The 137,760-nt window shown below is 37.2% G+C and overlaps 20 protein-coding genes, 1 long non-coding RNA gene and 4 pseudogenes across 30 annotated transcripts in view; 15 read left to right on the top strand and 10 right to left on the bottom strand.

The window, feature by feature from the left end:
- The first annotated feature begins 1,566 nt into the window (after nucleotides 1-1,566).
- Nucleotides 1,567-3,161, top strand: LOC114722330 (LOB domain-containing protein 38-like; annotated as a pseudogene).
- Nucleotides 3,162-14,449: 11,288 nt separating this feature from the next.
- Nucleotides 14,450-15,941, top strand: LOC114722328 (scarecrow-like protein 32). Its single transcript, XM_028908333.1, has one exon. The coding sequence runs from the start codon at nucleotides 14,450-14,452 to the stop codon at nucleotides 15,833-15,835; it is 1,386 nt and encodes a 461-aa protein (XP_028764166.1). The 3' UTR covers nucleotides 15,836-15,941.
- A 5,303-nt stretch (nucleotides 15,942-21,244) lies between these two features.
- On the top strand, nucleotides 21,245-23,231 carry LOC114722335 (uncharacterized). 4 transcript variants are annotated; one of them, XM_028908342.1, is made up of 2 exons: nucleotides 21,245-21,463; nucleotides 22,008-23,231. In XM_028908342.1, the coding sequence occupies exon 2, from the start codon at nucleotides 22,009-22,011 to the stop codon at nucleotides 23,050-23,052; it is 1,044 nt and encodes a 347-aa protein (XP_028764175.1). In that variant the 5' UTR covers nucleotides 21,245-21,463; nucleotide 22,008; the 3' UTR covers nucleotides 23,053-23,231. The 4 variants fall into 4 exon arrangements, with proteins under 4 accessions (XP_028764175.1, XP_028764176.1, XP_028764174.1 ...); XM_028908343.1 differs by having other exon boundaries at nucleotides 21,990-23,231; XM_028908341.1 differs by having other exon boundaries at nucleotides 21,547-23,231.
- A 1,797-nt stretch (nucleotides 23,232-25,028) lies between these two features.
- Nucleotides 25,029-26,815, bottom strand: LOC114722374 (peroxidase 73). The gene is made up of 4 exons (XM_028908388.1): nucleotides 26,547-26,815; nucleotides 26,202-26,402; nucleotides 25,945-26,110; nucleotides 25,029-25,673 (listed from the first exon to the last, which is right to left on the bottom strand). The coding sequence occupies exons 1-4, from the start codon at nucleotides 26,754-26,756 to the stop codon at nucleotides 25,270-25,272; spliced, it is 981 nt and encodes a 326-aa protein (XP_028764221.1). The 5' UTR covers nucleotides 26,757-26,815; the 3' UTR covers nucleotides 25,029-25,269.
- A 9,129-nt stretch (nucleotides 26,816-35,944) lies between these two features.
- On the top strand, nucleotides 35,945-38,571 carry LOC114722338 (uncharacterized). 2 transcript variants are annotated; one of them, XM_028908347.1, is made up of 4 exons: nucleotides 35,945-36,536; nucleotides 36,707-36,932; nucleotides 37,535-37,742; nucleotides 37,825-38,571. In XM_028908347.1, the coding sequence occupies exons 3-4, from the start codon at nucleotides 37,662-37,664 to the stop codon at nucleotides 38,395-38,397; spliced, it is 654 nt and encodes a 217-aa protein (XP_028764180.1). In that variant the 5' UTR covers nucleotides 35,945-36,536; nucleotides 36,707-36,932; nucleotides 37,535-37,661; the 3' UTR covers nucleotides 38,398-38,571. The 2 variants fall into 2 exon arrangements, with proteins under 2 accessions (XP_028764180.1, XP_028764181.1); XM_028908348.1 differs by lacking the exon at nucleotides 36,707-36,932.
- A 993-nt stretch (nucleotides 38,572-39,564) lies between these two features.
- On the bottom strand, nucleotides 39,565-42,910 carry LOC114722337 (BTB/POZ domain-containing protein SR1IP1). Of its 2 annotated transcripts, XM_028908345.1 has the most exons (5): nucleotides 42,500-42,910; nucleotides 42,282-42,351; nucleotides 41,462-42,068; nucleotides 40,827-41,359; nucleotides 39,565-40,399 (listed from the first exon to the last, which is right to left on the bottom strand). In XM_028908345.1, the coding sequence occupies exons 1-5, from the start codon at nucleotides 42,556-42,558 to the stop codon at nucleotides 39,896-39,898; spliced, it is 1,773 nt and encodes a 590-aa protein (XP_028764178.1). In that variant the 5' UTR covers nucleotides 42,559-42,910; the 3' UTR covers nucleotides 39,565-39,895. The 2 variants fall into 2 exon arrangements, with proteins under 2 accessions (XP_028764178.1, XP_028764179.1); XM_028908346.1 differs by lacking the exon at nucleotides 42,282-42,351.
- A 3,555-nt stretch (nucleotides 42,911-46,465) lies between these two features.
- On the top strand, nucleotides 46,466-49,501 carry LOC114722369 (ribonuclease III domain-containing protein RNC1, chloroplastic-like; annotated as a pseudogene).
- Nucleotides 49,502-52,869: 3,368 nt separating this feature from the next.
- On the top strand, nucleotides 52,870-57,949 carry LOC114722373 (casein kinase II subunit alpha-2). The gene is made up of 10 exons (XM_028908387.1): nucleotides 52,870-53,226; nucleotides 53,934-54,063; nucleotides 54,931-55,125; nucleotides 55,408-55,565; nucleotides 56,466-56,556; nucleotides 56,689-56,754; nucleotides 56,969-57,051; nucleotides 57,252-57,315; nucleotides 57,439-57,507; nucleotides 57,689-57,949. Exons 1-10 carry the CDS (start codon nucleotides 52,925-52,927, stop codon nucleotides 57,746-57,748), a joined length of 1,218 nt encoding a protein of 405 aa, XP_028764220.1. The 5' UTR covers nucleotides 52,870-52,924; the 3' UTR covers nucleotides 57,749-57,949.
- Nucleotides 57,950-59,011: 1,062 nt separating this feature from the next.
- Nucleotides 59,012-60,746, bottom strand: LOC114722357 (uncharacterized protein At2g23090-like). The gene is made up of 3 exons (XM_028908374.1): nucleotides 60,636-60,746; nucleotides 60,361-60,401; nucleotides 59,012-59,564 (listed from the first exon to the last, which is right to left on the bottom strand). Exons 1-3 carry the CDS (start codon nucleotides 60,706-60,708, stop codon nucleotides 59,445-59,447), a joined length of 234 nt encoding a protein of 77 aa, XP_028764207.1. The 5' UTR covers nucleotides 60,709-60,746; the 3' UTR covers nucleotides 59,012-59,444.
- Nucleotides 60,747-61,824: 1,078 nt separating this feature from the next.
- Nucleotides 61,825-63,432, top strand: LOC114722368 (acyl-CoA-binding domain-containing protein 3). The gene is made up of 5 exons (XM_028908384.1): nucleotides 61,825-61,841; nucleotides 61,934-62,512; nucleotides 62,667-62,772; nucleotides 62,915-63,009; nucleotides 63,144-63,432. Exons 1-4 carry the CDS (start codon nucleotides 61,825-61,827, stop codon nucleotides 62,957-62,959), a joined length of 747 nt encoding a protein of 248 aa, XP_028764217.1. The 3' UTR covers nucleotides 62,960-63,009; nucleotides 63,144-63,432.
- Nucleotides 63,433-64,875: 1,443 nt separating this feature from the next.
- Nucleotides 64,876-69,156, top strand: LOC114722367 (molybdate-anion transporter-like; annotated as a pseudogene).
- A 563-nt stretch (nucleotides 69,157-69,719) lies between these two features.
- LOC114722343 (probable prolyl 4-hydroxylase 9) lies at nucleotides 69,720-76,331 on the bottom strand. 3 transcript variants are annotated; one of them, XM_028908355.1, is made up of 8 exons: nucleotides 75,962-76,331; nucleotides 75,705-75,827; nucleotides 75,186-75,343; nucleotides 74,264-74,366; nucleotides 72,584-72,679; nucleotides 71,452-71,517; nucleotides 71,306-71,359; nucleotides 69,720-70,107 (listed from the first exon to the last, which is right to left on the bottom strand). In XM_028908355.1, the coding sequence occupies exons 1-8, from the start codon at nucleotides 76,091-76,093 to the stop codon at nucleotides 70,021-70,023; spliced, it is 819 nt and encodes a 272-aa protein (XP_028764188.1). In that variant the 5' UTR covers nucleotides 76,094-76,331; the 3' UTR covers nucleotides 69,720-70,020. The 3 variants fall into 3 exon arrangements, with proteins under 3 accessions (XP_028764188.1, XP_028764187.1, XP_028764186.1); XM_028908354.1 differs by having other exon boundaries at nucleotides 71,240-71,350; nucleotides 75,962-76,330; XM_028908353.1 differs by having other exon boundaries at nucleotides 71,240-71,359; nucleotides 75,962-76,329.
- A 3,053-nt stretch (nucleotides 76,332-79,384) lies between these two features.
- On the top strand, nucleotides 79,385-82,437 carry LOC114722342 (protein CONSERVED IN THE GREEN LINEAGE AND DIATOMS 27, chloroplastic). The gene is made up of 7 exons (XM_028908351.1): nucleotides 79,385-79,744; nucleotides 80,066-80,218; nucleotides 80,405-80,482; nucleotides 80,906-81,001; nucleotides 81,433-81,468; nucleotides 81,782-81,963; nucleotides 82,047-82,437. Exons 1-7 carry the CDS (start codon nucleotides 79,520-79,522, stop codon nucleotides 82,207-82,209), a joined length of 933 nt encoding a protein of 310 aa, XP_028764184.1. The 5' UTR covers nucleotides 79,385-79,519; the 3' UTR covers nucleotides 82,210-82,437.
- LOC114722346 (uncharacterized) lies at nucleotides 82,049-82,582 on the bottom strand. Its single transcript, XR_003738155.1, has 2 exons — nucleotides 82,469-82,582; nucleotides 82,049-82,181 (listed from the first exon to the last, which is right to left on the bottom strand). It is a non-coding gene; the product is annotated as an uncharacterized LOC114722346 (long non-coding RNA).
- A 79-nt stretch (nucleotides 82,583-82,661) lies between these two features.
- LOC114722366 (uncharacterized) lies at nucleotides 82,662-87,248 on the bottom strand. The gene is made up of 6 exons (XM_028908383.1): nucleotides 87,207-87,248; nucleotides 86,510-86,911; nucleotides 84,864-85,739; nucleotides 84,619-84,704; nucleotides 83,735-83,875; nucleotides 82,662-83,198 (listed from the first exon to the last, which is right to left on the bottom strand). The coding sequence occupies exons 1-6, from the start codon at nucleotides 87,246-87,248 to the stop codon at nucleotides 83,054-83,056; spliced, it is 1,692 nt and encodes a 563-aa protein (XP_028764216.1). The 3' UTR covers nucleotides 82,662-83,053.
- A 3,286-nt stretch (nucleotides 87,249-90,534) lies between these two features.
- LOC114722340 (subtilisin-like protease SBT1.7) lies at nucleotides 90,535-93,501 on the top strand. The gene has a single exon (XM_028908349.1). The coding sequence runs from the start codon at nucleotides 91,072-91,074 to the stop codon at nucleotides 93,367-93,369; it is 2,298 nt and encodes a 765-aa protein (XP_028764182.1). The 5' UTR covers nucleotides 90,535-91,071; the 3' UTR covers nucleotides 93,370-93,501.
- An 87-nt stretch (nucleotides 93,502-93,588) lies between these two features.
- Nucleotides 93,589-95,465, top strand: LOC114722345 (uncharacterized). Its single transcript, XM_028908357.1, has one exon. The coding sequence runs from the start codon at nucleotides 94,085-94,087 to the stop codon at nucleotides 94,352-94,354; it is 270 nt and encodes an 89-aa protein (XP_028764190.1). The 5' UTR covers nucleotides 93,589-94,084; the 3' UTR covers nucleotides 94,355-95,465.
- A 2,190-nt stretch (nucleotides 95,466-97,655) lies between these two features.
- LOC114722365 (uncharacterized) lies at nucleotides 97,656-98,693 on the top strand. The gene has a single exon (XM_028908382.1). The coding sequence runs from the start codon at nucleotides 97,656-97,658 to the stop codon at nucleotides 98,691-98,693; it is 1,038 nt and encodes a 345-aa protein (XP_028764215.1).
- Nucleotides 98,694-100,532: 1,839 nt separating this feature from the next.
- Nucleotides 100,533-105,273, top strand: LOC114722341 (probable protein phosphatase 2C 78). Of its 3 annotated transcripts, XR_003738154.1 has the most exons (6): nucleotides 100,533-101,062; nucleotides 101,256-101,617; nucleotides 102,980-103,216; nucleotides 103,492-103,810; nucleotides 104,856-104,904; nucleotides 104,991-105,273. XR_003738154.1 is itself a non-coding variant. In XM_028908350.1 (4 exons), exons 1-4 carry the CDS (start codon nucleotides 100,807-100,809, stop codon nucleotides 103,738-103,740), a joined length of 1,104 nt encoding a protein of 367 aa, XP_028764183.1. In that variant the 5' UTR covers nucleotides 100,533-100,806; the 3' UTR covers nucleotides 103,741-104,051. The 3 variants fall into 3 exon arrangements, 1 of the variants encoding a protein (XP_028764183.1); XR_003738153.1 differs by having other exon boundaries at nucleotides 104,856-105,273; XM_028908350.1 differs by lacking the exons at nucleotides 104,856-104,904; nucleotides 104,991-105,273 and having other exon boundaries at nucleotides 103,492-104,051.
- A 1,063-nt stretch (nucleotides 105,274-106,336) lies between these two features.
- LOC114722364 (uncharacterized) lies at nucleotides 106,337-108,130 on the bottom strand. Its single transcript, XM_028908379.1, has one exon. The coding sequence runs from the start codon at nucleotides 108,128-108,130 to the stop codon at nucleotides 106,337-106,339; it is 1,794 nt and encodes a 597-aa protein (XP_028764212.1).
- Nucleotides 108,131-111,069: 2,939 nt separating this feature from the next.
- Nucleotides 111,070-112,486, top strand: LOC114722344 (lysine-rich arabinogalactan protein 18). Its single transcript, XM_028908356.1, has 2 exons — nucleotides 111,070-111,702; nucleotides 112,199-112,486. The coding sequence occupies exons 1-2, from the start codon at nucleotides 111,076-111,078 to the stop codon at nucleotides 112,280-112,282; spliced, it is 711 nt and encodes a 236-aa protein (XP_028764189.1). The 5' UTR covers nucleotides 111,070-111,075; the 3' UTR covers nucleotides 112,283-112,486.
- Nucleotides 112,487-116,617: 4,131 nt separating this feature from the next.
- Nucleotides 116,618-121,715, bottom strand: LOC114722355 (aspartic proteinase CDR1-like; annotated as a pseudogene).
- A 1,675-nt stretch (nucleotides 121,716-123,390) lies between these two features.
- LOC114722356 (metal transporter Nramp3) lies at nucleotides 123,391-126,953 on the bottom strand. Its single transcript, XM_028908373.1, has 4 exons — nucleotides 126,267-126,953; nucleotides 125,688-125,824; nucleotides 124,929-125,581; nucleotides 123,391-124,013 (listed from the first exon to the last, which is right to left on the bottom strand). Exons 1-4 carry the CDS (start codon nucleotides 126,803-126,805, stop codon nucleotides 123,792-123,794), a joined length of 1,551 nt encoding a protein of 516 aa, XP_028764206.1. The 5' UTR covers nucleotides 126,806-126,953; the 3' UTR covers nucleotides 123,391-123,791.
- Nucleotides 126,954-130,614: 3,661 nt separating this feature from the next.
- Nucleotides 130,615-130,935, top strand: LOC114722363 (uncharacterized). Its single transcript, XM_028908378.1, has one exon. The coding sequence runs from the start codon at nucleotides 130,615-130,617 to the stop codon at nucleotides 130,933-130,935; it is 321 nt and encodes a 106-aa protein (XP_028764211.1).
- Nucleotides 130,936-136,717: 5,782 nt separating this feature from the next.
- LOC114722358 (probable indole-3-acetic acid-amido synthetase GH3.1) overlaps nucleotides 136,718-137,760 on the bottom strand; it is a 2,344-nt gene continuing 1,301 nt past the window's right edge. Inside the window, exon 3 of the mRNA XM_028908375.1 lies at nucleotides 136,718-137,760. This exon is cut by the window's right edge and continues 614 nt beyond it. Within this exon, the coding sequence (XP_028764208.1) occupies nucleotides 136,994-137,760 (767 nt within the window). The 3' untranslated portion in view covers nucleotides 136,718-136,993.

Genomic DNA, 137,760 nt, shown 5'->3' with positions numbered 1-137,760 from the left:
TATTACCACTAGCTCTTTTTTAAATTATAAAAAATACGAAATGACCTCAGCAGCCTAAGCGCAAAATATCCCCATTTCTCTGGCGCAACATGGCACCGAGATTAATATTACATTCGGTTTTAATATAAAAAGTAATTGACTAATTAAAAAATAATTAAATTGATTATTTATAATAAATAAGTATTATTTTTTCTAAAATATTATTACTGATCGAGTATCATTTAATTAGATATTTAATGTATATAACTACTATAATGATTACTTGGAAAAAAAGTAGATAAAATTATAGACAAATAAACTAAGGTTTTATATATAAAACCAAATTAAAAATCAAATTAACTCTTATATTAAGAATCAGAGGTATAATTACTATTGGACTTCATAACCGGGGCTTTAGATTTGTGCATATATAACAACAACATTAATAATTAGTACTCTCCGAAAGAGTTGATATTAATCATATATATAAGACTTATTAATATTATTCATCAAATTTTTTAAAAAAATTAAATCTATTGATATTTCTCCTGTTAGTACTTAAATAGGAGATGGAGGGAAAAAATTAAAAAATATATTTAAAGTATTTTTAAAAAAACATATCATATTAACTAATTTAACTTATATTTTTAATTTATTTAAATAGTTAATTAATTTTATATTAAGTAAGAAAGAGCATGGCTGACAAGACAAAACTAGAGCATAATCTAGTTTGTAGACTTACCTCAGTTTTCCTGAATAGTTTAATGCGTTGTGGTGAAAACGTAAGTATGAGATCTTAACGTGGGCGGGCGGTGAAGGCCACCGCCAAAGAGTCGAATAAAATATAGATAAGCCCAAATTATTTTGACCTTTCATGTAATTTAAGTGTTCCAACTCTCACACTAATCGTACTTTGTGTTCCCTAATCCTGAACCAATCCATCAATCATTAGTGCATCCGTTTGATCACTAATCTCTAGTCTTCCGCTCAGTGCGTCCATTAGTGTTAGTATTATTATACTCGCCATTTAGCTGGTAAATTAATAACTTCTCTTTGCAACCCACACATGAGCCACGCGCACCGTGGTCAAGGCAAATCACGCCAACTTTAAGCCTCGTTTGGTAATTCCAATGTATTTTACTGTCCACCAGCCAAACAAAGCGCAGCCGTATAAAAATAGCTGTGTATAATTCTTGTTTTTTTTTTTAGCACTAGCTGTGTAAATTCATAATTGTATATTCATTTATATTTAGTTATATGAAGAGAGGGGATAGTGACGTGTAAATGGAATAACAAGAGCTCAACATACATGAAAAAGAAAGGGAAAGAGAAAGACTATATCCACAATAAAGATAAAAAAGAAATAAATCCAACGGCGGAGGAACATCCATCCGCGGAAACACGGAGCCGCTGGCGCCCAAGACCTTGGAATCTCACCCTTCCACACAAACAGAGAAAAGGAGCAGTGACCACAGTCAAACTAACCTAACCATAGTTAAATACCAACCCCACACGCCTTCCGCCCTCGTCATCCTCCGCCACTTTATATATGGCCGCCTGCTGCAGAATTTGCATTCTTGGTCTCCAGTTTCTTGCTTGCCCAATTCCCCATTCATTGTGAGTTTCGAGATATTTACTGTGGCTCTTCTATATCCTCTTCGGTTATCGTTGTGTTCATGTGAGGAGGATTCCCTCTGTGTCGAGGATTTTGACTTTGAGAGAGAAAGAGAGAGAGAGTCCTTTTTTCAGGAGGTATGAGTTGCAACGGTTGCCGAGTCCTTCGAAAAGGTTGCAGCGAGTCTTGTATTCTGCGGCCTTGCTTGCAGTGGATCGACACGCCCGAAGCGCAAGGACATGCCACTGTCTTCGTAGCCAAGTTCTTTGGCCGCGCTGGTCTCATGTCCTTCATTTCCAACGTTCCTGAAAATCAGAGACCTGGTAATTTTCACCTCTTCTGCTTTTAATAACTGCGTGACGAGATTGCTATTCATTGTCAGTATCTCATTAATGTTATTGCCTGCTTTTTGCAGCTCTGTTTCAGTCCCTGTTGTTTGAAGCATGCGGGCGAACGGTAACGGTGTGAACGTGAACGGAGCGGTGGGGCTTCTGTGGACTGGAAACTGGCACGTGTGTCAGGCCGCCGTTGAGACGGTGCTGCGTGGCGGTACGTTGAGGCCCATTCCCGAGCTTCTCGGCCTGGATGCTTCTAGTCTAGCTGCTGACGAGGCGTCTGAGGCGGAAGTCGCGTGCACCGACATGTGGAGCATCAGAGATCCGAACCTGAGTTCCCGGTTCACAAATTCGCGATCCAACAAGTTCTCTTCCTGCAAACGCAAGCGATTGAACGAATCAAACCAGCCTCAAACGGCCGATCTTGATCTCCGGTTGATGCCGAGTTTCTGAGGCCCATTCCCGAGCTTCTCGGCCTGGATGCTTCTAGTCTAGCTGCTGACGAGGCGTCTGAGCGGAAGTCGCGTGCACCGACATGTGGAGCATCAGAGATCCGAACCTGAGTTCCCGGTTCACAAATTCGCGATCCAACAAGTTCTCTTCCTGCAAACGCAAGCGATTGAACGAATCAAACCAGCCTCAAACGGCCGATCTTGATCTCCGGTTGATGCCGAGTTTCCTCCAGAAAGTGTCAGGCTACAGCTGCAGACCGGAAATCGGCCGGCCGGGGACGCCGTCTATGAACTCAGAAGAATCCGTGACGACGACAGCGTGCTTGGAAAGTGGACCCGGAGTTCACTACGCTCACGCCGCAGAGCCCAAGCTTCTCAACTTTTTCGCGTGAGAGGTCTCTCTGTCAATCTCTTAAAGGATTCATGTTTTTGTGAATCGGAAGGTCATAAGCACGGGTAGTTTGGTGTAATATCCCTCTTTTCGCTCCTGATTTCTTCTTCCTTATTAAGTTTTATCGTTAACTATATTTTTATGGAGAAGAGGGTTTTTCCCGGAATTGTAAACCGGCGAGATTTTGTAAGCCACCGCCACCGGATTTCTGTGTGTTGTTCAGAGACACAGAGGAATGTGAGGGTTCGTCGGTGATTCTTTAACCTTTTTTTTTTTTACCTTTTTACCCCCTTGGATCAGCCGAACATGCTGTGCTCTATATATGAGCTATGACCGTGCGACGTGAAGATAATAATAATTCTAATGAAATATCCAAGTTTGTTCCCTTCGATATCTTCTTGGTATTCTGGATTGTCATCATTATTATTATTAGTTTCCACTCTTACTAGAACACTCGTGGCTTAGAAATTAATTAGGATCAAGAAATGAAATTCAAGATGTACACCAAGTTTTGTTTGCTGGACCAGCTACCGCCGAGAGGGAAAAAAAGCATCGCAATCTACCAACAGCGCCCCTTCAATATTCGTACATGCTGAAACTGAAAAATCATTAATAACTCTGGTTACATGTAATATTCGAGTCGGACCCGAGGGCTATGCAGGATTGGGACATCCTCAGTAGAACACAAGGTAGCTGGCTAGGAAGATGGAATGAAGGTGAGGCCGAACAGCTAGCTAGCAAGCACAGTTAATTAAGCAAGCCAAATTTACAGGGACGTTGGTAAGTCTGGAACAGGTAGTCCACGTGGATCCCACTATGCATGCAGCTAGTCACGCGGAGGTGAAGAGAGACAAGAAGCCTATAAAGCAGAAAGTAGGACTGCATAGTGGGTTTGGATGGTTTCCTCGTCCGTGTCTTGCACTCTTGCTAAAACCAACAAACAGGAACGTTATGAATGAGAAGGATGCCGCAAGACTAGAGAGAGCTCAGGCGAATTTTGGTGGGAGCAGAGGGGCATTCATTGAAGGAGAAGAAATAAAGGGGCTAAGTAAGTTTATGGTCCTACTCCTACATGAAAGAAAGCCCGATGTTTTGTTTAGGGCGTTTCTCTTCGTCCAGACAGTAGGATCCTTACCTCACCATCCACTAGTCCAGATTAGGGCGTTTCTCTCCTTCTTTTACTGTACGCAAGTCATATGCCACTCTCACCATATCCAGATTATTAAATATCGCATATAAATTTACAAAATTTGGGGAGAAAAAGGTCAAGAGAGGATTACGTAAGTATGGATTATGGTGTTTTGTTTAGGTGGCTCCATTGTCAGTGGGGCACTAGATGAGAAGGGCTGAGACTGAAAGCTGGGGGAGATGCGTGTCTGGTGGTGAGTGATTTGGTGTGGGGTTTTGATGGCGGAAGAAGAGAGAGAGGGGTAGGAACTAGGAAGTGGGAGCCACGTCACACCGCACGGCAAAAGCATTGCAAATATTTTTGGGAGTGGCGGATAATCCAATAAGAGGAGGAGAAAGTAAAGGAAAGCACATTGATTTGAGACATTGAATGGAGCACGCAAATTGCAAGTGCAGAATGGCTTTTGTTTCTGGTTCGCCATGCTGCGTCTCGCCGCATTCGCCTGGGTCCCCCGAACCTTCTTCCCACGTGCTCCCTGGGCCCCACTCCACCCCATCTCGCACCACTCTCCTCGCCGTCTTCCTTAGCCTCACCTCAGGTACTTCTCACTCTCCCTGCCCGTCCCCGTTCTCCGCGATTCTCTTCCCTCCTCTCCTCCCTTCAAACTGTGACACGCCTTTGGTCATCACTCCTCAGTCCTCACCTCATCACGTGAGCACACGCTAATTATAGAATTTATTTATTTTTTTATCCACTTCAAGTTTCTATTTTATACTCTTTCCTTTCTATCTTTTTTTTTTGTAAGAAACTGAATTCCATATAAATTACTAAATCAAGAAATTATTTAAAACTAATATCTTTCTAATTCTAAATATAAGACCCATTTTATAATATAAATTATATTAAAAATGAGTTTTATATTTAAAACAAAAAGAATATATCAACATGACTTCTAAACTATCAACTACTATAAGACTTATTTTGTTTGGCAAAAAACTATAAGACTCACTTTTTTAAAAAAAAAATATATGGTGGGGTCATATGCACTTGTACGAAAATAGTTGCAATGATAATATTATTGAGTTGTAAAAATAATTTTATAGATGATATAAAGATGAAAAAATCTAAAAAAAATGACCTTTGAATTTTAAAATTTTAAATCAATATTAGTTACTATACTTGTATTAAAAATGACTACACTAAAAAAAAATGATAACATATTTTTACAGTAATTCCTAATATAGAATTTTAAAATTTAACAGTTAATTTTTTAAGATTTTTCTATAAAGACCGTCAAGATCAAAAAATAAATAAAAAAGAAACTAAAGCGCAAGTAAAGAATAAAGTGTTACTTGGGAAAATACGAGAGTATTGGAGAATGTAGTGAAGACAGGAGAAGAAAGAATATGGTGGACATATAGGAGGGGAATAGGAGAGGAGAAAAACAAGAGAGTGACACGTGGACAGGGATGGAATGAGCTGTAAAAGGGGGTGGCCAGCAGAATTATTCGGAGGAGGACAAGGAGGGTGACGCCTGTTTCAACACCGCCCTCTTTCATTGATCTCTGGCGACCGCCCCCACATTCCGACCTTCCTCCTCCTCCGTCATGCTCCTACATATATTACCAATAAATCATTCATTATTCCTTTATTTTCATTCACAAATTCAACTAATTCCTATTTCTTAATTCTCATTAATTCATCAGTTGGCGAAAAAAAAAAGAAGCAGAAATCTCATTTATGATTTAATATTTTGACAATTATGAATATGAGTTTGTGCTATATATAACCTCTCATTTCATTTATTTTTTTCTTTTTTTAAAAAAACTCAGATGAACCCCTCTGAATAGCACCCAATTATAATACTAATATTTCGTTTTCCTTGTAGCCTACTTTTCAAAAGAAAAACAAGCGAGGAGAATGATGTGATGCGGTTGACTTTTTTTCTCTTTTTTTTTTTTTCCTTTGAAGTAGAGCATCGTAAGTGGTTGTTTTTTTCCTTTGTTCTCGTAACATCTCGGTGTAAAACGAAGGGATCGCAGAAATATCTCGTGGGCAGATGTCGGAAGCGATATCTTAGATTAGATCGCACCACATAAAATGTCTCTACGCCCCTACCTCTATTTTGATTCGAGTGTGCGACGTGATCGGTAAACATCGTACAACCGTAAAAAGAAGATAATCAAGATGGCAAGAAAAAGAGGAGAATAAAAGAAACAGAAAACAACTGCGTGAGGTAAGCAGGAAGGAGGAAGGGTAAAAGGGGAGGGGAGGGGTGAATTATTTGGAATAAGTTAATACGGGTTGGGAAACAAGTGGGCACGTTGAAAGTGAATGGAGATGACGCATCAACAGTCTAATTTGCCCCTCATGCTGGCTTTTTGAGATTCGTTTTGATGCTCTGTGCTTAATTAGCTCACCCGATCAATTAAGTTTACAAATTTATTAATTAATTATTGTGCTCTCTATCTTTATTTATTGTTTTTAAAAGACACTGTACATGACTATGCTTTTTCAATGGCTGGGCTGCCTCCATAATTTTCAAGCTATGAATTATGATCATCGGATGGGTCTTTCGCTGCCCACCGACACCTGTCCCTCCGCTTATTTTTAAAATTACATCGTCACAGAGTTTTTCAACTACTCATTCGTGTCATAGACTAGTCAGTTGATTTAGAAATGTTTAAGAAATTTGTTCAGTTGGTCTATTATTATTGTTGTTGTTACTACTACCATCATGTACTATCTTTTATAAAATACCGCCAAATAGATGAAGCATTAAATGTGGAAGACAAAAAAGAAACTGTGAAATTAATTAGAACAATACACATTTTTCTCCTGAATATTCTAATTAATTACACCTTTTTTTTTTTTAAATCCGGGTATGTCTAATTTTATACTCCTCCGGTCCTAATTATAAGACCCAATTGACTTATTTGAGGAGATTAAGGAAGTAAGTTAAGTTGGTTATTTATAATAAATAAGTGTTGTCATTCCTAAAATATCCTTGCTAATTAAGTATATTGGCTAAAACTATCATTATTAGAAGGATTATCTTGGAAAAAAATACATAAATATAAGAGACAAAATGGATTGGGTCTTATAATTAGGACCAAATAAAAAGTCAAATTGGGTCTTATAATAAGGATCGGAGGAGTATTACAGATCTGAGGTAGTATGTATGCTTCCAACAGCTGCTTTAAACACCTAAGAATTGTTATATCTAACATATTGTACATTAATGAGCAAAAAAAATCATATTGTACATTGTATTTGACAAGCACACCCATAACGTAAGTAGCTAGGCAGTGTAACTTCCAATCATAGGCCAACCTACCTTATTTGTGAGGTACAATTGATTTAGGTACAATGAATTTAAATATTTTATCCAATCAATTTTAAGGTTGTGACCCCAGGAAGGTGAAACGCTCAAAGGGATTTAAATTTGTTCTTTTTTTTTAATGCGTCTATCAAATTTTAACCAGAACTCCACAAACTCAAATCTAAAGCTCTAAACGCCAAGCCCAATCTTCACATGGTTGGATCTAAATTCGCTTGTATCGCTGACATTTCGATTGTTAATAAACCCAAAATTAATACTCCGAACCAAAAGGTCCTGCAACTGCTTCCAAATACCATCATACAAGGAAAAAAAAAAGTGTTTTTGCTAAGCACAACATTCGTCCATTAAATGAAATCATGTTTTATATATTATTAGACACTAAATGTGATTTGAATCTCAGTACGAAACACTAAGAGGACTAATTCCCTCTGCTAAACACCATACAAGAAAAAAGTTGATGACTTTGTGAAGTTGCATGTGCCAGTACTGTTTTGGTTACCAAATCCAATCTCCTTTTTCTCTCAACTTCACGACTTGCACAGATTTTTCTTTTATAGCCTAACATTATTAATACACGTGTCCATGGGGGAATTTAGTGGTGGGCCCATTTCATTCTACCCCCTCCATATTGGATGGTCAGCAAAACTCACCACTGTTATTTATTTATTTGAAATTCCTGAAAAGGCTACGTACTCTCCGTGAAGTTGAAGGTACTAAGTAATGTGTACTTCGTTTTGTTTGCTCTTATCATATTCTCACTTTTGCCACCGCAAGTTTTATCATCATCCACGTTAATTTCTCCAGCCTCGTGCGACAAAGTTCATGTTTATTGCTTAATAATCAAGAGGCTGCTCACAGGCACAATCGAAGAAACAATAAGGTCTGGGTATCTCTTTGTTGGGCACATGAATTTCTGGGTGCTTGAAAATTGGAAGCATTTTACTGATAAATAGTTGTAAAATTTTGGTGTTAGGTTGAGTCATTTTCGATGTTCTGTCAATTTTTAAGTTTGAACCTTGGGGGATCGAACGTCTGGATAAGAATTATGGGTACTTGACCAATCCAATACATAAACATGGTCCATCTCGTCTAATGATGCTCTTTTGTGATCCACCAAGTGTGTGGTAATACATGAACTGGTAGACATCGAAGAAAGCTTTTGTAACAATCTTTTGGTACGAGAACATATAACGTTGAATTAATCAATTGTTAGACAATTAATTTTCCAAACAAATATTTATAGGTAATCTTCTAAAAAAAAAGGTTAAGAAGAAAAAGTTGAGTGGAGGTAGTATTTTTACGGTAAATTGTTAGTGAAGTAATTCTGAATTTGACGACGCGAGGGAATTCATGTTTCAGACACACCTTGAAACAAGGGCTATGTGAGAGCCACACCCCTATGAGCCAGACATGAGATGGAGAATCACGTGCTATTCACATGACGTGATCCCAAAACGACGGTCGAGTGGACATAAATGGACAGATTTTGAGAGCGGAGAACATCTGCTAACAAACGGCGCCGTCGTCGTTGACCCGATTTCGTAATTGGGCTCGCTCCTGACGTCACCGGATGAAAGAATCCAAAGTTGAATTGGGTGGGCCTGCACTGACGAAATTCTTCTTACGAGTGGGCCAGAACTTGCGAAATAACTCGGCCCAGCAATTAATTGCCGAATGAGCTTTAATGACATACGTGGTTATCAATGGGGTGTTTGGATGGAAATCAAACCATGTTTCAGAAGTGATTTTACGGTCTACGAGATAAATATATAAAGAAATTTATCTCGATTTGCGAAAAAGTGCTTCTGAGAATCACTTTTCAGGATAATCCAAAAACCTCATAAGTTTAGTATAAGGAACTAGTTTTTTGTAACACGAATTAATATTCAAATTTTTATTGAGAAGGGTACCCATATTTAGTAGTAGATAGCATTGGATATGGTATATATTACATTTACAAGAAGTTGTACTGTATAATATTTGTCAACTATAAATAATGCGATTTTTCTTCGACTTCATATAGAGCACAAATCCCAACAGTACAGTGCTTCTCATAAATGTGAGTAATCTTTCAAAATCACTATAACAACCATGATCGACAAAAATTCAAGTAGAAGATAAAATCATGATTACAAGTTTCGGAAATCAAACCATGTTTCAGAAGTGATTTACGGTCTACGAGATAAATATATAAAGAAATTTATCTCGATTTGCGAAAAAGTGCTTCTGAGAATCACTTTTCAGGATAATCCAAAAACCTCATAAGTTTAGTATAAGGAACTAGTTTTTTGTAACACGATTAATATTCAAATTTTTATTGAGAAGGGTACCCATATTTAGTAGTAGATAGCATTGGATATGGTATATATACATTTACAAGAAGTTGTACTGTATAATATTTGTCAACTATAAATAATGCGATTTTTCTTCGACTTCATATAGAGCACAAATCCCAACAGTACAGTGCTTCTCATAAATGTGAGTAATCTTTCAAAATCACTATAACAACCATGATCGACAAAATTCAAGTAGAAGATAAAATCATGATTACAAGTTTCAGATTCATACAACGGAATATGCTCCATCTCAATAATAAAAGGCTTGATCATGTACTCCCATGTGAAGGGATTTGAATAGTGCCACTTGCAAGTATAAGTTTAAAATCTCAACGTTGTGGATCAAATTAAATCAACATGCGATCAACTACAAACAGGACCACAGCATACATTAATGTAAGCATATGAACATAATTTATAGAAAGGCCTCGGCTATATGATTGGTTGGACATTTCTGAATAACATTTTGAATATTTAACGTGAACCTGTAATTTGGTTCATCAGCATTCGTATTTTTTCTCCTAACCTTTGGCCTCCTTATGTTTTGAGTAAGCTAGGCTCCTAAAAACCAGCGTCCTGGCCCTGCGTGCTCATTTAATTTTATCAGTAATTTAAAATTAGCACAAAGAACAACGTGCATGGGTATCCAGAAGCACATGGATCCATTCCTTGCAAGTTTTGTTTTTGGTTTCGTTTTTAATCATATAAAAACATGTACAGCAACTGTTCAGAGAATTCTCTTACGTAAGAGAAATTCCAAATAAAAAATAAAAACCGCTTTAAACAAAATTGCTTTATTCTGGCTAAAAACCATCAACAACAATAATAATAATGAGGTCTTAAGAAGGAAAATAATTATTAAAAAGTTTCAATAATAACCTGAATAGCCTGTAATGATAAGTTTTAGAGTAGAAAATGACAATTTCTAGCACTTGTTTTATAATTATTTTCCTTTATTAGGACCTCATCGTAATTCTCCCTAATAATAAAACCTGTTTATATGTCTTTTTAGTTCTTGTATACATATACACGTTGAGTTTAGATCCGATTATTGTGTGTGGTTTCTCAGTTCTTGAGCTCCATTGGCTATGCTTTTGTTGGGAATGCTTTGGGGGGTTTGACTGTTTGATCTTTATTAACTGACTGCTACGTTATAAAAAGTTCAAAGTAATTAATTTCTGATACGTGTGAATCGAAACTGATGTGAAGGGGCAGGAAGATCCTTTTGTAGCAGGTTCATGAGAGGGGAGGCTGTGGACATATGCAACTTGACTTGTGGTCTTAAAACTATATGAGAACAACTATGCATCTTATAGCATATTTTCAGTTTGTCGGGTCGGCCTTATTAATTGAAATATAAACAAAACTTTGTACCAGTTTCACCCCCCCCCTCGATTTGATTCTTACCGTTCATATATATATGAGGGCTTCACTAGACCTTGGATTCCAAAGCACAATTCATTTTTCTCTCTTGCCAAATAAACCTGATTAATTGGAGGCGTGGCATCCATCAGCATTATTTCTGTCTTCATTTATACTATGTGCTGATCGTTCAATCCTCCCAAAAACCGAATGATATAATATCTACATTCTTGCTGGATTCCGGGAGTCCTACTAACTTAGCAAGAGCAAGAAGAAGGATAACAAATAAAATTTTTGATTTGGCCTCAGATTAACAAATTCATTCTGGAGAGGATTAATCTGAGCTTGGTGAAATACTGACTTAGAGAACTTGTCACCGAGATCAGACTTAGTCCATATATATCACATGCATTATCTATCCAAATGCTGTCAAGTTTCAGATGCAGGAGTTTGTGTGATTCACCTGTCGCTACAGTAACTATGTACCTTCAGCAACTGCAGAAAGCGAGCTACTACGTACAAAACCAAGAATTCAAGTCATAGTTTGAAAAGCATAAGGATGATTTATTCCGAAAATACAATGTGGGCAGTCTTTACATTGACAAAATCTTAAACGGGGACAACTTGATTGTTAAAAGTTACATATCACTTTAACGGGAACAGAACATACCCGACCTTTATAATAATAGTGGAAGATTTAAATATAGATGTGTGTATGTATTGTGGATCAAATTAAGTCACCATGCAAAGCCAAGTGAAAACAGGACCACAACATATAATATAAGCATATCCACAAGGAGAATCAATAAAAAGGTTACGCTACTTTATTGGTTGGACATTTCTGAATCCACAAGACCTTAATCGAATACATCACATGGTGATCGACGAGTGTAAGGCTCACAAGATGAAGAAGAGTGTCTGTCCCTTGTAATTTATAGCTCAACATTCGAAGTCTGTGTCTTTATACCCTTGGTTTTCATATCTTTTGGGTAAGTTGGACTCATAAAAACTAGCGTAATCCTGACCCAGCGTGCTCATTATATCGGTATAATTTAATTTAAAATTATAGATCAATGAATACAAAAGCACATGGATACATTCCTTACTTTCATGCCTTGCGATTTTTGTTTTTAGTGTTGTTTTTAATCATAGAAAAACAGATACAGCAAATGCTCACAGAAATTCTCTTACGAGAAATTCAAAAAAACTGCTTCAAACAATGTTGCTTTATCCCGCATGTCTTTTAGTTCTTGTACCTTAAGTAAAGGAATCCTCCTCAAAATTCTCATCCACGGATATTATAATGACACTTCTTTAACTTTTGCTGTTCTCCTTACTTGCTTCTTTCAGATTCTTCTCATTCCCTTGGCTAACTGAGTCATTGAACAAATAATCATGACATTATTTTATTTAGTCATGACAGATAATGTAGCATATAATTAAGTGCTAGAAAAGTTCTTCACCTTTACGATTGTGAGAGATTCCATCTACGCCTGAAACAGTGAAAATTAGTTAGCAAAAGCAAGCTAATAAAAACAAACAAACAAGGCGGAGCCTTTTTGAGGTTTCTCGGAGACCATGCGTGATTCGGCAACACTACATTTAGTTCTCAATTTCCATTTCTCGCAGACCAAGCAGCGCATATATATGATAGGTGGTGGGCCCTTTGACCCTTTCGAGAATTAAATCGTGTGGTCGATTCGAGAGTATATAAAGCAGCCTTTTGATTAGCCTCGTAGAAGCATCACTGTAATGTACGGAAAGTGATGTCCATATACATATACATACATACATATATATATGTGTGCCAAACCACGCAGGGAATATTAGGAAGCGGAATTTATGAGCTTGAGATAGAACAATAAATAAGAAAATCAGGAAAGGAAACAGATGCAGCACAAAAAGAGATTTGAGAATTAAATGAGATATCACGTGTGGTGGAGAGCAAGCCTAGCTAATTTGCCATAATGTTCTAAATACGTACGCGTGATACCTTTCTTCGTGTCAAAATTTCCGCGGCTTATTCTCAAACTGGCCCTCTCGGATAAGGCCATATAAAAGATACATAAGGGCGCTCTTATCTACCTGTTTGTGAGTGAGTTGGAGAGAGACAGAGAGAATGAGAGAAGAATGTTTAAAGTAATGCAGTAGTATTGGCGCTGCACACAGTAGGGGTAACGTGCTCGATAAAATACAAGCAATTCAAATTCTGGTTTAGATGTATTAAACAAGTTAAATACGAGAACTCACAGCAAACAAACAACAGTGATATTTTCCCAAAGGATTTCGTCTATTCCCTCATTTTATGCATAGGATGTCATTATAGCTAGAACCCCCCTTAAGTGCCAACTTATTCATTTGATTACGTCAAAGCAGCAGCCTGAGGAAACCACATGTTGGTTGGACTCATATAACATGGCAGAAGCACACACAAATCTTGCTATTCTTTATCTTTCAATCATCTTCTATCATTCTTGGTCTGATTCGTACCGGGGATAAAATATAATCATGCTTGTGTATAGTTACATCATTCGAGCGCGAACTGTAGCTAGTATATTATCCTATTCAGCTACACTCCAGGATTTGTTGGAAACGGACGATTATTAAAGACGAGAAAGACAAAATAATGAAAATGTCCAAGTTCATTTTGGACCCTCTATAATTCTAATTCCCGTCATCTCTCACGAACAACTGCTACGTTTTATTTTTAGATTAATCCTCTCATACATATTTGATGTCTATCGAGTCATAAGGGAATATGCTACAATTGTGATATATTATTTACAAGTATTTGTCAATGGATGCTCATATCTCTGCCTTCCAAAAAAGTGGATTGTGTTGGCTACCGACATAGAATATAGAAAACCAGTAAAGAATAGATAATTTGGATTCGTTGGTTATTAAGAGAAGAATTTGGATTCCAGGGGCAATATGGATCTGAAACATCATCCATAGTGAAATTAAAGAATTTAAATTTATACTTTTATTTTATTCCTATATTTCGATTAATGTTGCAGTGTTGAAGGTAAAATAAAAGTAATATTCCAGCAGTGCCCTAATACTGCATAACATGACAAAATCCCAACTCCAGGTATAGACAAAGGGGTGGCCGGCTGTTTCACATGCCACCAAAATGGCCTTCGCCCCTCACGTATCACACACACCAACTAGGCTAGTTTATAGTCTTTTCTAATTTTGAAAAGCTTGTGCCCCTTTAGCGTTTGGCTGTTTTTAACCCCGCCTGATAAAGCCTGAAATTCCCTCTAAGTATGGTCTCTTTTCCCCAATTTGACTTCCTCTGAGTCTTTTCGGGATGAGAGTTTCTCACCCTATAAAGCTGAACTGTCTCTTTTACCTTCGATCCCTTCCCACTGCCTCTTTTCTTCTTCCACATATTTTCACCCTCTGCTTCTAGTCAGGTCACTTTCTCTTTTTCTGCCTCCTCTCTGCTTTCTCTTTAATTCCCCGCTCCTCTTTCTCTTTCTCTCTCACTCCCCTCCTCAATCAATGACGCAATTCACACCTTCACTTCCTTCTTTGCACCAAATCACCTCCCCTTTCTCCGGCCTTGCCATGAACATGAATAATCAGATTCCTAGGACGCGACCCTGGCCTGGATTCCCTTCCTCCACCGCCCTCAATTCCTTCGGTGATGCTAATTGCATGGAACAATTACTTGTTCACTGTGCCAACGCCGTCGAATCCAACGACGTAACTCTTGCGCAGCAAATCCTCTGGGTTCTGAACAACATCGCTCCCCCCGACGGCGACTCCAATCAACGCCTTGCCTCCGCCTTCAATCGCGCCCTCGCCGCCCGTGCTGCTAAATCCGGCAGCTGCAAAATGCTTGCCGTGGTGGCGGACGCTAACACCAACCTCGCCGCTATGGACGTCCACAACTTCTCCGTCATCGAGCTCGCCAACTTCGTAGACTTAACCCCTTGGCACCGATTCGGCTTCACCGTGGCTAACTCGGCCATTCTAGAAGTTACCGAGGGATATTCAGTTATTCATATCGTGGACTTAAGCTCCACGCACTGCATGCAGATTCCCACGCTCATCGACGCTATCGCCACCCGCCACGAGGTCCCTCCTTTAATCAAGCTCACGGTAGCTGGTTGTAATAACGACATCCCGCCTATGCTGGACCTTTCCTACGACGAATTGGGCGCCAGGTTGGTGAGCTTCGCAAGGTCCAAGAACATAATATTGGAATTCAAAGTGATTTCCTCCACTTATAAAGACGGGTTCGCCGCCCTAATCGAACACCTTCGGGTGCAACAGATGGTTTTGGCGGCGGAAGGGCACAAGAGGGAAGCGTTGGTGATAAACTGTCACATGATGCTCCATTACATCTCCGAAGAAACCCTATCCACACTAACCCCAGAATCAGACCATTCAATTTCGTCCTCTTACATTTACGACTCATCGTCGTTGCGATCCATGTTTCTGAGAGCCGTCCGGAGCTTAGAGCCGACGATTATGGTTTTAGTGGACGAAGACGCGGATTTGACATCGAACGACCTGGTGTGCAGGCTGAGGTCTGCGTTTAACTACCTGTGGATACCGTACGACACGGTGGACACGTTCTTACCGCGAGGAAGCCGGCAAAGGCAATGGTACGAGGCGGATATAAGCTGGAAGATAGAGAACGTGATCGCACAGGAAGGGATACAGAGGGTGGAGAGAGTGGAGCCGAAGAGCAGGTGGGAACAACGGATGAGGAATGCTAAGTTTCAAGGGGTTGGGCTAAGTGAGGACGGTGTTTCAGAGGCGAAGGCCATGCTTGACGAGCATGCAGCTGGGTGGGGATTGAAGAAGGAGGACCAACATCTTGTTCTCACCTGGAAAGGACACAACGTTGTTTTTGCCTCTATTTGGATGCCTGCTTGACTTCACTTTACTCCTTCCTTTTCACTTTTTCTCTGTTTTCCTCCCTCTCTCCAGTAGTACTGGTCTATATATCACCATCAATAATATCCCTATTATTCTTCCTGTCTCTGCTCTTTCTTTTTCATTCTTTTTCCCACACTCTCTTTTATATATTCTTCTATTATTGCTGTACTTTCAAGGGTAAAATGGTAGGTTATTGATGCAACCAAAACAGAGAAGATTGCTAGAAGGAGGACAAGTTCACAGCATTTACAGAAAACCTGAATTGAAGCTGCTTTCACAAACAAAACTTAGGATTAATTTTAGATTAGCTGCAATAAGTTATTGGCTTCTTGTCCTGGTGAATTTATGGGTGATCCTCCTTATTTTAGGGTATATGCTGCCAACACCATCTTTATTTGATGTTATATATGTATATTTTGCGCATCTTATTACTGCGTATGCACGGATAAAATGATAGGGAAAGACTGGAATTGTATTGCCTTTTTTTTTTTTAACAGCCACTTGAATCAAGAGCATAGTATATACGCAGATGAAAATGTTGGCGAAAGAGCGCCGGAATTGAGCTAATTAACTTTCTAACTGTGTAACGGAATACAACGGCTACATTCATAAATAGTTATGAGTAACTGAACTACACTAAAATCGGTTGATTCCCAGTTTGGAAATGAATTTAGTTAAAGTTAAGTAATCAAACGAAGGCACGCCACCGGGTCGTGTCATTTCACAAAACAATATAACAAATTAACAACATTGATTTCAATATGGCTTTTGAACTCGAGAAATTATTCATGAACAGTATATAAGATTAATTAGTTTTGCAAGCTCAAATAAAACCATTGAATTTCTTAAACCTAACTCACCAAACAGAATACAGGCAACAATGAAGTTTCCAGAAGCCTGGCTACCTCGAACACACAGAAATTTGCAATTACCAGAGACCACCATCTCACATCAACAGGGACGGGAGCTCCGACTCCGAGAGCCAACCCCACACGTGTTGAACAACTTTTTATTTCTTGACACGCATGTGTTGTTCTTAATTAGTTATTCTTATATCCTGAAAAATAAGGGATAGGGACTAGGATTATAATTGAGAAAAATCATTAAAACAATATTTAGCATAAATAATTACTTATTATATGAGATTAGACAAACTCATGTTTGTGAGATTAGAAAATACCATGGGAGGAGGTGGTATTCACCAATTCTATCTTCATAAGTTTGCTTAATCCCATGTAATAAATAATTATTTATGGTAAATACTGTTTTAATTATTTTTTTCAATTACCTAGTCCCTACTCCGTACCAAACAAGGCCTTAAATCATCCATATATTTCACAGTGGAAGGCACAGGAATATTAATTTTCATTTGTTTAAATGTAAGGATGAAATATAATCAACGTGCACTTACCAGAAATTGAAGGTTGATGTTTTCTTAAAAATATACCCAACCAAAATCATCTTGATCACATTCTTCCTTTAAATCTGGATTCTTTTCCTTGAAATTGTTTTCTTATGATACCGTTCCAGGGCTTGTCGCGCTTGGTTATGACCTTTGAATGCAAGCAACGATATTTTCGCAACTGCCGACTTCATTCGCTGCCGCAACTTCATCAGGTTTGCTTTGCCAGTATAGAGTATTGAACTATAAAATCCTCAACTTATTCTGCATCTATATATAACAATTTTCTTTTATTAATTTCTTTGTTTTTAGATAACTTCCTAGAAATTCATCGAAAGGGGCAGCAACATTAATTCAAAATCTTCAATCACTTAGAGAAATTGATGTCGGAAGAAAGTGTGAATATGACGGATGTAGCGTTGTGCGCGACGATGGCAAACACAGCTTATGGAAGAGGCTGAGAACAAGACGATTAGGCGAGACTAGGAACTGAGATTATTATTGATACAATACAAAGATACCCTCTAGGGTAATCATGAGTTTTAAGTTGGACTAAATTACATATCATCAGCCTAATAATTTTAAATAATCTGATGTAACATTTATTCTGTTAGATTTAATGAACATGTTAACAGCGAGGTATTAAATGTCAAAATATAAGAGTTGATGGTGTTATTTTTAAACTCTTAAAGATGAGGGTGACTATTTACAAGAGAGTTAAAATTAAATCGGGTTATCTGTATTTTACAGTATATTTTATATAACTAGTATAGTGCCCATGCAATCCACGGGTATAAATTGGTGGTTTCTTTTATATAAGATAAAAATTTAAATTACCACAAAATAATTAGTTGAATATTAAATTACTATTTTAAGTCATGATTTCAACTTAATTTAAAATAAAATATTATTAAGCTTTTGAAATCTACAGTACAAGTAGATCCATTATCAACATTTTAAGAAATATGCTATATATGCAGGTATATAAATGGATGTTCCTTTAAAAAGATTGAATTAATGGAGACAAAAGGGTTAATGGATTGAAACTCAAACATTTGATTATATTCAATAATTACACAGATAATGTCATGGTTAGTAATATTATATTGGACAAATATGATATCTGATTCTGTATTGTAAAAATAGGCTATTTAATACAAAAAAAAATCAATGGAGACAAAATCATTAGTGAGTTAAAATATTTTGAATTATATTTCAAAATAATTCATAAATAAAAAATAATAAATATTTCAGGTATAAATAATAGTTTAGATTTAGGGCGTAGGATATTATTTTCAATATACTAATAAACCAGCTGAAATTAAATTTCAAGCATAATTAATTTTAAATAATACCATCAAATTTCAAATTTTGAACATACATCATGCCTCACATATATACCACGATTTTCAAGATAAGAGAAGTTATATAATTTTATTTATTTTTCTTAATTTAAAATATTTGCATATAAAGGGTATTTTGTTTTTTACAAAAAATAGAAAAAATAAGGCTCATTATTAGAGATAATTGCCATAAATTCTGTAATAAATCGGAATTAATTGAATTAATCAAAAAATTATAAAAAAAGTAGATTTATCTACCATTAACAAAAATCATTATGTTGCAAAAATAAATAGAAAGACATGAAACGTGCACTCAAATAAATATGATCGAACTAATTCCCAAGAAAAACGCATAAATAGAGAGATCATAGGTAAAAATGTGGCTTTAACAAAAGTAAAAAATTTATCTGCAAACAATTCAACTAAAATATAAATAAATAGTACATCCCAATAATTCAACTAAAACCATTTAAATAAAAAATACTGTATTATGAGAGGTAACTAACTGATTCTACCACAAAAAGAGATGGGTAGTGTGAATAAGGAGGAACATGTATTATGGTAGTGAATAACACATAAATAGGGAGTTGGATATAAAATTTTGGCTTTAGAAAAAAAAAAAACCCATTTATCTACACTCTGGTGAAGCCAAGTGATAGTCTGTTAGTAAGTTATACAAGATACAATTATATGAAAAAATTGCCCATGTTTCTAGATTTTGTAAATATACTTCTTCCTATAATTTATCTATTTATAAATCAATTTAATAATTAAGTGGCCAATTTAAATTTTAAGTCGCTTTACATTCCAAATACAAACTTTCAAAGTGCCTTTAAATAATATAAGATAATTTGAATACTCGTTCATATCCTAGAAAAAACGTTTAAACTAAACTAACTATCCGATAAATATATAATTAAAAATTGCCACACGTTTCCATATTTTGGGAATATACTTCTTCCTATAATTTATTCATTTATAAATCAATTTAATTATTAAGTGGCCAATTTAAATTTTAAGTGGCATAATCGTGTTTTAAATTCCAAATTCAAACTTTCAAAGTGTTTTTGGATAATATAAAATAATTTGGATAATCATTCATATCTTAAAAAAAATCATGACATGTTGTCCGGAAAATTCTCTCAAATAATAAACAGTTGGTGAAAACGTGGGTAGAAACATGAGTAAAAAAATATGGCTTTTTTTTTAAAAAAGAAAAGAACATTTATCTGATCTTTAGTGATGCCACTTGTCGCGCTGTTAGATACTCATGCCTTGTACTGTACTTTTATATATTAATAGACAGATTAAACAAATGTGCAAATAAATATGTCAATAACAAGTTTGAATCTAAAAACACATTCAAGTATGATAGATGGTGTTGTTACAATATAATGAATCAAAATGATATTATCTCCAGTTTTAATTATAAGACATTATTTATAATTTATAAATAAGATTTTATAATTAGGACCATAGATAGTATTATATTCATTCAGATTAATCAAGCAAAGCTGCACGGAATAATGTGGATGAAAACGATTTGAAAGTTTCCTGAGATCATATCGCTGACTAGAGTGAAATCTATCTGCTGTTGCAAATTGATGCGTGGTGTGTATAAATCAACAAATCGAGCAAAGCAGGGAGAAAACGTTGGTTCAAAAAATGAAGTTACAGCGATAAATTCAACACAACGCGGTGAATTGCTACGACTCGAATTTATTTGGGAATCATCACATATTTATTTATATTTATTATTAAGCCTAACTATATCTAATACGAGATTTACCCATACTCTTCACATCTTAATATTTCATGTTTTGATTGCGTAATGAAGTCGAGAAAAAATTATTTAAAAACATGATCAATTGCTGAGGTTTGTCCGCATGGCTTCCCCCCCTGGAAGGGAAGTAAATATACACACACAAATGACAATTTTTTTTTGTGTTTAAAGAAAAAAAAATTAATTTTAACTTTTTGTATCCAATTTCTGTCCTAATTTTTCAATTTCAAGTGCTAGCATGGCCAACGGTTGGAAAAGAATTTTACTTGCTATAGATTGTTCTTTGTAATAGTATTTTTATGTGGATTAGAATCTTGACGTCAATGTGCATAAGTTTTTGACATTATGTTTACAAGTTTTTATTACGATGATTACATGTCATGCCTATATTTTGTTTCTTCCGTGAATTGTATTATTTTTTCTTCAGGAAATATGAGTTTAAACATATTTTCGTCATATGTTGTTGATGTCATTTATTTATGTATTTATTTTTTGGTTAAAGACCATTCTGTTTAAAATATTACCGGAGACTAATTTAATGACTGGTTGAGCCGTTATCCTGGGCAGGGAACTATTTTGCAAACGGGCTTGTCATAACCATTGATAATGCTAAACAGGCTCGAGAATTGGCCCAAGAAAACACCAGGTTCGAGTAATCGTGCTCTCCGGGTCGGACTTCCGATTCGTACGGCACTGAAAACCCGAAGCAGCGGGCGAACGCCCCCCACAGCCATACCTGTTCATAAGCTGACACTTTGACTTTAGTTTGACTTTGAGTTAAAATATGACGGCTTGCCGGCCCAATTCCGAAGTGGTGGCTTGAGTACGTGTGAATTCAGTTGGTCGTAATTTGAAGCTCTCTGCTATGATTAGCACACCAATCCTTCTTGGCACCATCTTACATTACTCCTTTGAAAACGCACGTGGCTTTGACCCTTCCGACCGAAGAAGCTTCGAATCGAAAAGGTGGCCCTCTGCCTACAAGCCCTAATCTTTCTTCCTGTCTCGCGCTTTTCAACCGGGCAAGTAGTGCAGTGATCGAAGAATTGCAGCGACGATTGTAATTTGGAAGTTTCTTACCCAATCCACTTATTCAGGTTTGTCGCTCAGTTCTTCGCCTCGCTTTCTATTTTTATCTCAATGTCTGAATTCCGTTTTGTGGTTTCCTTTTCTTGACCAGTCCTACCACCGGAGTTAATTCTACTTCTCCAACTATCGATTTGAAGTATTGAACCCCTATTTTGGTGTGAAATTCTGCTCAGTTTCATTTATTCTGTTTAACTAGTCTACTGTTCCAGTAGTGCACTTCTTCGAGATAGATCTTCGTCCGTTTTGATCTTTGATCACCTTAGTTATGTGGTTTGATGATGGGCACTGGAAATATGTTACGACAATCCTTTTCCTTTAGCTTATCGGTATGTGTTTTTGCTCTGCCCCCTCGTCAGAATTTAGTGTTTGGGTGAATATCAGTTGTCATGGCTGAGTGCTGTCGCTGGAATTAATTTGCTAAAAACATACATTAGGGCTTTGAGTTTGGGAATGAGTTAATGAGCAGTTAACTAGAAGCTATATGGGGGTCAATGATTTCCCTCTTATCTGATGATGTTTTAATTCTGATCGTAGGACAATTTCTGGCCTCAGGATGACAGCAGTGAAGTGTTTTACTCCCGTGGATACGTTAGAACAGAAATTGCAGTTTGAAAGAAGGCTTGGAAGTGTGAAAGCATGCGAGTATTTTAATCTTCTCACAAGATTCCTTTCATCCAAGATTAGTAAGTATAAATTTAATAAGCTCTGCGTAGCAATTATTGGGAGAGAAAATATCCGTCTCCATAATCAACTGATCAGGTCAATCATTAAAAACGCATGCCTTTCCCAGTTACCCCCAACAAGAAATGGCAAAGTAGAAGGCTCACTGAGTGTTAAAATTCCAAATGGGAATCAAAAGAGCGATCTTCAGTCACTATGCAGGGAGTTGCTACAATCTCCTCGAAAAAAGAGGGCACCAATTTCTCGTGACTGCAGATTCAAGGATCATTCAAGCCCTCATGGTCCTCTGGAGAAGAACCATAGTATTGTGTGTGAAGATTTTGCCCTTAAAATTCATGAGCAGCAAAGTACTTCCGATCTATATTCTTTAGGTAGCTTGCCTCCTCTCTCTGCAGATGATGAGGAGGAGGTTAATCAATATTCTGGAAGCCCAAGCAATTATAGTAGGATTCCTATTACAGCTCCTCTTGGAATTCCCACAAACGAAAGAAGGGCGCGAAAAGCTTTCTTTAATGTATCAGCATGTTCTTCTGTCTCGAGCACCTGTCAAAACAGCGGTCAGCTTCCTGATACCAGTTCCCTGATGAAAAGGTTGGAGCATAAGTTGGAAATGGAGGGAGTTAAAATCTCGGAGGATTCTGCCAACTTATTGAATAATGCTATTGATGTTTACCTCAAAAGGTTGATAAAACCCTGTTTGGACTCAGTCGTTTCAAAATCAGTTGATGAAATTAGCGCTCAAATCCAACCTGGTTTGAATGGGTGGTCAAATAGTAGATATGTGCAAAAGCCAAGTGAGACTGTTTCTGCATCTATTTCTGATTTTCGGACGGCATTAGAGTTGAATCCTGTTATACTTGGAGAAGATTGGCCGCTACATTTTGAGAAGGTTTGCTTGCGAGAATCAGAAGAGTGAGCAGAAAACAGATTGCCTGGCGGGCGGAAATATATTCTGTACAGATTTCACTGCTGATATATTTTTTTTTTTGCTTCTGATAGCATTCCACTGCTGACTATTTTAGTTTAACACGTGTAAGAATCCACTTTACTTAACAGATAGATTCTCTTTTATTAATATCTTTCATGATTTGTTCATCTTTTCATTAATAACAAAGCTTATTTCAGAATTCAGAGCCAAAGTTCTGTACTTGTGTTTATCAGCCCCGAGTGTTATGGGATCATTGTTTCGTTTTATAGCGTCATTTCCCATGGCAAGGGATGTGTTTGTGTTGGATTCTATCCGCCTGCTTATGTGAAGTTCTCTCCGGAATCAGAGTCCAGCATGGAGCTGTCATCCTGTTAGCACATTTTCAGTTCATGCAATGGGATCATGTTCGACCATTAAACTCCTGGTCTTTGTCTCAGTTTTAGACTGTTCAATCTCTTGATACTCAACTGGAAGAGAAAAAGGGGGGAGGGGGGAGGACGAAAATATTCATATCAGCAAATTCTTCTCGAATGGTAATATAAATAGACGTTTAGGTATGGAGTTTACTCGCTGCTGCAATTTGACATAGTGATGATGGTTGAGCCTATGGAACAGCTGTCTCCTTCAATTTGATCGTGATGGAATGCCAGTTGGTTATAAAAATGAGTCTTTCTGTAGGGTCTAAATCTCACTTTATCATATGGTTCAGAAAGTTTCAAAACATTAGCAGAGTAGAGGGGAGCAAGAGCAACAGAATATTTCATTCATTCAATTATTACAGATTACAATGTACTCCCAAAAAAAATATTACAGATTACAAGCTCTGTTTTATGGAGAAGAAAACGGTCATGGGGACGCGTGTATTGTAAATACAGTAGAAATTGTTGTAACAAATTACGGTACCAGAATAAACTATGTCGTAGCTAGAAAGCAGCGCACATTGCGGGATAGATGACGTGGAAAGTACTGCTAAGCGGTGCCCTATCAAACTTGAAACCTACTAAAAAAAATATGATCTTCAAGCGTTTATAGTTTGCCCCAGTTGAAAAGAAAATTAAGAATAAGATTGCGTATTCTGATATGAAGCCTCATTCAGCGCATTTTATTGTTTATTGTGGTTTTTTTTTGGGGGGGGGGGATGATGTAAACAGTTATGCACGATCATTAAATTTCATATAATGAGACAGTATTTATAGCAAGCACCAAGTGACAAACAAAAAAGGTATGGCCATGCTGACATCCAGACACTCGTTTAACTTTCGTTCTTTTTTTTCTTTTCAACTGAGAATGTTGAAGGTTAATTTAAATTTAACATTGTTAGAGGTGTGAGATGAGTGACAGGAATTTTAGTAAAAAATGATGAGCGACAAGAATCATGCATCAATCTAGGTAATGGGGTTTTGTTTGAACTGAGGAGAGCCTGGGTTTGAAGTTTGTTACCGTGTTTTAATACTTCTTTCTCGTTAGATTGCCTCTGATTGGCATTTCTAAGGGCCTTGTACTGATTAGATAACATCTCCTTCTAAGCTGCAAAAGGGTGCGAAGAATCGGTAGATGATGTATCCACACTTAGGTGCTATCATCTTACTTTTGTATTTGAACTTCCGCTCTAGTCCCCTTTATACTCTCAGGCAAAAAGTAGAATGTGACTTTAGAATATGTGGAAGAATAAATTTCCCAGCTAACTACTCGCTTTGATCAAAGTTAAATAAAGCTTACTTTATTGACTTGCCCGATGAATTTGCATAATTTGCACCGCTTTAGTGTCATACAATGCAAAAGGGGGCGGCTTCACTGTAAAGGAAAACTTGCCAACCTGGTTATCAGTTTTATCTTGTGATCCGACATACTATATCTGCTTGATTGCCTAAATAATTACTTCATTATGGTAACTTGCAGTTCAAGTTGTCTTCTATAATATCTGAATAATTCTACCAGATAAAGACGGAAGGGGGACTACGAGCTAAAGAAATGTGCCGCTTCACTGATTGATCTCAAGGCAATGACTGAAGGAAACGTCTTAAAATATACAAATAAAATCTAAATTAAACATCAGAACTCCACATGTACAACGAAAGATTCGTCCATTTTCTTTATTTATTATTCTTGAGCAAGTTTTATTAAAAAACAAATGTGTTTGCCGTTGCATCGTCGTTCTCAAGTGACGCTCCCACGTGAAATCCTGTCCAGTTTGTTTCTGGAGAATCAGAGCACAGAGCAATCGGCACGAATTTTGCCGTTCCTTGCTGTCTTGACTCCGACGCGACCCAGCTTGGTCATGGCAGCGGCGAAATTGGCGTTGAAGACATTCTTATTGGAGGCAAAAGAATTGACGGTAGACCTGGACCTTGGGTCGGAGAAGAGGATTTGGTCGGAGGTGAAGAGGCCTTTCCCTTGCTGCAGATTCTTGTAATAGACATTGTCAAATGTTCGCGGGGTGGTGGGGTCCATGTTGATGGCTATCCTTGGATCCACGTTCCTCGGACACATCCCTTGGAGCTGGCTCGCGTACTGTCTGTTCAACGTAGGATCCACTAGGCTCTTTGGGCTGAAGCTGTAGATTCTGTTGGAGAACCTGTTGCAATGCGAGAATCCAAGGGTGTGTGCTCCTGCAAGTTAATTACCACCTTTGTTCTTAGATTATTGCCAATTACAGTACTAGCCAAATTAAAACCCAACAAAATTAACGCTGCTTTGCACGTGCATGCACCTCAAAAACTTCGAATCTCATCTTGCTCTGTTATTTTGGGAATACTACCTTCATCCGTCCAATGGAATTGCATTCCAAATTTCAAACTTCAATTTTTTTTTTCGGGAGAAGAATTTATATCCCGTATGTTTTGAAATTGAAGAAACAGGAAAAGACTATAATTTAATTACCTGACAGGGCAATCATGTCGGTTTGGGTGAGGCCGTGAGAGGCAAAGAGTGAATTGAGCTGGTTCAGATTGAAGTTAGGCTGAGGCAGCCTGCCGTTCACATCGGAAGCCCTGGAGACAAGCCCATCAAATCTTCCCAATTCAACTTCATAGAATGGTCCTCCAGCCTGCACAATAATTCAAATTCATCAATTAATCCCTTTATCTATACTCCGTAACCACACAAATATAATCCGACCCAGCTGAACTGATACCAACCAGTGAGACCACTTCACGTGTAGCCAGAGCCAAAATATCAGCACAAGAGACTTTGTTTCTGCACTGAGGAACAGCATCCACTGCCGCTTTTGCCTTGATCACTGTGTCAAACCCATCACCCGCCAGTGACAGATTGTCAGGATGATCCTTCTCTGCTTTGTTGTTCCCTGTCGATGCTACCAATACCGAGGCATCACAACCCTGTAATGCATGGAATTCGAATTCCAATTTAAGCATTATGTATAAATCAAAGGGATCCTGTTACTTGTATTAAGTATTTCTAGCTAGCTAGCATCATTATATTATAGCAAATCCAAGGTAGGAAATTCGCTGATGCTGGTTTACCTGGACAAAGCAATCGTGGAAGAAGAGACGAAGGGTGGCGGGGACTGTAACAAATGTCTGCTGAAACTTGTTTCGTACAACTGTTCTCACGATGCTCTCGAGATTGGGACAGGTCTTGGCATAATGGTTTTTGCTCAGTTGAGCAGAAGTGGAATATGGGAACAGACAGAGACTCAATGAGAGTGACAACAAGAGTATGAGACGACCCATTTGCAGTTTATGGAGTGGGAGGAGGAGGAAGAAGAGGGCTTTGGTTGCAAAGTTAGGAGTGAATGATATGCTTAAGGGGAAAAGCACGAGGGGTATATATTGAGGTACGAGGCAATCAAGTTGTCGTGATCACGAGCCACTTGTATCAGAATCTTTTAAACTTTTTAGTTTTTTAACAGCAAGAAAGTGAGCTTTAATTCTCTGAATAATGAAAATAATGATAGGAGAATGGTGGGCATAGAAAGTGACACTGCTTAGGCTGGCTCTTTCAATGGCAGACTCGGTCCCAAACTCACAATTATTTATTTATATACGGTCATCTGATAAAACCTCCATATGCTGTGCGGTTTTTACGATCAGGGAGGGGCCTGCTTAGAGCTTAAAATCCAAAACACCAAAAATGGCGGACCAAAGGGTTGGAAAAAAAGTTCTAAACATCCAGAGCGAGAAAAAGAAAGAGGCTGCTAAAACTGAGCACAACAAGAATTTAGAGTGCCACGCACGTTAAGGTTACTTCCTTTGGCCTTTGCCAGCACTAGCTCAAGAAAAGGTCAGTACTTTCCAGTTTGGTTGTTCGAGCCCTCCTCGTGAAAATGGTGTTTTCTATTAAATTGGCCCCCAAATATACACGCTGGGCTTAAACACATTTTATAAATGGAGATGATGACAATTCTTAGTTCAGAAATAAGTAATTTCTGTCCCAAACAATTGACTGTCTAGTTTCTGTGAAAGATTCCCCGTCGCAATGATTTTTTCTGTTAATTTCTGGGAAAACATGGCACAACTAGGCTACCTAAATTTTGTATGGAGAAATCATCTCTTCACGTTTAAGTCACAGGAGACAAGTTAGTTTGACTGTTTGAGGCACTGGTCCATGCCATATATTTCACGACACTCATGCTTTTGGCCTCGGGACTCCACTTTTAATTATTGCACTTCTCCTCTTGTATTTTGGTCAGCTAAAAATTTATAATTCGTGGAATTTTAATTTACGAACCGAGACAGAAGATAAGTTAAAATTCCTATTGCTTTTTGCCGCCTAAGGACAAAACAGTGGGGACTAAAATTCTGATATTAAAATTCACCTCGTCATTTTTATCTGGTAATTGTTACCGTTGAGCGCGTTTCCTAATACAATTTGTTAATGTAAGCACGTACCCGTAAGTAATTAAGAATAATATTTTGTCCAGGAGAATAATTTATATAATACTCATAAATAATAAATAATTAATTGGTTAATCAGATAAGCATGGTGTCTGAATAATAGAGATGCATGATGTGGGTAACCAGTGTCGGTGATTGTTTACTTCAAATCCACATTGTAAACTATTCAAGTTTTTTTTTTTTTATAATTATTAGGGTCATGAGGGATGACTCAAAAATAATTGAGCACGGCACGTGGAGCTCTTGCTTGCAAGAAGAATTAATATTGGCTTTCAAAACTCAAAAAGCACATAGTAAGAAACCGAACGTGACTGGTGAAAAAGACAAGGACACTGGACAAGTCAAGTCAAGTGTGCGAGCTAGCTGTAGCGATTCAAAGAGTGAAAGGAATGAATTAGGATTAGGCAGAAGAAGATTCTACTTCCTAGTTAACACAAATTAAAAGCTGGCCTATGGCCGATCACTCGATCTTTAAGAGCAGAACAGTGATTCAAAAATGACAGCCTCCGTATGGGCCATGACACGAGTGATTGCTGCGAAAACAAAAGCATGTTCATGCACGTCATCTTAATATAATACTATAATTCCACTCTGAGGTTGCCTTTCCTTTCTTCCTTTAATTTTCTCGGAGAATTTTCTACGCTCAAACATGACAGCTTGAGAGCACACCGTTAGGTGCCCAGTTCTTATCTGATGTGGGGCATGAAGGGAAGATGTCGCTAGCTTACTTGCCCTTGCATATTATAAATACATGGAAGTTTATTTGTTGACGTAAACTAAGGGGAAGAAAAAACAGTTTTAATGTATTACTTTCTCTAAACCCTTTTATAAGCTATGATTATAATTAACTGCTTTACATTAAGTTAACAGTGTTGTTTAAAATTAGTTATTTCTTAGAAAATTTCAAAATTATCTTCTGTGAGAACTTATAAATTAGATGAGTTTGATTGATTAGTTAGAAAATTTTATACTAACTTGATTAGTTAAGAATATTAGGTAAAAAAAAAATTAATGTTTTAGATGAAGGCATGTAGCATTAATAGGAAACACGTATTCTTAATTAGTTTGAACAGGACGGAAAAAAATAAGGAAAAATGGTACTCCTCCGGTCCTTATTATAAGACCCCATTTGACTTTTTATTTGGTCCTAATATAAGACCCCAATCCATTTTGTTACTTATTTTATACATTTTTTTCCAAGATAATCCTTCTAATAATGATAGTTTTAGCCAATATACTTAATTAGCAAGGATATTTTAGGAATGACACACTATTTATTATAAATAACCAACTTAACTTACTTCTTTATCTCCTCAAATAAGTTAATTGGGTCTTATAATTAGGACCGGAGGAGTAAAATCTTTTACTATTTTAAGAAAATTTTCTAATATTCTCTCTGTCTATTTTGCTTTTACTCAAATCAAGTCGTAAGAAATTCTCACAATAACCTCGTGAACGGAGTAAATTATCGAATCTAGCAACGTCTAGTGTCTGGAAAGCTTCGATTATATCGATAATAATGTCGCAACAAAGAAAGTAATTAGCATTCATTTATTTATTTGCAATTTGCATAAACTCCCAATCGGCTCAGTTTCGAACGTGATTTGGATTCCTGCATCCAGGTCTTCATCATGAGGTCGCGTGGCATATTCTGATTATTGAATATATGTAACTAATTAATATGCAAACAAAAATGACACACTCACGTAGTCTCTATCCGTATGCAAGCAGAATTAACCTTAAACTTGCGATTATATGGCCGTTACAGTGTTCTTGTTTCATTTTTCAACAGTCTCTTACGGTGGCCAGTTCACGATATAAAGTTTAATTACTTTTTTTTTATTTCGCTTCTCTCTATATAATTAAACTTTATAAGTAATTAATTCATTATAATTAATATACTACTGACTTTTGTCAAGTCATGTTTAAAAAGCTTTACAAATCTTTTACCTATTTAATGTCATAACTACCTTTTAACTAATATTTCTACGTAAGCCAGGCTTACATAGTGGATGAGAGGAAGCTAATTTAAACCCTAATAAGTGAGTTAATAGCCTTTAAAATTATGAAACCAATTTTAGTGTTTATCAGAGTCATGAATATCATGGTGCTTATCAAATTTAGACAATTCAGATTTATCTTTTTATAATTTTATTTTTAATTTCTTTTATTGTGATGGGATTCTAATTTTTTTCAAAAATATTTTTGAATTTGAAGATTATCAGTTAAAAATTTTAAATTTAAACCATCAAAATTACATTTGAATGGTGTCATCTCATCATAATGATGAGCACAAAAATACTTACCATTGTCTACCGAAACTAATTCTCTAAAATTATGCATTTTTTTCCTATTTACCTTAATTGAGGGATTATCTCAATTAGAAAAATCTATTAATTACACTCCCAGCTAAAAATATTTTATAAAAACTTAGTTAATTGCACCGTTAGAACAAAATGCTTTGCCTTATATTTAAGTATTGCCCCGTGTAAGTAAAATGCGAACTGCCAGTCGAAGTGCTAATGTTTCCTTCATTTCCAAAGACAAATAATTGCCCGATGTAATAATTATCTCTCTTTCTTCGGTACCTTTGTACCATAAAGAGATGGCCCGTTATGGCGAACGATTGACTTGCTGATGGAAGGAGCTGTAGAGATGACGGGGAAGAAAATAAAATACAGACAAAATAGTAGTGGTTCTTAATCAGAAATATCAACTCATCTTATTCTAATTTTAGTTTTTCCTATGAATTACATCTAATTGCTTGCAAGTTACAACTATAGCATTATTGAATTTATTGATTTAACAAATAATTGGATTAGACAGAAACTTGTCCAGAAGGGAGAGAGGGGAAACTAGATAGGATGTACCTTGCATAGAAACAATGATTGAAAAGGGCTTTTGGACTTTTGAAGTTGCTCATTAAATAAGAGGGAAAAGGAACCGGATGAGGATCATTTAATTAAGTTCAATGACTTGTGAAAGAAGACAATATTCGTAGTCTTATCATTTTAGTGGTTCTGAACATTTACTATTATTTGATAACGAGATATCCATAATTAACCGTTATTGCCAGCTATAGTATTGGGCATCTGATATTGTCGTCGAATAGGTTGACGAAAACCATTATATTACTTCTGTTTTTTTAATATAAGATATTGTTTGATTTTTATTTCGATTCTAAATATAAGACTCTAATCTATTTTGTCTCTCATATTTACTTATTTTTTTCAAGACAGTCCTTATAATAATAATAGTTATAAATAATAAACTTGATTAGTAAAGATATTTTAGGAAAACAACATCTATTCATTACAAATAATTAACTTAACTAAATTTTTTAATCTCCCTAAATTAGTCAACTGGGTCTTATAATTAGGACTGAAGGTAGTATTAAAGTCTTCACAATAATTGTACCTTTTTTTTTTCATTCAATGTAAAAAAAGAACATAAACATGTTATTTGATTGAATGTATGATAATATGAAAGTGTCTGTTCGATCTGGTTCACCATATAGCTGTAGAAAATGCCGGATGCTGCAGGTGCAAAGCCAGCATAATAGCACGTGAACACCGAAGCAGTGTCCAGCACACCTCACTTTAAGTTCTTTGCCTCCCACCCTTTCTTGCAAGTTTTGAAGCCTGACGACATTTTTTTTTTGTTTGGCACATATATCTTTTTATTAGTGACAATCTTACTCAAAACAATGTACTAAATGTGGATATATGTTTTAGCAAAAATTCGAACTCTGATTTTATTGTACCATGGAAGACTAGCTCTTTAATTCATCCCCTATTGGTTAGATGTTTTGATACAATGAATCTTGTAAGTTCGGCTGAGTTCCCAGTTACAACTGATCGTGTCCTTTTTTTTTTTTGCGTAATTCAACGCATTTTAAACTTGAGCGTTTTACCAAATGTTTTGCGTTGTTTTTTAAATTTTAACTTTCTTCATTAGGCAAACCTCAACATGTGTACTTCTACATCCACGCTTGATAGGCCAATAAAAAGAAAAACTCAACAATAAGTGCGATGAGTCTAAAAAAGAATTAGTCATTCAAAATATGGCAAACTAAGTTTAAATCTCTATTAATATAATGTACATATTTAGTATCCGATAGTGTTTTAACCTTATGAAATATAGATATAAAATATATTAAATTAAATCTAATTTAATTCATAGCCGGAGACTGGACGGGGAAGGAAGGACAGGGACTGTTTCAGGAGCCACCAGCTATACATTATATGGGCTCTAACTATTAGGCCCATTGAATCCATTTCGAGGTCTAAAAACCCAAAGCCTACATTGCCGGTGAAGCCTGCAATAACGCTGTGGGCTCCAAACAACATACCCCATTTCCCCCCATAAACAATACCCCAGCTTTGAAAAAAAAAGAAAACCAGCTTGTCAGCTACTCAGGTACAGCCTACAACCTACACAAGAGATTCTCGTTGGGCCCGAAAAACAAAATACGTTAGCGTTTCATAGACGCCGACGAATAAAAAAAAACAAACAAAACGGCGTGTTCCTTCAAAAAAGCCAAAAATCACCCCTTGACATTGAGACTCGACTTGAAACCAACGGTTCCTGGGGGCAAAAGTAGTTAGAGTTGAAGGGCTTCAGTTTCTTTAAATAGAAGACTGGTAGCTCGAAACTTATAGATTAAAAAGAATCATCCTGGAAGTTCTAGTTCTGGTTGGGCTCAATAACATTCAAATTTAATTTATAATACTGAATATTAAATAAATGCATAAAATAATTTAACTTCGTATTCCATTCGGTTACCAAAAAATGGAGAAGAAAACAAAGACATTGATTTCGAGAACGAGCCTGTGGAGGCCCAGGATCCTGTTGAGCAGTCAAATAATGGGAAGGGACACAGGTGTCCTTGTTCCATATGGGACCCTACTTGAGCTCCCCCCCCCCCCTCTCTGGCATGTGTCGTTAACGTCAATCAAATGTGTTTGTCCCTTACGATTAGATTAAGGGGGTGGGAGCACCATATCCTGTTAACTCCCCACTCTCTGTCTCTCTCTTCGTACGAAAACACTGTCGAATACTGCAAAAAGATAAACTCGCATACAGGAATATGAAGTGATCATGGGAACCGATCCAACCAGTGAAGGATGATAGCATTGAACCCACATTAACTATATGCATGTGGAACTTCAGAAAAAAAGGTTTTACCTGTAAGGTACAAGCTCCCTTAAAAGTGCATATGTCCAAATAAGTGTACCATTTTCACCCCATCTGATTGATGGGTGATGATGCTATTACCTCACTGTATGTCCCTCCTCCTTCTCTTGGGTTTGCTTGCTAATGATAACGACTCTGGTGGGGCGGTCACTAAACATCATATGGGACCATCCTTTTTACATCATATTTATTCTCTTGGAGTTTATGGACCCCATTGCCATGACTTAATGAGCTTGATCAGTTTGTTAGGTCTTTGAAACTTCAGAGGCCATCAATAACTTCTTACACGTTCACTACTGCGTTTCTCTCTTTTGTTTCGTCGGAGAAGCAGAGATGAAGATCAAAGTTATCACCAGTTCTGGTAACGTGAGATGTTAAGTTTTCAGGTTTGGTGAAGCAACCACAGGGTTCCGTTACATGTCAGCTTATTTATGTTCGCTTATTTAAATGTTTATAAACATGTTTTACATATATCCATATTTACTTTCTATCTTACAAATCAAGAGTTGCTTATAAACTATTTCAAACGAAATATTTATTTTATCAGATCACCTTAATTACAAACACTAATTTTTTTCTCCTAATAGGATCTATAAATACGATATATATATATATATAGGCATGTGGGGAGCATATCTATTTTATGTGTGACCTGTTTGTGTGTCAAAGGGAAGTCCTAACCACCACCGATAGTGCAATCTGGAAAATGCATATATAATAATCCACGATCTCAAAAGCAGAAGATACCCAGAGAGAGCTGTGTTGTGCACCACGAGTGATCCCACTAACTACTAAAAATTTTATGATTTTTTCCTCGAAAGGATAAACAATTTTAAAAGGTTTCTTGTGTTTGTCATCATCATTATTGTTCTTAATATCTATATCATTGGTAGAATTGATTTAGATTTATTGCCACGCGATCTATGTGTTATTGCTTTAAAAATCAATTTCATTATAATCATGTAAGAACCTCAGTGCCGGTGCATGTATCCAGCCTAAATTACACACTACTATGCCACAATATTTTATCATTTTTTATTTGGTGCCCTATAATTCAATAACGAATTAATTTAGTGTCAGAATATCAAACCATGCTTGCTTTACGATATTGTATTAATTTATAGTTCTCAGACAAATACGGTGGAGAAATTTTGTTTTAATTTCTACTTTTTGCAGCATTAATTGGATGCTCCTCCATTTATTTTCCCACTAGCCCCTTAAACTTGTAGAACTCACACATGTCACAATAATTGACAGAGCAAAGTTAATTTTTCATCTTATAATTAACTAGACACATTTTCTGTATATTTTATGGATCAAGGCTTATGACAGTGACTAACTATATATTGATTTCTCTTTATTTTAGTATCTTATTATAGTGTCACAAGCGAATCACACAACACCTCAATTTCATTCCATTGAAAAAATAAAAATAAAAATTACCAACAGTTCTTATCTTGTATATAAAATTAAACTATAGGGAGCGGTATTGTCCATAGTCGCGGAGAGAGTTTGACACACTGCAGATCATCATAGGTCTCTTTTGAATCTAAACGCAGTAATTTGATATTCCATGGGTGCATCTAAATAATATAAACCATTTATGTTGCTCTGATTGACCGTGGAGTGACATTATCATTGTCAGGCCCAAAAAGGAAAAAAGACAATATCATTAAACATAAGAATTAGACCCAGAAGAGAGAGCAAAGTAAGATTTTAGGGACGGGCAACAAACATGATGGCGAATTACAGAATTCACATGTCATGCATTTGGATGAAAATTCAAAAAGAAAACTAGAAAATTTAAAGAAAGCTTCGTCACTATTACTTTCCCCGCATCGATTCTCCATTATTTAATATATTTTGCCCAGATTACTCATCGGAATATCCAATTCAAGTGGGCCAGTAACAACGCAAGTCGTAGATCAGCCTTTTCAGTAAATTCAAAGGACCCACCGACCCATGCGAATGCGCCTTCCAGCCCCGGCAACGCGTGCTTCCATGTCCCTCTCTCTCTCTCTCTCTCTCTCTCTCTCTCTCTCTCTCTGTGTTTCTTTAACTTTCTTGCATCCTAATTTAAAATCTGATGCTAGAGAGAGGGGGAGGAAAAAGAGAAATTCGTCCTGGCAAAGCTTTCGGTCATCACGACGAGGTTGAGCGTAATCTAATGTGTAATTCTGTATTTTGGCCTAATAATTACTTAATTACCCATGTAATAGTGTTTTTAGTGTAACCAGTAATGTCAATGTCTCAATCTAATATCTCATTTCAGGTTTTCAAGATGCATGTTCTTTCAGATGGCCCTGGTTCTTTGACGGTCAATGTAAGTGAAAGCGGGGGGAATTATACTTTTACACACAAACTGTTTGTAATTATGTGTAAAGGACACTCTCTCATTTTCTTGTTTTCAGTGGTCCAATATTTCCCGTTGTCCTTTGAATTGATATTCACATTATTTAATCACACATGGCCTGTTCTGCGCTAAAATTATTGCTCTGGGTCTTCTTGCGAGTGATACTAAAATCCATAAAACAACAATTTGCACCTATTCTATATAGGCACAAAACATCCTTAATTTTTTCGCTTGCTTTATCAATGTGATACAAAATGATAAAATAACCCCATTTGTTTTGTCCCGTTTATGTTGAAAACTGAAAACTTTAGAGTTGGATTCGAGACCTCGTGGCCGGTTTGGACAGTTACCAAAGGAACTCACTTATCGTACGGTCATGATCTGTCTGTCGACAGCAAAGGAGATCACACCTTAAGCTCCTTCAAATAAGCATGTTTTGATAATATTGTAATATAATATGATGTGCAATTAATAATTGAGACAACTTGTGACAGAACTTCTAGGTGCATGTGATTCACCTCACCAGGCTAAGCTGTTTCTTTGATTCTCTGTCTTGAGCAGATATAGGTGTATTTGCTATCATGGTCTCTTTATTATATCTGGATTGCTAATATAAAATATAAATGTTTACTAGTAGATAGAATAATGTCTGTACTTGTTATCGCCTCTCATAGTTTTATTTAATACATCTGCTTTGCTGGACCTGTGGCATTCCGTCCACAAAACTTGATTAGCATTGGTCAAGGCACTGGGATTTATTTGGCATGCCTCAAACTCAGACCTCATGCAGTAGCTTGGTTTCTGTGAGTGTCTTTGGGAGAGCATTTTAAATTCTTCAGCAGTTCCACTTGTGTGTGTGTGTGTATAAATTCTCCAACACCATACCCTGACGACCCTGATGGGGAATGTGAGAGCAGCAGTCTGTCTCAAACAAAGTTGTCTGTGACGCTGAAGCGAGAGGAAGAACTTGTTGTCTTTCCCTGGAAGAGCTCCTTTTAATATTCGTTGTCTTCTTGTTGAGAACCGAAATTGGGGTATCCTCTACTCCTTGAACCTGTGGTGCACAGGTTAGTGGCTCAATTAAACTTCTTGGTTTTGTGTTGAAATACAGTAGACTTGCATATTTAGAGTTTCAAGTTTGGTCCGGGAAAGGCTCTTGTGAATTTATACCCATTCATGTCGATATTACTCTTCTTAATATTTTTGTTTTCTTGAGTTTTACAAGTTATTTTTTCAGACTGGCCCCTGCTTCTTCCCTCCTGCGCACAAAATCGCCAAATCATCTAAAATACATGGTTGATTTTCGCAATTTGCATAACTTGTATGGGCAGGAGACTCCAAAGTCCAGATTGCAACTTGCCTAGATTCCCCAGTTATCACTGAAGACGATATATTGACGTTTGAAATTGATAGGGTGAGGGTAGTTTGTGCGTAGAATACGGTTTACCTGGGCAGTATTCTAGGTATATCCTGAGAAACCTGTTTTATTCTGAGAACTTTTAGTTGTCGCATTGCCAGTGATTTAAGCTAATTGTCCAAAAATAGCTAGACAGAGTATGAAGAAAAAGAAGAATTAACGTTAGAATGCAGACACTGTGAATAAGGTTCATGGGGTGAGGGATTCTAAATATCAATTGGTTTAATTTCCATATATGGCCGGCCAAAATGGCACTGTTCAGGCAGTTTTTTATACTGGTAGGTACGTAGAAAGAGAAAGTATTGCCTTCGACGTAAGAATTGTATCGACTATCGAGATGTATACAAATGAAACGATAAACGGATGGCAAGAATAATGACGTCGAATTGTTATGGTAGGAAAATTTAGCAGAGAGAAGTGCCGGAAGATATTTTCTTTCGTAATTCATTTAATTGTGGTCCAAAATTTGGGAAGGGGATGATCAAGCAAGGGAACAGACAAATTATACTTAAAGGCAGTTGATGTCATCATTTTGTGCTAGTCTTTCAAGGCCATGATGGCAATGCTTTTCTCGCACTACCCTCTTTCCTCCTTAAACAACTTTTCATCCATCAAGTACATTCGAACTTGAATTATTTCTCATTTCAGAGTAATAGTGATAAAAAAGGCGGACTATTAGAAGCCCTATGCGGTTAAGATTCTTGTCTGACCACAAATTTCCGAGGTAGGAGGGTAAAACTATCACTCGTAAAAGCAGAGGGTAAGCACAGCACCGATGGAGAAGCTTGCTCTGCCATACGACAAAGAGTACATGAGGATTGCCATACTAAAACATGAAGAAACTTTCAAAGAGCAGGTACGTACTTCTCTTTTTGTTCGTTTGGATTATTATTCACAAGCAATATCAATAGAATCTGAGAATCCTCAATCTTTTTCAGTTATATGAATTACATCGGTTGTATCGGGTCCAGAAGATGCTGATGAAAGATTTGGAGAAGAGCAGAGGCAATGAACTAAGCCAACGGCAATGGAGCTTCAAGACTTCTATTGGTTTAACGCAAAATGCTGATCATAAAAAAGGTACACGGAACAAACCTCAATTGAAATTTGATCTTGAACGGCCTGCGGAAGAGCACATTGAAGAATTAGATGATGATCGGGTGCTAGAGATCGTAGATGAGACTGAGATTGAACTGACACTAGGCCCTTCAAATTACAACCGTTTGAAGAAACTTGAGACACCGCGAACTTCGGATTCTGGACATAGCTTGTCTTCTTCTTCTACTGGATCCAGTCAAATAAACAAGACAAGTTCAAGGACCCATCATTGCGGTGATGCAACAAGAGAAGAATTAAGCGGAGGCATACTAGGCCTTGTCCAGGTGCCGGATTCAAACTCAATCCGTCAAAGAGGAATTAGAAACAGTTTTGATCTTGAAGAACAATCAAGACAAGACAGATTAAAACAGCCACCGTGGCTTTTTCAAGTTTTGAGCTTGAACATGACTTGAGAGTTTAAAATTTTTTATCTATGGTCAATTGATATGATATATATATATATTTAAATTTCTGTTTGAGGCCAACTTTGTGAATGGTTTGTGTGGAATGTTCTGCCTTGTTATCTAGTATGGTGGGGGTGTGATGAAGTCTTGTATAATGATTAATGGTTTGCTTTTGCTCCAACCCATTACGGTTTTGACTCACATACCACTGACTTTTCCTTTGTCGAGAGCTTTTAGTCCCACTTTAGATCATAATTGTTGCCACTAAAGCTATGAAAACGATCCTTTTATTGATTATGGCGGACGGCCCTGTCGACGAGTTTATTATATCCCTCGAAATAGTTTAGCCCCCTCTTTCAAAGACAACATCCTATTTCTTAACTCGTTTAAATTCCTTCAATACTTGCAGTTCAGCCTTTCAGAGCAAGCTTTTCTTTCGCTAGGTGAAAGTCAAAGGAATCTGTTTTAGTTCTAGATAATAAATCAACAACGAATCCAGACGGAAGTTGTCACTACGGGATAACATTCAGATAGGGGACATCTAATAAAAGTATTCTTTTTACTTCCAGATCAATACTTTATGTCGGTATCGGATTTTATATTTATTTAATTTTTGGCTCTCTTCTCTAGTCTAATTTAGTTTCCTCCCACGATTCATGAGCATACTGGCCAACAAGAAGTTAAAGACGTAATTCCTGTCTGCATCAGATGTACGGTAGATTCCCTTGCAAATACTCGACAGGCTTTTAACAAGTTCAGCAAAGGTCTGTCCCAAAATGTGCATTGCTTGCAACATTTTCAATACTTTTAGAACATTCATGAATCGAAACCAAACCTTGATCTCTTTGCTTTTCTGAATTCTGACCACTTCACGGGTACTGCTAGGCTGTCACTCCCACTATTTTTTTACCTTTCTGAAAAGCTTTTTATCCGGAAGGACTCAATAATTTAAGTTTCTGTTCCACTAGTCATCAATCACATATTTTGTATTCATTGAACTTGTGGTCCTTTTTATATTTTGGAAGATCTAGGCTTGTTATAATGCACATCTTGACCCACATGTCACCGATCAACTGCTAAAATATTTGTGGACTTAATAAGGAAATCAAATGTGTTCCTATCATATTTCCACCATCATGGAAAACTGTAATAACGATCGCTCTATATCACTTGCCATGTCAACTGTCGGGATCATTCTGGCGTTAGACCATTATTGTCTCTCAACAGCGAAACTGCAATTCAAGTAATCACCCAGAAATCCCACCGTATTTCACACAATCCTTTACAATACAGTTCTGAATGAAAGGAACAGAACCGTGGCGATATAATCTACAGGAGCATCACACAGAATAAAATTCTTCAGCACACTTACTATACATTTAAGGTAAAGAGCTAATATAAAAGCTCAATGAAATGGGTGTTGCAGTGGCAAAATTCATTGACACGCCAACTTTCATGAGCTGCATTTGGCTCCTTGTCGGGCACTCATTAATTTCTTCAATGGTCTTTAAGATATAGAGTGGCGTCGATTTTTACTGGATTTTGTCTGATCTTTGGCTCGCAGAAAAGGAGAAAGCCTTGTAAGTAATTTTTTGGATAGAGAGTTTATGAGAGATTTTCGAGGCACAAGGAACTTATCTGCAGAAGGTGAAGCATTTGAAGCAGGACTATTAACTGCTGACATTGGCGTGGACATGTCAATCTCTCTTAGTTTCATTCTCAATTTCACAAGTTCTGATTTTAGCTCCTTATTTTCCTTTTTTAAGTTGGAGACGTCATTTGGAAAGTGATCAGCATCAGCTGGGTATAGACTGAACTTGGAAGGTGCAGAAGGAGAGCCTTCCATGGCGTCGCGAAGACGTTGCTGTTCATAATAAAGAACTTGAACCACAGTTTGAACAGGAAGACGATCATTTTGAGCAGCATGTGAGCAAGCCACCCGAGATAGCTTCTGACAGTCCATGACACTGCAAACTTTCTTCCTTTCCATGTCACTTAGAGCAGGATGAGCCTGAGAATTGTAACAAATTCCAAATTCATCAGCAGTAATTTGATTCAACCATGTTTAGAATTTTATCTACCACAATCACATAACAAGTAGAACCTTGAGTTTGTTATCAGATCTACTGTAATATGTAGAAATAAACTAGGAAAAAAATCTTCTTAAAGGCATTCCAAACAGTTGAAATAATGGGCAGGAATCTTGATATCCAATTCTGATTCGGATAGTTCAGAAATAAGCAGCATGGTCACTTCCCAAATGGGGTTGACTGATAAATAGTAGTTTTCCTCATCAATTCAAGTCACTACTGTGAGAATAAAATAGTAAATACATTAATTTGGCATAGAGGAATCTACCTTTTTACGTAAAAAGTAGATTTAATGTTGAGCCAGGTAGAACACTAACAAAATAAATCGATGTTTAATAAAGACGGCACCTTGAGATAGATGTCTATGGCCCTATAGATCCCATCTTCTACTGGCCTTGATTGTTCGGGAATTAGTTCAGCAAGGCTCACGAATTTCGTAACTGGTAAATTACGGTCAGTGGCTATTTCAGCAAGATAGTTCTCTATTAGCTTTCCCACCCACTCCACGTCAGTTTGTGGAGGAGAAAAGTATTCGCTATCTGCACTGGAGGCCAAGTTTTTCCCTGCATCAGATTCATGGTATTTCATCAAGATTCTCTGCACTGTATCCACATCAAACAATGTGTCTCCTGTGAGTGAATAAGTAGGAATAAGAAGATCATCTAAAGCAGCCTGTCCTAACTGCATCGCCATCCTCTTCTCTAAATCAAGCCTGCAAGCAACTGTTGTCTCCAGATATATAGCTTGCCGAAGCAGCGTAGATATAAAGCTCACCGAAACTGCATTCTTTTCCCTTGGCAAAAGGCTCACTATTGTCTCTAAAACAACCCTCTTTTCGTGCTCTTCTCCAGCCTCAATCTTCTTCCCTTCACAATTAATTCCTGCAAGAGAGAGATGATGGGGGAAAAAGAGTTAAGTTCTCAATCCATTAAACCAAATAATCCAAAACATACTGATCCTTTCAGTGAGGGGTCTCACCGAACCTCGTAGAGATTTCTGCGCATAAAGCATCAGCATAGGACCAAGAGCAAACTGTTCAAACCCTCTGGCCATCATCGCAATGAGTACTCTCTGGAAAATGTCTATTCTGAGAACCGTTAGATCCTCAGCCCACCAATCGATTATGTCCCTTTGATGAGATGCCATGGAAGAAATTATATCCTCTGTGCCACTCTCATCTCTAGAAGTATAGAGTTGGCTTTCCTCGCATGCCATATATGCAATGGCATCTATGCATCGGCTTACCAGTTTTGCTCTCTCTGCTATAGGAATAAGGTTTTCTGATTTGTGTAATACAGACACAGCCCCTGGAAGAGTCTTAAGTGCTACTTCATTCAAGTAAGCATCGGTTCTTCCCACCAGGTTTCTAACAGAGTAATCCTCTGTCATCTCAAGATACTCTGCAACACAGCGAAGCATAGCAATGTTTTCTACGCTCATCTCAAAATTTATCCCGTAACAGAATTTCGCTGCCAGTTCAAATGCTTCTGCCCCACCAGGGACATCACGGAGTTCAATGATGGAAGCATCAGTATGATTAGATGCTGAGATCAGTTTCCTTATGTATCCACACTTAGAGGCTAATGGAAACTGCAAGTACGTATTAGGAAATATAAGGAAAAAATTTCAACGTAATTGAAGAACAGAATAACAATAATCATTATACTTGCTTTTTAGTTTAAGTTCTATTTATAGGCAAGTAATCGAAAAAATGGTGGAGAAGAAGGAAGATACACTCTGCCTTCTCTATGTTAACGACTCTCGTAGTAATGAGTCCGGTATATGCAGATGAAGAGTTACTACCTTATGCAAGAAAAAGGAAGCCTCTGCAACTTGAACTGTAACATCACTTGGAATCCCATGAGAGAAAACCCTACAAGAAGTTTTAAAAACGCGGGTTTCGATAAATTTCCTTATATCTACGAAACAGCAGCAGATGCACATTGCTGAAGCAAGTTATACGCATGGGCAGGAGACACACCCAAGAATAGTCAATTGAGTATCAATATTCAGAAGCATACCATTCACTAGTTCTCTTCATGGCAGTTGAAATAAGCTTCTCCTTCTTCTTCGGAGACATGTCGCAAGTAGCAGGTGGAGTTTTCTCCTGATCACGATCCACCAAGGCAGAGACAGATTTCTTGCGCACTGTAGTAAGGTTTCTATTCTAGTACTGTCGCAGATGAGGCAAAGAAATAACACATAGATTGAGTCGGTTAAGTTCAAGCCCCAGGGTCAACATTTTTTTTTTTTGACATCTTGTATAGCTTCTCCAGGCGAGAGGAAAGAGTTAGTACCTCATATTCCTTCACAAACTTTTTCCTCTTAAAACCTGAAAAACACCGAAGGGAACAAAATTATTCGAGAATAGCAAGGACACGGACCGAAGCTCAAATCAGTTTCCCCATTCTTGCAACGAAGGGAACAAACAAATCATATGGTAAATTACCAAAACAGGGTCCTCTTCTGTACAAGAAAAGTAGGTAATATAAGGTAGGAGAAGTAATATGAATGGTACTTCAGAAGTTCAGATATACTACCTCCGATCTCAATTATAAGAGTTAGTTGATTAATTTAAAAAGATTAAAAAAATAAGTTAAGTTAGTTATTTGTAATAAACAAGTGTTGTCTTTTCTAAAATATTCTTACTAATCAAGTGTATTGGCTAGAAGTACCATTGTTAGAAAGATTACTTTAAAAAAAATACATAAATATGAGAGAAAAAATGGATTGGGATATTATATTTAGGACCAAAATAAAAATCAAATAAGTTTTTATATTAAGGACTAGAGGTGATAATAAACAGGAGGAGGGGCAGAATGGAGAAGCTTGAAGATATATTGTCACTTGTCAATGGTGGGCGGTGTCGGCTTCACGGAGGAGACTAGATAATTGCATGTTGATTGGCATCTAACAGCTATTGTTTGCACCTGGGAAGTGGAAATCAAATCGTTCTCGCATGTTTGCCTTTTAGCAGTTTATTTACATTAAGCGTTATTGCCCACGAGAATAGCCTGCATGGCTACTCCAGAATTTTCAAAGGAACCACTTGAGAAAGTTTCGTTTGCCACAAGAACAAGCCTCATGGTGTTTTATACAAATCAAACAAGTTTTTGTATCAAAGATCGTAGATAGTATAAGTTATAAAACATTCTTAATTATGAAAATGCTCGTTTAAGATGAAGTATTCTCGCAATTCACCAATTCGTTCCTTAACATTGCAGCAGAAAGCAGCGCCCCCCTCCCCCCCCCCCCTCCCCTCCCCCCTCCCCCCTCCCCAAAACAAATAGAAGTAGGAGTTGAATCTTGGCATCAAGAACTTGTCAAATTGCTGTTTTTCGTATGTTATGCGTCCACGTGGTAGTTGACATGCTATGCCGGTCATGGCAGATGTATTATCCAAACAGGCAATTATTGATGTCTCCTAATATTAATGAAGGACTTGCCCTGTGGCTTTAAGGTCGTCGGTGGTAATCGTCCCTTCACATCATGCTCTGTAAAGGTCTTCTTCAGGAAGCAGGCCGATCCTCATAATGATGAATTTATCATGACAATCCAGGAGCTAAGTTGATTTCTTCATCTAACCTTTTTAGTTGGATTGGCCACCCGAAAAATGCATCCGCGCACCACAAATCTTATGGACACGCATCAACCTGGGGCCACCTCCATAACGCCTGAAATACCTGGTCAACTACGTTTACACTAATCAAAATCAAAGCATTGATGATCCAGATGAGTGCGGGAAGGGGTGACATTACACCACAAGCCTACACTGAACCCGTCCCTTTTCACTAGCTCCATCAGAAGGGTCTCAAGGTATTTGGAAATAGGAAAGGATGGATGGATACCCAAATGGAATGAATATAATCAATGGAGTCAAGGACCATAAGAAATGATATATATATATATATATATATAGCAGATAGCTTCTTGCCATTACTTTTCGATGCTGGTCACTATGATTGATGACCTTAACGACATATGATCCGTCAAGGAAATGAAGCGTAAATTTGTACTAGTGCATTTGATATAATTCCTCTTATTTCTTCAGCTCTCTTTTCAGAAAAACCCCATTGATTCACCAACACAGGAAGAAGTTTCATAACCAGAGACAGAGTAGTCCCAGGCAAGCAATTATCTAAAAGCTATGGACGAAGAGAAATCTGAGACAACTAGGAGGTAAAACAATCCGTCTAATAAGTTGAAGAAAATGCAAGTTGTCAATAAGTATATCTGGGACTGACAAAGGGAAGGGGGAAAAAACCAATTAGAAGTAACTGAGGAAGCAAACGATCTTTCGCCCCGATAAACATTTCCGTGAAGCAAGTAGGCAACGAAGTGTGAGGACGACCACGCAGCAAGAAAGTACGTGCTCGTGAGCAGTAAGAGTATTTAGTATTTACAGTGTTGGTGAAGTCTGTAATGTTGCAAGTGGATAAATTTTGCATTTTTATTTTTCAAGTTCTACTTGAGAACATTGGTCCAGGAAAGAAAAAAAGGTTTCTGCTTGTGAATGGAAGACAATCTACTGCTTTTTTTTGCCCCTTCCACTGAACCTCTGCTATAATTCTAAACTGTTGACATGAAATTTTAATGGTCTCATAAAATTCAATTTAAAGATCTAAAGCTGCACTGGTATTTTCTCGTGAAATTCAATTTTAATGCTTATTGATTAATTTTGCCAAGTATTTGATGCTTAAATATAGCTCATTTAATATGATGAAGTTAAACAAAATTAATTTCAGACAAATTTAATGAGTTAAGTGTTATTTTTTTTATTCCGATAAATTAGTTGGACTGATTTATATTGGACATGAGGGCAAGCATAAGTAGATTTTATATTTATTTAATTTATTTTATATATTAATTTTAAATTTAATAATCATGATAAGCAGTAATCTTTCCATAAAATCTACTTATATCTTTTTTATGTTTTGCAGAAAAATGAATGTACTGAAGGGATTGGGTCATGAATTGCAATTCTCTACAAAACTCAAAAGGAAAGAGAAAGAGATAATGAAGTGGGTCGAAAAGCGGCAAAGTTGAAATTATTTCTCAAGTCAACAATTTTAATATTTGATTTAAAAAAAGTTCAGATACAGAACGTATTTTTTAGGCAAACGACTTCTTCAAAAATTTAAACTCAATTTTCAAATGAATGATTTCCGATTTAGTATTTTCACTTTTCATCATATAATATTTTAAATAACATTTTTACTGTTTATGTGGTTCAGGCGGGGACCAAGTTCCCCTCCAGCGTATGATAACTGGTCGGCAATATTTGGGATTTTCGACATATGACAGCCCAGTTTAATAGGCCCAATACTTCTGGCAAAAACAAAAAAAAAAAAGGTGACACTGTCACACTGATGATGGCGAAAGCAAAAATCATTGATACGGCGCCGTTAGACTGGGAATAAACATAATGTTCACCCGAAATATCTATCGAGCTCAAGCCAGTCCCGCCCATGGCTGTGCCACTCTGCTTCGCCTTATCTTGTGCCGTTCCATCTCTCTGTCGACCATCAAGACGAAAACCCTACAATTAGCTTTTGATAATGGAACTTTTTCTTTCTCATTCCCCAAAACCATCCCAGGGTTCTAATTACTCCTTCTCATCCTCACGTATTTTTTAGGCAAACGACTTCTTCAAAAATTTAAACTCAATTTTCAAATGAATGATTCCGATTTAGTATTTTCACTTTTCATCATATAATATTTTAAATAAATTTTTTTACTGTTTTATGTGGTTCAGGCGGGGACCAAGTTCCCCTCCAGCGTATGATAACTGGTCGGCAATATTTGGGCTTTTCGACATATGACAGCCCAGTTTAATAGGCCCAATACTTCTGGCAAAAAAAAAAAAGGTGACACTGTCACACTGATGATGGCGAAAGCAAAAATCATTGATACGACGGCGCCGTTAGACTGGGAATAAACATAATGTTCACCCGAAATATCTATCGAGCTCAAGCCAGTCCCGCCCATGGCTGTGCCACTCTGCTTCGCCTTATCTTGTGCCGTTCCATCTCTCTGTCGACCATCAAGACGAAAACCCTACAATTAGCTTTTGATAATGGAACTTTCTTCTTCCTTCATCCTTTCCCTCCTTCCCCAAAACCATCCCAGGGTTCTAATTACTCCTTCTCATCCTCACTTTCTTCATTTCGTTTTCAAACGCTCACCAGAAACCCCGGAATCCAAAATCGTACCTCACAAAGCTTTCGTATTTTGGCTGTGGCCTTAGACCCACCACAAGAACTTCCTAAAAATAGTCCTCAACGACTTCTGAAGGAGCTCGCTGAACGTAAGAAAGTAACCTCTCCGAAGAAAAAGGCACCGCCGAGGAAGTTCATTTTACGGCCTCCTCTTGATGACAATAAATTAGCTCAGAGGTTTCTCAATAGCCCTCAATTGTCCCTCAAATCGTTTCCTTTACTGAGTTCCTGCTTACCTTCTTCTCGGCTTAACAATGCTGATAAGACATGGATGGACGAGTACTTGCTTGAAGCGAAGCAAGCTCTGGGATACTCACTTGAGCCGTCAGAAAGCCTCGGCGAAGATAATCCGGCAAAGCAATTCGATACTTTGTTATACTTGGCTTTTCAACATCCATCGTGTGAGAGAACAAAGGCAAGGCACGTGAGATCCGGCCACACTAGGCTATTGTTTTTAGGGCAGTATGTTCTTGCTTGAGCTGGCGCTGGCAGAATATTTCTTACAGAGATATCCGAGGGAGTCACCGGGTCCAATGCGGGAGAGGTTATTTGGTTTAATTGGAAAGAGAAACTTGCCCAAGTGGATTAAAGCCGCTAGCTTGCAGAATCTGATCTTCCCATATGATGATATGGACAAGTTGGTGAGAAAGGAGAGGGAAGCACCCGTAAAGTAGCTCTTCTAACTTCAATATGTCTTTTCTCTTTCTCTCATTCTTTTCTTGAGATTTTCGTATCAATTAGTATTGCTGCATCTCTGAGTAATTGATTCTGCATATGGTTCTGACTTGCTGAATGACTTAGGTTGTCAATTGGTTTGTTACGTTATCTCTTTTTCGGAGTTGCATCATAGTTAGAAATAATTCCAGTGAAAATGCGGTAGGGATAATTCTGCAAGCATGCTGTGGCTTCTACTAGTTGTAATTTTTCTATTATATCCTGCACTTTCTGTGCCGATTTATTACAATTGGCCCATATTCTTCGAGCAGCTCTGCTGCCCTGATTTAGTATTCTCTTTGACGCATTAAGCTTACCTTTTATTTTATCATCATTCATCATCATTAAAACACAGTATAATACTTTCTAAATTTTATTAATAAACCCACAAAAAAAAAAAACCTTAGTATGATTAAGGACCTAAGGTCCTATTACCTAGATGCCTGAGTTTAAGTCCTACGACTAAAAACAAAGTATTCCTCTTATCCTTAATATAAGACCTAACTAACTAATTTGAGTAGATTGAGAATGTTAGTTAAATTGGTTAATATGATGTGTTTTTTCTGAAACACTTAAAGTATCTTCCTTAACTCTCTCCCTTCTTCTTCTACTTGATTATTGTTAAGAAAATATTAATAGGGTTAATTTAGGAAAAAATTGATAAACATGTGAAATAGATCTTATATAGAGGACCAACGTCAACTCTGTAATTAGATCTTATATTAAGGACCAGTAGAGTATTATTTATGGTCTTCTTAGTTGCTTCTTATTGCAGCAGGAGATTTATGCCCAGTATTATTTGGAGTAGAGAAAAGAAACTGTGTTGATGTTGAATGCGTTTCAAGTGAATACTTGCATGCTTTGGACCTTGTACTCTGAGGCCAATGCTCTTGCTAGAAGCTTATTATATGAAGTATCTGATTTAACCATCCTTAGCATGAATCTTGAGTTAACTGTATCTGCTATAAGTTTTGTTATTTATCTCTGAATCCGATGACTTGTTAAATTTCCAAGATAGTTTTTTGACTAGCCTTCAACAAAATACTTTCAATGCATTCCACGATATCTCTTATAATAGCTTGAATAAAATGTTTTTAATGCATTCCAGAATCATCAATTTATTGCAGAACCGTCTTAATCAATGGATATGCTCTTGTCCTTGATCTGTTGATGAAAAGAACTGCCCGTTTATTGACTTGTATTTTCAAATTTGTTAATCTATCACAGGTCTGTATTTTGGGCTTTGTTTGGTGCAATCTATCTGTGTTTTGGCATGCCAGAAGTATATCGCGTTCTTTTTGAAGCATTTGGAATGGATCCAGATGCTGAGGATTGCCAACCCAGAGTACGTAGACAACTTGAAGATGTCGATTATGTATCTGCTGAATTTGAAGGCAAGCTAAGCTGGCAAGATGTGGCTACATACAAGGCAAGCTCTCCATGTCTTCTGCTACAGTGATATTTGATTTAGAGTTAACACATAAGGTTCTGAGTGATGTCTAATCATATTTGAATGTTTTAAGCCCATGCCCTAAAATAAGACTCCTATCTCATGGATTTTGTTGACCTTATAGTTAATTTTGTTGATCTTGTTGCCATTGGAGAGAAGTACAGCAATTATGTTTACTTTTCTTTGTTCAGCCTCCTGCAGATGCTCTGTTTGCACATCCAAGGCTCTTCAGAGCTTGTGTTCCTCCAGGAATGCATCGGTTCAGAGGTAATGTTTGGGATTATGATAGCAGACCGCAGGTTATGCAAGCTCTGGGATATCCTTTAGAATTGACAGATAGCATTCAAGAACTTACTGAAGCTCGGAATATAGAACTTGGACTTGGTTTACAGGTAGCTCTAATTTGGTGTGTGTGTTTTTTTTTTGGTTGCTTTTTTCCTTTTTGCTTCTATTCTAAATGCTGATGTCCAATTGAATATCCCACTTCATTGCAGCTTTGTTTCTTGCATCCATCGAAATACAAATTTGAGCATCCTCGATTTTGCTATGAGAGGCTAGAATACCTCGGCCAAAAGATACAGGTACTGCTAATCTTTCTGTTTTCTATCCGACAATTACCTGCATTTGTGGAATGGGGATGAGAATGAGATGAATATTGATAAAATGGAAAAATTATGTTGTGTTATGGAAAGAAAGAAATAGATTTTCTACTTGATAGTTGTGTTTGGTTGGATGAAAATAAGAATATAATTGGAATGACTATTACACTTATACCTTTAGGATAGAACTATATAATATTCATTATTTTTTTAATTAATACATATATTTAATATTTGGTAAAACATATTGATTTGTTACTTTTCAGGTTTGTAGAAATATTTTTATGCCAATAACAAAACAAGAAATTTTTAATAAACGAATGTAGTTTTTAAGTAGCACTAATAATAATAGTTTAGTTAATCAAATGTTTTATTTTGTAATTCAATGCATATATCATAAAAGAGAAAAGTAGCATCTTACCAAAAAAAAAAAAAAAAAGAAGAAGAGAAAAGTAGCAATTGATCATCTCATTCTCACAAATGAAGCACCATTACATCCAAATCACCAGGGAATATCCATTTCCAAATTTATAGGAAGTGAACACTACTAAAGGAATGGAATGGGAGATTCATTCTATCTGCCAAGCGTGCATAAATGGCTGTCTTCATTCCATTCCCATATCAACAGTACTTCTAGGCAACCCAACGAAGCACTGGTTGATTAATATAGATAATTATTTCTCCAAAATCCTTCTTCATTGGATGCTATGTACTTACGGTGTTTTTTCTTTGTCAAAAACAAATTCCTGTAGGATTTGGTGACCATTTAGACATGGCCAGGAGAATCACCAGGGACAAACATCTCCATCCATATTCTGAGCAGGTACAGGACCGTTTTATGAGGAACCCCGCCACCACGGCTGGAATGGTCTTGCAATGCTGTTTATGGGAACGTGATGTAAGACGTCTAATGTTTGAAGTTTTTGACTTTGAGCAGATTCAGCCTAAAGCTGTATGAATGTAGGGGAAAGAATAACAAATATATCATTTCTCATCTTCATCCAGCATCGTTCAATCCCCTTCTATATATTTTGATTTGTATGCAATTCCCCCAAGTTTAACAATGCGTGGCTTGTAAATATGCGAGCATCTTCAACCACTTGTCCGCTCTCCAAGGCGTGTACCATGAAATAAACACTGACAAAACCCCCATGGATTTTGGATTCTATTAATGAATTAATGAATGAGCACATCAAATTAAATAAAACTTGGAACTGTCTTAGGTTGTGATGGCGCTCGTTTGTGTGTATGTTTATCCATGAACGTTTTGCTTGTTTATGTATCATGTGTAAAACATCTTAAAAATTGATCTCGCCATATAATTGCGTGGATGCATCGGTATTGTAATCGAGGCGCTGAGCGTACACATCAGTCGAAACTTTAGCTAGACGAAGGTAGAAATTTTTGGGTTACAAAATCTTTCGAGTTTGTTGGCTCATTCGTTCGTGTCTTCAGCCTCCGTTTCATTGCTCATTCACCACATCCTCCCACTTGGCAAAAGACTTGCAACGAGAAAGTTGGATCTTTTATGTCACTTGGCAAAGTGGGGCAAGCTTTTTTCACGAAAAGGAAAAAAACGGGCAAGCATGATGCGTTCCGTTGTAAATACAATCGTGCTTCTTCATTGTAATATTGCCTGTAATTCATGGTAATGAGCACAATTTTTTTAGGGGATAGTTTTTCAAAGACTTCTACTTGTTACAATAATACTTTCATTAAGAGTCGGCTAGTTAGAAAAGGTTACTTATGAGGAGTTCTAACTAGGAGCGTAACTAACAAGAGGTTGAGTGAAGCACTAAGGGTGTGTTTGGTTGGAGGAGGGGGAGGGGGGGAGGGAAAATGAACCCCTCCCCTCATTTGGTTAAAAATTTGGAGGGGAGGGGAGCTAAAATGTCCCCTCCCCTCCCCTCCCCCATTTTGGCTCCCCTCCAAATGGGGGTTTTTGGAGGGGAGTCAAAATTTGGACCATCATGCCCTTATGGTTTTTTTAATATTTCACTCCTACCCATAAAATATATTATTAGAATATTTATTTCAAATAAAAAATATATTATCCTAAGTAAAAAATAAAAAAATATATACATTATTATAATTAAAAATATATTATAAAAATTATTTAAAAATAAAAAATTATTTAAATAAAAAATTATAATATATAAAATTAATTGTTTTTTATAAATATATTATTTATTAAATATATTTAAAGCTGGAAAAAAAGATAGCCTAAAGAAAATAAAATTTCATTTTTCTTAGAGCATATAAAATTTGTTAATTTGATTATTTTAAATATATTATTATATTAATTAGAATAAAAAATTACTATACCAATTTTTTAATACACATATTAACATGATAAGACTGAATTTTTATTAAATTATATAATTTAAATTAAGATGTAAATTAATTTATATAATATATCAATAAAAAACATAAACTAATATGTAAGGGTAAAATGGTAAATTGATTATTACTATCCCTCCCCTCCCCTCCTTAAACCAAACAAGGGATCATTAAATACCCTCCCCTCCCCTCCTTTTTAATCAAACCAAACAAGGTGAGGATAAAACCTCCCCTCCCCTCCCCTCCCCTCCCCTCCCTCCCCTCAAACCAAACAGACCCTAAGTGAAGTGACGTAGTGCAAAGTAGTCTTGAATGATGGACCTTATAAAGTCTTGAATTCTGTAATATTCTCATTAAGGCTACCTTTTTTTTAAGGCTTCTGTCAATCAATTTATTAATAAAACTAGTATTAATTTCCTGGGTGAAAAATTCACTTCAATATAATTAATAGTTTCAACACACTTTAATACCACCTTCAGTCGTTAATATAAAAGTTAGTTGACTAATTTGAGTAGATTAAGAATATTAGTTGAGTTAGTTATTTATAATAAGTAGATGTTGTCTTTCTTAAAATACCTTTACTAATCAAATGCAATGGTTAAAACTACTATTATTATAAAGACTACCTTAAAAAATAGATAAATATAAGAGATAAAATAAATTAAAACCTTATATTTATAATTAAAATAAAAATTAAATAAGTTTTTTTATTAAAGATCAGAAAGAAGAGAGAGTACTTATGAAGCAAATCTCCCCCTGCCTAATGAAAAATTGCTGGAGTCCAGGGTCCCAGACGTATAACGGCGGCATTCTCGCTTCTTTTCCCGTGCTCCGAACCATGTTTAATTAATACCATTATATTACTACTTTTCTATTCATGTCGAAGGATTTACGCAAGTTTTAGTTTAAGCTAACCCCGTCACGGGATTCTTTTGCAGCGATGAATGCCAGTCATGATCTGCCACGTCATGATATTCTTGGCGCGGTCCCACACGGTGGGTCATACACAAGAATTCCCCCCGGGAGAGATATTTTACGCACCCAAAAACTAGTTTTTGGCGAGACATGGGAGCAGATGCAGCCCAGCGTCGAAAGGCAGGATGACTTGGGCAGGTGGCACCGCACATGATATATGCGCATGAACCAGCCATACTCCTCCCTTTATCACTAGTGTGCGCCCTCGTCGCCTTGCATACGCCGGTTGCGCACCCACCTAACGTGCGCATCCCCTCCTTCCCTATCTTCCCCATCGATACTATCGCCACCCCCCCTACCATCATCCACCTGCGCAACAAGCCCGATCACCATAAGGGCGAGATCTTGGATTTCTATTGCCGAGCCATGTCGAAGGCGCGCGTCTACGCGGATGTCAATGTCCTTCGCCCCAAGGAGTATTGGGATTACGAGTCTCTCACTGTTCAATGGGGGTATTACCTGAAACCCTAATTGTGCCCAATCTTTTCCTCGTTTATTTGCTTTGTTCTTGATTTCTCATCCTAGTTCGTTTTGCGGGATCTGTTTTACCGGTCCTTTCATTGGTTACCAGCTACAATTCATAATGAATGAAGATTTTTAAGTTTCGAATCTCTTTGTATCTAGTTCTTTAGCTGTTGTGCATCCTCCTTTTTTGTTCTCTAGAGGTCCGACAAATTATCGGCGTATTTTATTTAATCTTTTAGTTTCTTATCAGCCAAGTGATGGAGGGGAAACCATGTTATATATATGTGTGTGTATGTATATAATAGATACCGTCATATCTCTTTGATTACATCTTTTGCTGTCGCTCTTTGTGATAAGAAAAGGGAGAATCTGATGGAGGATCATTTTTTTTAAATTAAAATTCGATCCGGTTCATGATATTTGTTGTTTGAATCTAATTACATATACATCTTTATCTTTTGAGCCAGGTTTGCTTGCATGAGTTGTATAAGTTCCTGGCTCAGTTATATTGAAATGAAATGGGTAACTTTGGGACCTCTGGAAGATTTCTATAATGTTTTATCCTTTCCTTGGTTATGAGACTAATGTCTTGTAGCTCAAATCCTCTTGATTTTACATTTTTCCCCACTTGCAATGTTATTTGTTAACGTATCATGTGCATTTTTTAAGCAAATCCTCATTTTGCTTGTCACAGTGATCAAGATGATTATGAGGTTGTGCGGAAAGTAGGAAGGGGAAAGTATAGTGAGGTGTTTGAAGGCATCAATGTTAATAGCAATGAACGCTGCATAATTAAAATTCTGAAGCCAGTCAAAAAGAAGAAGGTAAATTTCTCTGTTCATTTTTAATTTTCTTTCTCCCTTCCCCTAAGGGCCTGCTGCAGCAGTGCAAGTCATCAACCAGCCCCCAACTCGGGCCAGACTGCTTCTATAAACTATGTTGGAGTCTAGAAGTCCAACATTTATGGGTAATAAGAAAGATGAAGGGTATGTAAAATCGTGGTAATCATAGCCAGTAGCTTAAGCTATTTTGGTGATATGGGTGAGCCAAAGCACAATCCTATACAACACGATATCAGAGCCTCATGGCTGCAAGATTTGAAAATCCTGTCAAAAAAAAATGCCGGACCGCTGATGTTCCAGTGTACAAATCTAAACCCCAAAACAAAACAAAAAAATGAAGGCTGTGACATGAACAATGCCGAAGAATAGAAGTCCTACATCTAAAAGTAACCAGAAAGATGAAGAGTGTATAAGCTTGTGGCAACCTTAATTAGGTTGACCAACTTTGGTGATATGGATGAGCCCAAGGTGAATAAGCGATGCACAAACTGTTTATCTAAAATCTGCTGCGAAACAATTTCATTGTATGAATTTTTGATCATGTAGTCAAATGACTAATCAGGTCATGATTCACAGCACAAACTAACAAGAGAAAAGGGCAGGAAATTCTTTAAATTCATGAAATGAGTACATTTCGCACAACTAAGGCATATTTTAAAAAAAGAATATAAGCTATTTATATTTTGTAGAAGGCATGGAATATGCAATGATATAATCGTTACTAGGGAGCATCATCACTTGGCTTCATCTAGTAACTTCGTTTTGTTATTCTCTGTTTCAAGTTCTATATCTTTTGAAGTCATCTAAGAAGTTTGTGTTACCTATAAGCTCTTCAACATTCATGTGCAGATTAAAAGAGAGATTAAAATACTCCAGAACCTTTGTGGTGGCCCAAACATTGTCAAGCTTCTCGATATTGTCAGAGATCAGCATTCAAAAACCCCCAGCTTAATATTTGAGTATGTCAACAGTACAGATTTTAAAGTTTTGTATCCAACCTTGACTGATTATGACATCCGCTATTACATCTACGAGCTCCTTAAGGTAATTTGTTTCTTCAATTTCGTTTGGGTTACATGCAACTGCCACTTTATGTTCTGTCTCCAATTGAACATAATGTTATCCACAAAAGTAGTAACAGTACCTTGTCTTGGACAGGGCTTGATATAGAGTTTTGCATTTGCCACATGCATGTAGGCTTTTGTATATGCATGATGCAATACTTGAAATTTGTCACAAACATGCAGAGGGAGCCTTTTGGCCCCATTCTGTTTCCAAAGAAAAGTGTGTTGAGAACTTGACCTTATTTTTGTTTTTACCTTGTAGGCCTTGGATTACTGTCATTCTCAAGGCATAATGCATAGAGATGTCAAGCCTCACAATGTTATGATAGATCATGAACTGCGAAAACTTCGCTTGATAGATTGGGGTCTTGCTGAATTTTATCATCCTGGAAGGGAATACAATGTTCGTGTGGCTTCAAGGTAGTGTTCAATGACCATTTAACTGTAGTCTCAACCTCAACTCTAATGGTAAAGACACGAATATGTAAAACGGCAGTGAGCAGAATTGTGAGTGTGTTGATGGTATCAAGTGACATCAAGCAGTACTGTTAAGGCATCTTTGAAGGGGTTAAGCTTGCATTTGGACTTACCACATAATGAGATACAACATTTTGCTGGTCGGCTTTTTAAAATCTTGTATGCCAACGATTGATGGATTCGTCCGAAGTAGCATAATTTGGCTTGTCAACCCAAATAACATGAAAATTTGACAATTTTAAAAAATGTCGGATGTATCTCTCATAAAATGTTTCGGCATTCAAATCATTGCTGTCTCCTTATTGTGGATCAACAAAATACTGTAATCTTGAGAAATATCCTTGTCTGTGTTTTATTATAGTAATGCAAGTGTTGCTTGTAATAAGCTATCACCCAATTCATTTTTATTTCAATGTAAAACAACAGAAACTTTGTGATTAGAAGATGATGGGCGTTGGCCCAGAGCAACACACATTAGAATACCAGTATAGAGCTGTGCTTTATCAGAAGACCATTTAGATGAGCATTTTTTCTGAAGGCTTTGATCTCCTACTTCGAAATATATGTAAATGATGCTCGTCTTATGTAAGATAAATATATCCTTGCAATCATGTGTGGTTTAAGGGACTTTAATGTCTGATTGTGCTGTCTGACTGTAACGACTTACTATCCTTATGTTTGGCACTTGTATTTGTTGATAACTTGATATAAATCTTTGCCTAAATCCAAATCCTCGAAAGGGGGGACTGATATTCAAAAGTGCTTACACTTTTAAGTATTTCATTGTGAGGATTTGTTGTTGTTTCTTTGGTTCTTAAATGGTCATGTACTTTTTGATTTCAGATACTTTAAGGGGCCTGAACTTCTAGTTGATTTGCAAGACTATGACTACTCATTAGACATGTGGAGCCTTGGTTGCATGTTTGCTGGAATGGTGAGGAATATGGCTTTGTGTCACTGGATTACACGTAGCATGCCTTTGGTGTTATTCATGTGGAAAATCTAGTTTAAAATAACCATGTAGAGAGAAGCATAATTTGTTTTATGATATTTATACTTCATGTAGATATTCCGCAAGGAACCATTCTTTTATGGGCATGACAACCACGATCAACTTGTGAAGATAGCTAAGGTAAATGTTCTATGGCTATATGCTGTGCAAGTCCAGTGCAACTTAACGTCATCTTTTAGATTGTGACAGTGATTTGAAGTTTGTTTGTTTGTTTTTTTTTTTTCCCCTTTGGTTAAATATGTATATCTTGTTTACCATTAAAAGATATTAATTTGTTGTCACTCCTTCCAATGAACCTATCTAACTTGTACCCTTTATCTGGGGTACTCTGCAGGTGCTTGGAACTGATGAATTGAATGCATATCTGAATAAGTATCATCTAGAGCTTGATCCTCAGCTCGATGCGCTTGTTGGAAGGTATGTGAATTGCTTTCTTTTAATGGCAAGTTTTATTTTATTCACAACCTTCTATCATATATTTCATTGCAATGTATGGTCTTCTCTCTCTTTAAAAGATTTGCTTCCTCTGTTATGTTTTCCCTTGATAGATGAAGAAATAAATATTACTGATTTACTGCTTTATATCATATTTTATTGGTTGGTGTTTTCTTCTGCAGGCACAGTCGGAAACCCTGGTCTAAATTTATTAATTCAGATAATCAGCATCTTGTGTCTCCAGAGGTCATTTAATCTACGTTCCCATTTGTATCTGGACCCTTTATTTAGTTTTAAACGGCAACTTTGCAAGTCCTAAGATTTCATATTTATGTATGTCTCTGAATTCTCCGTATATCTGACATGCAGGCAATCGATTTTCTTGATAAGCTCCTTCGATATGATCACCAGGATAGGCTTACTGCAAGGGAAGCTATGGTAACTTTAAAAGAGCTCCTTTCTTTTGTTTTTCTCCCTGTCAATAAATTGACAATATATATATTTATATGAAAGTTGAGATGATTCTTTTGGTGCTAGATAATAATAAATGTTAGCGAATTTTTCTTATTGAACTTTCGACGCTCTAATTTATTTCTCCGTCTCGATGTATATTCTTCAGGCACATCCATATTTCTCTCAGGTAAGGGCTGCAGAAAATAGCAGAATGAGGACACAGTGATATTATTATATATGGCTTCATAGACCTAAGTTCAAATATTCGGGATTGTAATATAATACCCTAACCTGCTCTTTATCTGCCATAAATTAGTTATAGATGTTTATTTTCTGGTGTTCCTCAACAATATGATGAATCTTGTTTCATGTGAAGAATAATGTTAATTTTAATTTGTTGAGCATTGAAATTTGAAATTTTATGTCACGACGGCGAACTAATCTGATTTGAGGACTCTTCGGAATGCTCCCGTTTAAACACTTGCCTCCTCCTTCCCCGGCCCTGAATTTCTCAGAGGACGGAGTGGGAGAGGAATATGAAGGCTCTTTTGTTGGGGATATGGATCCTTAGCATTTGTTTAATTGATTTCCATCATGGAACGCATTCATAGTCTATCCGTAGTTTGATTATTGAGAGCTCTGCGAATAATGCCGGATTCCGCTGATCCGACTACCTGGAGGCTTGCTTTGGTTCCAAGGTAAGATTTATAACGGAATAAGAATAAGATAGACACGAGAATGAGATCAAAGTATGAAATAAATTATATCCAAGATGCACATGCACAGAAATGAGATTTTATCCAGTGATGTTTTCATAGAAGCTTAGCGCAGGGAGATGAGTGAATTTTAAAAGTCACGTCCCTCAAAAATAATACAATATATACTCTTTTGGTTTTATATAAAGATTTTATATTTAAGATTGGAAAAGTAATTTTGTAATGGATTTCATGAAGCATGGCGGCATTTCACCGATGAACACTGAAAATATTTGCGTGTGGCCAACTCATACAGCCCAAACAATTCTTAATTGGAATCTGACTCTTTCCGCTCGTCATCTTTTTAACTCACCTTAATGTAGTCTAATTCTTTAAGATTATGAAGACAACATTGTCCATTGTAACTAATCCTTTGCCTACCCCTTCTACGACCGGAAAAAAAAAAAAAACACCCTTACATCGCACAAAGGCTTAAATTCGAATCCCATTACCTGATTTTTTGGGTTCAATTTTTGATGAGCTCTTTTTAATTGCCTTTATTAAACATCCTGTTTCATCCTTTATAAAAACTAGATAATTAATTTGCAAAACTAGATAATTAATTTGCAGATATGAAAAAATTAGTTAAATTAGTTATAACAAAAATGTGTTGATTTCTCTATCATGTCCTTTCTATTCATACGCATTATAACTACTATTTGATGAAAACCCCCTCACTATGTATAATTAATACAGACATTTGAGGAAAAGTCGTACACTTGGAAGAAAAAATATAAGACTAAAATAAACACCTTATAGAACCGTTATATTTAAACTGTAAATCCGAACCTAACCCTGATAAGTTTTTGAGATAAAAGCTCAAGCCTTGCATAAAGACAATCGATATAGGTGAAGGAAAAACAGAAAGAGATGTTAGGAGGAAAAAGACCTTGACATGTTGCACGTTGCTGAACATGTAATTAATGAGACATGAGTCATTTCGGCTTCAGAATGTTGGCACGCTATATGATAGTCAAACCTCCCATATATAGGATATATGGGTTTGTAAAACACAGATGCTAACACCGTTGATCATCACACAGTTGAACTTTTTGGGTTCGCCCCATCTTTGTTCTCCTCTCACTTCCCCAGGAGTCAAGCATACAGGCACATCAAGATATAGAGATTCATGGATATACATAAAAGAGGCCATTGTCACTAGACCACTCACTTTTTAAGATGAGGAAAGCAAGTATAAAGATCAGACTTGGGGTGTTTGGCTTCAGCATGCTCCTTGCACTTCACCTCCGATGTGGTGCAGATAAAGGTTTGCATGCACACCTTGCACTGCAATCATTGATCAAAACGTTACTGAATAATAGACTGCGTCATGCATCCATTTTCAAATCTTACAGATGCACGCATTTTTGATAGTATCATGCTTAATTTTTTGGGACAGATTCAGGCAATAGGCATTTAATATCAGTCAAATGAAATATTACTTATAAGATGAATTTCGAAAATGCACCCCTCGTAAATAACCAATGATGGGATCTCATTCTTGCGGACACACAATAAACACACGCATCCCCCAGGCTGACTTAGTTGTTTATCCCCTTGGTCTTACCCCGTAAAACGAGACATTGAAATTTAATATATGTAAGTGCTGACAAACCAAAATATGGGAATCCCGAATGATAGTTGATTCACATTAGCTCTAATTAAAGAATTAGTTATCATTGTATCAACTGTAAATCACAATTTCTCGAGTTTGACTGCACTGTGCGTACGTTCACAAAGCATAACTACCTAAACATAATAGTCTCATTTTACTTTTAAACAACTGACGATGAACAGGGAATTCAGATGCGGAAGATACTCAACAAATGTTTTCACTTAAACGATCAAATACCAGCAGATTGTTGGCAATCAAAGTCTCAATCATTTGATATTTTCGAAGTGATAATAAAAGACAGAACTCTATGCAGCAACGCAATATAAAGCCGAAATAACAGACAAAGCAATATAAAACCATTGAACTTCAGACGGATTAATGAATCCGTACGAGGAAGAAGAGGAGGAAGAAGAAGCAGTGTACGCATGAATAATTCCATTAGAAAAGCTGCTATAAACACCAGATTACCTGGATGGTCATCGCTTTCTTGTTTGAATCCAGCTGGCTCCCTGCAAAAGGGAAGATGAGTACATCAGATTACGAAGAACAAGGATAAGGAGATCTAGCAGTCTCAAATTTCCAAAATCCAAAGTAAAAAGTGGATACACTTTGTTTCAAGATATTTAAATTTCCAATTCTGGTTATAAATCTTTCCAAACCGATTCTTGGCAACCAGAAAGACCATGAATGTAAAATTATCAACTTCAATACAGAGAAAGAGGAAGAGAAGAAACGAGCATTACCCTTTGCGGCCTTGTTCTTCTCCATGTTCCTCTCCCTAGCCATCTTCGACTTTTGCCCATTGCCTCCTCCCATCTCTAGTAGCGCAGCAGGAAACCCTAAAAACCCTAATCGAACTCGCCAAATGGAAGTCCCAAATAGGAGAGACCAGAACGCTATTGCGATATATTTTCAAGCATCACAAATTAACTGAGGAGTTAGGGCAGATACCAATGTGAATGAATAATAATCGGTATGGTCTGTTTTCAAGTTTTTCATTTTTGTTAGACTCTTCGTTTGGCGAAATTTTAGACTAATGTGTGTTAAAAAAATTCATCTCCGACGAAATACTAGAATATTATATATTTTGTAATTCATCTTTTTCTTTTTGGTAATTCTATTTTATAATTTATCTATTTGTTTAAAAAATTTATTTGTAATGTAAATAATATTGAATAATTATTTTTAAAAAAACAAATAACATAAAAATGATTATTATCTTAAACAAATCCCAAACACCCAATTCTCTGGCGCTTGAAATATTTTAATTGATTTTTCATGGTTAAAAACTTGTATATATTTTTATAATACAAAAGACAAATACCTAATCAAATAACTTCTAAAAATATTTTTGTACTTGTTATAATGGTTTTTAATTAAAACATAGAGAAATATAATATTTTGTACTATCATGATAAACCTAAATATATAATTAATTATAAATTTATACCATCTATCTTCATGTAATAAAAGAACTATAACATAGTAGTTTATTATAGGCTTTATTTTTTATTTTTTTTACATTTAACTTTTAAGCCAGACAATATTAAACAAATAATATTATGGGTCCATTTGTTTAATACACATTTATTTCATGCCAAATTCACCAAAATCATGACATTCCGCACGCAAGCGTGCAGATATAATTGGTCTTCACCAAAGAGTAAAGGTCCTATCTCTTGTTGCAGCAACACTATCTCGGTGGTGGTGGGAGGGTCGTTTTCCAACACCGACTGATAAATCCCCAAGTAAAACATGTTTAGGACCGACACCTAATTGCACAGTGAGGATGCAACACAGAATATACCTTCCTCTTGAATGCGAAATTCTTTTCTTCTCTCGGTGATTCCCATCGTCTCTATACCCCAGTTCGCATTCCAATACAGACTGCTTTTCTCCCTCCATCTCTGTATCCCTCTCATCCAGCAAGCCATGGAACTTTTGTGGGAGTTTGCTCTGACTCTAGTTGTTTCTTTTCTGCTTCCGTCAATTTTCTTTAAGCTCTTCTCTGTTGCTTCCAGTGATGACGTAGACGATAAAGTGGCCATGGCTTCTGCGATCATGGGGTTCCATCAGATGATATTCGCAAAACAGAGGAGGTTGTTCTGATCGCTAGAAACTACGAAGAATTTAAAGGTGAATCAATTGTCGGCAAGCTGTTGGAGGCGAATTGCGGATCCCCCAAAATACATGATGCCAAGAAGATTGATGAGAACGGAGTTTTCAGTGGAATTGAAGCTGTGGAATCAACAGAGAATCATGTTGATGAAAGCAGCCAGAGGAGTCAGGCAAGCGAAGTGGATGAAGAGATTGAGATCTCGAACCCGGATTACGATGGGAATTGCAATGAGATTGATGAGTCTAGTAAGAAGGGAACGGATGACGAAGAAAGGGAAGAATGGTTGGAAGAGGATGATTGGGAGGGAATAGAGAGTACTGAATTGGAGAGGCTTTTTGGTGCTGCAGTTTCGTTTGTTGAATCCAAGAGCAATGCTAACCGAATAGCGAATCTTGGCAACGATGTAAAGATGCAGCTATATGGATTTCACAAGATCGCCACTCACGGGCCTTGCCAGAAACCTCAGCCAATGGCACTGAATTTTTCCGCCCGAGCTAAATGGTATTTAATTAACTTCAACTCTGTAATGTAGTTACTTGTTCGTTTTTTTCCCTCCTCTAGACGTTCATTCCTTTCGCTTTTTGTTTCTAATGCTTAATTCTAGCCCTTTTGTCCCTATTAGTTGTAGAATAAGTAGGTTTTTTGGTTGTGGAAGGAATGCTTGGCAGCAACTTGGGGTTATGAGTCAAGAGCAAGCAATGGAGCAATATGTCACTGTTCTTTCAAATAAGATTCCTGATTGGATGCCAGAAAATTCCATTGTAAGTCCATAGTTTTACTCCAAATGAGTCAAACTTTTCTGTTTTTCTTCACCAGCTTTACCATTGTAACTACTGACTAGTAAGGCTGGAATTGATTGTATCTTGGAGTTTACCATAGAGAATTTGGGATTCATCATTACAGGCAAAAGATAAATCGACTGATGCAGAGATCCAAGCATTTGAATAGCCATATTTTAAAGACAGAAGCTGCCAAACTAGACAAAAATGTGTAACAAGGTATTTCTCAACTGATGCTTTTCAATTCTGACGGTTTAGAAATTGAAAAGAATTAAGATCTCCAAATTTGCAGCACATTTGGGTTTTTGTGAATGTCCAAGCTCAAACTCGTTCCTGCTATGTATATGAAACAGAACAGCATATCATGGCAATGGAATCACGTTTTCCGTTATCTCCTGCCTGCTTTTCAGTGTCACCTTCAACGTAGTATTTCTGAGATTGCTACAGATATGGCCAACGACTCTATGAGGAAGGATGTAGATTTCAGTTGTAGTTGTAGGGTTGTGACCTGTGGATAATGCATTGTATTATTGGATCATTTTTCTTTCCCACGCCCTTGTCTAGTGCCAATCAGGCCATGTGCACGCCCTTTATTCAGTTTGGGAATGATTTAATAAAATGATGATATTCTTTTCGTAACCATTTTTTTAGCCTGACTCTCACTTTGGTACAAGGAACTTCTCAATGTCACCAACTCACCATACATCGTAATTAAAAATTTTGATTTTGTCTATGTGAGCGAGAGTTCCGCCATACATTTATTATTGATTAATACATTCAAATAATTTATTAATATAAATTAATATGAAATATAAGCTTACGCAGTTTTTTCAGAAAATTTGATGTGAGTAAATATTATACGACTCAAATCTTCCATTGTCCTGTAATATTATGAAATTAAATAAATAAATAAGCACTAGACGCCTTCAATTTCTCTAGTGTGCCGGTGTAAGACCCAAATGGAATTGCAAAGTTAGAAACTAATCATATTAAAGAAGGCAAAGGGAAATTTAAGTACCTTGTGAATAAAAATTAAAAAAGAAAACAATTTGAAAAAGTACATAACTTATTTTTTTTAGATTTAAAGGGTGTTTAGAAATCATTTTTAAAAAATACTTTTATGCAAATTAAGATGAAATTCTTCTTATATATTTATTTCAAACTTCATAAAATTACTTATAAAACTATAATTTGGTTTTTACTCAAATATTTTCTTGATCCATGAATTGTTCTATTTTTCAGGCCTGAAGTCCATTATTTATTCGCTCAAGCGTTTTACAAATCGTGCTGCCTGCCTCTTTCGAGCACCAAATGCGGACCCCTTCTGTGTAGCTCTATGTTGGCGCGACCTAGGAACGGCATGCCCTCGGTCTTTTCTTTCTTTTTTTTCCCAACAGAAGCTTGCTGGCGTGTGTTCCTGCACCCGCTGACACACACGAGAATAAGTTGTCTCATTAATATCGAACGACAACGATTTCTGTTCTCGTGCGCGAGGAGCGCGAGAAGGAAAAGCAAACAACCAAAAAAGCGCGAACCTGATGGACGTCTTTACTCTCTTCAGTCTTTAGCCTAGCTAAGGGATAGCTTGATGTTTCGTCCCGATTTGTACACAGCACAACGGCATAGGCGTAACCGAACAACCACTCCTTTCTGCTCTGACTGTGTTCTTCAGCTCTCTCATTTTCATCTGCCCGTCGCGATCTACGATATATCCACGATCCTAACGTCGCGGAACTTCTTGCTTTCACATTCTCTCTATCTAAAGTGTGAGATATTAAAAAGCCAATGGGAGTGGTCACCGAGGGCTCGGTTTGAAAGCCTAATCCATTCTTGTTCGTCTTCTTTTTCTTCTGTTCCTGCTTCTCGATCTTCCTTTTTCCTTATGCCTCTTGCTCCAACAGACCTTCAACAATATTCGACCGTGGAATTTCGTCCTCATTTCTTCGTTTCCAGCGAAACTTCATCTTTCTCTACTCTCTTGCTTCAGGTTGGTCGGCTATTCATGCTATTATAAGATTGTTTGGTTTCCAAGAAAAAATGTGCGAACAGGGAAAGAAACTATCTAGAGTTTAAATTCCTTTTGTTAATGGCAGCACAACTTACGAAAACTAAAACAGAAGCCTCAATAGCGCTTAATTGTCCTTATTCTCTAAGTTGAGATCCTGAAATTTTCCATAGTTTTTAATATACGTTTCTTTCATCTTCGCAACCAAATATTGAGATTCGATGCTATTTTCTCTTTCCGGAAATTAATTATTGAACTTAGCTTCGGATTGGTGATGTGAATGCCAATTTCATTTACCAATCCGTCCTGTTGTCAGTTTTAGAAGGTCTGTGGTCAGCGTTGGGAGAGTTTGAGTTGGCTTCCAATGGAATTGGAAAGGAGCCAAAACCATGTCTCTTTGTTATGGATATGCATCGGCTGCCTTAGCAGGTCCTTTCCTTGGCGTGCTTTCAGATTTAGTGTAAGTATCTGGTTGAAGTCGCTGATAATCACCTAAAATATTTCTTCGTGGTCCAGCGATTAGTTATACAAGTAACAATTTCTGCGTGCATATTTTGTATTGCAGTAATGTTGCATTATGCTTTGTTTTGCCGTGAATGTGATTTTCTTCTTTAGCGTGTCTCTTAGCAGTATATAATGACGTCTATTGTGTAAACTGGAGAATTAGCTTTCTGAGTCTGCATGTTTTATTGCTGCCCAAATGTTAGCAAATTGGCCGCGTGGCTATAATGTGGAGAGAAACAGTGTTTTTCCTTCCATGAGAAATATCTTCTTAGCAATAATATCCATTGCTTTTCTCTCTAGAGGATGGACAGCAATTCCACAACGAACATCTTTTGAGGAGTACACTGTGTCCTTCTGTGCAGACATAATTGGTGGGTAAGACTTACTTTTTATGTTCTTGTTTTATTATTTCTTTTTTCCTCTGTTTCAAACAGCTCAACATCATTTAAAATTTTGTTGATTATTTTTTTTACAAATTTTTAAAAAAAATATCTTTCTTTTACTTTCCTCTTCTTCTTTTCATTTTGATCTGCCTGTTTACCTGATTATCTTCTCTTGTTTTGATCAACACTAGGTCTTTGAATCATTTACTGCTTTGACTAAAGCTTTTGTCTATATTAATAACCACGAATTGCTTCTTTCTTGTTGCCAAAGGGCCTGCAATAGAAAGAAATCAACTGCAAAATGTTAGAAGAGGAAATGCATTTGTAGGCATGGACTAAATATGTTTAATGCGTATTTTAGTTATTATTTTTGATATAATTTCAAACATAAAATTAATATAGTAATAAAATTGATTAGCGTTTTAAAATTGTAGATGCATGATAATTGAAAATAAGAAAATATAATAATATAAAAATAAATAAATTACTTCAACAAAAAGAAATTATATATAAGAAGTGATACAATGTGCATTTTTTGTTAAAAACACACTATTTGATTCTTCATTGGAAAAAAATTCATTTATAATCATTTCTATAGTGAAATTCTTTAAATATTTTTTAATTTAATTATTCAAATTACGTGTAAAAAAATCATCTTCCACTTTATTAAAAAAAAAATCTATTTTACAGTATGGTTAAAGAAAAAAGAGAGCATTCTTCCAAAGATTGAAAATCAGAGAGTGGAGAAGTAAGTCTTTAAAAACATGTTTAAGTTGTTAAAATATTAAAGGGAAGCAGCGAACAGGTAAAAAATCTGAAGGCGGCACATTTAACAATTTTAAACGAATGACGTTATATATAATGCCTATTATTTTTTTTCCTTTTGGGGGGGGGGGGGTTGTCTGTCCTTGGGTTCAAATGGTCTGAACTTTAAGTTTGAACTTTTGGATTGGATGTCTAGATTCTCCAACGGCATGAGGATATATGTTGCAATTCCTGATTTCTTATAGCAAACTGCTATTTATTATTCATTGAAAAAAAAAAAATACTAACTTTCTCGGACTTGTAATCTTTTCAACTGAACTTGACCCTGTAGTCAGCTGAAGTAATAAACTTTGCGTGCTAATAGTCCATGTCTTTGGGAGAAAAATTTATTGAATGATTATGTATGTTATTGATCGTTTTTTGATATATTAACACAGCTGTGCTCATGTCCAAATGATTATGTTTGTACTAACATTTTACGGAAAATTCTCAAAGACGCATGCGGAATGACTAAAGAACTCGCTGAATTCTACTATTCGAGTTTTCTTATTAATTCTTTTTTTCTTTACCATGTACTGAAAACAACATTCTGACGACTATTCTTTAATTAACAGATAAAAGGATATTGTTGTTGGCTTGGGCTCAATCCTGCCTTCACTTTTCTGTTGGAATTTTTTGGAACCTCTGGGCACCTACGATGGTGGTAGGATATTGTAACCTAAAAGAAGAACTATTTAAATACCGAGATAATGTGTGAAGACTGTGTTTGAAATGCTGAAACTGTATTTATTGCATAGAATTTATTGGCTTGCTTTCCTTTCTTCTTTAGGCTTCCCTCCGTTCATTAAATGTTAACATGGAATTAAATAAGGAGATACAACAAGGCTTTTTCTCAGGCCATCATGGTGGGAAGTATATATATATTGTGATTCAAATCCGATAATACTTCTGTGTAGATTTTTAATGCATGGTTTTTCAGGGTGATGGACGTGAAGTACATCTATGGTTAATATATCCATGCCTTCTTGGTTCAAGAATGCTAGGAAGCACTTCATTTCCCTGGCTGACAAGCTGACCATTGATGCTTAGAACTGAAGACTGCCTAGGATATGCATACATCATGCTGGGCATTGTCCTGTCTATTGCTGCCTATGACTATCAGGTGCTATGATTGGATAATTTAATATCTTCTCAGGTTATAAAGCTGGAAGTGCAAAGTCAACCCTGATGACCTATCGTATGTAGGAGAGTGGGGTTTTGGTGACATTGTTTTGCATATCCCACACTGGAGTTGGGCTCATTTCGCCATTACTTGCCAGATTGAGGACCATGTAAAATCGTTAATTAACAATAAGTTTTCACTTCTTCACTTGCTCATTCGCTGACCAAATTTTTTGGTGCTCTGCTTATTTACGGTGCTTGCAGGTATGTGCCTAATGAGTTCCGTGGGGGGATGATGGGCCTTTCTCACGCCCCTGCAAATGCGGCACTCCTGCTTTCTCTGCAAGTGCGTGTTTGATTATAAAGTCTAGAAATTGCCGGGAACACTTTCTCAAGTGGGAATTTGTAAATGAGGTAAATATGAACTGTATGAGGAAGGTGAATCAGTCTGAAATTTGAAATTATAATATTATTTACTTATCTGGATAGCTTCACCATGGATTATAGAATTCACTGGGAGCAAACAGATCTGATAATATTCTGGTTTGAATTATTACTGCCCTGTCAATCCATGTCGAAAATGACGCCTTGTAATAATTCAATCTGGCTGGCCCTGCTTTCAAAATTTCTTCTCAGACGTAGTTTTCAGTGTTTTCCTTTGGGCAACAGATATTATCTAGTACTACTAATCCTAATTTAAGTCAGATCCCAAATAGGTGGAAGCTCCTCCAATATGGTTTTCTTACTTTACACAGCTTGAACTTGAGACTTTATTTTAAGGTGTTGAATTCTTTAACACTCGACTACTATTGGTAGTCTGCTAGAATAGGTTGCATTCTACTTTGAATGCATTCATGCATCACCGTCCCCTAGGATTGATTAGGCGTTCATATGAAGGACAATATATGCTCAATTACTTTGCTTGTTTAGAATCTTGCAGAAAACCCGCTTTCTAACTGTATACGTTCCTGTTTCAGTTGGTTCTTATGTGCATGTATTGTTATGCGTATTTACAAGGTACTTATTGTCCTTTGACGGTTATAGGGTGGCTATCAACGAAATGTTGGGAACGCAGCATTAATGGCCATTGGTGCGTTCGGGGTTATTCACAGCTGCTGGTTGCATGCATGCCTTGAGGCAAAGTGGGAAGCAACCATATCAAAACCGGATGAACAGTAAATGCATGCCCCTTTGGCTGGCTTTTGGGATGGGCGTTTGTAACCTTTGTTCGGGAAAGTGAGGAGCAACAAAATGTAGCAACTGGGTGACACCAATGCAGGCGGGAGGGAAATAATTTCCGAAAACCAATGAAGCTCAACTTTCAGTGGGTGCACAACTGGGCTGACATTGTGGTGAGTTTACGTGAGGGCCTATTAATAACTGATTGACATTTCACATTCAATTTCTGATTCTTCTTTTAGATCTTTTGTGCATGAGACCGTGTTCGACTTGAGCACGTCGACCATCAGAAAGGTATCCAGGACCAAACATTTTATCTTTATGCTTGTATGTTGTAGCTTGTTCACTTTTGCTCCATGTTGCTGTTTGGACTTATGGAGATCTAGCCGACCTAGTAAAGCATTTGAAGCTACTTTCATAGTCTATATTTGATAACATCCACCAGTTTCTCTCGGGCAGGCGCCTAAAGATCATAAGGTGAAAACTTCTAAAAATTATCTTCTTTTTTTCAGATTTGGCTGGGAAAATTTATGTTATGAAGTTGTTGGGCAAAAAAAAAAAAAAAAAAGGAAGCAGCCATGAGTTTCTTTGATGAACTGAATTCATAGTTTAGTTCATGGTTCTACGAGAACTTCTGCCGCCAAAATCTTAGCTAGCGGAATTAATGTCGCTCAATCTTGATGAACATAATTTCTTTAAAATCAAGTTAGCCGTTGGTTTGGAAACTTGGCGGTAGTTTGTCCATTCCATCCTGATCTACACGTTAAAAATAAATAAACATTAGTTGGACTTGACGTTGTCACCGGCTCCTGTTTGATGCAGAGGCATAATCTTGATTATATTACTCTAGCACTATGATTGCAGTATCGAGCTATCTGAACCCGTTCCATAATGCGCATGGATGTTTTAAGTGTATATTTTGGAGATCTGGCTAGAATTTGAAATCTATAAAGCCATTAACAGGTTATTACGCTTTTGACAAGCTGTTGAAAAAGTTCATAAGATGGTGATTATCTGTATTCTTCCTGTACATTATCAGCATCTGATGTTCACATTTCCCCCCGTGATTTCACTAGACCCAAAAAACTCAAAACTATGCTGCCGAAAAGCCGTCAAAAGTTTTATTTGTATTACCCTACAAGAGTGCCAGAAATGAACCTGAATCAAAGATCCAGAGAAATGAAAACCAGGATCAACTTAGAATTTTGCATCGCAATCTATGGTACAATACATCTAATCGTATTGTTCTTGATCCCTTATCCACTTTGTTGCCACCCACTTCTCCCCTTTTATCACAGGGCAGCTCCCATGAAGTGATGTCTGTTCCAGCATTCGAAGAAGGTGATCAATAATGAATTCAGAGTATGCAGAAACGACCCTATACATAGCATAACTCACTAACTTCTTAACAGATTTTACACACTGGACAAGATGCAGATATCAACAATTAATAGAAATTAAATATTAAGTAAATATTGACTTCATAATTTTACAAGCAAATAACCTCAACTATGAAAGCATAAATTAATATTAATATTTAAACAATATATTATAGTTTAGAAGTTAATACCCCATGCATATTAGAAAGTTAACAGCATATCTTGTTCCATAATTTTTCAATCATCATCCTAAGCACCCTACCTATTATAAATTACTTTACTATATTAAAATGAAAATAAACAAACAAAAATTATAACAATCAATTTTTTTCCCAAAAAAAGGTATGGTTCAAAATAGTGGTGATGAACAATGTTATACCATTCTGACTTACTATATATTACATCTGATTTTTAATATAAGAGTTAGTTGACTAATTTAAGTAGATTAAGAAAGTTTGTTAAATTAGTTATTTGTAACAAATAGATGTTACCTTTCCTAAAATACCTTTATTAATCATGAGTATTAGTTAAAACTACCATTTGATGAAACATTTAACATGTACAATTACTATAAGAACTATTTTGAAAAAAAAAATATAAAAGACAAAATAAATTGAGATTTTATTTTCATCCCAAATTTTTCGTTATTCCCCCAGCCTAAAAAGGGAACTATATATTGAGACCAACATAACCGTAGTCAAAAAATATTGTCATCAACATGGAGTGATTACTTTCTCTTTCATAATTGGTATTTCTGGAGCTTTTCAAACTTAGTCAACTAGGCTCCCGATTTCCTAGCATCTGCTTTAGGGAAATATCTTAAACAATCAGTCTCCACGGAAAGGTTTTTCCTTTCTTCTCTTCCTACGTGAGGTGCTTTTTTCTTGTGTGGCCTGTGGGTGTGGGTATTTTTGGTTTTTTTTTTTTGTGTTTCTTTTTTTTTGGGGGGGTGGGTGGAGGGAAGGTGTTTATCATTTTCATGATATGAAAAGACAAAAAAAATCATAGCAAACAAATTCGGCTCGCCCAGAAGATAGAATCTATCGAATATCAAAGGTGGTAAACATACTAACCGGGTCAATTGTGCCATTATGAAACAGTGAATAAAATAGGAGCCCATCTCCCTGGCGAGGCCTTACCCGTAAGCCCACACATTCCTCGTAATTGTAGCTGCCATCCATATTCTGGCCATCCTGCAGATTGGATAATTCGCTAACTGACTAAGCATCCCCATATCAAACTGGAATAAGCAGAACCCAATATACACGGGCAAATTGAATTTTACCTCAAATGGAAACATGGTCTCCCCACCTTCCTCAACGTCGGTTAAATACAGCAAAAAAGAAGCCACCTGCATGGTTAACCAAAACTGATAATAAGAAATGAACTGGTAGCATAAGAACTAGTAACTTGAAAAAAAAAGAAAGAAAGAAATAACTTCAAAAGATAGAATCAAAAATCACATTAGGAGAAACTTAGATATTGAAAGAAAGTAGGGTAAATGATAGGTCACAAAACTTCAATCTAATATCAATTATATTCTAAAAAACTTTATTTATAAGTTGCGAATATGAAATTCCCACTTGCAAATCATCAAGAGTGACCTAAGAGCCTTCAGTACACATTTTCTAATTAAAACTTTCTTATTTAAAGCAGTCAAGGTTGATGTTTATAACTTATTTTGTAACAATTTTTTTAAGCTTAACGATCATTAAATTGATATTTCTGGCACCTAAGTGACGTCACTCATCCAAGAAAGTATTTAGGTCATGCGTGCTCATATTTTTTAGCCAGACACTAATTAGTAATTTCAGGCACTGGGGTACTTGATTTTGCAAACTTAATGCTTCTCATGAGCACACACCCTCCACAGGCTTATATTTTGGTCTAAATCTAATAAGCACCATCGAGCTTAAAGAACAGTGGCCATGATGTCACCAAAAAAAAAAGGTAGCCATGATGCAGATAACAGATATCCAATTAATTTTGCACGATGAACTATCCAGGTCTAAGTTCAGGAGGTAGGGTAGATGTACTGCGGGTTAATTCCCAGTTCTGTACTCTCAAGCTTTTGCTTGCCCTACTTTTCGAAAAAAAGTTCAGGAGGTAAGAGAGCTAAGGCACTTGTGATTGGACCCTCAGTGTGGTCCCCGATAAGAAATGTGGTTATCAAGTCTCAGAACAAGAAATTTCCCCAATAACGGAAAATGACCATGTGGTCACCAGTGATTTCCTTGGGACCCGATAGATCCCCAGAACCGGTTGAGGCATCATATGACCGGTTCAATCAAGGAATCAGTGGCTTCATAGCATTAACGAGTGAAAAAGTGTCATCAGTAGTTTTCGATGAATTTCAATCGATGATATCACAAATTACACTAACGAATGAGAATGTACGAATTTTAGTTCAAACGTACCCTTTGGCTCTTTTGAGGGCCATATTCGGAAGGGTTGAAAGCGTCATAATGAGAATTATATCTCTGTCCGATCTCATAGCGCAAAATATTGAATGCCTGAAACATGGTGATTCCTCAGACAATTTTAAAAATCACCCTGAAAATAAAACCTCTGCAAATTCAACAAAAGCAGAAACTCCAAATTGCAGATAAGATAAAGCCCGGGAAGGCTAGCCCAATTAACGCAATGCAATAGTAGAAGAGTAAAACACAAAAGTCTTGATATGACTACCGTTTTTCCCCTCATTGTATTTATAGTTTTCAACCAGCAAAAGACGTGCTATGGTTAGAACCTCCATCATTTCCCATTTTGTATGAAGTTAAATTTAAATACGATCCCAACACCCTTACCAGCCATTTTATGTACGAATACCAACAGAAAAAGCACAATAGATAGATCTTTCATGTCATGAGAGAAGATACCTGTTACTGAAAAGGCAGATTTATATTGAAAACACAAGAACATACAGTATCACTGGAAAATAAAGGTATAATCATTAGAAACAGTAATCGACTCTGGTCAGATCAAACGTCTAATCTTGTATTCCCTCTGCTTCTTGGCACCGGGGTTGCTCAATTCTGTAACTTTCTGTGAGAACAAATGGAGAAAGGAGCTAAACTTTGAAAACCACTTTAGTCGACTCCCCGGATAATAATTTTAGAGAAGCCCCCATTATCCTGACCTCACTGTGAACACCACACTACTCCCATAGCAGTCTTAACACTGCTCCAATTCCCCACTAATGCAACATCTTCATAACAGTTCTACCAAGAAACCATTTCAGGTCCAATCCTGATTTAACAAAAGTCCCAATCCTACAACAACTCTCCGATGCACATTTTTCATATTTAGTCCAAGACAACAAAGGAAAGAGAAACATATAGAAAGGAATGATTAACACATTTTCTGATTTCATTTGGAATGGGGGAAAAAGCAAAGGAAAATTAGCATTGGAAATTATATTACCTTGTCCCACGAAGAGAAAAGGAATAAGAATGAAAATGAGAAAAATAGTTCATCTAAACTTGATAATAGTCATTTTCCCCAAAAAGGGAGAAGTTAGAATAAATGGTGATGACATTCTCAGTTTCATAAATGTTCTGTACCTCTTCAACGAAATTAGTCATGGATAAATATGTAATTTTAAATTTTTCTCCACAATATCATTCCCTCATTTATTTGACATCCAAACATGAGAGAATAAATTTATTTTCTACTCCCATATTTTAATGCCTCTCATTTCCTTTCCTCTCATATTCTTTCCCTCCACCTTGTGTTCCCAACGGAAGGCTCAGAGGCGACAAACGAGGAGGAAAACAAAACCAAAGAACAGGTCTTGCAGAAGATACAACACCAAAACAAGAAGAGATACACGCCCGACTGAAATAGGAAAAACCCAGACAGCCCTTTCTTGACATCAACCGCAGCCCAGAAGACCTTCTCTTTCCCAGTTTACATTTCAAAGTAATGGACAAGATTGATGATGCCAGTTGCTAGAAAGAAAGAATTGTAAACGAGGTTCTTATCACATATACAAAGTCAAACAATCATTGAATGAAATAAAATACAAGCAAAATATATTAGATTAACCAGACAAACTAGATTTCCTTTTTGGCAGACAGATTTTAGTAGGATATTACCTCCCCGTGACTTCTGGGAATCATAGTCGCCCTGGCAATTTTTTCCTCTATGACATCTAAAGTCCCAGATTTGTCTTCAGAAGCGCTAAGAAAAACACCTGTGCTGTTTACAAAAGAAAAATAGAAATTGTAACTTCTGATAAGATTGATTGCACTGCTCGACAAAATAACCATGGAGAATATTAAGAGGTCATAAAAAATCACAACACATCATAAATTCTTCCACAGGGTAGATTTTTTGCATGAGATAGCAAATTGCCCCCTAAATAAGCATATAGAATATCAACATGATACCAAAACCTCCGGAATTGAAAGCCCCAATTAGTTGTGAGCATCTCTTTTATACTTCATTCCTCCGACTGAGCGCATATAAAACATGTATGATTTGAATTTGGATGGACTCTTAGAGTTCAGAACCTCATAGTGTAATATCATGATCTTGAGCACTGACTCAGTTTAAAAGGCGTTGAACTCTTAAAACTCGTCATCCAAACCTCATCATCCAAACACTACGGCCTAAAATTCCTTTCATTTAAAAACTTCCATACTACTTACCATAAGGCCTAGTCTTCCAGATAAGAGGTCAAAATTCAGGTGGTTCATGACAAGATGCACCCGCATCTTAGTCAAAAACTCCATAATTTAGGTTAGAAGCGAGATGTAGCACCTTCGCTTTTGAGATGGTGAAATATAAGATACGTTTAATTATAATCCCTATCAGAAACATCATGAATTTTGGAATTAGCTGAGGATATCTAGAATCGTTCAACGTTGCTAGCCTACAGCAATATCATGATTTCATGAGTTTGGTATCTTGGTTTTTCCACTGATACCAATTCGGATGGAACAAGTTTTATTGTACTTTCTGTCCAGTTTATAGCAAAGTTGTATGTTACTATCCTAGCATTAACACACACGGTACCTTGTTCTAATGCCTTTAGTATTCTCCGCTGTTTCTCCTTTGCGTAATGCCAGGGTTGACGGTTTGAGGCCTGCCTTCGCAATATCAATTATGCTTTCACATTGTTCTGCACTTGCAAATTTAGGAAAATATAGAGCACGAGGTTTCCAGCTCAAAACCTAAGGAACACAAGCACGAGATACTTTATTTTAGAATCCGTAAAGACGAACTACTTCCACATCAAGCAAGACCAACTCATCAATTAATGACTCAGGTTATTGAAGTCGATTATCCATCAGAAATAGTTTGGAGATTTCTGCTCTTACACACATAAACATCTCTAAAGTCAAGTACTAATATGAATTAACCAAATTCGTGATCATCCGAAGTTCTGAACACTTTGAAACAGACACTTTTTGCCGGTAAGAAACCATAAAAGGATGCACCGACTCAACAGAAGAAATTCAAATGTTAACTGATCCAGCATTGATACATTTCCTCTAAAAAGATTGAGAATGCTTGATGAACAAAATTGCGCACCTGGAAAGGAATCGAGGTAAAAGAATCATCACCGGAGTCTCCAGCAGGCAGCAAATAATTATCAGTCTCTGCCGTCGCCGATTCAAGCAACCTCGGTCTCGGCCTCACGCCATACAGATCTTCCTGCCAATACTCATTGACCGGTATCTCAGATATTTTCCAAATGAAAAGAAAAAAAAAAGAACAGAGAATCAGAGAAAGGCATGAGAAAATCTAGCACAAAATATGATTATGAATTTATGATTTGGAATAAAGACCTTAGAATGAGAGAAGTGACTAGAGCCGAAGAATCCAGCGAGAAAGAAGAAGATGCATATGAGAAAAACAGAAGGCAGGGCGAACTTCTTTGTCCTCCAGCTCCAGTTTCCTTTTACCGTTTTCGCCTTCATTTGGATTCTGAAGAGTTCTCCTTCTCCGAAATTCAAGTGCAGAAGAAGTTCTGTCTGCTTCTTTTCTCCGGCGAAGATCCAGATGGTTAATGGTTCACTGATCAGCTGAGTTACCTGAATTCCAGTCTTCTCAGGACTTGATATGCTTCGTTGACTAACGTATTATAGGACACCAGTGACTAGAGACGCACTGACTTTGAATATGGTGTTATGAATTTTTCTTCGGCCAACAATGGATTCCCGTGAGCCGAGACGAGCCTCGTTGTGGCTTTTCTTCGTTGGACTTGGACAACTGGACCCCAGTGAGACGCTCTTTCTCGAATCACATTTCCAAGTGCTTTTTAAATGAGATTCTATCGCCCAATATTTGCTATTTCTACGATGGATGAGAATTTCTTACCTAATTTTCACTATTGAAATTTGGAATTTTTTATAAGCTTTCAGGACCAGAATCCAGAGAAGATAAATGATACAAGATCCAATCAACTACTAGCATGGTTATATGATTATGAGTCATAAATAATATTAGTCATTTTTCAGATTTTTTGGAATGCATATGATCGACAGTAATTATAAATCAAAATTAAAAATAATATAAAGATATATGATGTATCATTTGTATAAAAAGTAATATTGAATGCAAAAACTTTTTCATATTATAATCAACAGTTTTTTCACGCAATATGTTATACTTCATTATTATGTATCCATACTGCCATCAATCATTTTATAATGTTTAATTCAATACGAAATTCATCTTATTGGGAATATCTATCCAGTCAGTGGTCAGTCGATGCTCTAATGTTATGCTGTGCTTAAAGTAAGGCGCGGTTTATATATATTATTTCCAGTTCTTGATATAAGATCTTGTTTGGCTTTTATTTTGATCCTAAATATAAGATCCTGATATATTTTGTCTCTCATATTTATACATTTTTTTTTCAAAGTAACATTTCTAACAATGATAGTTCTAATCAATACTCTTGATTAGCAATGATATTTTAGGAAGGACAACACCTATTTAGGATAAATAACTAACTCAATTTATTTTTTTAATCTCCTCAAATTAGTCAACTGATTCTTATAATTAGAACCGGAGATAGTATTATTTTTTTTAATTGAAAATAAGTGGTATAAATGACTAAGTCATATATGTTCACACAGCCCACTGCTATTGAAACTTGCGAGAAAAAAAAATCTGAACCGATGTAATTAGGTTAATTATCTATTAAGAAGTCATTCAGCATAGTGCCCGATTAAAGATAAGTGAGGGAAGTGCTAGTCATCTCTCCATTCTTTTCGTCGATGGTGATTTTCAAATTTCATTGTCTACATCTTGACGTGTTTTGTCTTGGGAATCTATAAATGGTCCATGCTTTCAAAAGATCGAAGTCCTTTTTTTTTTTTTGGTTGATGATTGAAAAGTTCGGTTAAGCTTTTTTATAGAAGAAAAATAAGGGCTAGATCGTGCTAATTGAATCGATTAATTGAATATGTTTCCTATCTTTTTAATGCAATGGAAGCTGATGCAGTGTACACAATTACAATTTTTTTTTTTTAATGCAGAGGAGACTTCAGTTTAAAAAAAAAAAAAAAACGCGCGCACGCGCAAGAATTACAAAACATTGAAGGTCATCACAAAACCCCTGACCCATAAGGCATCCCTTTTAGTAACAAGTTCCCAACAAAGAACATGTAAGCTTCTTTTCCTTCCCGTCACATTTTCCCGTTTATAACTGCTTAGCCTCAGTTTTCCAGCTGATTCATCCTGAAGAGGTAGATTCAGGAACACATCCCGAACATGTAAGCATTCGGATCTTTTAGGCTTATAAATACAGCTTGTCTATCGAAGTATACCGTTTTTCATCCTGAAAGGTGAAAGCACCCGGATAATCCTCTCATGATCTATTAGCCACATGAACACTCGTATCCTTTGTTTTTTGGGCCAAAAAGCTTCGGATCTTTTAGGCTTTTACCTTTTAGATACGTGTCATATATTTCCATCCGCTTATTTGTTGCGATATTTCTCACTCCTTCTCCAGCAGTATAGTGAGATGCATATCGAATCAATAGGATTTTGCTTATTCTCCATGGCTGGCTACCACCCATCCATAGTTTCTGGCGAAGGAAATAAATAAATAATCCAAACATGCACCTCCATATTATAATTTAGAAGCTTACCTTTTGGCGCTCTTATAGTTGCGGCCATCTGTCGTTGCGACAATCATATTTGTCTTTAAGGACTTTGACCCATAAGGCATCATTTTCAGGGGATGTTTGGCAATTATCAAAATCACTTTTAAGAAGTATTTTTTCATAAAATGAGATAAACTGCTTTATATATTTATTTCATAAACTGTAAAAGCACTTTTGAAACTATAGTTTAGTTTCCATCCAAACATCTTTTTAGTAATAAGTTCCCAACAAAGCTTGAAAACAATAAAGCTTATTCATTCGAATGTTCATGATTAATTCCATGACCTTTTTCCTTTTTCTGTTGGCTTTAACTTGTTCCGTGCGACTATGCTCACCTCTCTCTTCCCTTCTAAGCAGTCTACATAATCAGAGATTCACTTTCCAGTCCTCAGCATCGTGAGTGATCGAAAGGCCCATATAGATCGATACACTCTATTGTGAAACAAGTGGAATTAGAACATGAATTATCTACTTTCAGTTCATTCTCATCCCACATTAACGAAATTTAACTTTTCTGTTGTTATATTCAATTTATGTCACCTTGGAAAAATAGCACAAGTGAAAGAAAGTCAGTAGAATTCCTGATTTTCCCTCATTTTTTTATTTCAATTTAGATTTTTTTAATAGCTTAGAAATCTGCCAGGTGGTGTTAATACTTGATTTTTTATTTAAACTATAGCGGTATTCATAGATTAACACCGTGGAATTGCTCTTCAGAGATTTGTTGATGCTCGTTCCAAGCGCGTGCAGGCAACTCGAACAACGTTCCATTTTGCGTGCAAGGGAGCAGCCGCCACGTTCCTTCAGCGAACAGACCCTTTCCCGCCACGGCCCAAAAGAAAAAAACCCTCCTTCCCTCTCAATCGAACCACCAAAAGACAAGATAAAAAAAGCCCGAAATAGATTTTAAACCGGATAATGTGAGGGCAAAGCCCATCAGAGCGAACGGCAAAGAAAAATCCCACGTGGATGGCTTGTCCACACAACGAATCTGAAGCTCCCTGAAAATCAGGAAAATGTACAAAATTTTATTTCGTTTGTTGTTGTTGTTCTCCTCCACGTAAATAATACGTGGTCCCCAAATGAACTCTCTAAAATCATCGCTATGAATCTGTGAGCTTAACATCGTCTTCTTCCTCCTCCTCCTCCTTCCTAACAGGAATTGAATGAGATTTGGTGCCAGAACGCCACCCTGCAAAACTTACGGTAGCTCAAGTTCCATAAAAGTAAATGCTCAGACTAAATGTTTACTGCTCTTTAATACCAAGTGCGAGGCAAGTCAGACCAGGAAGCAACTATGGCTCCTTGATCATCCATAATCATAGAGCTTCAAGACAGTCCCAGTCGATATCCATAAAGGCCATTAAAGATGAGATGGGTGGAGAAACAAGCAGGTCTCCCGGACGCAGCTGGGATCCAGGCTTGGAAATTGAGGTGCCTTTTGAGCAGAGGCCGGTATGTATAGAATTGGGAATTCTTCTTTTTGTTTTCCCCCAGTAATTAAAGAGAAGTATGTGTGAATGAATTTCACTGTGACATCAAGCCTTCTTTAACAAACAATCCAGTCACGTTCCTTTCCAGATATTTGGTGCATGTGAAGCTGAAAGTTTTAATCCCCAGAACTTTTTGATAAAAGATCAAATCGATGGCCAATCAAACAAAATGATAAAAGAGCAAATCGACATGCTAAAACTGTTTTCAATATTATAATGAAAGCACTGCTCTCCACTGTTTGTGTAACAGTTAAATGAGTCTTTTTGTTTTTTTTTAAAATAGGTGAATGAGTATTCATCTCTGAAGGACAGTGTGCTGTATTCATGGGGCGAACTGGGACCTGGTTCTTTCTTCGGTCGCCTAGGAGGGCTCTGGTTACTAGTGTTCACAGTTCTTGGAGCGCCAATTGCTGCTGCGAGCTTTAATCCTTCTAAAGTAAGGAAGAAGCCAAGATTATAAGGAGCTGATTCTTGTTGTTACATTAGATAAAAAAATAGATCTCTCTCTCTCCCTCTCTTATGAAGATTAAAAAAAAAAAATAGATTTTTATGCACGCAATTACGCCCATAAGAATGCGCATTCTTTCAGCGGGTAGTTATGTTATGTTTTCCAACCGCGCAGGACCCGGTAAGATTCATACTAGCTGCTGGAACAGGAACACTCTTCATAGTATCATTGATTGTCCTCAGGATTTATCTGGTAAGTTCGGATCCTCTCAATACTTTTACTTATGACCAGGAGCAAGGCCAATAAATACTAAACTACTGCCTTGGTTTTTAATATAAGACTTCATTTGATTTTTATTTTTGTCCTAAATATAAGATCCCAATCCACTTTTATCTCTCAAATTTATATTTTTTTCCTCCAAAATATCATTTTAATAATAGTAGTTCTAGCCAATACATTTGATTAGCAAAGATATTTTAAGGGGAAAAAATACCTATTTATTACAAATAACTAACTTAATTTATTTTTTTAATCTTCTCAAATTAGTCAACTAGCTCTTATATTTAAAACCGGAGATAATATTACTTACCATAGCTGATATATAAGGTGACTGTAGGTGAACTCTCAGGCTTTATTATCTTTACCAATGTCCTGATCATTGAATTAATATTGCAGGGGTGGAGTTATGTTGGTGACCGACTTCTCTCAGCGGTCATTCCTTATGAAGAAAGTGGATGGTATGATGGACAGATGTGGGTGAAGCCGCCTGAGGTGTGGTATCTCCTGGCACTTGCGTATAAACCAACTTCGTTGACATGGGCATAAGAAAATCAATGCATTCCCCCCGGGGGGTTGCTAAACTTGGAGTGGGATCTGATGATCTAGTTATAGGCAAACAAACAATTATAACGTGTTTGCTAAGCCTGAAACTATGATTTTGATTATTTCTAACATAAAACTAAACACACACTTAGTTATTGATCTCCAAATGCTTTGAGCCAAGAAGAAGAAGAAAGAATTGGGGGAAGGACATCTAGTTAGCATGTGAATCTATTTGGTCTTTACATTCTATAAACTTGCATATTTAACTAGTCAAAAAATATCAAGTTGCATGACACCAACACGAAGCAGCACTACGCTCGTCGTTTCTCTCATTTCATGCTTAGTAAACTGAAAATTTTTCTAACCCTTGTTCTGTGTAGATCCTGGCTCGTGATAGACTGTTGGGCTCTTACAAGGTACCAATCTATTAAAATTTTCATGGCATTTAGTTGTTACGCACAAAGGTTTTGGATGTATGCCTGAAGAGCTGTTGCTAAACTAGATATGTCACAGCTCAGGCCAAAGAAAAACACTCGATGTTTTACAGCGTGTTTCAAAAACACATTTAAACTCGTATCGGCGTGTCCACAAATATTACCACCCTCGTGCAGGCAGTTCAATAGGGAATCGCTTGAGGAGGATGTGGGAAACCTTTTTTTGAGAATAAATTTGTTACAGAGCATTAAAGGTTTCTACATCTACTAGGGATTTGATATTCCATGTCCACAGGTTAAACCAGTCGTTAAACTGCTGAAGCAAACGTTAGTAGGGATAGGAGCATTACTTGTTACTGGAGTCGCGTTGTTTACCTTTGCTACACCAGTGGAAAACTTAATACAAACTTCCTTTGCCACAAAGGAAAATACATCAAGTACTCAAGCTCCAAATGTCAGTACAAAGCTCAACTTAAGGTAAAGAAAGACAAATGAAAATCCTGCGGCATCATCCAGCTTATTTTGACTGTGCTTGTGACGTTGTCTGATAAATGTTGTAGAAAAGAGGAGTTGCTGAAACTGCCAGTAGAGGTGATAGCTGATGATGATCTAGCAGCAGCTGCTGCTGAGGCCGCTGATGGAAGACCCGTCTACTGCAGGGATAGGTTTTATCGAGCATTGGCAGGTGGCCAGTACTGCAAATGGGAGGATCTACTCAAGTAAAGCCAGAGATAAAATGCACATCAACTCAATTTGTTAAAGCAGCTTACACTTTGCAGAGGCTTAAATGCCCCGAGTTTCATTCCATTAGTTAATGAAACATTTAAGGCGTTTGATAGATTGTGAATGCAAGCATATGCTGAAATAGAAAGTTAAGAAACTTAAGAAAAGATTTGTGCCCAATTTTGCAATTACACGGATCAATGAATGTCATATTGACTACTTGTAAATTAAGTCGGTGCAGGGAGAAAGGCATACCTACATTATTTAAAAGGACAAATGTGAAAAAGAAAAGCAAAACCGGATAGATCATAGCCGTAAAGACAGATCCGCCTATAGGGACAACATCTCCATAAGCATGAAATGAATATATTTAATTTACCAAGGTGCCATTCCAGCTAATAAAATTGTTGAACACGTTGACCTTCCATTTGCACTGACGTTCTTCATCAAGATTTCCAGACAATAATTGTAGAGACTATAATTTTCAGAAAAACCAGCGCCAGTGCTTGTCTTTAGTACATTAGTTCCTGAGATATTAAAGCAGCATCAGCTGCCAATCCTTTGACCCTCCTTATGTATCAGACCAACACATCCAACATCACGAGTATCAAAAGCAGCATCTCAAGTAAACAAAACTCAGATGCTTCTAATGAGTTCCCTTTTAGAGTACTTAAAGAGCCTCCCGCCCAAGGGTCATTTTGAAACAACAGAATGCAGCATCAGTGCCGCTTCACAAGTCAGCTTTTCTGAAATCACTAAATAAACATTAGTAGTGAATCCATTAAACTATCCAAAGTGATCCAGCAATGAAATGGATTCGTTGCCAGAGCAAAAGGTTTCTTCATTAACCAAGTCTTTTGCACCAATGAAGGATTCTAAACAGGTGCCCTTCCACAGCTTTCCTAAATGTTTGTTTTCTTACTTTAGCATATTCAAGATCAAGTGTCCTATATGCAAGAGCAAGTAGATACATTGCCGGATGAAGTCTTCTGCAGATAGAAGAAACAGGAAAGTCAGTACAATGCGCATGATTTCCAAAATTTTTATGAACCAGTTCAAATAGATGAATCAGAATGTGGTTCACGAAGATGACTTGTATTTCTGTTGCTTGGAAAGGAAAGGTAAAAAAATCCAAAAACATTATTGCTAAGCTGAAGTTTATTAAATAGTTGGTTAACAATTCTGAATTATCAAATAATTTTAATGATTAATATGTGAAATAAAATTGTGGGTGTCCAAGTCAAAGTGCCGGTGCAAACAAGCATGCCAAACAGGCCTCAAATTGTTCGACAATATATGAGGTTCAGAGGTTGAATCTAAAACACCACCTTTCACAATATGTAATTTAAGGTACCCCATGGTGTTTCCATCAATATCAGCATTTGCTTATAAATCATTATAAAGTAATGATTAAATGAAAAACAGTTCTACAAGAAAAAACTTCAGTAATTAATTTATGTGCCATTTGGTGGCAATTTTAGAATGTCATAGCAAAAAGTAGATGCCAAGAGCCAAAAAATCCAACCTCTCAAAATGCTGACCATCATCCCAGCCATCCCATAACCTTTGAGATGGGATTGTTCGACCTTTCTTATCTTTGCCATATGTTTCAACATACCAACCCCCTACGTCATGAAAACCACACCGAGGCTCAAATAGCCAAAATCTGTCGATTGAGAGTTAAAAAAAATTATATTAGTTTGATTTTATACAATAAAAATAAGTGCATGAGAAGACCTAAACAATAATTGGCAGTGCCAAAATCAAATGAATTTGAGCTAGAGACCGCATCAGGGGTACTACAATTACAGTTAGGATCACTATAGAGACAGACGTTGTAAGCAATAATAGCTACAATATCCCTCCACCAATTCTTGGAATGTGTAAAGTATACAATGGATTATGGAACTAGGACTTATTATATTACCAACAATTTTTACCATATATGAGAACAAACTGGTCCTTTTGCCTCAGAGCACATTGCAACAACATGTTCCCAATAATTGAAAGAAGAAAATGACAAAAGAAAATTAACATGACTACAAAATTTGATTTAAAAATACAATAAGTATTTTATATCAATAATATCCTAAAACGGTTGACAAACCCACAACATCAAAACAAACCAAAACAGACCACCAAACACGGCAAGAGGAGGATTGTTGTGCATAGTTAAACGCCTGTATGTTCTCAAAAGGACATGAAAAATGCATGTATAGATATTTACAAGCAAGATTGGAATAACAAAATAAACACTTTAGGAAAATTTACAACCATAAGAAAACAGACGGCATTAGAACATACTTAGCAAAACTCCAGAGAGTTACAGAAAGATTATGTTGTACTAACTAGTAATTATACTTTTTACCCAGACATCAGTTGGATTTAATAGAGATTACAAAGGCTTACTTGCTTGGTGGTAATTTGGCCCTCGTGCATCTACACTCACAAATAGAAACTTCTTCCCCAACTTGATACCAGTGCATGTGCTTCACCTGAAAATTAACCATATATGACGTTTATAGCAAAAGCCTGAAACAGAGACCTGTTTCTTCTCATATATAAAATAAACAAAAACGGTAACCAACAAGATGTCGTGGCAATGTGAAATTATAAAGCCCTTCTAGTTACGTTAAGCCAGGAGGATTACAAACCAGCAAGGTCCTGTGTTTCATAATCACATGGGTCTTGGCCCCCCTACTGTCATACACATTACAGGAACCTTCTTCTGGACTGGTCCCAAGCCCAGCTATGGTTCCTATATGAATTTGCGCGACAGCTGAACTACTTGTGAAGTAATTTTCAGAACCGCAGCCGTTTATATGCTTGGTGTATTCATCTGAATTAAGATAAACATGAATGCGATCTTCTGCTACTTCAGCATCAGAATAGCATCCAGGAGGGACCCTGGAGGCCACAGCAACCACCCTCCTAGAGATATGCAATTCTAGATCTCTATATGCATCTGATATATGACTTGATATTTTAGACTCGTGAATTTGTGGACCATACGGAACTTCTGCATTTGTGTGGATGCTTGCGTTCTTTAAAGATTGACATAGGCCTGAATGAGAGGATCTGAAAGAAGTTAACTTTTCATTATTCCTAGATGATATCTCTGGGTTCTTATTGGCTAGGCAAACCATCCCAAAAAGATCACGACCTGAAACAATGTGCAGAACCTCTGGTGTTTCACAAGAGGACCTTTCCTCAGCCTCAAAGCACTCAGGGAGAAGTTCCATTGACTCAATTTCAGGGCCAAAGTAAGCCGCATGTATGGCTGAGTAAAAATCTCTCTCAAGTACATCAAAATAGCCTGTTCCAACTACTACCCTCTTCTCTGACAAAATATCACTTATAGCTAATCTGTACCACTTTAACCATTCAACAACTTCCATCTCCTTGGAAATTGTTTCATGTGATGTATAGAATTGTAATTTTGAACCCTGCCTAGTATGCTTCTCGACAAGCTTCTTTTGAGACAACAGGTATCTGTCATAATGAGCTCTCTTCTTGGAATCTGAAAGAATCTGCAATGCATCATAGAATGTTCGATTAATTGAGAATAAATCTTACACCAAAGAAAAACTCAATTCTTATTACATGCCGTCGTGCATGGATCTTCACATCATGGCGAGCAAGATTTCTAAACCCAAGCATACAACATCTGCAAGATCATGTACAGCATTACTGGCATCGCAACACTTTCCAATAACATTGATATGACACAGGCATGACCAATAGACAGCTATTCACTTTGTATTGATGGCATTATGAATCTGTTCTGACTTATTGTTCAGTTAATAATCCTTCCTTCTGTCGCTAAGATCTAATCAAACTAGTTATCACATGGAAATAATATAGACTGTTGTTGCTTGTTATTACTAATTAATTTCTTCGGTTTATCAGGAATTCCATCTTTGCTGAATTGTTGGCCATGAATTCTCCTTGTTTTTCCGTGCATTACATGAATTTAAATTCAGCCTTGGAAATATTTACCCAAACAAACTGTCAAATTTTGTGAATTGCATTCATTCAGTTTAACATTTCAAACTCCTTGAGCACGGGTGCAGACCTAGGAGAACATAATTATCGCAACGATTTTCAAGGCCTGATCAGTTTAAGAATTTAATTCATTCCTGATAAATTCAGTTGAGCATATGAGGCCCTGAGCACATCCTCTTCTGCCCAAAAATGACCATAACCTTACGCAAACACAAAAGGAAAATGATTGCTCTAGACGTCCAACTAAATAAATATTCCGGCTGGAATCTATTAAGTTGAAATATCAACACGGCACCTCGTAGGCAGCCAGGATTTGCACAAATCGTCGCGACGCAGATGAATCGTTATTTGAGTCAGCAAGGTCAGGGTGAGTTTCCTTGGCCAATCTGCGAAAAGACGCTTTGATCTCAGCAAACGAACTGGTCTGTGACACTCCTAACAGCTCGTACGCATTTTCCACCGGGAAATTGGTCCCAGCTGACTCCGAGTCACTACTGAAACCGTGAGCTCTACAAATTGGACAAAGGAACGTGCGATAGCGTATGGAGTCATTGCAGTGTGATATAAATGATATTTGAGAAATTGGCCGCCGGTGATAGATCCCGACGGATCGATCATATCCGAGAAGAGAAGCCAGATTTCTTCCTTGAGTTTCAAAATGAAGTGAACGAAATTGAGTACAGAGAGCAGGTATGGCCTACCCGCCGGAGAGGACGAAAAACTGTTTGCGTTATCTGAAAAACGCCGTGACGCGATCACCGAGAAGTGCACTCAGCAAAGGGTGGCCATTTTTGTCTTTTTAGCATTTTGAAGATGCGAGTGGGCCCTTGTTGTCAGCAATGCCATTTAGCAACTTGGATTAAGGGAGTGTTTGGATAGAAACCAAACCATGGTTTCAGAAGTGCTTTTACGGATTACGAAGTAAATATGTGAAGGAGGTTACCTCGTTTCAGAAAAGTGCTTTTGAAACCATGGTTTTGGAGCATCCAAACAGGCCCTAAGTGAGACCACGTGGATGGGCGTGGCATGGCCATGAATCAATGGGTAAATCTAGTAATGAGAAACATTTTGGTTCAAATAATAAAAAGAATAATAACGTTTTCAAAAAGTTAAATAACTACTTGAACCTTTTATTGTCTTTAAAAAAAATCAATTGACCAAAATAATCATGTTCATATGTAGATTGGAAACGTTAAAAAACAAATTAAAAAAACTCGCATTTTTATAGAATGAACTACGGTGACTGCGATAATGATAAAATAGGTAGTGTTATGATTGTGGTTCTATGCTTCAGTCTGCTTGGCAATGGATGCTTTTCCCCCGTACGTAAGCGGGCCAAGCGGTAATGGATGCTTTTATTTTAATGTTTGCTTGAGTTCCTTCGGCCTTGATGATCGGGCGCTGGAGTTAACAATGAGTTATTTCGAGCTTTCTTTTCTGGATTTGTTTTGTCAGCTCGGTGCTCTCTTGCAGCGCTGTTCGGGGCTGTGGCTTTTCGAGCAAAGCTTTTGCGTGGCCCAATATTGGCTCGTTAATCAATTTGCATGGCACTGGATTGGGTTTCTTGCTACTATTCGATCGGTCTTTAATATAAAAATTAATTTATTTATTTAAATAGATTGAAAGGTTAATTAAATCAGTTATAATAAATTTTTTTAAAACACTCTAATTATTTTTTTAATTCTTTCTCTCTCACTCCTGCTCAATTAATGGAGTTAATCTTAAAAAAATTGATAAATATGCAAATCCATATCAACTTTTAAATTAGGCCACATATTAGATACTCATTATGTCAAAACCCATAGGTATCCCCGGTCCTCGTGGGGTCTTTGTCGTTGAATTGTGCTTGGTTAATGGTTCTGGCATCTCGTGGAGGACATCTGAATGCGAGTTGCTATTCGGCCCGAGTGGTATTTCGTAATGTGAAGCTAGCCTCCCCACACTGTATTTCGCATTTTTTTCATTTCGGATTTCGCTCTCAATGAGCGCATGTTCTTTCCTCGTGTCTGTGCACCATATGCTCATAAGAACAAGTCTCTTGTTCGTTTCAGGAGGTGTTTGAAAACTCCAAAAAACACTTTTTAAAAATATTTTTTATGTAAATCGAGATAAAATTTTTTTTATATACTTATGTTTTTAATTTGATCGAGAATTTTCTCACATATTTATTTTGAATACTATAAAATTATTTTAAAAATTATAATTTAGTTTCTACCCAAATATTCTCTTAATGTGGATTGTATTTTCCCCTCAACTTGGGCATTTTTAATTTGTTGTTCACTTGTACCGGAGCTGTTCCTCTTTGGGCTATATTTTTGTATAGGAGTGCAGCCCAGGATATAGTTGTCTTGTTATCTTTTTTGGGCCGAAAGTTTTATCGTTTTGATTCATTAATAGTTTGAATGAATTGTCGCTTCTTCAAGGAAAAAATTGGAATTATTTTTAATTAAGCAATTTTTTACATATATTCTTCTTGCATTTATAACTCCGATTCTTTTTCAAAGAAATTCTTTTAATTCCAAATGCATTTGTAATTTTTAATCATATAGTTTCAATTAGGGTTAATATAATTTTTGGTCCCTCAATTTTGCTCTTATTTTAGTTTTGTTCCATTAAATTTTAAATCATGAGTTTCATCTTTCAAGTTTCTTTTCGTTTAAAATATTGGTTTTACATTCAATAAAAAATAGACTATTTTACCTATTGAAGAAACAAAACCTATGATTTGAAATTTGAGGAATCAAAATGAGGACAAATTTAATAGACAAAAAATTATTTAAAACTATATATTTCATAAAAACATTTAAAAGATTGTAAACAATATAATAATGATTTCATAAACATTAATTGTACACATATTAAGGGCTAAACCAAACTCGAAAAGCACTTGAGCACTGGCAACGTGGCATGGTGTTTAGAGGCTCCCTCCCTCCCTCCTTATCCCCTTTCACCTGCACACATTGTACTATCTCTAATTTTAATTATAAGACCTCATTTGTAGACTACAAATAAGATCTTATAATTATGACTAAAGATAGTATATTTTTCCTCCCTTAATGGATATCATATTTAATTTTTGTTAATTTCTCTAGTCCGTCAAAAACTCGAGGTTCATTTGAGAACCGTATCACAGGACAAAAGTCCAAATAAAGAGGGGGGAAATGCTTGACATGATAAGAATATAGATATGGATGAAGTTAGGCCTGCGACGATTGCCATGAAGCGTTAGGACCGATCGATTGTTGAATGATATGAGGTAGTTATGATTAAGTGAATGCCGATTGGTATGCCCTCACTGTGCATAATGGCAGTGATCATTTGGTTTGGATTTTGAGAATGGGATATAATGATGAACTTGGCAAGTTCTGCCAAATCAAGAAGAATGGATTATAGGTTTCTATCGTTTTCTTCCATCTCACTTTTATTGCATTGGTTCCACATCATTTTCTTAATGATTTGGATTTGCGACTTATGAGTGTCAACTACTGAAGTAAACAAAAGAAAAGAAGTGTTTCTTCATTTTATGCCATTCAGGTGGGCACACCACTTCGGACAAGGGACATTGGCTGGGATCTTTTCTTTCTTCACGACCATTTAACAGGAGATAGCATAATTATTTTATATTAAAATTTATTGTGTTTATTTGCAATCTCTATTTTTGACAGTTAAAGCATACCAAATTTGCTTACGGCTGCTGGAATGACGCTACCAGCAGCCCTTTTCCAGCATAACTTGATCGATGCTTGACTCTGCAGGATGGAGATGAAGTATTAAATCCGACGCTTTTGGTTCATCTCATTAAAAAGACATAGAAACATTCAATCGATCCTCACAAAGGGAAGCTCATCAGTTTCTCACTCCACCCATACTCTATCTCCACTTCATACCTTTCTCTATATTTAGTCTATTTAATTAATTGTTCATTCAATTTAACAGAATAAGAATGCTATTCTTAAGGAAATAGTATGTCCTTTTATTGAAAAATATTTAAATGACGATAATAAAAATTCGGCCATCAAATCAAATGAATAATTAAATGGGGATCACTTCATCACCAAGTCATGAAGTAATACTGTTTATTAATTTGTATTTAGCTTCAAAATAAGACGTTGAACCTTTCCCTCCTTTTCTACGGCTAAAGGTAAGCGAAGTGACAAAAGGCACGGAGCTGATAAAACTTGGAAAGAATTGAGAAAAGACTAGATTAAAAAATGTTTAGTGAAAATGGTCGGTTGGCACTTGGCAGGTACAGGTTGAGAACGTCCCGAAAGAAAACGTTGGTCTCCTTCAATAAGTTACGAAGGGAAAAAGTATGGAGTAATGGATTGTCTAATTGCCACAACAGATTAGTACTCGTGAACCAGTGGGCGTATTTCACAATATTTTTGCGGCTCCCCCCCTCTTTCAGTTTGCGTTCGCACAATTTTCGAATATAAAGATCAGTAACGCACCATATTGTTGCAACTAAAAGGTGGTCGGTTATTACAAGATCCGTACAGTCGGAGGAGTATGAACAACTTGCTTACGTGAAAAGAGGCTTGAAACTGCTTCTTCGATTAAAATATATGTATATATGGTGGGCATAGTAGTGGGTCTCTAATCCACAGAAGAAAAACGAAAAAGTTTTCGTCCACTGGCAGGAGATAAGACAGTGAAGAGTGGGAACGCACGAGAGGAAAGGAAATAATATCTCTTTTCTGATAATGAGCTAGCTGTTCAAGATCCACTATCCCCCCCCCCCTCGCATCCACTTTGGACTCAAATGCAATAATTCAGGTACCCAGACCAAACACCTACCGCTTCCTTCTCTTACGTTGCTCTCGATCAGGTCCCGGAGAGCCGGAAGAAGAAACTAGCATGAGGACTTTCAGAAAATATCTCGTTGTGATTCTCTTGGTTCTCATTCATCAGGTTCTCTGCAATGAGTCTCTGGCACAAACGGAGGAGAGAGAACACCAGAGGAGTACTTACATAGTTCACGTAGCCAAATCCGAAATGCCAGAGACTTTCGAGCATCATTCGGCCTGGTACGAATCATCTCTGAAATCGGTGTCTGGATCAGCTGCAATGCTATACATCTACGACAACGCAATCCATGGATTTTCAACAAGACTGACTCCTGAAGAAGCTCGCTTACTCGAGAGTCTAGACGGAATTCTAGCTGTGTTGCCGGAGAAGAGGTACGAGCTACACACTACTCGAACCCCCGAGTTCCTTGGGATCGATAAAATCGCCGACTTGTTACCTCAGTCCAACTCGGATGGTGAGGTTATCATTGGAGTCCTGGACACTGGTGTTTGGCCCGAGAGCAAGAGCTTTAACGATACAGGACTCGGACCGATCCCCAGTGGATGGAAAGGCCAGTGTGAAACAGGTACTAATTTTTCCACCTCAAATTGCAATAAGAAATTGATTGGGGCCAGGTATTTTGCAAATGGCTATGAGGCCGCGATGGGTCCAGTCAACGAAACACAGGAGTCTAAATCGCCTCGAGACGATGATGGCCATGGAACCCACACTGCGACTACAGCTGCAGGTTCGGCGGTTAAGGGCGCAAACTTATTTGACTACGCGTCAGGGACGGCGCGTGGTATGGCTTACCGCGCCAGAATAGCTGCCTACAAGGTTTGTTGGATTGGTGGTTGTTTCAGTTCTGATATATTGGCTGCTATGGACAAGGCCATTGATGACAAAGTCGACGTGCTTTCTTTATCGCTCGGAGGTGGAGTAGCCGATTATTACCGGGACAGTATAGCAATTGGAGCTTTTGCGGCAATGGAGAGGGGGATTTTAATCTCTTGTTCTGCAGGAAATGCTGGTCCTAGTACGTCTAGTCTTTCCAATGTAGCACCATGGATTACTACCGTAGGAGCTGGCACACTGGATCGAGATTTTCCGGCTTATGTCAGCTTGGGAAACGGCAAGAACTATTCAGGGGTCTCTCTTTATAAAGGTAATGCTTTACCCGATTCTCCGTTACCCTTTGTGTACGCTGGAAACGCGAGTAATACCACCAATGGCAATTTGTGCTTGATTGGTACCTTAACGCCGGATAAAGTTGCCGGAAAGATCGTGTTATGCGAACGCGGACAGAATGCCAGGGTGCAGAAAGGATATGTGGTGAAAAAAGCTGGGGGGTTAGGCATGGTGTTGGCTAACACTGACGAAAACGGAGAAGAACTGGTGGCCGACGCCCATCTACTGCCTGCGTCGGCAGTAGGTGAAAAAGCCGGCGACTCTATAAAGACTTACATTGGATCCGATGCAAATCCAACGGTGAAGATTATATTTGAAGGAACAAAGCTAGGAATTCAGCCATCACCGGTTGTTGCTGCGTTTAGCTCCCGGGGTCCCAATGACATCACTCCTCAAATACTGAAGCCCGACCTCATCGCGCCTGGGGTTAACATCTTAGCAGGGTGGTCGAAATCCGTGGGTCCTACTGGGTTAACCGTCGATAGTAGGCGCGTGGATTTCAACATCATTTCGGGAACGTCCATGTCCTGTCCTCACGTGAGCGGGCTAGCTGCTTTGATAAAGGTGGCTCACCCCGACTGGAGCCCGGCCATGATTCGATCGGCGCTAATGACCACTGCTTATACCGCTTACAAGAACGGTGATAAATTGTTAGACAGTGCTACAGGAAAACCATCGACACCGTTTGATCATGGTGCTGGACACGTGGATCCAGTTTCAGCCCTTAATCCCGGACTTGTGTATGATTTGGCAGTGGATGATTATTTGGGCTTCCTCTGCGCGCTGAACTACACAGACGCACAAATCAACACCGTGGCGAGAAGAAAATTCCAGTGCGACGCAACCAAACAATACAGTGTGAACGACCTCAATTACCCTTCATTTGCGGTGGTATTTAACTCGGGCGGTGGAACCAATGCAGTTAAACACACGCGAACTCTCATGAACGTAGGGGCAGCTGGAACTTACAATGTCTCCGTGACGTCGGGCATCTCGTCTGTGAAGATCTCAGTTGAGCCCGAAGTGCTTAGTTTCAAGGAAAACGAGAAGAAATCTTATACGGCAACATTCACGGCTTCAGGTTCATCACCGACGAGTCAGAATGCGTTTGGTCGCCTAGCATGGTCCGATGGGAAGCGCGACGTTGCAAGCCCAATCTCATTTAGCTGGGGGAGCTAGCCAGGAAGGAGAAGGTTGATCACTCCCAGTCGTAGAGGGTCTGCTTTATGTTAATTGTTTTATAAGCATCCTGAGGAAAATTTGTGAAAGCTAAAGCCTAGCGTCCTTGGTTGGAGTCTGCCCTGTGAGAAAGGAAGAGTAGAAAAGAAAAAATTAGATTGGCTATTGCTTCTAAAGACAATTTAATTTACATTGCGCTGATTATCTCATGAAAATGCATCCACTAACGGCGCTAGGTCTTCCTTAATAATTATATTTTATTTTAATTATGGCTGCTTTTTTTCCCGTCTAATTTTACAAGAGCTTTCTGGAATCTGGATCCATTCAAAGACCAATAACTGTCATTGATCTGTCCGGCATGTGTGAGACTTTGCGAAGACATATCTAAGTCAAGATATTACAGATTAATTAATTCCCAGTTGGCAAAAAAAAAAAAACAAAGAAAGAAAGAAAGAAAAGATAATCCAGCGTATTTATCAAGTAGAATGGTTGGATAAATTAAGACGAAGCACAACGCAACACGTGGAGCGTACAAGATTCGAGGGGAAAATTGTTTAGTGGATGGGAACGGAAAGCTTATAAAGCTTGCCACGCATATCGGAAGTCCCTCCTGAATCGCCACGTGCGCAGAGGCATGCAGAGCAAGAGAAGCCAGAGAATGGCGTGTATATAAACACGAAAAATGAGGAGGAAAACCACATGAGGAAGGAAAACAATGGAGAAGCAAGAAGATAGGAAGACAGATGCGAAAGGGGAAACAGGGGAACCAGGACTTGAAGGGCTTCCGATGCAGGAGAGTCCTTACGTGAAATACAAGGACCTTGAGGATTACAAGAATAAAGGTTATGGCGCCGAAGGCCATCTCCAACCACAACCTGGTCGAGGGCCTGGTGCTACTGACGCTCCCACTCTCTCTGGTTCTGCTGTTTCCTCTGAGGCAGAATCCAAATTCGTCGATGCCGTTCATCGCCAGGGAGGCCTTTGATTGAGCTCCTTCTTTCTTTGTTCAATAATAAGAAACAGTTTCTCGTCTCCTTCTTGGTTAATTACTCCTTGTAATTTGTTAGGTTTCACTTTTATAATTTGCTTTTACCACTTTCATTCGCTATATGACAGGGCGTATGCTTCAATAAAAGCATTTTTCAGATTAAGATCAGCGCTCGTTGGATAGACGGTGAAATTGAAGGCATCCAAAAGTCTTCCCTGGAATTTGTTAGAAATTATTTAAATTACCCTCCTTCGACTTTTGACTCGTTAGTTTGTCTTTAATTCAGGCATACTTCTATTTCTGTCTCGATCAATTCATATATATTAATCGTCAATCTATATTACTTTGAATTATACGTGTAATTTGACGGCTGATAATTACTCTCAAGAATTAGCCAGCAACATTCTGCCGTTTTATCAAATTTTCGCCTCTCGTCTCATTTCCCATTCGCCAAACGAGCAAGGCAAATTTTGGATTTGGATGCCTTGGATTTCATTCCGTCCGTCGATGAAGCCTTACTACATGTTGCTCGAGATCAGATTATAGGCCTAGAACATCATATTCCGAGCTGTGCGGATCAGCTGCTACGTCAAAGGAGGTGTTTGGTTCATGATTTTAAAAGAACACAAAATTTTGTTTCAATTTGCGCGTAAACATATTTTTTAGAAGTATTTTTGTTGTTGTTGCTAAGTAGGATTAGCCAATCTTGTTCGAAGTACTGTCAGGCATTAAATGCGGTAATCTCTCTCAATGAGGATTTGAACATTGCTTCCTCATATTATGAGGAACCTGTCTTTTTTACTAGACCCAATACTATTAGTTTTTAAAAGTGTTTTTGAAAAATAAATGCCCTTCAACTTTTAAACCGGCCCTAATTGCCATTTGGCTGGGCCTTTTGAAATGTTCAACTCCGCAGACTACCCGATGAGGCCGATGCAATTGGATGCGATTTTCAGACAAAAGAAGCAAATGGAGTTTTGTGTGATTGGAAGGTCTTATTCCTACGTCTAATAAAAGATCCTTCTGGATGAGTATCCTCAATGTAAGAATATTTTGCTCCTAAGCCTTCGGCTATGTGCAATTGAATGGACTCATCCGCATTTGGATAATGAAATAAGATTTTTTTTTTTTTTAATTCGGACAAAGGAATTTTTTAAGGGACAATTATATATGGACTAATGTTTTACTTTCTCAAAATGTCAAAATAGAAAATAGCGAAATACTTGTACTGCTCTAACCTCCTTTCATCCGCATTTTGCACCCCCTTTCTTTTCAACAACCTCCTCCTCCTCAAAAGATGCGTCTTATTCTCTTATCGTCATCTCTGCCAGTGACCATTTCTGCACCTTTTAGGCATGTTTGGAATGCTGTTGGGAAAGGAAAATGAGCATTGGGAAGAGTGAAACTTCAGTTAATGGCTTATTTATTTAGTTGAAGCATCAACACCCTCAGTTTGATCTTCATATTTTTGCCTTCTGGTCACAGTTACGTATTGTAATACTACTTCCAATAGTGCAGCAGCAAAGCTGTCCTTCATCTTTTTTGTGTTGGTGAGTTCTGGCTTTATCCCCACACATTCTTCAGTGGGATGGTGAGAGAGAATGTGGGATGAGTGAGAGAAGATTCTTAATTATTAATATTGATAATGATAATACTACCTCAAATCCTAAATATAAGAATTAGTTAACTAATTTAAAGAGATAAAAAAATAAGTTAAGTTAGTTATTTGTAATAAATAGGTGTTGTCTTTCCTAAAATATCCTTACTAATCAAGCACATTGACTATAACTATTATCATTAGAAGAACTATTTTGAAAATAAATAAATATACATGAAAGACAAAATAGATTGGTATCTTATATTTAAAACCAAAATAAAAATCAAACAAGATGTTATATTAGGCACAGGAGATAATATCTTGTTAGAGTTTTGACCACAGCATACTCCTAAAAAGTAAAGATTTAAGTCAAAACATGGAGGAAAATAATAGGATTTTTTTTATAAGTATTTTTGCATACGGCGAGTTTGCCACCGGACGATAATTTTTACGGGCCGGGACTAACACAAAAATGTGGTAGGATCAAGGATCTGACACTTACATCTTTAATACTCCTCCGGTCCTAATTATAAGACCCAATTGATTTATTTGAGGAGATTAAGGAAGTAAGTTAAATTGGTTATTTATAATAAATAAGTGTTGTCATTCTTAAAATATCCTTACTAATTAAGTATATTGGCTAAAACTATCATTATTAGAAAGATTATCTTGGAAAAAAATACATAAATATAAGAAACAAAATGGATTGGGTCTTATAATTAGGACCAAATAAAAAGTCAAATTGAGTCTTATAATAAGGACCGGAGGAGTAACACTTTGCACCCAAAAAAAAAAGTTTTTTAATCACGCTCATGTCATGCCTTCAAAAACTCGAGAGATACAAAGTCGAAAAGCAATGAAAAGCATTGCACCTACTTTTTATGCATGGTCGTGGGAAAAAAACTCACAGATTTATATTTTGTCTATTATATAAAAAGGGTTCAAACTCTGAATTCCCCCTTGCATTCCTCATGAGTCTGAACTCATCGGAGAGTTAACAATTACTCCTCCAGTTTTTAATGGAGTATTCAACTAGAAAGTTGATACCTCTCAGATTTTAAATATAAATTTATTTTATAATATAAATAGGTTTTATATTTAATATCAGAGTAGTATTGGTTACATATATAAAATTTATTTCATAAATTTATTAATTTTTTAAAATTAATCTTATTGTTATTTCTCAATAATAATTAAGTAGGGAGGGAGGGAATAAAAAAGATACTTAGGCTATTTTATAAAAAAACATATTATAGTAACTAGTTTAACTAATATAATTAATCTATTTAAATTTAATTAAATCTTATATTACTGCATGTTCATATTTTCTAAATTTTGAAACGCCTACCTGGCAAACAACAAAACACTCTGGCAGAGATATCATGGTTGTCGTGGTGCCGGCTGAAAAGGCACAGTTCCCTTCTGTTCGTAAGGACATTATTGGTTGGGTGGCCTGCACTGAGCGACCTCTTTTCTCACCCTCTCCCATTTGGCGCCACTGGTCTTTATATTCCACTCGTCTCTCCCTGTGACTCTTGTCTACCGTATTCGCCTTCTCCTGTTTTGTAAATTTCTTTTGTTTAACCAAACACATCCCCTGTTCATACACCTTCATCCCACTCACTCTCATTCATGTCCTTTAATTTCATTCCTTCCGCTATCTCCCAGTAGTTTTCGAACCGAGTCAGTGCCTTTCCTGAGATGGCAACAGACAGAGACAGTGCCCAAGGAAAACGAGAGGCTTCGGGTCATATTCAGCTCGAAGAAAAAGAGGCAGAAGCCTTGTCATCACTTTGTGATGTTCCCATCAATTCGGTCAAGGAAGATGAACGATCAATAAGGAAAGCAGATTCCCAGGTACTTGAAACCAACGAAGAATTCGATTTTCGCCTATGGGGTGGTTCCCTTTCCAAGGAACCAAAAATGTGTGCAGCAGATGAAGTCTTCTTTCAAGGCCAAATTCTCCCCTTACAACTAAACAACCAGATATTCAACCGCTACAAATCAAGGTCCCTCGATTACCTCGACCATGGTTCTCTGAGTGAGTCTAGAAGCAACAGCAGTAGAAGCAACAGTTTTAAAAGCCAGAACTCATCAAACAGCACTGGTTCCACGATCATTCTGACACCAAGAGTTTCCGTTTCAGAGTCCAGAGTAAAAAACCGATTTCACACTTACCCAAGTCCCAAACCTCAGTTAAGAGTGCCTCTGCCAAGACAAGCAAGTTTCGGTAATGTGGGTCAAAAATCGTCAACGTGGGACTTCTTCCGTCTGGGTGTGGTGCCCGTACCTGAGATAGAATTGCAAGACCTTAAAGTTCGCGGTACAAAAAATCCTGTCTCTCGCCATGGCAGCACTAGTAATAATAGAAGCAATTGTGGAACCACTAAAAGTGGCAAAATGAGTACGAGTACTCATTATAGGGATAAGAGCAATTATGGGTTGAAGCAGCTTCTGGGTAAAGGCGGTGGTTTGTTGAGTGGATGTAGGTGTTCGATTGAAATGCCATTGGACACTGTCATAATCAATAGTCGCACTAACAAAAGCACCAAAGAGACAGAAAGTGCAACGCGTGCCATGAAAGAAAAAGTAGTGATCGAGTTCGACAAGGAGAAGCAGAGGCGAAAGCAAGGAAAGAAGGCTGTGTCATGTCGTCGTCAAACGTTTGAATGGCTAAAGGAACTTTCGCATGCAAGCTATCCTGATGATGAAGAGGAGGCTTTGCTTTTAAACTCATGAATTAATGTGTTATTTAGTTTAGGTTATGGTTGATGCCTTTGTGTTGCCTTCGTAGTTGAATAGGTTTATAGCATTTAGCAGTCAGCAGTGTAGTGTTAGCTGTGTTGTTACTTAACAGACGGAAAGGAAAACTCGCTTTCTCGCGAGAATGGATCAGTTATCTAGCTTGGTCGGTTTACCCCCTCCTTTTTCTGCTAGTGCGTATTAGGAGGTTAATTTAATATTCCTGGTTGTTATGGAACTTTTAGTTGAGATTAAGACATTGAATGTAAGATTTGTGGTGCTGATGAAGTATAAAATGATAATCGCCATCATAAGTGGCCAGAGTCGGGTCTCATCGTCATGATTAAATTTTAGTTTTCAAGGTTTTTCTAGGTGGTTGGTGTTCCATGTTGAGCTTTTAGGAAAGTATAAATTGCATAAAAATGGCATATTAATAATTAAATTCTTTTTCTATGGGGCTTCCATATAATTTTGATAGTTATTGTGAAGGAGAATATTGCATCATTCGTGTCAGACAATTAGATTTCTAGATTTTGGCCAGGGAATAAATATATGTATTATTGCAGATGGTTATTTGCTGTACTGATTGGATCTAGCACCCAAGTATCTGACAGTGAGACTGTGAGAGCATGCGAGGAAAATTCTCCTATATCGGCCACCAAATTGCAGATGGTTATGCTTGTGCGTGGATTACTGTCAGGATTTTTGTTCTGAAAATCAGGCCGCCTTTACCTTGCTGCCATATTTTTGGGCCACAGGCTATAAAACAAAATCGTTTTGGGCTACAGATCAACTTTCATAAATAGGCCCCCTTTTCACAATTTCTGAGAAATGTATCTTGCTGAATTTCTTTTTTGGTTTAAAGTAAGAGGGTGTTTAGATGGAAATCAAACTATAATTTTAAAAGTGATTTTATGGTATACAAAATAAATATGTGAAAGACTTTGTCTTGATTTGAGAAAAAATGCTTTTAGAAAGCATTTTTAAGCAAACCCAAACAGCTCCTAAGTTTAACAATCGGATAACTTGGAAACAACTTCCTCCGTCACAATTTTATTCATACATATCTCGTGAAAGTTGTGGAAAAATGATGGCACACTTTGTAATTAACAAAGCTCACTACAAATTTTACAAATTTTATAATTGACATAGAATATTAAATATTCTTTTAGTTCTAAATATAAAATTTTTTTATAGTATAAATTATACTATAAAAATGGTCTTATATATTTATATTATCACCGGACGTGCATAACACTTCACACTGTTGTCCGCGGGTTTGCTAATTTTCATTTTTCACCACATGTCCGCAATGGGTGTAGTCAATGTCGGCTGGTCAGGGAAAAAAAGTCAGTGTCCATCCATGTCATGGTGATGAGCACTGTATATGCTTTCCGTTAATATGAAATTTGAATTTATTTTGTTTTTTTATATTTATTTATTTTTTTAAAATAATCTTTTTAAAAATTACACATGTTAAATATTTTATCAAATAATAATTTTAGTTAATACATATAATTGAAAAATATATTTAAAAAAAATAAAATATTTTTATTATAAATAATTAACTTTACCACTAATTCTAATACTTGGCAGCGAAGCTAATAGCACAAAATAGTGGTTGAATTATCACTTGAAGGTACAAACGAAGTTTCAAGAGTCCTGAATTGAGATAGGCCTTAAATTCCAAAGACTTTATGGCATGGCTGTTATTTCGTATGATCTAAGTCACCTCATCATTTGACCGTTTACTTTGAAAAGACTTCCGTCGGGGCTCGAGTTCTTCCGCTAATGGAGCCCTTGAAGTCAAGACCCACTCTATCTTTCTCCCCCCTCCCCTCCTCCGCTCTTGCTGAGTCTGGCCCTCCGTCTCTCTCTGTTACTACAACGTTCTTTCTTTTTTTATTTTTCCTTAAGCGGGACTCACACGTCCCGCTCTTTCATTTTTCTCCTTTAAGGATTCCGTCACCAACAAAATCTTCCTTTTTTTCCATCAGCCGTGGACCACAAAACCAGCGCTTTTTCCATACGCTTGCTGAACCTTGAATCAAACCCATTCAGAGACAGAGAGTTTTGATTTTAGTTTACATTTGAAACGGCAGAGAGAAAGATGCTGGAATTCTGGCGAAGGCCATTAGAGACATGCTTTGGTGCAGGAGGAAGCGATGCACTTCTCTGGCATACGGGCTTGAAGCCCCACGCTTTAGGTGAATATTCAATTGCCATAGTTCAAGCTAACTCGTCTCTGGAAGACCAAGGTCAAGTTCTTACCTCTCCATCTGCAACTTTTGTTGGGATATATGACGGACATGGCGGCCCCGAAGCTTCCCGTTTCATCACCAACAATCTCTTCCCCATTCTCCAGAGTAAGCAGCCTCACAATTGATGGATGTCTCCCATCAAACTTTTTTCTACCTTTTTTGTAGTCAGAGACTCCATAATCTGTAATAGGACCCCACTTCATCGGGAGATGACCTTCAATAGCTTGGAATGCATATAGTTTAATTTAGCTAATTGGTCGATGCATTTTAAGATCATGTTGATTCTTCTTCGGTGCAGAGTTCGCTTCTGAAGAAGGTGGGCTATCGGAGGACGTGATAAAGAAATCCTTTAATGAAACTGAAGAGGAATTCTTAAAGTTCGTGAAGCAATCATTGACTACTCGGCCGCAGGTTGCTTCAGTGGGCTCATGCTGTCTTGTTGGGGTGATTTCAAACAACGTTCTTTATGTTGCTAATCTCGGGGATTCGAGGGCAGTTCTGGGTAGGAAAGTTAACTGTTCTGTCGTGGCAGAACGTTTATCCACTGATCATAATGTTGCGGTGGAAGAGATTAGAAAGGAAGTTATGGCACTTCACCCCGATGATGCTCACGTTGTGGTTTACACTCAGGGCGTTTGGAGAATCAAGGGCATTATTCAGGTACTTGTTACCTTTTTCGAAGTCTCTCTTTCAGGATTCTCTGTTTTATTTCTCTTCCTTGGCTGCTCTGTTTAATTGCCCCGCATAATAAAGACATGAATGTTTTACAGCATGCAAGTTTCATCTAAACATTTCATTCTTTCAATTTTTTCCTTCATAAGATCGTTGTTTGGAATTTCGGTACCGTTTCAAATATTGATTGAACCCTTCTCAGTGGTTAACGTCTGGTTGGTTGGATTAACCTGTCCATGGCAACAAATTTTTAATTTACCTTCAATAGCTGAGATAAATTGTTAAAGATATACTTTCTCATTTAAAAATATGCACAATTTGCTCTGGATGCAAGTCACCTTAAATTTTTATCATATAAGGGTGTATCGAAGTGATGAAGTCTGCATGAATAAAAGTTAAGCTATTCTTTACATGCATTAAGGAGTTATAGTTCGATATACGTTCATCCTGTTGACTTAAACTTCAGGTCTGTGTAATATGTAGGGTCTTAATAACTAAGGAACCCTTTTTTTTTTTTTTAATTTTGAGGGAGAGTTTCCCCCTAAACTGGCTCACGTGAAACCCAAGCATGAAAGAGCTACCAATAAGTCAAATTGCTAAAACACAATACTCGGCATCATGTTGTAACTTGCATACACCAAGAATCATGTTACATGTTCCCGTCTTCTGCAACGTTATGCTTGCAGCTTGTCAGGGGACCAGTGAGACACCGTTTATGAAGAATTCTTTTTAGGATGATTTTAAGTAGAGCTTCTGATTGGTTTATGTGTGACCATTCTGGTTTTTAAGAAATTACCTTTTAAAAGAATATACGTACAAAAAATTCTTCTACGAGTTTATCTCAGAAGATGTGTGAAAAAAGACTCCTCATCATGTGAATGTTTGGTTGTTACGCAAGTGATGTGGAATTCACATCTTCCCTTTATGGTGAATGGTTACATAATTCCATGAATTTACCAGCATGACCGTTGTCCATGGAAGGTAAATCCTCCGAAGCTGCATGTGAACTTCTTGAAGTCATCTCATTCGATCATAGTTGCACAGATGCAAAATTTGATATCTTTTTGTATTCTTCTGAACCCGTACAAGTGACTACCAAAAACTTCATATTTTAGTCACAAGTACCAGAAAAATAAACACAGACACTTTAATGATAATCCTTGCCGCAGATCATTTATTCTATTAGGCTAGGTGAGGCTGTTGCAGAGTCCAAGGATAAGCCACAATATTCACGGCTATTTTATAAATGAATATATTGAACTTTGATTTCAATTTATCGTATCTTTTTCAATATTCAACAACTCCTTCATCGTATCTTTTTCAGTACTTTGTGTTTTATTTACATCTCAGGTTTCAAGATCAATTGGAGATGCTTTTCTAAAGAAACCTGAGTTTAACAGAGATCCTCTGTTCCAACAATTTGGATACCTGTTGCCTTTAAAGCGGCCTGTAATGACAGCTGAACCATCCATATTGACTCGAAAGTTAAAGCCAGACGACATGTTCTTAATATTTGCATCTGACGGGCTTTGGGAGCATTTGACAGATGAAGCTGCCGTTGACATCATCTTCAAAAATCCAAGACCAGTAAGTAGCATCTCACTCACCTTAACGTGGCCACTGATCTTGCGTGTGTGTACCTTATTTATAAGACATTCTTTGCATGTTTCATACATATCAAGAAAAATTTTAAACTGCATTAGCTCTTTATTAAAATATAACAATTTTCTAACTTTACTCTTATTTAATATATACATTTCAAAAAAAAAAAACATCTACACTATAATACATAAAGGATAAAATAATACAATCATGCTAGAAGTTATTATTTTGTTCGAGGATGCTGAAATTCTATATTGCAGGGAATAGCGAAACGATTGGTGAGAGCTGCAGTAGAAGAGGCTGCAAGGAAAAAAGAGATGAGATATAAGGATTTAATAAGAGTTGAGAAAGGTGTTAGGCGCCATTTTCATGATGATATTACAGTGATCGTCATGTACTTGGATCATTCACAGGATTCAGTAAGCGGGTTGAAACGTCATGGCGTTTATGACTGTACTGATGCTCCTGTTGATATCTTCTCTCTAAATGCAGATAAAGATGATCTCTAAGGTGAAAGAACCTTTGGCACTTTGGTCTTTGCCACCTTGTGTATACCAATTTCCACCTACGAAGAACTAGGTATCGTACTATCATTCGACGAAGAAGAGCAAAATTAATTTATACTCTTCCAGTTTTAAATATAAGACCAATTTTATAGTGTAAATTATACTATAAAATGAGTTTTATATTCAGAACTAGAAGGAGTAACAAACAAGCGGAAATGACTGAGTGGCTTGTTCCCAGGTTGAATCCCTAGACATTTCTGTTTATTTTGTGTTGAAAAACTAGATTAATCAATCAATTTCTGAATTTGTGGCCTTTTCTCTTCCTATGAGTTCATTAGTCCCTTGATATCTGGACTTGATAAAAATCAACAAATTTAATTATACCATAAACAAAATCTTACTATGGTAATTAAAGCACTCAATGAAAACCGAATGGAGCTAAAAAGAGGAGCCGTAACGGAAGTTTTAACTGTCAACTAACACCGTACCATCTGGCTGGCCTTACGAGGCTGCAATAACTGGTTTGTGTTTGGGACTTGGGCCGAGTCTCTATGCCCATGACGCCGTAATCTTTACTTTGATAATTCACTCGTCACGGCTCTGGATAATGCCATCTTCGTCAGTGTACCTCGTCTGATTCTAGTTCCATTTTCCAACGTCGTTGCCATCTCTTCTTCCAAATTTCTAAAGCTTCATCCCTTGTTTCTCCATCTTAGCCCTTTCGATCCCCCCCCCCCACACACACACTCTTACTTTTACAGTTGTATTGGAATTGGACTCCATTGAAACTTAGAAATAGACCCAGGGACAATCACCCTTATATTCGTGCACCTCACCTGGGTTCTCCTCGCCCGTGGCTCCTGCCATCTCAAAGCGAGTCGAGCTAGCCAGGCTCTGTGGCTCTACGGACTAGTCCAAGGCCATTCGAATCCTTGATTCTTTCATTTCCAAGTTTGGTGCAATCCAAGACATCTGGCTTCGTGTGTTTCACACTCCTTTCTGCCTTCCTCTCCGAATTTCAGTCTTGTTGATCTTCTTTTTCATTTTTGCTCACAATGTTATTCTAACTTTTTGTTACAGTCCATTAGAGCTGCAAAATCGTGCTCCGATATTTACAGGGTTGTTGGTGAGGACCTCTGGTTGGCTAATTGGTACTGCATTTGAGGGGTAAGGATGTGTAGGGAAAAGGTGTCCGGGGGAAACTTTTTTTTCCCACATGCTTATCTTTTGGTTGCTTGTTTATTCTTCATCAGGAAGCAGCTGGAAGGGACGAGGATTTCCCTTGCAAACGTATGAATCGAACCTCTTTCATAAATTCATGTTACAAACTTAATGGACTCCCTTTATTTTTTATGTCCTTGAAAATGTTAGAGATGCAATTTCAAGAATGACGTATTAATATGTAGGAGAACACGTATATATCCTTTCCGCTGGAAAATGTGGCAGAACCCTGAACTTTACTAGGCTCCTTCATTATAGGGATCGAGCCTTGTATGCCTTACCGGGCTTGTTCCGCTCAAGCCATATTTGTGTGTCTCTTTCTGTACAATAATAATACTTTTCCGGTTTTCAATATAAGACTCATTTAACTAATTTGATTAGATTAAAGAAGTTAGGTAAGTTAGTTAATTATAAAAAAATGACACATGTTTCCTAAAACATCATAATCATCTTTCTTAATACCCCATCTCCCTTTTCTACTTGATTATGGTTGAGGGAGTATCTATAGAGGTAATTTAGAGAAAATTGATAAATATGAGAAATGAATCTTATATTTAAGATCAAAACTAATTCAAAAATTAGGTCATATATTAAGGATTGGAGGAGTATTGTAATTTCTGGCTCAAGATAGTAAATTTGTCTTTATTTTTTCTAACTAGAAATGGGTTCCCTTCCATAATCTTATTCTTATATACATAAACACAAAATAAAATGACATTATTCATCCTACAAAGCTAACAATAGTAAATTCTCATGACTTTTTCCATACTTTTATCATGATGAAATGTTCTTCTGCAATGTTCAGTTAAACATCTAAAGCAAACAAACTACTCCTCCGGTCTTTAATGTAGGACCCAATTGTTGAATTGGTTTTGGTCATAAATATAAGACCCATTTCTCATATTTATCAATTTTCTCTAAATTATCCTTATAGAGACTCCCTCAACCATAATCAAGTAGTAGAAGAAGAGGAGGTATTAAGAAAAATGATTATGGTATTTTAGGAAAAACATGTAACATTTCTTATAATTAACTAACTTACCTAACATCATTAATTTAATCAAATTAGTTAAATGGGTTTTATATTAAGGATCGGAGGAGTACATTACAACAAAACTCCACTAGGCATTGTCCTTTTCGGAACTCGTTATTGTCTTTTTTCGCTTGAGTTTTTGACATACGACTGCATGTCATAGTTCAGACGAATTGGGAAAAATATTGTTTCAAGGTTAAAAAATCTTAAGCGGATCAAAATGAGGTTAAATTTTAGAGTCTAAACCTAATTTCAGATTTCAGAAATTAAAAATGATACTCGTATTAACCGATAAATTATGAGAAATTAAAAAACAGGCACATCTGCTAAGTAACGTCCTAGAAATCACCTTCCATCATTTTTTCCCTCGCTCTGTTCCCCGATGTCAATTTGATTTTGGCCTTCGTGTTCTTTCCGCCCTTCGCACTCGACATACATCTCTGACTTGGCCGATTCACAGAGCCCCAAGGCATTCATGTGCTTGTTCACCATACGTGCCGCATAGCACGGAATTCTTAATCCCTGTTTGTGTCGTGACTCGAAGCGGCTGTTGATGAACATTAAGCAATCCATCAAGCTCTCCTTAGTAATCCCTTTCATGTCATAAGCTTGTGATCTTCTCCACAAACTCTTACTGTGAGGAAACGCTTCACTTGATAAGCACAGAGCTCGAGTTGTATCGCTTATGGCGGCATCCGCATCTCTTAACAACAAATGACACTGAGCTCTATTGCTATGAAGCACGATTCTCTTTCTCCACATTTTCAGTGGGCACAAATCCAAAGCTTCAGAGTATTTCATCATAGCTCCTTTTATGTCCCCCGACCAAAATACACTGTTTCCTTCTTTCTTCAACGCTCCCACTAATACCTCTTTTTCTCTGATTTCTTCCTCGCTCATCATCATACTTTCTCTCTTCACTCTCTCTACCTTTAGATCCCATAATTCTTTTAACGCTCTCTCAGCGATTTCGCTCTTCAAACTCATTTTACAATACTTGATTTTGTGGTAATCTTGTAAGAGAGTCTGCGTGATTGCTTGTCCTCCTTTTATCTTTCCGTCAATGCTCCTGAGTTCAGATAAATCAACAAGGACTGGAGCTGCGGTGTCTATTACTTTGTATCTCGTAAGAGGGTCTTTAAGCAGCTGCAGAAGACTTTCAATAGCCGAGTATTGCCGATCATCTGAGGATCTCGAGACCTTGCAAAGGCTGTCTACTACTTCTTGAGACTCCGCTATGCTTTCTCTTCCTACTTTAGTGTGACACAGTGTTCGCACAAGTCCTATTCCAGCAGGTGATCCCGGGTTTCCCATTCCACCCCACATTCCACATAAACCATCCAAGAATTGCTTCTTGCAGATTAATCTGAGAGATCTTTCTTTGCTTGCAAAGCAATCTAAGAGACACAGAGACCAGCACTGAAGCTGTCTTGCCCAATCCTCTGCTTTTCGGTTCTCTAATTCCAGGTGTCCATGCCCCCTTGTTAGCAAATTCCTATGATACTTCAATCTCCGTGTTTCGTTCAAGCTAAGAAATTTATCGTACACCTCTTTCAAACACGTAGAAGCTATATTGATGGCTGCCTCTACGATTTCTCCTTCGTGTTCAGCAACGGCTTCAAAGGTTGCTTCATGTTTGGCCAAATGACCCAGTGCTCGAAGTGCGACTCTCTGTTCAACCCAACTGATCTTGCCTTCGAGGAGGTCCATCAATGGCCGGACAACGTGGGACTTGACGGCTTTATGAGCAAAGTTGGCTTTATTCATGGTATAGGAACCAATGATATGTGCTGCATAATAAGGGAAGTACACGTTCTGATGTCTCAGCAGCCAATCTTTGTCGCTGATGCCTTTCTCGATTAGTTTGGCCATGCATCTAAAGATGCCGAGGGAAGGAAATTCTGGGTCATTTGGTTGAGTCAGGGCGATTTTCCAAAGCCCACTTAAAGCCAAGACATGTTCTTGGTCGTCTTCAAGAGGCATTTGCTTGAAGAGGCGATACATTCTAGCTGCTCTGAGAGAAGAATCTGTATCGGACATGATGCAGAAGAAACAACAGCCATTCATGCATGTTTGCTTAGCGGGTAGAAGTTTGTGATTAGTCTTCAAGGCTGGATTTTTTGGGATCTGAAACTCCATGGCTGGTTGAAATAAGCTCATCAAATGAGACGGAAACTTATGGGGTTAAAGGGAGAGATGAACTACAAGTTGAACAGAAGATGTCGTGTATAAATAACCGAATAGACGCACACACCGTGCAATTCTGTTCTATACATGGGAGGCGTGATTGCCTCGGGCAATAGATTTATACTCGAAGAAAAAGTAAATAGGATTTATATATTCAAGACTCACTGAACTCGTTTCGATAAACCAAAAGGAAGTAAAAGAAAGAATGCTACGAGGTGAAGCCGTGCATTAAAATTACAGAGACCGATCGCTGATATCTATGAAAGAAACGTGCTTAAAAAACTAGACCAAGCGAACCCCATATATTTAATCGAACTTCCTGTCCTCGCAAATGATTGCTATGCTAGCTTCTGCAGTAGCAATGGTTGAAGCAACCTTTTTTGACTTAGAAGTTAGAATGGATGGTCGAATCTGCTCCTATTATGGACAGTTATCTCGAAGTGAGTTCACAGACAATAAAAAAAACAAAGATTTTTTATTTTAAAGAGAAAAAGAAAAGGGAAGATATTGACGCAAACTAGTTAATCATGATGTTCTTCTCCAAGATCTCTTAGGATTTAAGTATCTGAGTCAGTCTGGTCCCCTCAATAAATAGCCAATCAAATGGCTTCCAATTCAAACTCCTCAGGTGAGTGTATGATGGAGTTATTCAGTTTCCAACTCAAAAAGTGACCAATCCAGAAATATAATACACGAACAAGTACAAGCGGGGTGGTCTCAAGAAAATTCCGCTTCCTCCAGCATGATCATATGAAGTGCCTAGGTTAGTGTCTTGTGGTTTCCATCTGAAATTATTATTTCTATAAAGATTATTGAGCAAAGCCCAAACAATTAGTAGACAGAGGTCACCCCAGTATAAAGCAAGCAAGAACAAAATAGACAAGAAAGCATAAGCAGAGAAGCCCAGACTGAGGGGTGTTTGAGAGCCTAGAAAAATACTTTTAAAAAGTACTTTTTCATAAAATGAGGTAAACTCCTCTGCATATTTACTTCGCATAACATAAAAATATTTTTAAAATTATGGTTTGATTTCCACCCAAATATTTCCTGAAGCTTAATTACAAACCCAACGTTCAAGACAAACTAAACTCACTCATACAAGCCCAAACCAAAGTCAGCATGAACCAGAGTCAGCATTGCTTGCAGAATAGAATCCACACCAAACATCCCTCATGCACCAGCATAATAGTTGCCCTGCAGAATCAGAGAGGAAGTTCCGTCTATCTAAAGTTGTTTTTTTTGGGCACAAGGTTTCGATTATGTTCCTTAATTAATTTGAACTCTGTGTTACCAAAAAAAAAATTTGAACTCTGTGTGAAAAGAAGCCCAATCGCCCGGTGCTGATTTGATGCGGAATTGCATGGCGCCGGCGTTTCTTCTGTGGCTCACAATACTGGCCGCGCCCATTGGGCTCCAACAGTTTTTAATGAGATTGTTTGAAATTTGGGCCTGTAACTGTCCGAAAGCAAAATATGCATGAAGACCATTATTTCTGGGCAGTTAAAACATTTGAAGCCCATTACTCATTAAATTGGAAATGGGTCATTGGACAGACCCAAGACTTCACCTGTCTGAGAGTTGACGCCCGTCGTGTTCTGGTGCCGTCATGGGTGGGGTCTTAAGTTAGAGGTCAAAAGTGAAATATGTGCCGGGGGGGGGGGGGGGAAGATGAAAATTGGAAATAAATGAAGTATGAATACTAAAAATACCAAGTAAGAACAGTCATCGCTCATATCCATCAAAGATTTGCCGTGTTTTGTAACCAAAAGAGGATAAGAAGATGCTTAGAATTCTTCAAATAAAAAAATGTTGCATATCATATTTCATCTGACAAAAAGCATATCAGGCTTCAACTCGCACCGAAAGCAAGCGATAATACAGTCCAATCAATATGAATCTTATGACAATGAGGAAAAGGCAATAATTTGTATTTTGCAAATGAAAATAAACGTATTCGTATGCGTTGCTCGCTATGACTAATGCGAAATGCAGATCCAGCCGCGTTGAACAGTCCATATCTGACAGCTTCTCATGAATACACACAAAGGTATGCTTGGCCGTTATAATATTCTTTGACGCCACTGCCCTCACCGTTCTTCATTCGTGATATACTCACCGCTCACTATTTTGTTTGGTAGTATTGTTATAATCAGTTTGGTAGCAGCATCTTAGGCCCTTAACTTTATTACAAAATAATCTTCGCATGATTAGCTTGGTTCCGGGAGGAGGGACTTGAATTTGGCAGGTGAGCCAATCAATAAAATTGGGGACTGCCTTAGGAGTTGGATAGTTGGTTGCATTGACGCGAATGAGGAAATGGAATGCGCATACAAATACTGTTGTGTTGCTTTGATTTACCCCGCTGGTACTTTACCAACTCTTACACGGTAATATTTGGCGCAATTATTGCCGAAGATCCTTGCGTGGCATACAGGTATTGGTCCCCACACAGGGCGTGGCCCACCTCCTGTATATCCAGCTGTGTCACCAGCTACCGTTAATTCGCTCGCACTTCACCAAATCAGCACCAGCAGAGAAATGGTCACATCTCAGTAATTAATAAATGCCTACGCTCTCTAATCATTTCTTCCATTTCACATGCCCCTCATTCGCCAGGTGGGCCCATTACAGTCTGTGTGGCCACATTAGTCTTTGTTTTATTTCCAGAGCGCGTGTTACCCCCGACTCAGCGAAGCTTCTGCCTTCTGGGTTCTCATATACTTTGATCCAACGGCTAGTGGTGACCCATCTGACGGTGGGGCCCCTTTGTTTTGTCGGTCCAGATGAATCTCCACTCGTCCGTTAGTTCTGACAACGTCCTCATCGTACATCGGTCTATATAAACGACTAGCCATGCCTGCAACTCCCCAACTCTTCTCTCTCCCTCTCACAGCAAAATGGATCGGAGAAGCGTGCTCTCTCTCGCAGTGATCTGCATTGTCATTGCAGGCGTCGGCGGTCAATCTCCGGCGGCTTCTCCGTCCAAGTCACCAGCCACTCCGGCTGCGTCACCGGCGCAGGCACCTTCCAAACCTAAATCACCAGCTCCGGCTGCCTCTCCTAAATCGTCGCCTCCTGCTGCATCTCCCAAGGCGGCAACACCAGCATCATCTCCCAAACCTGCGTCGCCGGCTTCATCTCCAGCATCTTCTCCGTCAAAGGCTGCGGCGGCACCAGCTCCAGCTAGCAAACCTCCAGCAGCGACTCCAAAGAGCTCCCCCCCGGCACCAGTTCCGGTTTCTTCTCCCCCTGCTCCTGTTCCAGTTAGCTCACCGCCAGCCAAATCTCCTCCAGCACCTGCACCGACTACTCCTCCGGCGAGTTCTCCTCCAGCACCAGTTGAGGCACCGACAGCTGAGGTCCCCGCTCCGGCACCGAGCAAGTCCAAGAAGAAGAAGAAGGGAAAGAAGCACCATGCGCCAGCACCATCACCGTCATTGCTAGGACCACCCGCACCACCCGTTGGAGCTCCGGGACCCAGTGAAGATGCAGTCTCTCCCGGCCCAGCATCTGAGAACGATGAGGTACATACTTTGAGTTCATCCCTTTACTCTCTTTTTACGACTAACATGCTGAATGGTGTGACGCGCCTTAGATCTGAAACTAGGAGATCCGAACCGTAGCTAGTTAGTTTCACACCCCATTCTTATCTTAGGCTTTCCCCTTTTTAGGGGGATTGACTCCACCGTTTCACCGTAGCTAAGCACTTGCTTTAATGATTTTTTACTGCCGGAAGTCTCAAGTCAACTTAGAAAAATGGAAATTGGGACGAGATCCCGTGAAGTAATATACTAATCTTTCTGTATTTCCCGTTACTCCCCGAACTTCAGATGATCCATTCTGAATTTCTGATGGAAATTTGGTAGGCAAACCCATTCTCATGAAATTACAGTGGAAATCACACTCTAATTTTCACCGAAAGACACAAATTTTAGTCGAAGGATTTTACTTTTGGGTTTCAGTATAGATAACTCATATTTGGATCGGAAATTCTGACGTTCTTGTACTTGTGTGGCGCAGAGTGGAGCAGCAAGCATCATGTGCATGGAGAAGTTGTTGGGATGCTTAGCATTGGGCTGGGCTACCCTTGTTTTGATCCTCTAGAGGCTTCGCTCGATCGCTGTCTCAATATTCTTGTATCTTTGGTTTTTTTTTTTAGTTATCATTTGAAGCCCCATTTGGGCTTACATTTAATTTATTGACTTTTGTTACCTTGAAACGCTTATTATTCTGTTGCAAATGATGTCGTCTATATTGTTATTATTTTTCCAGTTAATTCAAATGCTGCTGTTCATCGGTGATTTATTATTTATTTTTTTTAATAATTTCATCACTCTGAGCGGCTTTACACAGCCGCTCTGGTTGCTTATTGTTACGTCATAATGTTGGTTTATCCATCCATATATATATATATATAAGTTAATCTTGGAATTTTTCCTCCAAGTTGGCCTCACCTGTCGGTGGGTTTGTGCTTGACAACTGCAACTAAAGGGAAGATGATTTGAAATGAAATGAAGATTGGCTCAATCTTCTCATCTCATCACAATAAATCAATAATGGTTTTATGATTAAGACATCATACCTAGAATCACCAAGAAAGAACTATCCTAACTACTACTACTTTCATTTCTTAATATAACATCTTGTTTGATTTTTATTTTGGTTCTAAATATGATCCCAATCTATTTTGTCTCTCGTATTTTTTTTTTAAAGTAATCCTTTTAATAATGGTAATTCGAGCTAATACTATATTTGATTAGTAAGGATATTTTAAGAAATACACCACCTATTTATTATAAATAACTAACTTACATTCTTTCTTTAATCTTTTCAAATTAGTTAACTAATTTTTATAATTAGAATTGGAGGTAGTATCATTCTGGATCACAATAAATTTAATCAGTTCGTTTTTCAGCCAGCACAGCTGATTACTTTTTGTCTGGCGCCTGCATAAAATGAAGTAGTCGATTGGCAGTAGAGGTAGATAAATGTAAACAGCTTCAAATAATATTCCTGTACATCCATTCGCATCTCATGCTTGTCCAACTAAGCGTGAGGCGCCAGCGCATATATTCATAAATTTGGAGTAATGATCATGTTTCTCATTGAAATGTTAGGGACCAAACATGTCCCTGTACCTCATAGTCACATCTCACAACAGTGCCACCCCATTCATGGTCACTTGGGGGCAATTTTGATATTAAAGCCTTTTTGAAGGTAGCTAAATTGCCCATGGCCGTTCGGTGAGTGATTCAGGGAACTAGATATCTTTTATGTAATGTTGTTGGGTGGTGTTCCATTTTGTTGAAAACAAATTTTTTCAAAGGAAAATCAATGCTTAATTGTCTCTCCCTTGGGGCAAAAAAGAAGAATTCATCCACATTATCTCAGTCTAAATTTGACTAAGCATGGTCAAACTTAATAAGGCTCGCAGCATAATTTTAATCATCACTTAGATAATATTAATTTCCTCCCAACTGATTTTGATTTTGATTATGACAGTTTCTCTTACAAATTTTATTAATTCATCTCATTAAAAATATAATACCCCTAATAGACAGACGTGGTTTCCATCTCAGTTTTTTCTTTTGAAATCCATAGTTGGTTGATAAACAAAACTACCTCCGGTATTTAACATAGAAGCTAGATAACTTATTTTTCCCAAAATATCATTATTAATCATGTGTATTGGAACTATCACTTGATGAAACTCCTTAACATGTATAATTATCATAAGAATTAATTATGAGTAAAATTAATAAATATTATAGGTAAAACAAATTGAAATTTTATATTTAGAATCAAATAAATTTTTAACAAACTCTTATATTAATAAGAGGAGGAAGTGATAGTTTGGATGGAGGCTGTATCAATATAATTACAGGTTGAGTTTCAAAAAGCCACATGCCCAGGTATTCCAATGATGCTACAGTGATCAGATGAACTTTATGTTGCTTTACCAGCACTGTAAGTCTGCATCATTGGGATTTCTCCTTTCTATTTTTGGGCTTTGATTGCCAAAAATTTGATGGAATAAGGGAATGCCCCTTTCAGTGAAAAACAAGACTCCACCACTACTTATTACTCTATAAGCACAAATCCATATTTCCAAGCAAGCAATGCCCTTTGGCTGAAATAAAGCAGGCAATGCCCAAATAGCACTCAACGATTCTAAACATTTTAGGATGTCCTGCTCCGCTGCTACTGTCCCACTCTTCTTTTGTTTTTCACTTTTCCTTAAAAGCCAGCATCTTGATTATAATTATCAGATGTTCAGGCTATTAAAAAAAGCGAATCGTCGTTCAGCTCTGCAGCAGTTACTACTCAGTTTCAGAAGGTTGCAGAAAGCATTCCAATGATCTAAGATTAAGACATTTTTTGGTGCAAGAAAATTCCCCACATAAATTGTTGGTGATGGATAAATTGGAGTAAATTATTAAATTTTAATGTTTGGATGGAGACGAACACATTACTACCCCCTAACTGATTAATTCACTGATTTTTGGATTTTCCCATTTATTTAATGACGAAATTTCAGCGCACTTGTTAGTGTCAAATTTTTTTAATGCCAAAATGCAGTGATTTTTCTATAACCTAGTATTGCATTTGCATCATGATTGATCTTTTAAGGGGAAAAAAAATCTCAACATGGCATGCATTTCTGGAAATCGATAATCACTAAAGTTTATATATCATGAACAAATGCGATAATCTCATTATCGAGGGAATGGAATTATACGTGGTCAGATCAGTTGGTAGAGAAGTTGAGATTTTAATTTCCATTTTTTTTTTCAAATGATTTCTTAACAATCAATGGCAGGAAGTAGTGGGTATGCATTAAAGGGAATGCAGTCCATGTCCTGATGAAAAGTCTGTGAAGGGAAAGTAAAATATTAGAATATAAACATTTAAGAAATGACCAACCACCCAATAAATTAGTAAATGAAAGGAACCCGTGGAGGGAGGGAATGTGCTGGGGAAGCCACCGTTATAGCTTTTTCAAAAACAGGCGGATTCGGCGCTTTGCAGCAAGGTACAGCAGATTCCTTGCACCTGCTTTCTAATTTAGAGATCCACACCCAAGTTGGAAATTCAAATTACAAGTTGACAAGGTCGATCTTAAATTCTAGCAGGAAGTGGAATAATTAATGTGATCCTTTTAGAATATGAGCGATTTTCTTTGGTATATATATAAAGTTCAATTATTTATTTCTAATTTTGTTCAGCAGGCTTGACAATCAGAAAATAATTTTAAAGGGTAAGGTGCTCCCAGGAACCTAATTTTGGAAATATAATTGCGCCTTCTTGAAATATCCCCAACAAATTTGAGCTCTAGCTGGAGTAATGTACAGCTTCTTGTTTTATACCTCCATTCCTTATTATAACAGTTCGTTTGATTTTTAATTTGATCCTAAATATAAAACCTCAATCCATTTTGTTTTTATGTTTATTTATTTTTTTAAGTAGTTTTTATAATAGTTAAACATGTTAAATATTTCATCAAATGGTAATTTTAACTAATATACATGATTAGCAAGGATATTCTAGGAAAGATAATACCTATTTATAACAAATAACTAATTTAATTAATTTTCTTATTCTCCCTAAATTAATCAATTAAGTCTTATATTAAAGACCAGAGGTAGTATAATGAAACGTCAACGAGCAGTTTCCTTGTTCAAGAACTGGAATAAGTGACTGGGTTTCACAAGAAAATGTTCCCAATTCAACACCTTCTTGGTCAGCAGATGTTCTTCTTATGACCTGTTGAGAATAACTAGCTTTTCAATCATAATTTACGAAATACGAGGTAAATATGTAAAAGTTTTATCTCGGTTTATATAAAATATGCTTATAAGTGATTTCAATCGTGATGACAAACAAAACCTTACTATTCCTTGTTATCGTACAGAAAAGGATTATCCGACATTTCTGATTCGACAACTGGAATAAGTGACTGGGTTTTATAAGAAAAACCGCTATTTGGCCGAGTTCCCAACCTTTACATTGTTACGAACAATTTTGACCGGTTGGATAACTGCACATTCACTTGCCAACGCAAGTAGTTGTTATTAAGATTGATTTGTACACTTCTGAGTCGCATTTGATTGTATGGGCTGATGGAGTTTCGGTGCTCGAATGATGTCCCTATTACAGTTGATGTGGTCAACTACTTCGTCGGCGAGAAAGAAAATGGATATCATCCTGACGGGCCCAGTCTCTTGAAACCCAAAGAGACTACCTCGAATCTTATAGTTTCCAGAGCCTAATACAAGGGATCGGGAAAAAGATACATGTACAGTACAGAACCCTTTAAGAGCAAAAACTCCATAAAAGAAAACATTTGTAGTAGATGAACTACATAGATTCAAGAGTTATTAATTTGTATTATTTACCATAAGCAGTTAAATTATTTATTATTTTATATTAAATTAATGATAAAAGGTTAGGTGTTGAATGGGTCATGCAAATGGTTGTGTACAAATACCGTTTTCCACAAGAAACTGTCACTCACGCTCATGCTTCCTCTCTTTATTTCTCATTTACATTGCAATATTCACAAACAAAATCGCGTTTACTAAAAACAATACGAAGAAATAAAAATTTTGCTATACCTCTGTTGTTTAATGATGATCACTAGACATTGTCATGGACAGCATTTCCATGAAACAAAAATTTTGATAATGTCGGTTCCGGTTGCATGATTGATGTTTTGTTAGGAGTCGACTATGCTATTGAAACTGATCAGGCAAACCGTGAAAGCACAAGGGGCGTAGGCATGGCTCACAACGGTTGAAGTTCCTGCTCCGGAGCAGACACGCCTACCGGCTTGTATGAATGCACGATTTGCTGCTGTCTGTTTTTCAAAATTAAGAATATTCCGGTAGCTGATAATCCAAGAAGCAACGTAACTAAAACAGCCAAAGTCGCCACCAAACCATATTGCTGCCACCAAGTCCTGCATCATTTTAGAAAAAGTTGGGGAGACGGGAAGAGGTTATAACAAATACAAGCTTGGGGATTCTACAGGCACCCAAGCACATGACAAAAGACAAGTCAATTAAATAAAGAGTCTGCATGTCTAGTATAATACTTCCCGGTACTTAATATAGGACATAATTAACTAATTTGAGTATATTAAAAATGTCAATTAAATTAGTTAATAACTTAATATGAAATATTCTTTCTAAAATACCCTAATTATCTTCATTGGTTCCCTCATCCTCTCTTACTTGATTATTGTTGGAGAAATATCAATACGGTTAATTTAGGAAAAAATTGATAAATATGAGAAATAGGTCTTACATATAGGACCAACATTAATTCTCAAATGAGATCCTATATTAAGGAGTATAACTAAGTATTGTGGGCACAATAAATAACAACATTGAAAGTGATGCAACTACAACAAATGCAATATGGATTACATAACTGAATCTGGAAGTTACTTACAACTTTCAACTTCTGTTTCTTTTATTTATTTATTACTATTATTATTCTTCTTGTTGTTGTATGAAAAGGAAAAATTACCGTTTTGATGGAGACTCGACGTTCCATCCAACTAACTTGTAACTTCCAAAGGTGCCAGGAAGCTGCATGCGTTGTTCAACAAGCCGAGAAATTATACTCTGCCATTTAGAATATCAACATTAGTGGGAAGTCTTCACTGCCGCAACAATATAAATGTCAACTTACCATCGCAGTTGTGTTAGACATGAAATCAGATGTATCTGGGGTTATGGCCCATCTAGAGAGGGAACAATTTCCAAGAGAAGAAAAATTCAACAAGTGAACCTGTCAAAATATACCCAATTGTTATTATCCTGAAGTGAAATTACTCTATAACTATGAAGTGCATAATTTTGGCACACGGAAAATACTCAACTTGACCCAAAGATCTATAACCCCAAATCCCAACTCATCCCAACTAGCCCGAGCAGCCAGTTATGATACTATCATGTAAAGTTAAAAGTATAGTTCTAACTAAACTTAAAACTGCAACAGTGCAACAAAAATTTCCTGCATTTAGCCATCATTTTCTAACCTGTGAGGTCTTAACATCTAACTCGTGAGCTATGAGTCCAGCCAGGTCTGTAATCTGATCTTTCATGTCTGAGTAGCTGATGTTAAATGAAATATCAATTGTTATTTGTGCAATTTGGAGTTCCCCTGTATGTTTAAAATTAATGAAAACACATAAGTGAGCATATAAAGTACTCATACTAAATTCTACAACAACTAAGAAGCGAAATAAATTGTGTCTACAGATTGTGCAAATACATGTACAGTATCTCATCCCATACTATAATGTGATGTTAGAATATCTACTTACATACACATTGAAAGATCAGCTATGTATCATACCTGGATGTAAATCATGCTGTAATGCAGATGGAGCAACTGATGGTGCAAAAGCTTCAGTAGAATTTGCTCCTTCAGAAGACTCTGGCGGTGGGGAAGCAGATAACTGTAGCCTTTCCCATAACTCAGAACAATTAGTCTTCCAAAAACCAACCCTTGAATTCTCTCGATCATACATAACAAGAGTGTTTCGAACAATGATACCTATAAAAACAAGCATATTTGAAGAAGGATCACCAAGGTATTCAAGAAACTCCTTACTTAGAAGCAATGTGCACAATTCAAGAACTATTCAATAACTAGTTTTCAATTCATGCAAGGGTAAATCATGAATTGACAGAATGTTACAAGTAAATAGAATACCTCCTAGAAGAGTAGTTGGATCCTTTCCATTTTGAAAGATCCCAAGACAATATGCACCTCGCACTTTTGAATGCTTCATAAAAGATAGAACCAGAAAATATAAGGTCAGGAAAGAAAAGATAGACACAACCTAAGATACTCGTGATGTTCATTTAAAACTAACCCGGAATAAATAGTTTTCAGGTGACAGAGACAGCTTGTGACCATTTCCAAATACCATGTCAACTGTTGGAAAGCTGTTAGAGAGTTGAGAAACAGCTCTGAAACAGAAGCAAATATCAAATTGTTAATAAAAGCAGAACAAAGAATTAATTTTTATTCATAGGCAGTGCTTAAGAAGTACATTTCGCCACCAGCAAAGCATATATCGTTATAATTTGGATCTGGACCAGGTATTTGCTTGAAAGACTGAAGCTCCTTCTTAATCTGCGGATAGTAAATGCAAAACCAGTTTCATCAAATACTAGCGACAAAATTCAGTTGCTAGAATTTGAAAATAGAGAAGACACGGCACTTAATGTCCCTTTGTAAAAAGCTAGGTATGTACTTAAATGCTTATTTTCTTGAGCCAGCAAGCGAACATTCTTTTTTTTTTTTTTTTGGTAATTGAGAAAGTAAAACTATTGAGGCTCCCAGAAGTGAAAAGACACTAACTATCAAGGAACTGGAGACAAGTACAGCTTTTTTTTTTGGGGGTTTGGATTTTAGAAACATTGTACGTTAAAAATGTATATCATAAACAAGATGACGGATCAAGAACTACTCATTTGGCATGTTGATGATATATATGACGACAAAGCAAGCAACCCAATATTTGTGGAATGAAAGATAAGATTCAAGAAAGTACGTTGCAACAACTAGCAATCAAAATAATCCCCCGGGGGGGGGGGGGCTTACAGCATCTTTAAATGCAAGGAACGCTTTTTCAGGTAGGTAGGCATACGTAGTACCACTATCCAACACAGTTCCATGTTTTCCATCAAAAACCTTTGGGTTTAAAGACAGCTGCTTCCCAGCAACGTGTATTTCCTTCAAATCGACATTGTAGTATGGACTGTTGCCATCCCAAAACTAGAGTAAATGTGTGAGATTAATCAAATGCATTTGCTAAGAAAATGCATGATATCTCTATCCATTAGATGAATATTTTGCAATACAAACCTGCGCACAGGATCCGAATATGCAAAGACCATGTCTGATGGGGAAGATATTCTACCAAGAACCATAGCACCCCCGCCAAAATCCATTCCACCATAGCATAATGAAAAAGAATCACTTATTGCATTTTTTCAACTAGTTGATCCACAATGCTGAGATCTCCACGGCCCAAACCCATGATGCCATCAGCATGCTGACTATAAAGATCACCGGTCTCAAGATTTTCACAACCAAAAACAGCACGTTGAGGGTCAAGATCACTTTGATTTCCAAAGGATAAGACATCATTACCAAGGACACCACTGCTAGTACTCATTTCAGCATACTGTCTTTCATATGTGCACTGATTTCTGTCACTGTCGCAGTTGCAATCCAATGTGCATTTGACAGGTTTATAGGTGCTAGACAATTCTGGCTGGAACCTCGGGTCCTGTTCAAATAAGACCAGGCAAGCAAATTTAGCGATACTTCTGATAAATTAACGGTGTACATGCACCTGCGCAGAAAGTTACAAATGACATCATTCTTATGCAATTATGTCTTTCATGAGAAGAAATGAGTTGCATGGGTGGTCCAAAGCACAACATTGAGGGTGTTGCAGCATTTGGTGCGGAGATGCTGATCGTCCCAAGCTCAAACAAAGATGTGGGCATGCTGAAATTTTAGGTTTGAATAATATTTCAGTGATTTCTAATTTAATAAGTTTTTTTTTTTAAGAATTATTATGCTTGGTATTTTGGAAGACTCTAGTTATTCAATAAGAAAGTTGTTTTATTTGTTTAAGGAGACCTGTTCTTTGTTTGACCGAGAGGATTCCTGTAAACAAGTGCTGACTGTTTTGCTTTTCTGTAAATTGATAGACTAAAGTTACAGAATTTTCTTCTGACATCACAGGTTTCTACGACAGCTCTCCCATCATAAACAATATGAAAATAGAAGGATTCCGCTAAACAATCTACATTATAAATTGACCAATTGATCCAAACATGCATGCACATAGAAGTAGGACTCCATGGATAACCTGGTGCGTGCCACACTGTTCGCAGGTAGAGCACGGGACATACGTCACAGTACTTCCCGTATCAACAATAAGAGCAAACATCTGCGGAGGAGTCCCGATCCAAAGCCGCGTTGTATAGTACCTGTACCATCGTCCCCCAAAGGAAACGCAAAAATCTACATTTAACAGAGCCCACAAACACACCCAAAACTAAATACACGAGGAACAAAGGGACGTAGAAGAAGCGCATCAATCAAGGGAGTTACCCGTTAAGGAGAAGATCATCATGGAGCCCCATGTGAGCGTTAGGGTGGTGTTGGGCCTCGGATCTCTGGAGTTGGCGGCGGGAATCAAAGGCGGAAACGGAAGAATTGGAAACAGAAAGATATAGCGGCAATATCATAGCAGGGGGAGCGCCATCGTGGAGCTTTTTGAAGTGCAAAATGTGGCCACTGTCGCCGGGGATACCGACCACAATCCAGGGGCCGAACTGCGCAAGGCATAGAATTAGGGAGAAGGTAAAGATTAGCTGAGCTGATTCCCGCGCCATGAGTTACTAGTATGGGTTGGCGTTGTAATACGAAATGAGCTCCGCACGGTGGAGCAGATCGAAATGAGAGAAAGAGGGAAAGGAGGGAAGGAGTGAAAGCAATGGAGAAACCACCTCTACCTCACCAGAGAAAAAGGAGGGAAGGAAGGATGCAAGTTACGCTAGCCGGGCCTGAAATATTCAAGTTCCTTCTATAACTAATTATGTGGATTTCATTCCCAATGGGAGAGCTCTCTGTTTTATGTTTCGGGCAACAACATGAGATTATTTTAAGATTAATTTATTTTGCATAAACGATTAAACGCTTAAACGGATGTGAAATTCGTGACTTATATAAAGTCTGAAAAAGAAAAATGAGTCAAACTGTTAACAAATTCTTCATTATGATTGCGCTTATCTTTTAAATTTTCGTATACGCATAAAAAAGTGAATAAATTGACCCCCAAAATTTATACATAACACGTCATCATGTAAATGTACTGATGATCGAATTTACGAAATCGATTCCGAATTTGCATGGCTCAAATTATATTTTTCATTTTTATTTTTCTAATAAAAATATAGGCTGTTGATGCGCCTAGTTTTGTTACACTTCATTTATCAGATTTTCAATGTGTTTGGGTACCTAATTAGATTATGAGCTTGCATTTCGTGTAAAACCTGAGATAAGATACGCTATTCATGCTTTTGCATTAAAATGTAAAAGTAAATTAATATTAAATTTAAATTGTTTATCCTTTTGCATGGATAAGCATTATTTTTATTGATGGCGGACTGATTTACTTTACAATGGTGAGGGTGTAAAAAGGAAAAAAAAATCTATTTACATTTATTCCATAAAAAGTTTAGAACTCAAACTCCAATCACTAACTTAAAGGAAAACGATCCCTTCATATGAGCATGAATTGATTTCTTTTATTATATATGATGTCAGTATTATCGGAACAAATTTAATATTATCATGCCATGCGTGGATAACATTCCTATCTCCTTGAGCGTGTTCTTTCCATCAACAAAAAAAGTCAATATAAATCACGTTGTGTTGGGCATAATAGTTCGACATCTCGTCCCTTAAGCAAGTGGTTAGGGGTTCGATCCCTAATTCTTGTGAATGGAAAGCACCCCGTGACCAGTCCCTTACCGTTTCGTGCACCGATCCAAGGACGGGGGATTAGTCTCACTGCTATCGGCGGTGGGAATACCCTGGAGCAATCCAAAAAAAAAAAAAAAGGTCAACATAAATTGAGGAAAATTTGAATGGGTTCCACTCAACTAATCATCCTGTTCATTTTTAATGTAATATGATCAATCCAAGATTATGACCGTGCTCATTTTAGAGATGAGCATGACATCCACTTGCTTGGCAGTTAATTACACGAGTGGATGAATGAAAGTTTCTTCGCTTGATGAGCTGACGTAGAGAGAATAATGGAAAGGGATGGATGTTCATGGGTGAGCCGTATTTTGTGTTACGTTATGTATGAATTTCCTTTTTCACGTTATGTATGATTTTTTTTTAAAAAGAGCTGACTTTAATAATTCAAATTTTAATAAAAAAATAAATAATGATAATAATGCAGTTTACATCAGCAAAACTTATCCCTCAATTGCTTCCTTTTTCCTCCCTAAAAAAGAGGACAATACATTCAACAATTCAAAATGCAACTTGATTTAAAACTTCCTAAATAAATTATTCTAATTGACGTGGATATATTTCCTTAATTGACCATTCGCTTCCAAACCGACATATGGTGAAAACATATCAAGTCTTGAGATTAGATTCCCAACAACCTTGTGAGACATGGCACATTTGACTATTAACAAGAGGCAAATTTTGAACAAGACCACATGCACACAGCAAAGCAAGCCAGAATGAAAGAAGAGGAGCTGTTATTTATCCGTTTGAACACGATCGATGCCAAGATTTCACCCAACTACATCACCCCTATGGGTTCTTTGTACAATAGAATCCGATAGCAAGACAGAAATATCTGCTGATCACTTGTTAAAAATGAAAGCACAGACTAACGATAAGGTGCCACTGCCAGCTGCATCAAGTTGTTATACAAGTAACAAGCATGAGTGTGCTTGCAAACAATTGGCGGTGAAGGCAGTAATGAAAATCGTCAGCCGAATGACGCTTAACCCTCCTAAATTGAACTTGGCTTCACATTGACTCGTTAATTCTGTGAGTCAGCAATTATCTTTGATTGTGTTGAACTTTGCCCAGGTGAAAAGGTAATGGCCCTTGAAACAAGGTAAAGTATGAATGCAACATATGCAGCCGTAAAAGCGCACACGACAGCACCAAACATTACTCCATTGACCTCAGAGTTGAAGAATTCCAGCATAAGATAGCCGTTGATCGCTATCACCAGAGCAGCCACAAACCATGCAACAATCTGTGTTCATATCAGAAGCCACTTAGAAATGGAATCCATGATAGCAAAACAAACTAAACTCTGCAGCAAACTGCACAATATAGGGCATAAGTGATGTTTTTTCTTTTTTTTGATACAATAAGTGATGTTGGTAAAATAAAGAAATGCATCCCCAAGGTTTAGAGTGATGTTGGTAAAATAAAGAAATGCATCCCCAAGGTTTAGAGAGGATATGGTTTAATAGACTCTTTGCAGGGATACCACAGACAAAGTAATCAAAACCCTCTATACGAGACATCTGTCCACCTATGTTGTTGGAGACAGTTTTTGATTGGGATTAAACTGTTTATTAGCTTCATGAATAACTCCGAACTGCAGAAAAACTCAGTAGACTGCATAATAGGCTATCAAAAACACGATATCCTCTAATTTTTTATGAATAGGCCACAATATGATATGAGTATTAAACCAACTTCGAGTGATGTATTGAGGAAAGTTGTAGGCAAAAGAGGCGATTCTGGATCTCCATCACTTGTTGGTGCTCAGCGCTTTCCTCCTCTAGGAGGGAGTATATCAGTTTAGAACACACAACAGGTCTTCAAGATTAGCAAAAAGGGGTCAACGGATAAAACCTGACCTCCTGCTAATCCTCAATGTAGGAAAGCAAAAGCAGGCAAACAAATTAGCTCTACCAAATCTAACTCTAAATTTCTACACAGAATAGGCACATGGGTTCTATTATGCAAGATAAAAGGGTCTGCAGTGGACCAGTCTAAGTTATCGCAACTAAATGTTGGAGTTTGAATCAATTAAAGTTCATAAAGGCATATTCAGATAACAATGTCACACCAAATGAATAATTTGTAAATTCAAATTCGTTTGCTGAAAATATAAACTGTTCAGTGATGAGTATAACTGAATGCCAAAAAGGCATACCTTGAGGACAGGGCCAATTCTGAAAGCGCCCATTATGTGCTCCTTGGACACCAAGAAAAGCAAGGGGATAAGTGCAAAGGGGATTTGAATTGACTGGAGAACATTAAGCCATTCATTTAGAACATCTAATGAGTCCTCTGATGTTTCAAAGACAAGAGCAACTGTCACGGTTGGAATGATAGCACAACTTCGTGTAATTAATGACCTCGTCCATTTTTTCAACTTTAAATTAAGAAAACCCCCCATTATAAACTGTCCAGCATAAGTTCCGGTAATAGTGCTACTTTGACCAGCTGCTAATAACCCTATACCCCATATATATAAGATTGGCAGAAGTCCCCCTCCATACTTTTCTTCAAGATACTGCCCAGCATTCACAAGACCAACACTATTTGCAAGGTCAGTACCATAAAAACTCTTCGCAAACACAGTCGTGACAAATACATTAATGATAAGTGAGACAACAAGGGCAGCGGTTGACTCTATAGAATAATAATTAAGTGCTTCCTGAACTCGGCCTTTCTTGCTCTGCTCAACCTGTCTTGACTGAACAAGTGCAGAGTGCAAGAATACATTGTGAGGCATGATAATGCAACCCACAACTCCAACAGCCTTCTGTATTGTTCTGGAGCTAAGTTTTGGAACCAAAATACCTGCACAGGTTGGTCAGATTATGTATCAGATATAAAGCAAAAGAACAATACTTTCCAGTAAATTAGTATTAGTCCAAAACAGTTAAATGAACTTCTTTGTCCCTACCAATAAGAAGATCTTTGCCGCTAGGCTTTGTTTCCCCAAACATCCACGCAAATGAGAGGGCCATTACACCAATGAGAACAGCAAAAAATGCTTCCAATTTCCTCACACCGTAGTTCTCAAGAAATAGGAAAATAAAACTGTAACAAGGAAAAAATGCCAATGTTTATTTTGACTTCAGTCACATGGTCTGGCAAATAAATATAATTGTTCAAGCAACTCAAGAGTGTTAGACACATGAAGACAGTGGTTTGTGGACGTCATCAAGCATTTCCATTTTAAACTTAAAGCAAAAATGTCGATCCAACAAGAAATACTCCCCAAATTTCAGATGATATTCTATTGAGACAAAAAAGAACCAAATATCCAGCAAATACCAGCTAGAGCATCTAATCCCAAACCCTCGAATAGAATTTTGAGAGCTTCACTTCGAATAAAGCCAGTAAAAATTTCGAAGAGCCAAAATATGATACACTGTGCAGAGTGCGGTTCTTAGTAGAAGAAAACGCAGTTGATTAAAAAGAAGAGTCAACAACTAAGAAAAGCAACTGCAAGCACTGCAAAATGAGATTAATTAATTACCAATCACAAGCTGTGATGATGACCCCCGCCCAAAGAGGCACAATCCCGTTACTTAGAACTCTGATAGCAATAGCGCTCCCAATAACCTCTTGAATGTCAGACCCAATCAGAGCCAACTCCGCCATAACCCACAGTACCATCCTCGCCCAAGTTGGATACTCCTCCCTGCAGAGTTCAGCCAGATGCTTCCCAGTCACCACTCCGAGCCGTGCCGCCAAAAGCTGAACCAGAAGTCCCATAGCCGTAGCCCACATGAGAAGCCATAAGAGAGAGTAGCCGGCAATTGCACCAGCCTGAAGATCTCCCTCAAGATTTCCGGGATCGAGAAAGGCGATGCTCATAAGAAAACCAGGGCCTGTGAAGAGCCAGAGCTTCTTCCATGAAAACGGCGGGGCACGATCACAGCCGTCGTAGTCAGCGTTGGACTCGTCGACTCCGACGACCACCACTTGCTCGGAGGAATCGTAAGCGGCTTCGGTTGTTTGTTTGTCGGAGTCCACTAACAGTGGTTGTTCGTGCTCGTGATCTTGGGGAGGCATGGCGGATAATAAGGAGAGAAGTTGACCTCTTCTTTGTCCCGCCCTCAAGGCCGTTAACGCAGCTTGAAACTGTGAAGTGTATTCAGCGACGAACTGATTAGATTCGCGCTGAGCTTCTGGTTTATCGGAAAGTCTGCTTCTTTATAACATTTTGTGTAGGGCTGCACATGGGCAGGGCTGGGCAGGGCAAGCCCCTTGCCCGATGCCCAGCCCGAAAGATGAGCGGGCTGCGTTTTGCAGCCCGTTGCCCGGCCCTACCCAGTAGAAGCCTTAACCATTTTGGGCAGGGCAAGGGCGGGCTGGGCAGGGCGGGCTGGGCAGGGCGGGCTTTTCTGCCCAGCGTAATGACACAATGCCCTATGTCATATGTAAAAAAAAAAAATCAATTATCATGTTTTGAGACAAATGAGAGGAAAAAAATTATCACGAATGAGTCTATCATTCATATATATATATAAGGCCTATGTAGTCTTATTCTTTAGCTTTTGATTTCTTATGGGAGGTAAAAAAAATATATTTAATAATTAGAATATTTAATATTAAGCTAAATCAGTATTTCAATTTCTTAGTTTATCCATATAGTTGGTGGATTCTTATAATCATGTGAAAGCACAAAATTTGAAAGGTGGTTTTATTTTTTTTTTGTTTTAAAAAATTGGATGTAAGAGAAAAAGAAGAACATTTGACTTGGAGTAATTTAGCATATTGAATCTTATATTTTGATATTTGGCTCTTTTATATAATTATAATTTTTATGTTCCTTTCATTTTTTCTAATTTTACCTATTTTTTTAGCTAAAATAAAAGAGATAATTGCTTGAAATAATATTATCTTATATATATAATTATATATTTTTTCGGGCAGGGCCAAATGGGCAGGGCAGCATACCGTGCCCACGGCCCTGCCCTGCCCGTGAATCAGCCCGGCCCGAAGATGCCCATTTTTGCTTGGGCAGCTTTTTACTGGGTTGGGCTGGGCATTTTTCTTGCGGGCTCGGACGGGTTTATTGGGCATGCGGGCCTCATGCACACCCCTAATTTTGTGGCATCTACGACCCCGAGGGAATGGAATGGTTGTCACCAATGTTTTAAGAACCGGACCGGACCGGACGATCGAACCGGTTGAACCGTGACCCGGACTCGTTAACGGCTTGGTTTGAACCAAAAAACCGTTCATATAGTTGAGCTGGATTGGACCGGAGTTGAGCCGTTATTAAGCCGGAAACCGGAGTTGGACCGGGAACCGGAACGGTTTTCAGAAAACCGGACGGTTTTTTAGCCTGACTGAAAAAATACTAAAAATTAAAAAAAAATAGAAGAAAAATAAAAAAAATTGATCCCCTTAAATATCCTAATATATTTTTAGACTATTTATAACCATAGAGTATTATTTCATTGAAAATTTCATATATTGTGGTGTTAAAATCGTAAGTCGCTAGTCTTTTTGTTTTGATATTTGGTCTATCGTTTAAAAAAATATTTTGATTTGAATGAATTGATAATTTGTAATATCATTAAATATTTTAAACATACATAAATTTAAATATATAAGGTTTTAGTCCATTTTCAATGATTTCATTATAATTTTAGATTATTTAAATGCATTTCTAAATTATTTAATAATTTGATATTTTTCATATATACTAATTATATGTATATAATATTGTTTTAAATTAATTATTGCATCACCGGTCTGACCAAACGGTCCGACCGATCCGACCGATTGAACCATGACCCGCTGATCTTTCCGGTTCGACTTCCGGTCCGGCTTTTAAAACATTGGTTGTCACTATTGATTTATTTTACAGATTTCCGATCTTTTTTATTTTATAAGATATTTAAGATATATTATAAAATAAGTTTTATATTTATAACTGAAAAAAAAATTATATATATATATTTTCTTCTTGATTTCTTCTTCCAGTGGACAGGGGATACCAAACCTTACTGGGGATGAGAATGAAGCTTAACATTATGCGGCATGTCACTCCCAACTCTATCTGGGGACCCTCCATGCTTAAAAAAATCTTCTTTACATCTAAGCGTATTCAGTACTAATTTTTTATTTGTTGGTGATAAATCTCTTTTTTCCCAATGGCAATGATATTGAAATACATTAGTAATATTTGGCGAGTTGATAACACGGTGATAAACATTTTTTATAACTATTTTGAGAAATTAATTATTAATACGAGAAAAATGCATGATTAGCGATATGAGATTTATGTAAATAGGCCCATAAGTATTATTGTATAAGTGAATTTTGGATAATTAATAAACATACGATTCATGAAAATGACGTGTTCGTACAGTCACGGGTTGAGATGCAGTCCAAGTGCCGAGTGTGTGGAGGACACCAGCTAGCAAGCGTCTTGACCGTGGATGCTCCGTGCACGCACGGGCTGCAAGCAAGGATCGTTCATCTATCATCATTGTTTTTGTTTTTGTTTTTGTTTTTGTTTTCTTCTTTCCTGTTTTTCTTGGGGTCAGCCGCCATTCATCGTTTAGCCGATCGTTCAGTACTTCTTTCTCGGGTAAGATTTTCCACCTGACCAAAAGCAAAATACAGCGAAACAAAATAGAATTTTTTTAAAAAAAATATCTTTTAAATTAAAAAATTTTAAATTTCGTTAGCAAAGTATTGGGGGATGAAATTATTTTGAAATGTTATCAAAATTATATTTGTAATATTTACTGTTGAAACATCGGAGAGGAGCAAAACGTCTGACTCGTGGGTGAACAAAGCTTGCCCTTCTGCTTCTTGGGGTTATTGGGTTTGTCCAGTCTTGGGCCGGGGTCCCGCTGTTATAATAATCTCTCAAAACGATCCGTACTAAAATGGCTTTTTAAAAAAATATTTTCAATCATCATTTATTAAATATGAAGCATGTTTATAAATATTTATAACCTCAAAACCAAACTAGTCCATAATATCATTTTTTTTTTTGGTAGTGGAAGCAGCCGAAATAAAAGGACCATCTAATATCATTAAAAGGCCAAACGAGCCCATAATATCATTACTTATTTTTATGTTCTTTCTCCCTTGATTGAAAGACGAACCCAGACACAGACCAGATCATGGGAAAGATATATTCCGGTGGTATTTTCATTCCAAAGAAAACGAGGAATGTATATTATAGAGCATATGAGTTATTTTAAACTCTTGTCTAAACCGTTTCCCAGGGGGCGTTAGCTGGGGAGCACGGGTGGGTTACGTGCTTGTGTTTGTCATCAAATCGCGACGGATAAGATTCCTCGAAGAGGGAGCAAAAGCATGCCTGTGGGAGGGCAGGCTTGCTCAGAGGCAGAGCACATGCCTCCTGCCACGTGCTTTTCATTTCCTCCGTCATCGTCCTTATAATATTGCCAATATGTCCAACCCCACGTGGTCTAATTTAACATAAAATTAAAATTACAAATAAGTCCCAATTCTTAATCAGTTCTTCTAAACAATAAAATTAAATTTTTAATAAGATCTTTTCCCTAATTTTTCTCTTTTTTATTTAGAACTGATACATGATTTTCTCCTCTAACGACCTGCTGGGGGACCACTTGGGCCACTCTGCCTGCGGGCTTTTTCTCTGGTCTCGTACTCGATATGCATATTCGGGCCTCTCAATAACAATCCATTGGTTGTAACTTTAGGTGGGCCAAATTTTCGAGCAGTCTGGCCCGGACGCTTGTTTAAAAGATGAATGACTTCTTGATCCCACAAGTCTTTGTTGTTTTTCTCCCAGCCCAGAATGATGTTCAGGTTTTTTCCCTAGACACAGAATTCATATTCACCCTTGTGAGGCAGAGGAGTGGGCCATGCTAAAGGGTCTTAACTTGGGTTGGGGTATGGAATCCAGAGATGTTATTGTTGAATCTGATTGTGAAAGTCACATTGACTCTATCCTTGGAGAAAAAGGTGTAAGGATCACTTGCAGCGCTACTCCACGGGAAATTAAAAGGCTCCTGGCTCTGACATGGAACATCAAGCTTCAATTTATTCAAAGAGAATGCAACCAACTTGCTGATACGCTAACAAAGATGGGACTCACGACCACTGCAGTTCTTGACATTGCTCCTCAACACGCGAGGACACTGATAAATAAAGAGGTTTTGGAATCTCAATCCCCAGTGTTCTGATTTACCCAAAAACAAAAAGAACATATTCAATAAAAAAACAAGACTCATCTTATTTATTTATCTCGTATTTCGTAACTTATGATTAAAAAATTATTTATAAGATATTCTAAACAAAAATAACATCAGAATCTATGATTCCACGACAGGATGAGAGATCAATGGCCCGGTTTGCCAGGTGGTCACCCTACGAAGTTTCTTAATGGTTCGCTGGAAGCGGAGGTAGGGGACTGACTTTCACAACCCTGCAGTCTGAGGACCAAATCACCCAACGTTGCTTAGTCTGTGACATTTATATTTCAACATCTACATATCAATATTCATGGCAATTACATCTCCCAAGCCTTAAAAATTTAATTTTAAAGAGGTTATGGAATCTATTTAGACTTATTAAACGATGACTTTGTATTTAAGAGCAATATATTGATTACCCTTTTGTATTATCTAAATTATAGAAACCTTCCCTCTATTTTTAAAATATAAATAAATCTCTTTTTAAATTAGAATATTTATTACACAAACCTCTCTTATATTTTTAAAATTCTATTTTTATCCATCTAACTATTAGTTGATCGTCAAGTTTGACTTTTAAGTTTTTATTTTACCAAAATATCTCTATTTAACATAAACATTATTTAAACATTTATATCTATAAAAAAATTTTGTTTACAAAAAAATTATTATAATACATGCATTTTCAAAAATTTTAATATGTTATAAAATTTATTAATTATTATATTATAGAATTATATAATTTTAATTCTTCATAAAATATTGAAATTGAAGGTCTCTTTTAAATAGCTAAAATATATTTTAAATGCTTATTTTTTTATCACACAATATAAATTATGTGCGTTCGGAAAATTATATGAAGCATTTAAATTTATAATTTAATTTTATTTATTCAATTCATCAAATTTCTATTCAATTTTTTTATGTTTATATTAACTTAATTACTTAATTTTATGGTCCAATACGATAAAAACATTAAAAAAATAAAAATAAAAGATAAAATAAAGTAAAGGAAAAAATATTAAATTCTTCAAAATAGTTTTAGTCAAAATTTAGGAATTTAGTATTATGAAGGGTAAATTAGTAAAAAAAAAGTATTTCAACATAAATTTTAATTAAAAAAGCATCTTTTTATAATATTTTTAATAAAACTAACCGTTTGGACTTAAGTATATGTTTTCAAAATACAAGGAAAGTCCATATAATTAAGTCCAAATGCAAAGGATATTAGAGTATTTTATTATATATTTAAATCTGGAGCTACGCGTCGATTTTTATCCAAACAGAACCATTATATTGTTTTAAAAATCATATAGGATCATCCGGTTGGCCTATTGTCGGATCTGGCAATGGGGGCAAAACTGGAAATTGGCAAAGTGGAGAACCAGTTTAAGCTTGACAGAATATTAATTTTATTTTAAATATCTAAATCATGTTCTCAGCTATATTTTATGCGTATAGATATTATGGGTATTGAAAAAGAAAAACTAATGGAAAATGCGCAAAGAATGTGAATGTTTATTGTAAAAATACAAATTTCAAAATAATCATATACATTATAAGTATAAATATTAAATCTCACAATCATTTTATTTTTTCAGATCATAAAATATTCATTAATTCTCTCATATTACATTTTTGAAAACCAATAATAACATTTTGGTTAAGCTGGAGAGAAGATAAGCCCTCATCTTATTGGCTTTCAATTTTTATTTACTAAGGAAATGAGAAGGTAGCATTCTATAATAGAAGGGTATAACATTATTTAAACTCGAGCTATAAGTATAATTCTGTAAAATAATATTTTATAAAATATAATATTATATTTAACATATAAAATCAGAAATGTATTAAATTAAGTACGAGTGGCCTAACTACGGTTCAACCACTTCCAAGCCAATGACTCAATTAGGATTATTAATACCGCTCAGGCTTTAACGACAAAGGAGCCCGTCGTATTCCTCTTCGAGGTAGAATTAATAACTAGCAGGCAGGCTTTATTGTTCCCCGCAGCACGTATACATCATTCTCTTGTGGATAAGGTTTTACGCAAGAAGGCCCAATACTGATTTATGGGGCTGTCTGAGTCTGAGCATGTAATAATTAAGGTCCTGTCTCAATTGCTACTAAGTTCCTACCCACGAATAGTCGAATACAAAGGTTTTAAAAGATCAACAAACCAAGTCATTACTACTTGTGCTCAAACTAATGAATTATTGTATGTCATCCACTGGTACGCATGAAGATTGTACTTAGAAAAAGGATAACCAGAACCGGCACAGCATGGTGGTCCAACCATCTCAGCAGATGTAACCTTTAACCTCTGATCTTATTTGCATATGAAAGAAGGGACAGAGAACTAAAGGGACAGTCAACTGTCTGAGGCAATTAAGCAACAGGGGAAAATATAGTGAATCAAGACATCCTCAAAAATGTTAAGAATACAGAGATATAAGAGGACAATAATACACGTGGTGCTTTTTTTTTCCCCCTCCTGTCTTGTTAATAAATAACAGCCCGACCTGAAGTTGTAATCGGTTCAGCAATAATCGTCCAGCCCAACCCAAAACTGAAAATGTTCTCTATTATTCAAGCCTTCAGTTCTGAGGCCTCCAAAGGGACCATTGCTTGCCGAGTTGCCGTCGTTGTAAAGGAAAAGAGTCAGCTGTTGGCGGCAAAGGATGTTGAGGATGCAAGAGACACGATCATCATTGCGGCCATTTTAAGCAGCAAAAGTTTAACAGAGTTATTTAATACCCTCTCCAATGGTACACTCGTTTACTCTATTGCAATTATCTGCACTTTTAAATGAGCTTTATTGCAGCGCTTTTATGAACTTTTTGGTTGGGACTAGATTGTGTTCAAACCTGACAAACTATAGGATCGGAAAGGGCTGGAGTTTAATTTAATGAGGATTTACTAGACAGGAAGACATTCGAGGATTTTACTTTAGCTGCTTCCGGTCGCTTTAAAACCTTATTCCGGACACACCAACTACAACATATTCAATTGCCTGCTGTTCGATTCAATTAACCTGGAAAAGCTGGCCTGCGTGTGCTACGCCTTTATCGGGATGTATAGCATTTTGCTTCGGCCTGAAATAATCTTTCTGAGAAGCTCTCGTTAATTGCTATACTGCCTCTTTCTTGTCCTACGTGAAAGAAAAAGACATTCGTTTTGAGGCCCATGCGAACATTTTCGAAGGTTTATAGTAAATATCCTCGTCGTCTCATGACTTCTACATATAAATATCCTTAGTTAATTGCACATTCTTCAATTAACATACATGTGACTTTGCTGTGGAAAGCTTTGAGGCAAAACTAACGATCATGAAGGAAATACAGCTTGCATGGTAGCCCATAGAATAGTTAAGTAATAACAGAAAGGTGACCATTCTCTAATTATGTCGGCTAATATGCAATATTCAAATACTCCTTTAACACTTCTTTCGGGCTATAAAATACTTTAACTCAAATGGTTGCAACTTGGATTCATCATTAATTATCTTTGACTCCAGTGCATGGATAATTGAGAGCGGCTTATGTATACTCGTAAGAGTAACAAGTATCTCGAAGTTTACCAGTAGCTGGCTTTCTTTTTAATATTGTGATCAGAACTAAGAAGTCGCTTGCCTATCTTCACAAAAAAAAAAAAAAAACTTTTGATACGAGATTTTAGTAAAGATACGTACTCTTCGATGTCACGCAAACAGGTATCTTTTATTTTAGACAAGCTGCTACGTGGGGCAGGAGAGCGTGTATGTAGAAACTTCACATGCCAAAATTAAAAGTGGTCGACATATTTAGTCAGTTATCTCAATAATTTGTAAAAATATGATACTACTCCCTTCGCTTCTTATTATAAGTTTTAAATAACTAATTCACAGATAATAAATAATTAGTTAAAAGTACTTAATAACAATAAAAAGGTTAGAAATTGACTTTTGTTTCTAAATATGCCCTTTTAATAAATGAGAAAAGTGATGATAGGGAATGTATGGGCAAATGTGATGAGAGAGAAATTAAAGGTAATATTAAAAAAAACACATTAAAAATAATATTAAGGCAAACTCAGATTAAAACTTATAAAATAAACTACACTTCTTCTCAAATTTGAAGTTTATAAATAGGACCGGATGGAGTAGTTTTTAAAATTTGTCTTTATGAAACAACTAGTGCATAACTGGGGGAGCCCGCTTGTTTTGCCAGAAAAGTATTGATCTCAAATCTGAGCATATAGCTATGTTAAATACTTAGTGGAAGTGTCTGCCATCCTTTGGTCAAGCGTACCTTTGTGAAAGTACTTGCATTGTATATAGATATAGCATTGTACGTTACATCCACATTTAATCCTTACTTGAAGGATGAAAGTATACATATTATGTGATTAAAATAAATGCAACATTTTTGTGGCTTCCCCCCATAGCAAATCAAATGACTCATATTAAAAGCAACTTTTTAATCATGATTTACATTATGCTAACCTCATATCGTAAAAAGAGTTTTTCTCGATTTATATAAAAATAATTATAAATACTTAAGATAAGCAGATACAAACAAGCCCTTGATAGATAGCTTAAACACGCGTCTATGGCGAGCGGTGAGCAAGTCGCACAGCCTGTTGCCTATCTCGTGTCATCACATCGATTCAGGCCAAAACAAATTCTGGACAAAGTAATTGGATCAGAATTAAGCTGATTATGTTGGGCATTTTGATGATTTGACCTTTTAAGCAAATTCTATAAAAACTTATTTTTATATAAAAATTAATTTGTTCTAAAAAAATCTATTTCAAAATTTATACAACTAATTTTTCCCAAGAAAATGATCTGATTCAATCAATTGGCCAATCGGATCGATGCTGAACACTGAGCACGCCCTGAACTTCTTTGCGTCAAAACCAATATTTAGTCTCCGGGACGAACCAAGAAGGCAATTGCCCAAGTCTTTTTTGACCCCTTGCAATTGACTAGGTCGCAATTCATCAGGTTAAATGCATCTTTAATTTGAATATACATCATGACGGAGGATGAAATTTCAATCATCGCATACACTGTATTCAAAAGTCTCTTCGCGTTAGATTTCAATGGCGACTGAGTTAGGACGACTTGAATGAGGACCTTCAAAAACGTGGAAATTATAAATAATAATGTCATCACTTTGCAGCCAAAACCTGCCACTTTTCTTCAAACCTCGTCGGCTCCTTGTTGCGTTTTACTCCAGTCAAACAGGAAACAGTGGGTCAAACACGTTAGTTGGAAAGTGCTGCCAAACCAAACTTCATGTAGAGGGGGTAATTGAATATTGCTGTTTAGTTGAAAGGTAATGTGGATCATCAATAAGGCTGCCAAACGTCAGTGTAAATCAGCGCCCCCCACCCCCCCCCCCAAAGAAAACGCAGCCACCCACTAAAACCATCCGCATCAGTTGGGTACAAAAGTCTGGCGACATGCTTCCAAAAGCGTAATAAGGCGTCGAAGGATATAGTTTTATTTAAAGACCGTGCTTCTCACTTTGCGGATTCGTAATCAACTTTCCTACGAATGGCAAACCTGGTTTCCCAAACGGAATATCTAGCACGTGCACATCAGTACAGCCACATAGAGTCCGTAGGATGAAACAGGAGAGATAACTGGAAATTTTTTGATGCCGCCTCAAATAATTTTTGCACATCACTTACCAAATGCAGAGACACAGCGCATGTGATTGGTTTCCCTCATCTGAGCTTTTAACATCTTTCCTAAACGTCAAGAAAGAAAGTAATTAAACCTGGTTTTCATACAATATGGAACAAAAGCATCATCTACTGTGCACCCCATTTTTGAACTTATTTTCACAGACACATACAAAAGCACAATTCGCTCTATTCAATAAAGCCACAACGAAAGAAGAAAAAAAGGAAGAGAAAGGGGAATTTCACTTGTAAAAAGATACATGAAATCAAATTAACTAGGACTAAAGCTCACTCACGGACGGTAGGTACACTTTCAAAAGATGCATAAGCCCTGTTCGTTGCTTTGATATTTTTTTTTTCCCCCCATTCAGATTTATCAATGACGACGTTCGGGAGTCCAGTGGGGAGCAGCTGGGCTAAAATGAACAGAGACCACTCTAGAGTCGAGTAGTTCCATTATGGGCGTGAAACTAACACACCTCGGTACTTTGTACTGGTTGATAGAGGCACCCCTTGAGATGGCGTAATCCATCAGTTCCTCAAAGGTGCCATTCTTCACCACTCGTATCTCTAACGGTCCAATAGAGTGGTCCGCGACTCTGCCTTGTCTATAAACCGAGTTGAGGCTCTCTTCCATCGCTAGGCAGCACTGGTTCAGCACTTCATTGGTAGGCGGGTTAGAGGGGTCCTTCATCAACAATTCCCAGTAAATAACATAATGTCCCGGAATACTCTTCGTGTCAGCAAAGCTCGTATACTCCACAACGCTGGTCTTGAATTCTTTCAGTAACACCGAGGCGTTTTCGATGGACTTTTGCAGCTCGGCCTCGTCGGTTTTGTCGGAGTCAATGCTCAAGAGCACGTTTTTTCGCCTCACGAACCGGAACTGTGGGGCTTTGTTGTGGAATCCCGTGACTTGGAGGATATCGCCCACACGGTAACGGCACAGGCCAGAGTAGGTGGTGATAACGAGCTCGTAGTATTTACCAACTTCGAGGTCGGCTAGGTCCACAAGGCGAGGCGGCGGGTCTCGTGAGAGAGTCGAAGGGGACGATGAATCATCATGTGGCAAGAACTCGAAGTAACCCATGTTTGGCATGATGGTATAGGACACCTCAGAAGGCTTGCAAATAGGGTTTAGGT

This window comes from Neltuma alba, unplaced genomic scaffold, assembly GCF_004799145.2.
Source record: "Neltuma alba isolate B1F8T4 unplaced genomic scaffold, ASM479914v2 tig00012090_pilon, whole genome shotgun sequence".
In the NCBI taxonomy this organism is placed as follows: Eukaryota; Viridiplantae; Streptophyta; class Magnoliopsida; order Fabales; family Fabaceae; genus Neltuma; species Neltuma alba.
The sequence above is the reverse complement of the archived record's forward strand: the minus strand, read 5'-3'. Positions and strand labels throughout refer to the sequence as shown.

What these genes read in the sequence shown, in the direction of transcription:
- LOC114722328 (XM_028908333.1), top strand. Translation starts at nt 14,450, where the DNA reads ATGACGCAATTCACACCTTCACTTCCTTCTTTGCACCAAATCACCTCC.
- LOC114722335 (XM_028908342.1), top strand. Translation starts at nt 22,009, where the DNA reads ATGACAGCAGTGAAGTGTTTTACTCCCGTGGATACGTTAGAACAGAAA.
- LOC114722374 (XM_028908388.1), bottom strand. Translation starts at nt 26,756, where the DNA reads ATGGGTCGTCTCATACTCTTGTTGTCACTCTCATTGAGTCTCTGTCTG. An exon ending in TCCACGATTGCTTTGTCCAG is followed by an intron (nt 26,403 to 26,546) that starts GTAAACCAGCAT and finishes CATGCATTACAG; the next exon opens with GGTTGTGATGCCTCGGTATT. An exon ending in CGACATGATTGCCCTGTCAG is followed by an intron (nt 25,674 to 25,944) that starts GTAATTAAATTA and finishes ATTAACTTGCAG; the next exon opens with GAGCACACACCCTTGGATTC.
- LOC114722338 (XM_028908348.1), top strand. Translation starts at nt 37,662, where the DNA reads ATGGAGAAGCTTGCTCTGCCATACGACAAAGAGTACATGAGGATTGCC. An exon ending in AAGAAACTTTCAAAGAGCAG is followed by an intron (nt 37,743 to 37,824) that starts GTACGTACTTCT and finishes AATCTTTTTCAG; the next exon opens with TTATATGAATTACATCGGTT.
- LOC114722337 (XM_028908345.1), bottom strand. Translation starts at nt 42,558, where the DNA reads ATGTCTCCGAAGAAGAAGGAGAAGCTTATTTCAACTGCCATGAAGAGA. An exon ending in ATGAAGAGAACTAGTGAATG is followed by an intron (nt 42,352 to 42,499) that starts GTATGCTTCTGA and finishes AACTTCTTGTAG; the next exon opens with GGTTTTCTCTCATGGGATTC. An exon ending in CTTCCTTTTTCTTGCATAAG is followed by an intron (nt 42,069 to 42,281) that starts GTAGTAACTCTT and finishes ACGTACTTGCAG; the next exon opens with TTTCCATTAGCCTCTAAGTG.
- LOC114722373 (XM_028908387.1), top strand. Translation starts at nt 52,925, where the DNA reads ATGATATATGCGCATGAACCAGCCATACTCCTCCCTTTATCACTAGTG. An exon ending in TCTCTCACTGTTCAATGGGG is followed by an intron (nt 53,227 to 53,933) that starts GTATTACCTGAA and finishes TGCTTGTCACAG; the next exon opens with TGATCAAGATGATTATGAGG. An exon ending in ACATCTACGAGCTCCTTAAG is followed by an intron (nt 55,126 to 55,407) that starts GTAATTTGTTTC and finishes TTTACCTTGTAG; the next exon opens with GCCTTGGATTACTGTCATTC.
- LOC114722357 (XM_028908374.1), bottom strand. Translation starts at nt 60,708, where the DNA reads ATGGGAGGAGGCAATGGGCAAAAGTCGAAGATGGCTAGGGAGAGGAAC. An exon ending in GAAGAACAAGGCCGCAAAGG is followed by an intron (nt 60,402 to 60,635) that starts GTAATGCTCGTT and finishes TCCCTTTTGCAG; the next exon opens with GGAGCCAGCTGGATTCAAAC. An exon ending in AGAAAGCGATGACCATCCAG is followed by an intron (nt 59,565 to 60,360) that starts GTAATCTGGTGT and finishes CAATGATTGCAG; the next exon opens with TGCAAGGTGTGCATGCAAAC.
- LOC114722368 (XM_028908384.1), top strand. An exon ending in TTTTCCGCCCGAGCTAAATG is followed by an intron (nt 62,513 to 62,666) that starts GTATTTAATTAA and finishes TGGTTGTGGAAG; the next exon opens with GAATGCTTGGCAGCAACTTG. An exon ending in GGATGCCAGAAAATTCCATT is followed by an intron (nt 62,773 to 62,914) that starts GTAAGTCCATAG and finishes TCATCATTACAG; the next exon opens with GCAAAAGATAAATCGACTGA.
- LOC114722343 (XM_028908353.1), bottom strand. Translation starts at nt 76,093, where the DNA reads ATGAAGGCGAAAACGGTAAAAGGAAACTGGAGCTGGAGGACAAAGAAG. An exon ending in GTCACTTCTCTCATTCTAAG is followed by an intron (nt 75,828 to 75,961) that starts GTCTTTATTCCA and finishes GAGTATTGGCAG; the next exon opens with GAAGATCTGTATGGCGTGAG. An exon ending in TTACCTCGATTCCTTTCCAG is followed by an intron (nt 75,344 to 75,704) that starts GTGCGCAATTTT and finishes TGTGTTCCTTAG; the next exon opens with GTTTTGAGCTGGAAACCTCG.
- LOC114722342 (XM_028908351.1), top strand. Translation starts at nt 79,520, where the DNA reads ATGCTCAGACTAAATGTTTACTGCTCTTTAATACCAAGTGCGAGGCAA. An exon ending in CGAGCTTTAATCCTTCTAAA is followed by an intron (nt 80,219 to 80,404) that starts GTAAGGAAGAAG and finishes CCAACCGCGCAG; the next exon opens with GACCCGGTAAGATTCATACT. An exon ending in TTGTCCTCAGGATTTATCTG is followed by an intron (nt 80,483 to 80,905) that starts GTAAGTTCGGAT and finishes TTAATATTGCAG; the next exon opens with GGGTGGAGTTATGTTGGTGA.
- LOC114722366 (XM_028908383.1), bottom strand. Translation starts at nt 87,248, where the DNA reads ATGGCCATGCCACGCCCATCCACGTGGTCTCACTTAGGGCCT. An exon ending in CGTGGTCTCACTTAGGGCCT is followed by an intron (nt 86,912 to 87,206) that starts GTTTGGATGCTC and finishes TCCGGCGGGTAG; the next exon opens with GCCATACCTGCTCTCTGTAC. An exon ending in AAATCCTGGCTGCCTACGAG is followed by an intron (nt 85,740 to 86,509) that starts GTGCCGTGTTGA and finishes GATGCATTGCAG; the next exon opens with ATTCTTTCAGATTCCAAGAA.
- LOC114722340 (XM_028908349.1), top strand. Translation starts at nt 91,072, where the DNA reads ATGAGGACTTTCAGAAAATATCTCGTTGTGATTCTCTTGGTTCTCATT.
- LOC114722345 (XM_028908357.1), top strand. Translation starts at nt 94,085, where the DNA reads ATGGAGAAGCAAGAAGATAGGAAGACAGATGCGAAAGGGGAAACAGGG.
- LOC114722365 (XM_028908382.1), top strand. Translation starts at nt 97,656, where the DNA reads ATGGCAACAGACAGAGACAGTGCCCAAGGAAAACGAGAGGCTTCGGGT.
- LOC114722341 (XM_028908350.1), top strand. Translation starts at nt 100,807, where the DNA reads ATGCTGGAATTCTGGCGAAGGCCATTAGAGACATGCTTTGGTGCAGGA. An exon ending in TCTCTTCCCCATTCTCCAGA is followed by an intron (nt 101,063 to 101,255) that starts GTAAGCAGCCTC and finishes TCTTCGGTGCAG; the next exon opens with AGTTCGCTTCTGAAGAAGGT. An exon ending in TCTTCAAAAATCCAAGACCA is followed by an intron (nt 103,217 to 103,491) that starts GTAAGTAGCATC and finishes TCTATATTGCAG; the next exon opens with GGAATAGCGAAACGATTGGT.
- LOC114722364 (XM_028908379.1), bottom strand. Translation starts at nt 108,130, where the DNA reads ATGGAGTTTCAGATCCCAAAAAATCCAGCCTTGAAGACTAATCACAAA.
- LOC114722344 (XM_028908356.1), top strand. Translation starts at nt 111,076, where the DNA reads ATGGATCGGAGAAGCGTGCTCTCTCTCGCAGTGATCTGCATTGTCATT. An exon ending in CAGCATCTGAGAACGATGAG is followed by an intron (nt 111,703 to 112,198) that starts GTACATACTTTG and finishes TGTGTGGCGCAG; the next exon opens with AGTGGAGCAGCAAGCATCAT.
- LOC114722356 (XM_028908373.1), bottom strand. Translation starts at nt 126,805, where the DNA reads ATGCCTCCCCAAGATCACGAGCACGAACAACCACTGTTAGTGGACTCC. An exon ending in ATCATCACAGCTTGTGATTG is followed by an intron (nt 125,825 to 126,266) that starts GTAATTAATTAA and finishes TCCTTGTTACAG; the next exon opens with TTTTATTTTCCTATTTCTTG. An exon ending in GAATTGGCCCTGTCCTCAAG is followed by an intron (nt 124,014 to 124,928) that starts GTATGCCTTTTT and finishes ATATGAACACAG; the next exon opens with ATTGTTGCATGGTTTGTGGC.
- LOC114722363 (XM_028908378.1), top strand. Translation starts at nt 130,615, where the DNA reads ATGCTAAAGGGTCTTAACTTGGGTTGGGGTATGGAATCCAGAGATGTT.